General features: G+C 40.8%; 2 protein-coding genes, 2 long non-coding RNA genes and 1 pseudogene across 17 annotated transcripts in view; 2 read left to right on the forward strand and 3 right to left on the reverse strand.

Moving 5' to 3' along the window:
- Window positions 1-8,239: 8,239 nt before the first annotated feature.
- Window positions 8,240-57,386, forward strand: TTC1 (tetratricopeptide repeat domain 1). Of its 4 annotated transcripts, none has more exons than XM_041747733.1 (8): window positions 8,240-8,339; window positions 10,222-10,586; window positions 33,810-33,870; window positions 35,523-35,635; window positions 39,856-39,892; window positions 44,409-44,557; window positions 47,266-47,320; window positions 56,768-57,386. In XM_041747733.1, exons 2-8 carry the CDS (start codon window positions 10,254-10,256, stop codon window positions 56,899-56,901), a joined length of 882 nt encoding a protein of 293 aa, XP_041603667.1. In that variant the 5' UTR covers window positions 8,240-8,339; window positions 10,222-10,253; the 3' UTR covers window positions 56,902-57,386. The 4 variants fall into 4 exon arrangements, with proteins under 4 accessions (XP_041603667.1, XP_041603670.1, XP_041603669.1 ...); XM_041747736.1 differs by lacking the exon at window positions 8,240-8,339 and adding an exon at window positions 8,364-8,517; XM_041747735.1 differs by lacking the exon at window positions 8,240-8,339 and adding an exon at window positions 8,611-8,730.
- Window positions 27,653-28,752, reverse strand: LOC121486660 (annotated as a pseudogene).
- Window positions 49,942-56,755, reverse strand: LOC121486661. Its single transcript, XR_005986701.1, has 3 exons — window positions 55,776-56,755; window positions 54,681-54,757; window positions 49,942-52,742 (listed from the first exon to the last, which is right to left on the reverse strand). It is a non-coding gene; the product is annotated as an uncharacterized LOC121486661 (long non-coding RNA).
- Window positions 57,387-64,449: 7,063 nt separating the features above from the next.
- On the reverse strand, window positions 64,450-100,834 carry PWWP2A (PWWP domain containing 2A). Of its 11 annotated transcripts, XM_041747728.1 has the most exons (5): window positions 100,159-100,249; window positions 98,117-99,310; window positions 94,384-94,453; window positions 93,600-93,662; window positions 78,785-81,479 (listed from the first exon to the last, which is right to left on the reverse strand). In XM_041747728.1, the coding sequence occupies exon 5, from the start codon at window positions 81,410-81,412 to the stop codon at window positions 79,796-79,798; it is 1,617 nt and encodes a 538-aa protein (XP_041603662.1). In that variant the 5' UTR covers window positions 81,413-81,479; window positions 93,600-93,662; window positions 94,384-94,453; window positions 98,117-99,310; window positions 100,159-100,249; the 3' UTR covers window positions 78,785-79,795. The 11 variants fall into 11 exon arrangements, with proteins under 11 accessions (XP_041603659.1, XP_041603666.1, XP_041603657.1 ...); XM_041747725.1 differs by lacking the exons at window positions 93,600-93,662; window positions 94,384-94,453; window positions 98,117-99,310 and adding exons at window positions 64,450-66,650; window positions 68,975-69,094 and having other exon boundaries at window positions 80,515-81,479; window positions 100,159-100,834; XM_041747727.1 differs by lacking the exon at window positions 93,600-93,662.
- A 41,327-nt stretch (window positions 100,835-142,161) lies between these two features.
- Window positions 142,162-144,179, forward strand: part of LOC121487629 — a 4,283-nt gene continuing 2,265 nt past the window's right edge. Inside the window, exons 1-2 of the long non-coding RNA XR_005986881.1 lie at window positions 142,162-142,443; window positions 144,030-144,179. The exon at window positions 144,030-144,179 is cut by the window's right edge and continues 2,265 nt beyond it. This is a non-coding gene — a long non-coding RNA (uncharacterized LOC121487629). The remainder of the gene's footprint in view (window positions 142,444-144,029) is intronic.

The following is a 144,179-nucleotide window of genomic DNA, read 5'->3' on the forward strand; positions in this document are numbered from 1 at the left end:
GTCATTTCCTTTGCCATCTCTAAACAGAGGCAAATAACAGGGAAGTTGGGAAAGTTGGTTTCCTTCCTAATTTGTGCTTTTAAAATATCTGTGAATACTTATTACATATTTATTCATCCAAGAAATCTTCCAAGGTAGCCATAATTAATGTTTTAAATAGCAAATAAAGATCTACAAATATCTTATTTGTTAAATTATATTTTAGAGAGGACTTCAAATTATGTTTAGGGTAATACTGAGTGCTTTTACAGTCTTGCACTCAAAAACACAGGGCACTCTGAGGTGGTCAGCTTGGCCAAGAAAGATGCTTCCTAAACAAGCTGGTATTTTGGCCAATTTTCCCAAGAATTTATGGAAATACATACTCTGGGATGTCTTTGTTGGGGAGAATATTTGGTTTGCACAATGGAAGCTGCCTTTTCTTCTGGCTTTGAGAGAATTTTAGTCTGGTGCTGGGGTCTGAGCTATGTAGAGAACCTAGCTAAAAGTTAGACTTAGGGAACATTTTTACACTACTAAAAAGGAAAAACCTATTTTCTATTTTTTAAAAAATCAACAAACTCTTTTTTTCATTCTGAGGCTAATAAAAGATCATTCATCCATTCATTTCTGGACATGTGTTTCCTGACTTCCTCCTTTTTGCAAGGACTCCTCTGTGCCAAGGACTCAGGACACAACTCATGTGGCCTTTGCCCTTGTGAAATGTAAAGGCTAAGATTAAACACTTTTAAAGATCTGCTCTGCTCTGAGTATTTTACATATGTTAATCCATGTATGCTTCCCCATCAACTTAGAAGGAAAATACTAGGGATCCCTGGGTGGCGCAGCGGTTTGGCGCTTGCCTTTGGCCCAGGGTGCGATCCTGGAGACCCGGGATCGAATCCCACGTCGGGCTTCCGGTGCATGGAGCCTGCTTCTCCCTCTGCCTGTGTGTCTGCCTCTCTCTCTCTCTCTCTCTCTCTCTCTCTCTCTGTGACTATCATAAATAGATTAAAAAAAAAGAAGGAAAATACTATTACTCTCCCGTGTTACAGATAGGGAATCAGAACCTTATTGAGGTTAAGGAGCTTGTCCAAGTTTACAGGACTAGTCAGAGGCTGAGCTGCTATTCAGTCTTGTCCAGTGTGGTGCTACAATCTGTGCTCTAAAACACAGGTTGGCAAACTACAGCCCTTTAGCCAAGTCCGGCCAGATGTCTGCTTTTGTAAATAAAGTTTTATTGGAACACAGACATTCTCATTCATTTACATGGTGTCTATGGCTGTTTTCATGTGACACCAGCAGTCTAGCAGGTATAGCAGAGACTGCATGGCCTAGAGAGTCTAAAATATTTACTACCTGGCCATTTACAGAAAAAGTTTGCCAACTCCTGCTCTAAAACTCTGCTATACTTTCTCTCTAGAAAAAAAGAAAAAGAAAAACAAGAGGTAAGTAAAATAATTAAAGATGATTTTTTTTAACATGTCATGATTTGTGAAATGGAGTGCTGTCAGACAGTAACTGGAGGGGTAGGGTCAGGTAGGAAGCATCCTCTTTAAAAATGCAAGCCCCCAGAGCAGAAGCCTCCAAGCTGAGATCTGAATCCTGGGATTGAGCTGCTTGCTGAGGAATTTGTACTTTCCTTAGCTGTCCAAATATCCACTGTCTCCACCTTGACCTGATCAGAAGCTTCTGATTCAGTTTTTCTGGAGTGAAAATATTTCTTTCCCCTTCAAAGGGAGGCTGAGAGGATTCAATGAGGGGAATGACAGATGAAAATGTTCAGCACAGTGTTTGACACCCAGTTGACAACCCAGTTGGCACTCAACACACATCCGCTTCTTCTTCCTTCTGACTATTGCCCTTGCCACCTGCCGGAACAAAATTGGCCCTCTGAGCTTGCAAAGGTTTGTACATCACGAATACAGTGCTTTATGCTTTGAGATGGACATTGACATTTAATATGGCAAAATGAGGTTAGGAGTATGGTTCCTAACTCAGAACAAATTGTTTGGTCCAGCTGATGAGTCCCAAGGGAAAAGATGTGCTAGTTCAGTCATTCCATTTGGGGTTGAGGCACACAAATTCCCTTTCTTGGTCCAAATGGCCTAAGGTTGAGGGCAAAGAGGGGTTGCACAGTCAGGCAAGTGGGTGCAGGATGCTTGTCTTGGCATTTTTCAGGATGATTCACTCCAAGACAGTCAGCTCCATTGTATATGGGACCTTCATCCATCCATCATAAGCATTAGAGGCCTCATCTTTAACCAGGCTCTGAGCCATTTGCTTGACACTAAAAAACTTCTGAGTTTTCCTGCCAAGTATATATCCACATATATTTTTACAGATATAAATCACCTTCAAAATCACTCCTTTTTGCAGTTAAGTTTACTCTATCTGCCCACCCCTTTTGTTCTTTAGAAAAACATAGAGTTTGTGGTTAGATCCAGCTTTATGTTCTCAGTCTGTTCTATTAGCTGAGTGATCTTGGGGGAAACTTTTATCCTCTCTAAACCTCAGTCTTTTTTTTTTCTTTTAAATTTATTTATTCATTTATTTTTAATTTATTTGAGAGATAGAGAGCACAATCAGGGGGAAGAGAAAAGGGAGAGGAAGAAGCAGAATTGCCGATGAGGAGGGAGCCCAACGCGGGGGTGAGCCTGAGCCAAAGGCAGACACTTAACCAACTGAGCCACCCCGGTGCCTTGAGCCTCAGTCTTATTTATAATAATACCTACCAATGTCATCCATTTATATAGTATTTGATTGCCTATTAAGTACCAGGCACTGTGCTAGGCTCTACAAGCTTGACGGCAAAAAAAGAAGACAAATCTCTGTAGCTCTTACATCCTAGTAAAGGGACTTATAATATTAGAATAAGTAAATACTCAAGATTGCTACAGACATGATAAATGATAGAAAGGAGATATACAGAGTGATGTAATAGAGTGAGCTACTTAAGTGATATTAAGGCAAAATCTGAAGAATGAAAATGAGCAAACCACAGGAAGGGCTCTTAATGTCTTTAGGCAGAGGGACTAATGACTATCGAGTACAAAGATTTGGACATGGGGCAAATACTATTGTGTTTTAGGAACAGAAAGCAAAGTAGTATCCCAAAGGGAAAGTGGCACAAAATGATGTCAGAGAGGTGGGTAGAGACCAGATTTCATGGGTCTTATGAATCATGATAAGGAATTTTGGATTTTATTCTTATCAGAATGGGAAGTCAATGCCAACAGATAAAACTTGTACAGGATTAATCGTTTTTTATTATTATTTATTTTACTTTTCTAGAGAGAGAGAGCAAGAGTGAGTAGGTGGGGAAGGGCATAGGGAGAGAAAGAATCTCACTCAAGCTTCACACCCAGTACAGAGCTCAATGCAGGATTTGACCTCATGATTGCTGGGATCATGACCTGAGCAAAAATCAAGAGTTGGACACTTAACTGAGCTACCCAGGTGCTCCAAGATTCATGTTTTTGAACATCAGCCTGGTTATTGCATGGTGAAGGGATTATAAGAAACAACAGTGAAGGGAGGCCAGGGTCATCGTAAGGATTATCTACAATTACAAATGTAAAATAATGAGCACAGCCCCTGACACATACAAGTTCTCTATGAATGTTAGCTAATGTTCTGAAAAGTCTAAGCCTACTACAGTAGAGACTAGCTTCAAGTGCCTATTGAACACCTGAAATGTGGGTAGTGCAACCTTGAACTTAAATTACTTTTTTTTTTTGAAAGATATTATTATTTATTTGAGAAAGAGCTCGAGTGCACAAGCAGGTGGAAGGACCAAAAGGAGACAGAGAAGCAGGCTCCCCACAGAGCAGGGAGCCCAATGTGGGGGTTGATCCCAGGACCTTGGGACCATGACCTAAACCGAAGGCAGATGCTTAACCAACTGAGCCACCCAGGTGCCCCATGGACTTAAATTTCTCATTTTATTTAATTTTAATAAAATTAAATTTAAAAATTAATATTTGATTCAGTCATTGGGAAGTAATTTGAAAAAAACCTGGATTTGTGAATTTACTTAACTGTAAATTTTATGGAATATAAGAACAGATTCAAATATTTTCAATGAAAAGCTAATGTCCAGGGATCCCTGGGTGGCGCAGCGGTTTGGCGCCTGCCTTTGGCCCAGGGCGCGATCCTGGGGACCCGGGATCGAATCCCACGTCGGGCTCCCGGTGCGTGGAGCCTGCTTCTCCCTCTGCCTGTGTCTCTGCCTCTCTCTCTCTCTCTCTGTGACTGTCATGAATGAATAAAAATTAAAAAAAAAAAAAAAAAAGAAAAGCTAATGTCCAAATTGAGATGTGCTATAACAGTAAAATATTCACATGTTCCCAAAGACTTAGTATGAAAAATAGAATGTATTCTCTTGATTTTTATGTTGATTACATGTTCACATGAGATTATTTTAGATGTATGGGGTTAAAGAAAATATTATATAAATTAACTTCACTTCTTTTACTGTTTTTAATGCTGCTACTAGAAAATTTAAAGTTAGATATGTGGCTCACACTATATTGCTATTAGACATGGTGATCTAAGGGAAAACAGAAATCTAAGAATTTAAATGCACAAAATGTTAGCTCTTGATTATGTCTCTGATCAGAAATTTCATTTTGAGGATCGGAACTGCGAATAAATAAGAAGCAGTAGCATCTTTTGAAAACACTATAGGAATACAGGATCTGCATCTTAATTATATATTTTATGTAATACCTTTCATCTTCAGGAATTCTTTTGGCATCCCTGGCTATTTCTGGACATTGGACCTCTCTTTGCCAAGTTCATGCACCCAGACTCTGGGAGAATATGGAGAGTAGAGTTCAGGACTTAGAGGATCCTAGAGCATAAAGCTTTATCTTCAGACCTAGGCTCTGTAAACCCCATGGTCTGAATATATCCACTTTGGGCACAGAAAAGACTGAGTCAGTCTAGCATAGATTTAAATCTCTAGTTCCGGGGAAGGTAGATGCACAGAACCTTCCAAAAGTTTAGCATAGTGTATATATAAGTCACTAGGGAAGGCAGGAGTGATTTCCATCCCTGCCTGCAGATTCTCCACAAAGCAATCTATTTTATGTTAAAAGTTTGTGCAAGGATCTGTAGGAAGTGCGTTGGTTTGTTATTTCATTTAAGCTTCATGGAACCTTATGAAGTAGATATCAAGGTTCAGTGATTTGTCTAAGATCAGATCACACAGTTGCTAAGAGGCAGAGCAGAGATTCAGACTAAGGAAGTCTGACTCCAGAGCCTACATTCTTAACCACCATACTGGACAGTAATCCTATTGTCATGGCAGTGACCCAAAGAACCATCTTGAGTATAAGACTCCTCTTGTATCATCTCATGCCACTAAGAAATCCTAAGAAATCACCCAGCTGCTTCCCCAGAAAGAAAAGCAAAGAGAAAATGGTTCCTTTGCTATTTTCCTGATTCATTGCTGCATACACCATAGGGTCTTGTATGATGCCTAGCATTCATTCATTATTCATTCATTCATGTTCAGCTTCCATTTGCTCAATAAACTTAGGGGTTCAGCCCTTTGAGGAGTGTAAATAAAAGCTTCACAAATATCACTCTTAATATTATCATAAGTAATGCTATTAATAATTAAATTACAAGTACTATAGTAATCATAATGTTGGTAATACTGTGAGACCATTAATAATAGTAATACAATAACTGCAAATGTTTATTGAGCACTTACCATGCTAAGAGCTGTTAATACTATTTTTTTCTGTCTTGAGCACTTCACTTATGCTTTAGATAAAACATGACACCATTTAATTCTTACAACAATCCAGTGAGATGACTCCAGGAGTCTCAAAATCTTTTTGTACAACTCATCAGAGTACCACATTACCCAGTGTTTTGGCCATAAATCCCTGAAAGAGAATCATTCACCCATGTGATAACAAAATGTTCATTGACCCCTTACAGCTGTAAACAAGACAGACATGGTCTCTACCCTGGGAAAATAACAACAGAACAGCCCTCTAGATGAGAAACATTTCTTTTCCTTTTACATAGTGGCTTTGAGCACTAAGACAAAATTTCCGTGGTTCCAGGATCTGATTGGTGGACTTCTATTTGTAAAAATGTATTTCTTGCTTTGTGCTCTCTACTTTAGCAATATCCAACTATTTATCATTTCCAAAAATATTCCTGAGATTTTTAGGATAGCCCTCAGCCTGTCCTGTTTGTTTTGTTTTTCCTCTTAATGAACTATTACTCTTTCAACAGTATAACTCAAATATCTTATTAGTGAAGACTTACCAAACTCGGCCAATTGAATGTTGGCTTTTCTTGGCTTAAAAAAAAAAAAAAAAAAGTGGATTGCTTCTTCCTTCAGGCTCAGTAGTCCTTTTATCTTAGGCCCACTCTCCACCTCCCCTAATAGGTTGTGAGCTCCTGGGAATGGGGAAGACAGGAACAGTGTCTTATTAGGTTTCATGTGACCACTACTGTCAGAAGGCCTGTCACATATTATTATTGGCTCTAATGTTCCTTAAACACTATGTGTCAAGCCCTGTGCACCTTGTCTTCTAGATTATATCATTTCTTTCTCCCAAAACTTAAGGGGTTTAACTTAAACCCAACCCACGTTTACATATGGGGCAAATTTATATATCAAAGTTTAGAAGCACTAAGTAATTTACACCAATGTCACACAGCTAGTAAGTGGCAAACCAGACTTAGATTTCAAATAATAAATAATCCACCTAAAGTGTTTTTCACAGCATGTGACACCTAACAAACACATCATCAATAAATGTTAGTTACTAGAATTGTCAAAGTTGGACAACTAGGAAAGTAAAAATGCTGACATTGCAACTCAAGTTTATTTTATCTATTTACTTATTTTGCTCCAAAATGAATAGCCTTTCTATTACACCAGAATTTATTTAACAGAACTTATTTATTTATTATTATTATTGTTATTAAAGTGTAGTTGACATGCAATGTTATGAGTTTCAGACATACATGATTTGACAATTCTGTACATTACTCAGTGCTCACCACCTAACTAACTATGGTCACTGTCACCATACAGAATTATTACAATATTATTAGCTATATTCCCTATGCTATACTTTTCATCTCTGTGACTTATTTATTTTAAAACTGGAAGTTTGTATCTCTTTGCACCTCACCAGACCTCTTAAAGGTCATAAGAGCGCTAACTACTGAACAGTTTTTAAGTTTCTGCCATATTTTAAATTTTTTAAATATTAAAAGGTTTCCAAAATTCTGATATATTTTTAATGTTTTTTGTATATTAAAGCTTTTGACTTACACAAAAATGCAAGGGTGTGCACAACCTCATTTAGACATAAATTCAAAAAACAAGTTTCCTGAAAAAGCCCCTCCCAGCTATCTCTGCAATAGATTCTGTGAATTACAGAAAACTAAGTAATAATCTGCTGTTATTGCTGATTACCTGTCTGGCTTCCTTAAGGGATGTTTCAGTTCTGTATTTCTGGCATGGGGTCTAACAAACATTCAACAAGCATTTCTTGAATGGGTTCATTGGGCAAAAGTTCATTTTTGGCTCCAGGACCACTTAACACTGTTAATATTAGTGAAGACCACAAAAGGCTTTTGTTTATGTGGGTCATACTTATCAATATTTACTGTATTAGAAATGAGAACGGAAAAATATTTAATATTTATTAATTTACGAGAACAACAGCTATTCTATGCCAACATAAATAATCTTTTTATAAATCACTGTATTTTCCAAAACAAAAAACCCTTTTAGTGAGAAGAGTGGCATTGTTTTACATTTATGCAAATATCCGTCTTAATAGAAGACAGCTGGATTCTCAAAGCTCCCTCTGCATTCAAGCCATTGCGCGATCACATGACAACATCCCCTGGAAAACAGTATATTCATGAAAGGAGGGTGGAAAAGGCAAATAGCAACTTAATATTATTATGAAAACTGTTTTGATCTAGTAATGGGCCCCTTGAAAGGCACACTTTGAGCAAACTTTATTTTGGACAAGGTTTATGCTTCAAGATTCCTCTCTGCAAGGCCAGCTTAAGAAGTCAGAGAGGAGTAAAAAGTAACAGCCCGGACACAGCCTCTTTTTCCACCGCGCAGAGGGAGGCGGAGTCTTGCCGTAACCCAAAATGGCAACCGACACTTGCAATTCCGTCCGTACAATGGCGTCACACAACGCGACGGCAACGCGCTCTCTCCCCGAGGCTTCCACTACATTTCCCAGGATGCTTTGCCAACAGCGACGCCATTGGTGGGCGCCGAGGGAAGTGCACTTGACGGAGCGGATATAGAAGATCCCGGAGGCTGGGAAGGTGAAGACGCGAGGCGCTGGGGACCTGTGAGTAGCTGCCCGGCTCCGTCCGCTTTGGCTGGGAGGGACTCAGGTAGAGGACGAGCCGTTGGGAGGCGCAGGGGGGGCCCTGGCTTAGCCCTGCGGCCTCAAACTCGCGTTCTCACGGTAGACCGGGGAGCAGAGAGAAACAGAACATTGCTGTGGAAGCCAAGTCTTGATTAAGGTTTTGCTGCTTGAAGTTTTCTTGGGACGAGCTGGGAAGATTTCGGGCCCTTGTCGCGGCACCAGGGTTGTTGGCGTGATTTTGCTGCGACGAGGGGGGCGGGGCTGCTGGCGGTCTGACTCAGCTAGTGCAGCCGCGGCCCTCCGCGGGGTACAGTAGGGTCACCTGGGCTGCCCTTTAAAAGCACAGGTGTCCTGGGCCTGCGCCAGAGCGGTAAGTCAGAGCCCGCGGAGGATACGGTTTGGGCAGCAGGACTTGCCAAAGCCTGCCAAGGGCTGTGTCGTCTGGCCAGGATTGAGAACCGCTCTTAGAGTCTGCGGCCGACCCCACGGGGATCCCCAGGAGGACCAGGTTCCCATTCCACTGTGACCTGCGTTGGCTCCACCACACACGTTTGGGTAAAGTTGACCTTCAGTGTTCCGAGCTCCATCAGAAACTTACTCTCGAGCTTCATACGGTGGTGCTGGAAAGACAGGCCTGCATTTTTTAAATTTACGAGCGGGCTATTGCGAATTAAGATTAGGGCCGTTTCATTTTCTTCTTGCCGTTAAACAATAGTTTATGCCTGTTTTTTGGCTACCCCGACAAAATTCGAGCAGTGGAAAGAGGAAGAGCCACATTAAAACCAGTCTCCCGTAGAAAACAAAACAAAACAGTCTCCCGTTGCTTATATGAAATTCTGAAAGGAGTGTCAGTAAAAATTTGGCATTATGAACTTACGATGACCAGTTTTTTTTATAATAAATTTCAGTGACAAGAAGTTAGGGTATGTTTTGGGTTTTGATGCAGAAGTCTATGTGTAATAGGATTTTTTTTTTTTAAAGATTTTCTTTATTTATTCATGAGAGACACAGGGAGAGAGGCAGAGACCTAGGCAGAAGGAGAAGCAGGCTCCCCGTGGGGAGCCCAATGCAGGACTCGATCCCAGGACACAGGAATTCTGACCTGAGCCACCGAGGCATCCCGGATTTTTTTTAATTGTACTTTATTTAAAGATTTTATTTACTTATTGGAGATGAGAGATGAGATGGAGAGAGAGAGGCAGAGACACAGGCAGCGGGAGAAGCAGGTTCCATGCAGGGAGCCCAACGTGGGACTCGAACCTGGGTCTCCAGGATCAGGCCCCGATTGGAAGGCGGCGCTAAACCTCTAAGCCACCGGGACTGCCCCCGGATTTTTTTTTTAATTTTTATTTTACTTATGATAGTCACACACAGAGAGAGAGAAGCAGAGACACAGGCAGAGGGAGAAGCAGGCTCCATGCACCGGGAGCCGGACGTGGGATTACATCCTGGGTCTCCAGGACCGTGCCCTGGGCCAAAGGCAGGCACCAAACCACTGCGCCACCCAGGGATCCCCGGATTTTTTTTTAAAATACAAGTTTCCCCTGCTATGCAAAAGTTGAGTGTTCTTGTCAAGCCTTTCCTGAGCTGAAATGGCCTAAAGCAAAGATTATCAACATGCACCCTTACCCCCATTTTCTAAAGGTGGAGTTATACCACTTTCCATTTATGAAAGACCTACCTGAATATTTACCTGTTTTCACTAATTGAAAGAAAACTGAAGGGGATTTTCACTTTTTTGGAAACTGTTACCATACTAATGTAGGTCTCTGTTAAAAGCTAAGTGGAATAAGGCAGACTTTTGGAAAGTGGTAGATAACTGTATAAGCACCATTACCTAACATATTTTCTCTTTCCCCAGAGCTTCAGCTTTACTTCCCTCACTGATACAGCATGGGGGAGAAGTCAGGAAACTGTAGTGTTCCAGAGGATCTCTTCAATGGTTTGAAAGTTACAGATCCCCAGGAAGCAGAGTGTGCTAGTCCTCCAGTTTCTGATCCCAAAGATCACCATCTTCACAACAAGCTGCTCAAAGATGTTGAGGCTCATTCTCAGGAAGAAGACCAGGGAGAAGAATGTTTTCATGACTCTAGTGCCTCATTTGAAAAGGAGGAGCCAGGAGTGGACAAGGTTGAGAACAAACCTGATGATAATGTGAATTCCTCTGAACTTGATGAAGAATACCTAATAGAACTGGAAAAAAACATGCCAGAAGAGGAGAAACAGGTAAATATTTATTGTGCATGATCTGCCACATAAACTGCTTTTTAAAGTGAGTAGATGTGGCTGCTACTAAAATATAGATTGCATCATGTGGTAAAGAGTTACTTGCCCATCTGTGTCCTTGTTGCTTCATTAGTGATGGAGCTGAGATAAATCAGTATCATGGCAGGGAAGCATTCACTGTCTGCTTGGCAGATTGCTTTTTTTTTTTTTTTTTTTTCTTGGTCGATATTGAGTTCTTATGTCTATCTTACGTAATTTATTTTCTAGCACCTATATATAGCTTTTAGCTCTCAAAAAAAAAATGCTATCTGTGCACCTGGATGGCTTAGTCCATTAAAGTGTCCGACTCTTGATTTTGGCTCAGGTCATGATCTCAGGGTCATGACATCGAGGTCCGAGTTGGGCTTCAAGCTGGGCGTAGAGTCTGTTTAAAAATTATCTCTCTCTCCCACTCGTCACCCCCGCCTCTAAAAAAAAAAAAAAAAAAAAGTCTTTATTGATAGTTGGTTGCTGAAATTCCATTCCCTTATGGGACACTTGTTAGTTAGACTTTAGAATTATGGTATGCTGTCTATTTGTGTTAATTCCTTAATAGCAACAGATGACTGCCTGAATATCCTAGTGGTGGTTTGGTGCAGAGTGCAGTGACTAGGGCCTGCATTATTTACATAATGTTCTTGAGGAACAGAATCATGTGGGATAGTAGTTATCATTTGTTAAGCACCTATAATAAAGCCAGACACTGAGCTTATGAAATTATTTGTGTTTTCATGTAATCTTCACAACACACCTATGGAACATACTGTTAGCATTCCCCACAAAAGAAAAGAACTTAGTAACTTGCCTGAGATCACACATCTAGTCAATGGCAGAACTGATTTTCAAACCTAGATCTGTTTGATTCTTAAATATAATGTTGAATTTAGTAACAAAAATAGCTGTCTTTCTACAAAGCAGATACGCTAATAAAATGTCCACTTTCCTGCTTCTTTGCCCCTGGGACATATCCTTACCTGGGCAACCCTTCACTTTTGGAGACAGAAGTCTTGGTATCCCCCATGTATCCTTATTCTCATCCCATAAGCAAGGCCATCTGAAGAGTTACCGTAACAACTGAGCTTGTCTGCAAAGAACTTGAATGAGATTTGTAGCCTTGGCTTCTGAAGAACTCACTAAACAGCTTATGCTATTTTGGTATTGGGCTGGGATACTAAATGTGCATTGTAACAGTGGGAGTGGGGAGGTAATGTGACATGGAGAGGAGCATCTTGTCTTTCCTTAGGCATTTTTAATTTTCAAGCCTGTTAGTTTTAACATGCAAGTATTAGCTTTTGTGCTAATGTGTGCTGCCAGAAGAGAAAAACAAAGGGCAAAGAAGAGCCAATTTCATAAACTACCTCAGCAGAAATGGCTCAGAAAATTAAATCACATACTCTTTGATAATTAGGGAAATGATTTTCCAGAAAGGGTTTGGTTCAGTTTTCATTTCCCTGGTGCAGGCTTTTTAGAAATGTTGATTAAATGTCTGTTAAAATGTTAGCAGTGCTTTTCTGATACCTTAATACATTTTGTCCTGATAGTGAATTTTCTACAGTGCCATTGGCTTGATAGTTGTGTGGTTTGGCTCTAGATATTACATACTCTGCTTTTCATTCCCCAATTTAGTAAAACTGTGTCTCCTGACCAGGAATCACATTTAAGTTCTATAAGTATTTAAAATAATTACTTTTATTACCTATAAGTTGAATATTCTATATAGCGCAATGCCTAATAAACTTTTTTCTTCCTTTTAAAAATTAAGATGTAACTTCCATATAGTGAAACTGTTTAAGTTCACTATAAACAGTTCAGGGAGTCTTGACAACTATATATACCTGTGCAGTTCACCCTTATTAGGATCCAGAACATCTCCATCATTCCAGAATCTCCCTTCGTATGCTTTACCACTCGTTCATTCTCTCCACCTCTACCAACCCACAGACCTACTGTTCTAATTCCCGTTAGGTTGGTTTCTTTCGAATTCCAGACTTTTGTGTAAATAAAATCACTTTTCAAATATAAACATTTTCTATTTTATATTTGTATATCAACTCATGTTTTCATAGCTTAATTCAAAAATTTGTAACAATATCTCATAGAAACAATGTGCTGTGGTATTAGCCATTGTTATAACTCCACTAAGGAAACAATCTCATGAGTGTACAGACTGCCTTTATGTAATTGTGGTGGTATTCTTAGTTATTTTTATGGTGTCTTGATAAATATCTTTATAAAGTTATTAGGAAACCAGCAAAATAGATGAAGAAATGTCTCTTCACTGCACATATGTTTTGGTTTTGTAGGTGATCTGAAACAGGATAGCTTTGATTTCTTTTAAAATAGACAAAGTTGAGATAATTCAACAGCAACAAAGTAAACAGAGCCAAAAAATGTGAAGACTTGCAGCTTCACTAATTTTTTTTAAAGGTTTGTGTATTTATTTTGGAGAGAGAGAGAGAGAGAGAGAGAGAGACAACATGCGCACTCAAGCAGGGGGAGGGGCAAAGGGAGAGAATCATCAAGCAGACTCCCCACCAACCAAAGAGCACTATATGAGGCTCAGTCTCACAACCCTGAGATCATAAACTGTGCTGAAACCAGGAGTCAGAGGCTCAACAGACTAAACCACTCAGGTTTCCCCTCACTGATAATTTTTAAAGGTAAATTAAAGCACTATGTCTCATATAGTTAGCTGATACCGTCAATGAGAGGATGTAGGAATGCGTATACTAATTTCAAGAGTTTAAAGTGTTATTTCTGTGGGATACAGGTATCAAATTTTTATATGGATGTTTCTTTAGACCAGGGCTATCAATTGAACTTTCTGCAGTTATGGGAATGTTCTGTATCTACTCTGTTCAATACGGTTGCCTACTGGCTATCAGCTACCATATATTAATAATTGTCTTTTGCTGGAGTATTTGAAATGTGACTAGTAGAGCTGAGGAACTGAATTTCAAAATTTTTTATTTCAGTTAATTTAAATAGTCACATGTGGCTAGTGTTTACCATATTGGGCAGCACAACTAAACCTGATTGTTTTTAGTGATTTATTTTAAGGAAATCGTTAGAGTTGTGTACAGATGTTTATAAAATGTGTACAGATGTGTTGTAGCATCATTTATAATTTTGAACATTAGAAATGATGTTCAACAGAGGGTATTACTTTAAATATTTTTGCCATTTTTATGAGGTAGCGTATTATGCAGTCATGAGAAAGATAAGTCTTAATGTTGACATGGAAGAAATGCCTGTAATGTTAAGTGATTTAAACAGGTGTGATAATATGGCTTATAATAAGAGATATGGATATGTATTTGGTTTTTGTCCAGTTCCTGGCACAGAGTTCCTAAAACCCTTGGAATTGCCTAATAAGAGATAAGGGTATACATTTTTTTATTTATAACAAGCCCCTTTCAAACACACATGAGGTGACTTTTGGAAGGCCCCTAAGGATGAGGTCTGGTTTTCAGAGTTTGAAGCTTTCAGCGCCACCCTAGCCCACCCCCACCTCTGAGAAAGGGACGGGGCTGGAGGTTGAGTTAATCACTCATGACCAGTGATTTGACCAATCGTGCTTATGTACTAAAACCTACAGTAAAAACCCTCAGGAGGGACACCTGGATGGCTCAGTGGTTGGGCGTCTGCTTTTGGCTCAGGCTGTGATCCTGGAGTCCTGGGATCGAGTCCCACATGGGGCTCCCCGTGGAGAGCCTGCATCTCCCTCTATGTCTCTGCATCTCTCTCATGAATAAATAAATAAAATCTTTAAAAAAAAAAAAAAAAACCTTATAGAAGAGTTCAGAGAGCTTCCAAGTTGGGTGAACATGTGGAAGTGCAAGGATGGCACACCCAGAGGTCATGGAAGCTCAGTGCCCCTTCCCACAAACCTTGTCCTATGCATCTCTTCTATTTGCCTATTCCCAGAGTTATAGTCTTTAGAGTAAACTGATAATCTAATAAGTAAACTACTTTTCTGATTTCTATGAGCTTCTTTAGCAATTTAATTGCACTTGAGGAAGAGGTCATAGGAACTTCCAATTTATAGCCCATGAGTCAAAAGCAGAGGTGACAACCTGGACTTGCATTTGGCATCTGAAGTAGGGGTGGGGTTTGGGCCAGTCGTGTGGGATGGAGCTCTTAATTTGTAGGATCTGATGCTATCTCTAGTGGATCATGTCCAAATTGAGTTAAGTTGCAGGACAGCAACTGTAGAGTTGGAGTTGCTGGGTGTGGGGGAACTTTGCACATATCTGGTCACAGAAGGATTCCATGTGAGTATTAACAGTAAAGGAGACACACAAGAGGTGTTTTTCCTTTATAGCAGGTTATAGGATAGTGATGATTCCTTTTAAGTTAGAAACCTATGTGAAAATATGTTCATACATAAAAGTTTGGAAAGATATGGGGTATGATTATTGGGGAATTTTTATTTATATTTAATATACTTTTTGGAAGTATAGTTGATATACAATATTGTATTACTTTTTGGGTGTACTACATAGTGTTATGATAATTCTGTATTTCTTACCATGATAATGCTTACCATCTATCAGGATACAAAGTTATTACAGTATTATATAGACTGTATCCCCTATGCTGTACTTTTTGTCCCCATGACTTATTTTATAACTGAAAGTTTTACCTCTTAATACCCTTCACCTATTTTGCTCATTCTCCACTTTTTTTTTTTTTACATTAAGCACTTGTTACATTTATAACCAACAACAATGCAAGTTATTCTGTTTTGAGACTATAAATAAATAAAAATTGATTCTTTACAACCAACATGGGCTTTTTACCAAACAGCACATGAAGCTGACCTTTGAGGATTTGGAAAGAAATGTTATAATAGGATCTGCTAAGTGTTCCTCTTCAGGCAGAATCAAGTATCAATAGCTAAAGCCTGTTATTCAAGGTGACTTGACCAACCCTGTGGCTGAGATGATAATCCCGGCTCAAGAGAAGTTCCAGTTCTCAGCAGAATTCATAAATCAAGAGTAATGGAGAGGAGGAGGGGTGGAGGCAAAAAAAAAAAAAAAAAAAGAAGAAGTAATGGAAGAGGAAGGCAGTTAAGATTTTTAAAAAACAGGTAAGGGGGGATCCCTGGGTGGCGCAGTGGTTTGGCGCCTGCCTTTGGCCCAGGGCGCGATCCTGGAGACCCGGGATCGAATCCCACATCAGGCTCCCGGTGCATGGAGCCTGCTTCTCCCTCCGCCTGTGTCTCTGCCTCTCTCTCTCTCTCTCTCTGTGACTATCATAAATAAATAAAAAATTAAAAAAAAAAAAAAAAAAAAACAGGTAAGGGATCCCTGGGTGGCGCAGCGGTTTGGCGCCTGCCTTTGGCCCAGGGCGCGGTCCTGGAGACCGGGGATCGAATCCCACATCGGGCTCCCGGTGCATGGAGCCTGCTTCTCCCTCTGCCTGTGTTGTGTCTCTGCCTCTCTCTCTCTCTGTGACTATCATAAAAACAAAAATACAGGTAAAATCTCTTAAGAAAAGCACTGTATATGTGTGTGTGTATATCCTAATCTTTTGTGAAAACTTAAATGTCTGGGGCACCTGGGTGGCTCAGTGGTTGAATGTCTGCCTTTGGCTCACATCATGATCCCCAGGACCTAGGATGAAATCCTGTATCAGGCTCCCTATGGGGAGCCTGCTTCTCCTTCTGCCTGTGTCTCTGCCTCTCTCTTTCTCTGTCTCTCATGAATAAATAAATAAAAATCTTAAAAACAAAAACAAAACTTAAATATCCACATGACTACCCAGAGCAATGGAATTTCAGGGAACATTTGAGATGTACTAGATCTGTGACACAAATAAGTGATTCTCAAAGGCTTGGCTGAAGTAAGGACAAATCTGGTAGCAGATGAGAATTGTTGCTATAATATCAGATGCAAAGGTGCTTTATAGTATGGGGACCTGTGGAACATACAACATTGTAGTGCTGTTGATCCTATAATCGAATCAGCTTTTATGGGCAACTTGTCACCATGGAGTTTAGGCCTCATGTAAAATTCCCTAGGTAATTCTTACATGTTCGCTAAAGTTTGAGGACCTCTGTCTTGGGGCCTTCATTAAATAGCTGTTGAATAAATGGTATGATTATCTGGGCTGTAAGAGCCAAAAATTGATCTTACAAGTTACAATTTATCTCATTCATTTATTCTGGAAGTGTTTGCACTTCTTCCACATGTTAGGCATTGTTTGAGGCTCTTAAGGATACAGTGGTAAACAAGATGAGAGGGTTTCTCTTCTCTCATAGCAGCTGTATTCTAGTTGAAAGATATTTTTTAAAAATAAGATGAAGTGATGAGAGGTTGTGTATCAGCAAAGACTTGAAGGGAAAAGGAGTCAAGTATGTGACAGTCTGAGAGGAGAATATTTCACGCAAGGGGAGAAGGTATTAGCATGATTCCTTGGCTTCAGCTACTGGGTTGATGAATACCATTTACAAATACAGAGGAGAAGACATTGGGACTTTGAGTTCCTTAGAGCTCTAGTGATTTATTTATTTATTTATTTAAAGATTTTATTTATTCATGAAAGATACACAGAGAGGCAGAGACATAGGCAGAGGGAGAAGCAGGCTCCTCACAGGGAGCCTGATGCGGGACTCCTCTCGGATCGGATCCCGGGATCACACCCTGAACCAAAGGCAGATAGATGCTCAACCGCTGAGCCACCCAGGTGTCCCTAGTGATTTAATTCTTGATGTAAATGAAAAAAAGTTTATTTGTAAGCCAAAATGCAGATTTAGTCATTTTAATGGGTTTGCTCTGTCCTGCCAGTTGTTTGCACATGGTATTCATTTGCAAATGGGTATATACATAGATCCCTTTAAGTAAGGGATACAAAAATCTGTTGCTGGGCACCTGGGTGGCTCAGTCAGTTAAACGTTTGCTTTTGGCTCAGGTCATGATTCCAGGGCCCTGGGATCGAATCCCACACCAGGCTCCCTGCCCCATAGGGAGTCTGCTTCTCCCTCTGTCGCTCTCCCCTGCTTTCTCTCTCTCTCTCTCTCAAATAAATCTTTAAAGGAAAAAAAAAAAGTCTGTTGCTTGGTGAACATGTATTCAGAGCACAAGGTTTCTGGGATTTTAAAACATTTCCCTTACTCTGAAAACATAAAGGATTGTTCTTTCCTTCAAGATTGTTTATGTTTAACAAGGAACCATTATTGAAGTATTGATTTGGAACAGAAGTTCTTTATCGGTTCTTTCCCTATCTCTCATTTTTTCTAAATCCTGCAGTACTTAATCCTTTTAATTTCCATGTTTCTGCTACCTCATTGCATTATTTTCATAATTGTTTTCAATGTTGCCACTAACAGCATGTTTGCAGGGAACATTCTCTTGGTTGCTTCCCGAAAGTTTTCAGTAACTTCTATAGTGGTTTGTTCTGTTAACCTTATGAGAAAACTTCTGATTTGTTGTTTCCCTTTCATTTCATTTTTAATGGGCATCCTTTTGAACTAAGGTTGCCAAATTTATTAATTTTGAAGTTTATTAGTACTGAATTCAATGAACACTCTTGACAAGTGATCAAATAAAGTCCTAGAATTTAAGAATTGGAAGGAACCTTAGATTTCTGATTTTGAGTTTAAGTCAGGGGAAATAATATTTCTAAAATGTTTACTCCAAAACATTTTTAAGTTTGTGGGATAATTGTAGTTTGTTTACTGATGAACCAGTTAAAGTGGCATTCAGTCTTCCCTGTGTTTATTAAGGAAGATCACTTTATGTTTATGATCACTGGTTCTTAAACTTTATTTTGCCTGAGTCACAGGAAATTTATTAATTATACAAAGTCCTGGGAATTATCTGATAGCACAGACTTGTAGGTGGCAGCCAGGAATCTGCTTTATTAATGAGCATCCCCAGGTCATTTTGATATAAGTAGAACTGTGGCCACTCTTTGAGAAACAGGAAGCCAGATTGACATACCACCAAGCTTCCAAAACACAAGTGTACCTAGTATACTAACTGCATCTAATATCAAAAGAAGAGTTTACCAATGGGATTTTTTTTTTACCCTCATCTGTGCTTGACGTCTAACAAAGACTTGTTGGGCAGAATTTAAACAGCGCTAAATAAGGAAATTATTTCTATTAAGTTGAATTTTGGGAAATAGAATTTTCTGAGCTAAGAACCATGGAAATATTTCCAAAATTAGTTCCTCATAGAGCAGTCATCTCTGCTAACAAATATGGGACTTAATGAGAGGTCAGGTTCTAACTACAGCTTCAGTCCAGAGAGCCTCCCTCCAGACTCCCTAGAGGGTTTCTAAAAGTGACTTGTGGAAAGAAAAAATGTATCTGTGTGTGTGAAGCAAATGATTCTGATTTCAAAGAAAACAAAACTGAAGCTTTTATTCCTTTTTAATGGTAAAGGAATTCCCTTCAGGATGCTTTGTAGGACAGGTATCTCTGGCCCTTTAAGTGTGTAGTTTTTTCATCCCACTCTGGATAAGAGCAAAGCAGAAAAGTATTGTTGTATGTGCCTCCATTTTCCAGCCCTTTAGCAAGTATGTAGCTTTTCTTTTAACACTCTATTTTGACCCAGCTGTGGTTGATCTCTGTCTACACTGCTTGACACTTTTTATTTTGTAGCAATTACTTTGCAAAACTGCAGAGGGAAGCAGAGAGCTGCTGATAGATTTACAATATGGAAATTGACTTGCTGGTGTAAACCTTTTGGTTTTCTCCCTGTTGTCTGTTAATAAACACATGGTCACTCAGGATCATTAAGAGAATTTGTAAAAATGTATTTAATTCAGGTTTTGTCATTTAATGATAGAAGGGATATACACTTAAAACCTCTAACTTGTTTCATTTGTATTCACTGATCTTAACTATATGGAATATTCCCTAGTCCAGGACAAGGTAGTGGTTTGATGATTAATAAAGGAATGAAGAGTACCTTCTGATATTTTTGCCAGTTTACACCAAGATGAAAATGGTATCAATTTAAATTCTCCAGAATTTTGAATCACAGAAAGCTATTCCTCACAGAGATTAAAGAGGAATTCACCTATATTCTCTTCCATTATGTATGATTTCACTTATTACATGTAGACCTCCAATATCCTTGGAATCTGTTGTGTAAGGTGTGAAATATATTCTAATTTTATCATTTTCCAGATGACTACCAGATTTTCCTAACATCGTTTTCTTCAAAAAAATTTTTAAAAGATTTTATTTATTTATTCATGAGAGACATAGAGAGAAAGGGAGAAAGGCAGAGACACAGGCAGAGGGAGAAACAGGCTCCCTGAGGCGAACTTGATGGCGGAACTTGATCCCAGGACTCCAGGATCACAACCTGAGCTGAAGGCAGACGCTCAACCACTGAGCCACTCAAGGCCAAACAACACTCAAGCCCCCAAACAACATTTTTTTTAAAAGTCCATCTTTGCCTCAACAATTTAATTATATTTTAATATCAACTTGGACTAAGTTTGTATCCTTTTCCAAATGCTCACCTCCCACTTTTTTGTCAGATTATCAATTAAAACCTTAGTTTAGCATTTAGGGGCGCCTGCATGGTTCAGTTGCTTAAGCATCCAACTTGATCTTAGTTCAGGTCTTGGTCTCAAGATCAGGAGTTCAAGCTCTGCATTGGGCTCCATGCTGGGTATGAAGCCTACTAAAAAAAAAAATTACACTTAGGTTGGATCACCACCAGAAGATTGTGGTGGTAATGAGATTTAAAAATAACTGAAGGATTGATTAAAATATAGAAATGTGTTGTCGGGATGGTGTTTTGCAATATAATATTTCAAAGTTCTTTTATCACTAAGTATAATTTTCTATATCATATGAAATTCCTTTGCCCTGGGGGAATCTCTGGGTGGCTCAGCAGTTTGGTACCTGCCTTCGGCCCAGGGCGTGATCCTGGAGTCCCAGGATTGAGTCCCACATCAGGCTCCCTGCATGGAGCCTGCTTCTCCCTCTGCCTGTGTCTCTACCTCTCTCTCTCTCTCTCTCTCTCTCTCTCTCTCTCTGTTTCTCATGAATAAATAAAGAAAATCTTTAAAGAAAGAAAGAAAAGAAGAAAAGAAAAGAAAAAAATTCTTTTGCCCTGTGAGCCAAGAAAATCATTCCCTGGAAAATAAAATTAAAGATCCTGAGCATACCTGTATTTGTGAAGGCAAAGAATAGATTTTAAACATTTGCAAATTGAATTGGTCCATCAGCAAAGGACACATTTTACTAATTCAATGGAAAATGGCCTTGGATTATGTGTAGAAGAACAACTAAAGATCTGTGGTGTAAGTCCCTGATTCAGTGAGGTAGAGGTTTTTTAACATAGGTCTCAAAATGACTAGATATGAGATCTCTGGGACTAGATGACATGTTCTAGAGCAGTGTCATCTTTTCAAGTGCCTTAATTCCTGATAGCAAGGGGATAAAAATATTTCAAAATTAAAATTTAATTTTTAAAGATGAAAAAATGTGCTTTCTTTTATATTTGATAATTTTTTAGTGTACCATTTTAATATTTCTAATTTTTAAACTTTCTTAGCTAAATTCTTTTAGTGGTTGCTATGTGGATTACATTATGCACCTTATTACAGTCTAGTTTAATATTACATAATTCCAGTAAAATATAGAAATTTTAATTCATTGTAACTCCATTTCCTCCCCCTCCTTTGTGCTACCATTGCCACATACGTGTTATCAATATATGTTATAAACCCAACCATATCATAATTACTGTATAATCTTTTTGTCTCTTAAGGAAATTAGGAGAGAAAATAGGGCACTGGGGTGATGCAGTTGGTTAAGTGTCCAGCTCTTCGTTTCAGCTCAGATTGTTAGAGCAAGCCCTGCATTGGGCTCCATGCCGAGCGTGAAATCTGATTGAGATTTTTCTCTCCCTTTCCCTCTGCTCCTACCACTTATGTGCATGTACGCACTCTCTCTCAAAGAAATAAATCTTTAAGAAAAGAGAAAACAATATATTTATAGAGCCTTTTATGTATTTACCATTTCTAATGCTCTTCATTTCTCTGTGTAGATTTGAGTTACTATCTGGTGTTACTTCCTTTCAGTCCAAAGGATTTCCCTTAGTACGTCTCGTAAGGCAGGTCTGGTAGAAGCACATTTTATCTTTATCCGTGAATGTCTTATTTTGCCTTCAATTTGAGGTATAGTTTTGCTGCATATCTAATTCTTGGTTGACAGTTTTTTTCTTTCAGCATTTTTGAGTATGTCATCACAACTGCCTCTGGCCTCTTGGTGAGAAATCAGATAACACTAATAGTTTTGTTGTTCTTCTATACCTGATAAGTGTTTTCTTCCTGTTGCTTTCAGATTTTCTCTTTGTCTTTTAACAGTTTGGCTCTGGTGTTTCTAGGTATGGATCTATGTACTTGTGGTTCATTGAGCTTCTTGGATCTTTAGATTAATATTTTTCATCAAAATTTTGAAATTTTCAGCCATTATTTCTTCAGATACTTGTTTTATCCTTTTTTCTCTTCTGAGACTCCCATCACATATTGTGAGGGCTCTGTTCATTTTTCCTATGCTTTTTCTGCCCTCATTTTTGCTCTCACTTCAAGTTTACCTATTTTTCATGCCAATTCAAATCTCCTTTCTATGAACTTTTCATTTCAGTTTTTGGACTTTTCAACTGTTTCTTCATTTTAAATAATTTATGTCCCTTTATCATGGTTCTCTCTGTTTTTTAAATTATTGTCATCATGCTCTCATTTAAATCTTCAAACACAATATCCTTTAGTTCTTTGAGCCTATTTATTTATAGCTGCTTTCAAGTCTTTGCTAGATCTAAAATCTGAATGTTCAATGTTCCTCTTGACTTTTTTTTTTTTCTGATTGTAGGTCAGGCTTTTCTATCTCTTGATATCTTAAAATTTTTTGTCAAAACGACATTTTAAGTAATACTGTAGCATCTCTGGATTCTAGTATCTTCCCACACCCTCCTTACATTATTTTTGTTGTTGCTTTTTTATCAACTTGTTTGTTTAGTAATTTACCTCAACTTAAGCTGTGCAATCTCTTTCCCCTGCAATATGTGGCCACTGACCGGTCTGCTCATTTGGGTTTTGTTTTTGTCCTTGTTTTTATTTTTAAGTTTGGCCTTCTTGGGATTGCTCCTGTTTCTGCACAGCTTAGTGGTCAGCCAGTAACTGATCAGAGATTATGTTCCAACACCTCAAACCAACAAGGCTTCCACCTACTGATTTGTTTGTGGATTTAGAAGTATATTACAATTTTAGGAAATTTCCAACTCTGCCCTGGCTGGACTTGTGTCTCCTCAGCACATATGTACAGGCTCCTGATAAGACAAGGGTGTGTGAATAAATTTGGCCCTCTTCATTCTTCCCAAGAATGTACACTATATCCAGTCCATCAGGGGTATTTGAAAAGCTTGTCAAGTACTTCTCTGTGTCTTCTCTCTACCTGTTACATTTCTGTCTGGTCCATGGGTCCATTGTTTGCCCAGCCAGGGCTGTAGCCACAGATTAGTAGAACTTCTGACTTTCCCTGTTTGCTTACCACTCAGATTGCTACTTACTACTGACAATACCACTAGGCATGGATTGTTTTACCTTCTGCTTTGAATCATATCAGCCTTCTCAAACAGTGGAACTGCTGGTTATTCATGGCCTACCTTGCTGTATTAGAACTACGATGTCAAATGCTGGGAGGAAGAAGAGGAGCAGTCCCTTGCAAATAAGCCACAGATTTCGTGGTTATTTCCTGAAGTTCTATAATTTTTCGTGAGTGTTACTCACTTAGTTGTAAGCTTCTAGTCAGCTTTTAGGACACTGAAATGGTTGATTTTGATTATTTTGTCCAGTTTATATTTGCTTTTTAAATTAGAGGATTTGGTAACCTCTTCACTTTGCCACATCAGAAGTCCTACCCAGTAGTGAGTTTTGATCTGTGTAAATATTTTACACACTAAAATATTAAAATTAAACCAGAAAGGATAAGGGTGAAAGTCTTAAAATAGATTACAGAAACAGTATAACTATATCAAATTGATTACATAGCAAAGATAATTCCAATAACTTTGGATGCAGTACTCTGGCTGTTCACTCTTAGTAGGATACATTCTAAAGTTAGAATGACACTTTAGAATGAAGTTTGAACGTCATTCATTTCATGCAATGAAATCTTGAACTTACATAGTAGGTTCGTTGAGGGTACTGATATTCATGTTGTAATTTCAGAACTTTTTTTTTAAGATTTTATTTATTTATTTATTTATTTATTTATTTATTTATTTATTTATTTATTTTTTAAAGATTTTATTTATTTATTCATGGGAAACACACAGAGAGAGGTAGAGACATGGCAGAGGGAGAAGCAGGCTCCATGAGGGAGCCTGATGCGGGACTCGATCCTGGGACTCCAGGATCATGCCCTGAGCATGAAGGCAGGCACTCAACCACTGAGCCACTCAGGCGTCCCTTAAGATTTTATTTATTTGTTCATGAGAGAGAGAGAGAGAGAGGCAGAGACACAGGCAGAGGGAGAAGCAGGCTCCATGCAGGGAGCCTGACGTGGGACTCGATTCTGGGTCTCCAGGATCAGACCCTGGGTCGAAGGCAGAGCTAAACCACTGAGCCACCTGGACTACCCTCAGAACTTTTTTTGTTGGTTTTAGGATAGAGCAAATGAGTAGATATATTGCTGTTATTGGAAACCAGAGTTTTCATTGTGGGAAAAGATGAGGAAGACTCCAGTGGTGTTCACTTGTATGACTACATACAAGATTTCATGTGTATGTATTTGACGTGGGATTTTTGTGTTTTTCTCCTTCAAAGATGTATTTACTGTGTTTCTCACAGAGAGGGCCTAAAAACAGTGACTCACTAGTAACGGGAAACATACTAGCATCCAGATCTTGTTTTCCAAATACCATTCCCCACCAAAAGGATCCAGGACTCCTTGGAGAAATAACTGATTCCAAGGCTGGAGCAGGCATGCAACAAAGTTTTGCATGTGGAGCATAATGTACACTTGCAGCAAAGTCCACCTTTAGGACAGACCCAGGCAAAGGCTCATGCAGCTCCTGGAAGTGAGCTGGGGAGACAGGCAGGAAATCCTGGAGCATAGTCTAAAAGGGCCCTATGAGAGGAAAGGTGCAATTAGTTGAGGGCCTGGACAGGGGTCCCTCTTGCCTAGGTCTAAGGGCTGCACAGTGTTTTGTACCCATGAAACCATTTAAGCATTAAGTAATATTCCAAACATTCTGTGATGGTTTTATTATATATATGTATGTGCGTATGTGCACACCTGGTGCTCAGTCAGTTAAGCGTCTACCTTCGGCCCAGGTCATGATCTCAGGGTCCTGGATTGAGCCTGGCATCAGGCTCCCAGCTCAGCAGGGAGTCTGCTTGTTCCTCTCTCTCTGTTCCCTGCCTTGATGTGCACATGCACTGTCTCTCTCAATAAATAATAATGTTTAAAAAAATTATACACACAGATTTTTTAATATATATAATCTGTGAGGCAAAACTGAATCCCCAAATTAGAGGTACTAATTAATGTACAGTGTGTGAAAAGAAAGATCATGCAGGATAAGAAGCAAAAGGGCTCTGGAGAGAAGATATGCTTTGTGCTAGACTTGAAAACAGGAAAATCTGGGCAGTTGGGAGGAAGATACAGAAGAAAAGGGCATTCTAAGGTGGGGATGCATAAACAAAGGAATGGAATGAAGGATAAGCATGGTGGGTGTTGAGAGACAATAGAGATCAGACTGTCTAGTGGAGGGACTTGTGTTGGGTGGTAATGAGAAATGAGGTTGAGTAGAGTAGAATAGAAGTTTGATGTTGTGTTTAAAAAAAAAAACCAAGTGAGATTTCTGAGTCTTGATTTTCCTACCTATAAAATGGGTAGTTTAATACTTTCATACTCACATCTAAGAATTGCCTTGCAAAGCAAATGAGTTTAGATTTTGAGAAGTAAAATACTATACTGATATAAGTTATACTAAATTTTGAGCACCAGGCAGAAACACTTGCAGTTGTGGTAATAACAAAATAAACTCCATTCATCAAGAGCATTATCTTGTTGGGGTTTTCCTTGACAGCCCTTGTGATGATTTATAATGCAGAATGTCACTCTTTCTCCCTGAGTTTTCAGTGATGGGGAGGAGTATTGAGTAAAGAACCGTGTAATATTTCTTTGGTTTCCATTGTTCTGGAAATATAATTCTAGAGCACATGTTTCTCTGTGAGGCCCCGGGAATGTATTAAAAGACATCGTTGGAAGGGCGCCTGGTTGGCTCAGTCAGTAGACCATGAGACTCTTGATCTCTCGGGTCATGAGTGCAAGCCTTACATTGGGCATAGAGAGTACTTAAAACATTGTGGAGACATGAGAGGTCTCCTAACCGCATTAGACCAGAACCTAGGATGGTATGAACCTTATGATGCTGCTGAATGTCAGCACTACTAGTTCCTTTATGTGTGTATGCTCTTGGCATTTAGCATGCTAAGTAACACTTATTTGCTATAAAATCTGTCTTTGGATTCCAGTAACATTACACAATATGCATGCCATCTTTTGGAGAAAGAGAATGTTCCAGCAGCAGCATAAACCCTAGTCTTTGTACTGGAATCAAGTTTATCTCTTGGCATAGCTGAGAGATAGTGCAGCTTTCTCCTAAAAGTGCTATTTTTAGCTGTTTCCAAGGAGATGTTCAGCATGATATTGATAATTGCATTAATCCTCAATTTACACAATCTGTGGAAGCAGCAGCTCTTTTCCAGTGTTTACTGCTTAATGGGCCACTGACTTGTGATTATCAGCCAAAAAAATAAAATGCCTTCCTTCAAATAATTGGCTTCAGAAATATGTTCCGGATCTCTTCCCTATGCCAGTTCAACTTTTAGACCTAGTTTTAAAGACACTGAGCATAGCATAATGTTTAAACTTATCTAATCTTCATACACCTGTAATTAATGTAACATATGTCATACACCTGAAATTAATATAACATTGTATGTCAACTACACTCAAAATTAATTTTAAAAAAATAGGGGGAAAAGGACATTGTGAGCTTTTCCCAGGCTGCCTACTCAGGCTGGCCATTATCAGTAATTCCTTCTGGGTATATCTTGGGTCTAAGTTTTGCCTACCTGGTATCTTAATGTTCTAAATTTACCAAAGCATGATTAAATTCTGCACACACACACATACACAGGAGTCTGGTCTGACAGTCTGAGTGCCAGTCTGTGTTCATAAAACATTCCTGATGAGTTTGCAATGGAGAACAGATTATATAGATCAGAAAGTAGCTTGAAATTAAAGTTAAAACAGAGGAGACTGAATGTTCTTAAAGGATTACTTTTAAGCTGTAGTAACTTGATGAGTTGTTCTTTAAAGAATTTTTGTTTTCGAAATAACCTTTCTAAAATATTTTAAAGATCTTTAGGGCCTGTGATGTATTTATTTGTATGATCTCTTTTAACTTACTAATATGCTGCCCGACATTAATACAAGTTCTATCAAACCAATTTTTCATTTCACTATGAGAACATTATTGGCCAATTATGCGTAATGTGTGTGTGTATGAATTTAAAATTGGCAATGAGTTTGCTATTACCTAGGTTTTAAGTTTACTTAATTGAAATTGTTTTGTAATTTTTAATATTATTTTTTTCATACCTCTGTCACCCATGTCTCCCACTCCCTAACCCTGCCTCTAGCAACTGCCAGTCTGTTCTCTGTATCTATGAGCTTGGGATGTTTTTGTGTTTTAAGATTCCACATATAAGAGAAATTTTTATTTTTATTTTTTTATTCATTTATGATAGTCACACACACAGAGAGAGAGAGAGGCAGAGACACAGGCAGAGGGAGAAGCAGGCTCCATTCACCGGGAGCCCGACGTGGGATTCGATCCCAGGTCTCCAGGATCGCGCCCTGGGCCAAAGGCAGGCGCCAAACCGCTGCGCCACCCAGGGATCCCCACATATAAGAGAAATGATAAGATATTTGTCTTTCTTTCATTGACTTACTTCATTTAGGGTAATCACCTCAAGATCCATCCGTGTTATTGTAAATGACAGGATTTCATCTTTTTATGTTTGAATTATATCCCATTGTGTGTATGTGTGTGTGTGTGTGTGTGTGTGTATACATACACCACACAATTTGTAACGAGGCAAAACCTCTATTAACCTTGTTTCAAAGTTTATTCCCAGGCTTCTTCACCTTAATTAGCTGCAAAGAATGAATTGTATAGAAGCAAAAATTGAAAAGAGCTGCAGTGTCCAAGGGACTTGGGCTTAAAGATATTAGAGATCTAGATTTTATCAGATCCATGGACAATTTTAAAAAGCAGTCATAATATAAAATATCAGCTCTCAATAACTTCTTTAAGTTTTGTCTTCAGAAGTTGACTCAATTCAGTTTGCTTCATTCTTGGCAACGTCATCAAAATTCTGCACAAGATCTGGAACTTCATCATCCTCATCCTCTCCAATAAAAAGTGGTGCTTTTCCATCCACAGATTGTTTGGGCAGAGCTTCAGCCAGTCTCCTTAAACTTGTCAGACTGTCTTCACCAAACTGGTGTAAGGCACAAGGTAGCATTTCTGTCAGCTGCTGTGTCTCCCCATGGCCTGGAACAGTGAAAGTGGTCGCTGCCAGGGATGCCTGAACTTTAGGGTTGTTAAAGTGGATCAGTGTTCCTTGGTGTGAACATTTTCATTTCTTCAATACCAGAAATACTATTTACTGTTAGCTTCTTTAAGAACTGAAGTTTTTTATCATCTGCTGTAGCCATTCTGTGAACTACTTTCTTTCAGTGAGCAGTTCCTTTCCCATCAATGTGTATGTGTGCTTACAGTTTGGTAAGTTTCTCCTGGTCCATAATAGTTTCTTTCATTTTGTTCAACTGGGAATGTGACTGAGCAGGGGACTAAGGCTAGTGTTCAGGGGGACTCAGGCAGACCAGCTGAGATGCAGGTGCATAGATGTGAGTATGCAAGGTGGCAGCTAGAGAGAGGCTGGAAATGATGGCCGCACCACCATTTCTTTATCCCTTCATTCATTGACGGACACTTAAGTTGTTTCCGTATTTGGCTGTTGTAAATAATGCTGCAGTGAGCATTAGGGTGCATATATCTTTTCAAGTTAGTTTTTTAATTTTCTTCAGCTAAATACCCAGAAGGTGGATCATATGGTAGTTCTGGTTTTAATTTTTTTTAAGTAGGCTCACGCCCAGCATGAAGCCCAGTGGGGGGCTTGAACTCACTACCGCAAGATCAAGACCTGAGCTGAGATCAAGAGTTAGATGCTTACCAACTGAGCCATCCAAGCACCCCTATTTAATTTTCTAAAGAACCTTCCTGGGCAGCCCCGGTGGCTCAGCGGTTTAGCGCCACCTACAGCCCGGGGCGTGATCCTGGAGACCCGGGATTGAGTCCCATGTCAGGCTCCCTGCATGGAGCCTGCTTCTCCCTCTGCCTGTGTCTCTGCCTCTCTCTCTCTCTCTCTCTCTCTCTCTCTCTCTCTCCCCTCTCTGTGTATTCTCATTAATAAATAAATAAAGTCTTTAAAAAAAATAAAGAACCTTCCTATAGTTTTTCATAGTGACTAGGCCAGTTAACATTCCTACCAGCAGTGCACAAGGGTTCCCCTTTCTCCACATCCTCATCAATGCTTGTTATTTCTCGTCTTAAAGCCATTCTAACAAGTATAAGGTGGTATTTCATTGTGGTTTTGGTTTTCATTTCCCTGATTATTAATGATGTTGAACATATTTTCATGTACCTGTCGGCCATCCATATGTTGTCTTTGGAAAAATATTCACATCTTCTGCCCATTTTTTTAATCAGATTGGGGTTTTTTTGCTTTTAAGTTGTATGAGTTCTTTATTTTGGATACTAACCACTTCTCAGATACACGATTTGCAAATATTTTCTCCCATTTATTAGATTGCTTTTTCTTTTTGTTGATGATTTCCTTTGCTCTGCAGAAGATTTCAATTTGGTATCTTGTTTATTTTTGCATTTGTTGCCTTTCGTTTTTATGTCACCTTCAGAAAATCCTCAGCAAGACCTGTCAAGGAGCTTACTGCCTGTGTGTTCTAGAATTTTATATGGTTTTAGGTGCTTTGTTAATGTCTTTAATCCATTTTGAGCTAATTTTTGTGTCTAGTATGAAACAGTGGTCCAGTTTAATTCTTTTAGAGTAGCTGTCCAGTTTTCCCAACACCATCTGCTGAAGATACTATCCTTTCCCTTGTAATATTGTATATTCTTGGCTCTTTTGTCATTAGTTTATTGATGGCATATGCATGGGCTTATTTCTGGCCTCTATGTGTCTATTTTTATGCTAATACCACACTATTTTAATTACTATAGTTTTGTAATGTATTTTGAAATAAGTAACCTTGGTGCCTCCAGCTTTTTTTTTTTTTTTTTTTTGTCGGGGTTGCTTTGGCTATTTGGTTGAAATGACTTTTTAAAATTAAGTATAGTTGACACACTGTGTTAGTTTCGGGTATACAACATAGTGATGCAGCATGTTTATACGTTATGCTGTGTTCACTACAGTGTAGCTACTATCTGTCTCCATACATCACTATTATACTATCATTTGTTATATTCTTTATGCTATTCCTTTTATTCCTGTGGCTTACTTATTCCATAACTGAAAGCCTGTATTTCCCTCTCACCTTTACTCATTTTCCCCAACCCCCAACCCACTTTCCTCCTGGCACCTGTCAGTTTGTTCTCTGTATTTATAGGTCTGATTCTGCTTTTTGCTTGTTTATTTATTTGTTTTTGTTTAGGTTCCCACTTATAAGTGAAATCATAGGGTATTTTTCTTTCTCATCGTGGCTTATTTCACTTAGCATAATATCCACAAGGTTCATCCATATCATCTCAGATGGCAGATCTCATCCTTTTTATGGTTGCTTAATACTCCATTGTGTGTATATAGCACATCTTCTTTATTCATTCGCCTTTCTTTTTTTTTGGATTTAATTATTTATTTAGAGACAGAGTGTACCCACGAGCAGGGAAAGGGGAAGAGGGAAAGGGAGAGAGAATCTCAAACAGACACCCCGCTGAGTGTAGAGCTGACTGGGGGCTCAATCACATGACCCTGAGATGGTGACCTAAACCAAAATCAAGAGTCAGATGCCTAACCGACTGAGCTGCCCAGGCGTCCCTCCATTCATCTCTTGGTGAACACTTAGGCTCGCTGCCATATTGTGGTTGTTGTAAATAATGCTGCAGTAAGTATGCATAGAGGTGCATATATCTTTTTGAATTAGTGTTTTTCTTCTCTTTGGGTAGATACCCAATAGTGGAATTACTGGTTCATATGATATTTCTATTTTTAATTTTTTGAGGGGGAACCTCTGTACTCTTTTCCACAGAGGCTATACCAATTTACATTCCCACCAGTAGTGCACAGGGGTTCCTTTTTCTCTACGTCCTCACCACTTGTTATTTCTGATCTTTTTGATTTTAGCCTTTCTAGCAGATATAAGGTAATGTCTCATTGTGATTTTGGTTTGCATTTCCCTGCTGATTAGTGATATTGAGCACCTTTTTTTTTTTTTTTTTTTTTTATGATGGTCACACACACAGAGAGAGAGAGAGAGAGAGGGGCAGAGACATAGGCAGAGGGAGAGGCAGGCTCCATGCACCGGGAGCCTGATGTGGGATTCGATCCCGGGTCTCCAGGATCGCGCCCTGGGCCAAAGGCAAGCGCTAAACCGCTGCGCCACCCAGGGATCCCACCTTTTTATGTGTCTCTTAGTCATCTGTATGTCTTGAAATAACTCTGACCTGGATTTGTTATAGGGTTTTCTTGGCTTCTAGAATCCAACTCCCCTTCTTATCTGAAGGAACTTCCCTGCATTGTAATCTTATTCAGGGACAGTACCCCATATTCCTCATTCCATTCGCTGAGAGCCAAGGCATGTGAGTGATGCTTGGCTCGATGTTTCTAACCAAGACTTTGAATCTCAACTAGGGCAAAGTAAAGGGAATGGTTAGGATTTATTTACTACTATTACAGCCCTGTCTTGGCCAGATTCCTCCATTAAAAGATAATGCTTTCTTGTTTCTGGACTTAACAGAGCTACCTTGAGTCCCTTTTTATTCTGAGCCTGTGTTTTAGGTCTCCCGGTGATTCTGTGAGCCCCCAATATCTTTCCAGTGAATCTTCCCTCTTTAAATTTTATTTTATTATTTTATTTTATTTTATTTTTTATTTATTTATTTTTTTTTACCTAAGATGTAGTCTTTTTGCTTCCGTTAGAGAACGTTATGATCCTAGCACCTCTGACCTAGGTAATACTAAGTAAATGTGACCATATTCTTTTTTTTTATTCCCATCACTACTTATTTATTATTTTTTCACATTCCCTTAGAATAGCTCTGTTCCAGAAGTTGTATCTAAAATACTGTATCTGCCATACAGCTGGCACATAGTAGATACTATAAAAATGAGATTCAGTTTATACCTACCTTTTAGTTTCTTTACTGAGATTCATCATCTAGCGTGTAACAATAAAGTATTTAGGACACACCCTTGTCTCAGCAGCATATTTACAAATCTACAAAGACATAATATTTTTGGGGTACTTAAGATTAGGAACTAATCTTAAGAGTACCAGTTGTTCAGGCTCCAGGCTTCTCCTGTGCATGAAATACCCTGCTGGCTATATTTCCTTCCTTTAAAGTTTTTATTTAGTCAGAAGCTTCAAGAATGAAGGAAGAGATTCATGGAGGTTCATTCTCTCTCTCATTCTCTCTCTCTCTCTCTCTCTCTCCCCCTCTCCCTCTCCCTCTCCCTCTCCCTCTCCCCCTCTCTCCCTCCCTCCCTCCCCTTTCAAGCTTTTTCAGAAGGAGGCAGGCAGACACTTCTGGCAGCTGCTTGTGCCGACCATATTGCTAAGATGTTCAGGGCACACAAGAACTCAGCATGTGCCATCTTTGCTCGGCAGAGTAACACTCATTCTGCCTGCCTTTGAGTAGAATGGGTGTTTGGCCATCTGTGTGAATTTCAGAGTTGTGAGAAGCAGCTCAGAAGCAAGAGATTGTCTGGGTTTCTTCAGACTTCACAGGGTTGGTCTGCTGACAGAATATTGCCCTGAGGGATCCCTGTGTGGCGCAGGGGTTTGGCGCCGGCCTTTGGTCCAGGGCGCCATCCTGGAGACCCCGGATCGAATCCCACATCAGGTTCCTGGTGCATGGAGCCTGCCTTCTCCCTCTGCCTGTGTCTCTGCCTCTCTCTCTCTCTCTGTGACTATCATAAATAAATAAAAATTAAAAAAAAAAAAAAAAAAAAAAAAAAAGAATATTGCCCTGAACCTGCAGATGAAGTTTGCTCCCTGTAGTGCACTCTGCTGGCATACCAGATATCTTCTTCACGCCCTAAGCCACATAACCCACTTGCTTGCTTGCTTGCTTTATTTATTTTTTATTTTTATTTTATTTATTTTCTTTTTTTTAATTTTACAGAAAAGTAATAGCTCGGGCAGACCGAGTGGCTCAGTGGTTTAGCGCCACCTTCCGCCCCGGGCATGATCCTGGAGACCCAGGATCGAGTCCCACATCAGGCTCCCTGCATGGAGCCTGCTTCTCCCTCTGCCTGTGTCTCTACCTGTCTCTCCCCTGTGTCTCTCATGAATAAATAAGTAAAATCTTAAAAAAAAAAAAAGTAATAGCTCATACTTATGGAGCCCCTCTTTGCCAGGCACTGTATTAGAAGCTTTATATATATTATCACATTAACCCATAAAAGTATAAAACCCCATTTTTTTAGATAAAGAAACCATGGCTTAGAAAGATCTGGAACTTGTCCACGAACACACTTTTAATAAGTAGCAGATTAAAAATTTGAATTGATGGTGGTGTACATGCCAGTGGGTATGTCATTTAGTTTGATTTTGAGCAAATAGAAATTAAATGATACCTGAATTGCTGTAAACATAGGAAACCTAGGTTTTGTGTTTTAAACATCAAGAATGCAATGGATGACTAGCCAGATGGCCATGTGTTTCTCTATATCTATTTGAGATTTGGATAAAACTGACCCAGTTCTCAAAGGTAAGTTGGAAAACAAAAACAACAAAGTCAAGTTGCTGCCTATTAAGTAGCCTAATGAAAGCTCACCTTTTTGTACACTTTTAACATATTGTGAGAAATGATATAATTGTTGGATCTCTTGCAGAAAAGAAGAGAAGAGAGCACTAGACTAAAGGAGGAGGGAAATGTGCAGTTTAAAAAAGGAGGTAAGGCACTGGTCTCAGCCCTGGTGTCTGGTCATCTTGATTCCTCATTATGTCTTAGAGTGTGAAGAAATACCAAATATATTTAGTTACAGCTAGCAAATCTAAACTGCTAACAGTACATTGTTGTTTCCCAACAACTTGGAATTTCAGTTTTCAGCAGGTCCAGATCATTCTCACCTGATGGTGGCATAGGCATACTTTTTCTTTTCTATAATCCATTACCAATCTAGATGGTAGGAGAGCAGATCTTCAGCTGATGCTTTGGAAAACTAACCCGGAACATTAAAAGGTTGGTTGCTTCATTGATATAAATTAGGGTCCCCTTTCCTCTCTTGGAATAATGCTATAAAAACTGGCCCACTGGTTCTAGCATGGCCTAAGGAAGGATTTTGCTTATACTTTGGCTGGTCTTTTATGTGCCTTTTTTTTTTTTTTTTTTTTTTTTTTTTTTTTTTTGGCTGCCTTAAGTGGAGAGATGTTCTTCATGTCCTTCTGCATTTTTTACATTTCCTTAGGAATAATTTGGGTTCATTTGTTTAATTTGGGTAACTATTTGATCTTATAATAGCCTTCTATCACATATGTAAAGTATATATGCTTTAGAAACATATCAAAATGTATATGCTTTAGAAAACTAGGAGTAACATTTCCCTTATTTTTTATCTATTTTTAAATATTTTATTTATTTATTTGAAGAGAGAGAGACAGAACATGAACAGGGGTTAGGAGGCAGAGGGAGAAGGAGAAGCACACTCCCCGCTGAGCAGGGAACCTGATGATCCTGGGATATGACCTGAGCTGAGACAGATGCTTAAATGACTAAGCCACCCAGATGCCCTATCCCCTAGTAATTTTTTAGACTTAAAATTTTTTTTCTTATATCCGATTTAGCAGTCATCACTTTTTTTCTTTTCCCCTAAGAGTTAATGATTCTGGGATGCCTGGGTGGCTCAGCAGTTGAGCATCTGCCTTTGGCGCAGGGCATGATCCCAGGTTCTGGGATAGAGTCCCACATCAGGCTCCCTGCGAGGACCCTGCTTCTCCCTCTGCCTATGTCTCTGCCTCTCTGTGTGTCTCTCATGAATAAATAAATAAAATCTTAAAAAAAAACCACAAAACTAATGGTTTTTATTTTGAAAGCATATTTCTTTGTATTTTAGTGTTAAATATTTCAAACCTAAGAAAGGAGTGAACAGACAATTTTCTTTTAGTGCCCCTACCATAATTCTGTGTGTGGCAATAAATAAATAAAATTATCATCATTTTCTCTTCTAAGGTTTTTAGTCAACCACTGATTTTTACATTGTTGCTTTTTGCTCCATAACATATCTCCAAACGTTTTAGAGAAGCAGTTTTGGCCAGGCTGACTCCATGAAAGCACAGCATCTTTAATGAAAATACATACATAGAATTTTTTTCTTTATCCCAAGCCATTAATCCCAGACTTTAGTCCCTTTCATCTGTCCAGTTCTCTAATCCCTTTTCAGTATTGCTTACTAAATTGATAAGCCAAGTGAAAGTTAAATATACAGAACATTCTACTTGAGACCTTTGTTCTGTGAATGGAAAGCTATGTATTCTGAGATACTATGGAATACAGTAATACGAGGAATAAAATCATAATGACCTCTCATCTTTTACCTTATTCTCAGATTATATAGAAGCTGAGAGTTCTTATAGTCAAGCCCTTCAGATGTGCCCATCCTGCTTCCAGAAAGACAGGTCTATTCTGTTTTCAAATAGAGCCGCTGCAAGGATGAAACAGGTATGTATCTTTCACCTGTTTAAGAAGCTCATGAACTTATATACAGTGTTTTCATAGGGTAGCTTCTCCCGCTCTCTCTTTTTTTTTTTTTTTTTTAAGATTTCATTTATATATTTGAGAGAGAGAGCATGAGGGGGAGCGGGCAGAAGGAGAGGGAAAAACAGACCTCCCCCTACCCCCACTGAGCAGGGAGCCCCATGTTGGATTCGGTCCTGGGACCCTGACATCTCATGACCTGAGCTGAAGGCAGATGCTTACCTCTCTCAGCCACCTCAGTGCCCTGGGTAGCTTCTATCTCAAAACTAGCAGAGGAGCTGCAACTCTTGATCTTGGGGTTGTGAGTTTGAGCCTCACAGTAGATGTAGAGATTATTTAAAAATAGAATCTTTAAAAAAAAAACCTAGCATAGAGGCTTAAAGTTGCTGCCTCCCTTTTCCTGCCCATGTATTTCCCTAATGTAAAGGTCATATGGAAGATAGAAAAGTATTCTTGAAAAACTTGAGTCAGATTACTGCCAACATTCTTATTAGAGTAGCTGTTTGAACGCTTTCATGGGAGGAAGGAAGGCTGACAAAGTCTCCACCAAACTAGGGCAGGTTAATGAAGCAAAAAGTCAAGTAGTACGTGTCCTAGAATAGCTGCACCTGCTTGTTTTAGGCCTCTGGAATTCTAGATAAAGACTCAAAGAGAGGGAAACACCGATTAAAACTCTGAACTTCAAAAATGCTTATTGCTAGGATTCTGATTTTCTGTCAAAAGTATAGACACAGGGAGAAATGGCCAACAGTTGGGATGAGAGGTGCTCCTAAATGTAGAATAGGTGTTAGGGAAAGTTCAAAAACATTTTGTATTTCCAAAGGATTGAGACCTAGCATAACAGTTAATGTAGAGGAGAGTGCAGTTGTATTTGTTTTGTGCCATATTAGTGTTAGTTTTAACACTAATTTTAATTTTAATTTTAACACTAAGATTTTGGGTGCCTGGGGAGTTCAGTTGGTCAGGCGTCTGCCTTCAGTTCAGATCATGATCCCAGGATCCTGGGATTGAGTCCCCTGCAGGACTACCTGCTCAATGGGAGTCTGCTTCTCCCCCTCTGTCCCTTCCCCAACATGTTTGAGTGCCTGAGCTCTCACATGCTCTCTCTGTCAAATAAATAAAATCTTTTAATAAATAAAAACAAAAGTTAGATTCGGTGTTGATTTGTCTGCTATTCCTATGGACTATTCAACATGGTTTCAATGGATTGAAATGTGAGTTTTGAAAAAAACATTACCACTTATTTAAATATGGCTATTTATATCCAAAGCACCAAGAGTAGGTTGTTTAGCATACCTTTAAGCAACCACAAAGCACAATCAAGATTGGGTTAAGTGGTTTTTTGTTTGTTTAGAACAGATATTTATGTCACTTTCTCTTGTTACATGAAATTCTCTAGTGCCTCTACCAAAGTCACTTTCGATGACCAGAATTTTTTTTTTTTAAAAAGGGAGTGGGCTGGGGAATACTTGAATAATTGGATTTGAGGAAAGGGGGATCTTTTTGTATGTTTAAACTTAAATATTTTATTATTGGATTCAGCTTCTAAGGTGAAGTGTTTTTAGAGTTATTCGTGTGAATGGGAGAAGAAATAATTGTATATAGACATTTTGTGTTAGAAGAAATAAAACAATTGTTTTTAAGTTTACTTAGAACAATATTCATTAATATATTCTACCACTGATCTGAATTCACACTTAGCTGGAACAATCTTATCTTTTGCTTTTGCTTCTCGGAGATGGCTGGCCACATTCTCAGACTGGAAATTGTCATTGTGAAATGAGATCTGGGATATCTTCAGTTTCAAAGAAAAGGCATCATCCCATTTGGCTTCTGGTACTTGGAATTCTTTGTTTCCACAGTTGCCAAGTTATTGATACTGCCTGGGTTGAGCTCGCATAATTGACCAGTTTTCTTGAATTAGGAAAATGTATGGTCTTGCTGGTCTTTGTCTGTCACATCCGAGGAGAACTCAAAAGAGAGTTGTTCTATGACTGTTTCCTGTACAAAGGATAGAGTTGGTGCATGTTTTGTTTTCTTTTATTCTTTTAAGTTGTACTCTTATGTTTTAAAAAGATTCTATAATTAGAGACAAAAACTTGCAGGATTAATACACTGAAGTGATTTAAGGAGCATATTTTGAGTTTTTCAAGGAGTGGTATGTTAACTGCTTTAACAAGAATTTCTGAAAGGCATATTTGCAGGCTCAGCATCCCTGACTGAGTGACCCCGGCCAAGCTTTACATTTCACATCTGGAGAGAAAAGGCAAACTTGAGTTAGGACAGAGTTTCAGCTCTAAGAATGGCTGCACAAGAGCACATGAAGCCCTAAAAGTATAGGCCCTAAGTTTTAAAAACTGTCCTTATATGTTATATATATTCTGTTTTGTGTGTATGTGTGTGTTATAACTTATATAAGTTATGAAAGGATGGCAAATAGGCACTTTGGAGACTACCACTCTTAGCAACAGACACCTGGGTCCCCTGAGAGGTTAGTAGACTATGACCTTAAACAGGGTTCTGCAGTAAAATACCATAATTCCTTGATCTGCAGAGGCTGATTATTGAGAGGATGTACTGCAACTTAGTGGGTCTCTTAGGAGCACAAAGAATATCACCACAACAGTTGTACATATAAGTTGTAAAGATTTGCTGTTTAAGAAACTTTAAAAATATGAAATTGTCTTAGATTTATAGAAATATGGTAAATTGGAAAAATACTGAGTTACCCAAAGTTACACAGATTTCTTTACTACAGAACTTCATAGAGCTTTTAATATGTGAATTGTCAATGATGAACATTGGAAGAGAGATAATATAGTTAGTGCCTCCCATATCACTCTGGAATCTTTTTTGTTTGCTATGGGTAAAATGCAAATGATATAAAATTTACCATTGTAACCATTTTAAACTATACAATTCAGTATTAAATGTGTTGACAATATTTTACAGCCATGACCACTGTCAGGTTCCAGGACTTTTTCATGACTGCAAAAGGAAATGCAGTACCCATTAGATAATCATTCCCCACCTGGAATTTTGGATGAATTCTAAAAATCAATTTGTTAGACATTGCTCTGAAATATTGTGCAAAATATCAATATTTTCAATAGTAGCCCTTATGGGAAGTATTCTTTGTTTTTTTAATATTTATTTATTAGTGCATGTGTGCATGTGAGAAAAGGGAAGAGCAGACGGATGGAGAGAATCTCAACCATATTCCCTGCTGAGTGTAAAGCCTGATATGGGGTGATCTCATGACCCTGAAATCATGACCTGAGCTGAAATCAAGAGTCAGATCCTCAATTGACTGAGCCACCCAGTTTTGAACATTTATTTGAATTCATATTTCTGTAATATGGTAGAAAACTTATAATTGGGGGGAGAATAGACATTTTAGAGCTTGAAGAGTTAAATAGTAGGCTAGTGTTAGAGCTGGAATTACAGTCTAGTTCTTTTGGCATCCAGTGTTCTTTTCACTCTCCCATGCTTCTAGATTCAGCGAGGTAAATTAGATATCTTATTTCATGAATCATTTTGTATTTTTGTATCAATGGAGAAATTAAGATTTACAACCAAGGGGTGCCTTTTGGCTCATCAGTTAACTGTCTGACTCTTGGTTTCTGCTCAGGTCATGATCTGAGTCTGCTTGAGATTATCTCCCTCTTCTCCCCCTGCTGGCTCTCTTTCTCTCAAATAAATAATAAAATCTTAAAAAAAAAAATTGTAACAGACTAATGACAAGCCACTCCGTGTCTCTAATGGGTCCTCTGTATACTTTGTAGAAGATACCACTTTGGGTGTGATAATACAACAGCTAGCCAGAGAGGAGAGTTATGAACAGTTATTCATATATCAGTCATTTGTTCTGCTTATTGATAATTTTTTCTCAACATCAGCATTCTAATGTGAAGTGCCTTGCAAATTTAATAGATCAGTTGCAACAGTCTTTAAAGATGTTAGGAATAAACTACTTGAATAATTTGTTGCTAGGAAGCTTTCATTTCAGAGCTGTCACATTTTGAATTTTAGGTTGGAAGTAACATTCGTGTTTTCATGTGATTTCTTTTAAGAGTACTGTGTATCTCTATAAGCAGTTATTAATGATCAGCTTATGTCATTGAACCTTTGGGCCATTAAGATTGAACTAGGGTGACACATAATAATGTTTTATTTCCTTTTAGGACAAGAAAGAGATGGCCATCAGTGACTGCAACAAAGGTATAACTTTTTAATCTTGTTATGTTAACATATAAGAGCATTACCTCAGCTGAGCAAATAGAGTCAGTCAAATGTGTGTAGTTGACCCTTGAACAACACGAGTTTAAACTGCATAGGTCTACTTATACGTGGATTTTTTTTTTCAATAAATACAGTAAAGAACTCTAAATGTATTTTTTCTTACGACTTTCTTAACATTTTCTTTTCTCTAGCTTCTATTAGTATAAGAATATATAATATACATAACATACAGAGTACATGCTAATCAACTGTTACTGGTAAGGCTTTGGGTCAACAGTAGGCTATTAGTAGTTAAGTTTTGGGGGATCAAAAAGTATATGTGGATTTTTGGTTGCTTGGGGGTTGGGGGTCAGTGCCCCTAACCCCTGCATTGTTCAAGGGTCAACTCTACTTGTACATGTGTATCCCTTACTCTGGGACTTTTAAAGAAAAAGCTTTATAATTCAGCCTTCTTAGAGGTACTGTATAGTAGTCATCTTAGCATAAACACACTTTTAAATGGAAAGTTCTGTCAGTTTACCCTGTATTAGTGAATATGTGAAGAAAAATTCAAAGCTGCCTTGGCAACAGAACTCATGGAACAGAATTTACTTGTATGTAGTGTCTAAATTACTTTCCTTGGGGATTGAAATTGAAGCTCTTAGCTGTTGCTAGGGCATCTGGATCTGTGTGTTTGTGGAGAGGGGGGCGGCTATTAGAGGGGCAGCTTCTGTTAGGGAATTGGGACTCTCTTCACATGCAGTAATTCTTCCAGACCCACTTGCCATCATTTTAATTATTTCTTCAAGCTCCAAACAGTGAACCAAGACTTTGCTCTCTCATACCTGAGTTTCATTAGTCTCTTCGTCCCACCAACTTATAGAGACACTCCCAGCCATAGGATCACTTTTGGGTTGTTAGTTGGTTGGTTTTGGTTTTTTCCCCCAAAGGTTTCCAGATAGGCCTGACCATTGTCTTGCCTTTCTGACCAGCTTGGTTTGGAGAACACACTTTTCCTTGCATCCTACTACTCTTAGGAATTCCTAGAAAATTACTAGTTTTTGTAAATTCTTTTACCAGTTTTTTCCATCTTTGGATAATATTTTCTCTGAGAAAATTAAAGAATTGGAAAGAACTTTGTATGTTATCTAGTCCTACTCACGCTCGGCATGAATTCCTCTTTTTTTTCTTTACATTAATTAATCACCTTATTTCTGGCTTTCTTGGAGATATTTGGTATTTCTTGATACCTGAATGAAACTGTTAGTACCTTTGAATCCAGCGAAGTACTTTTGATCTATTATATGTTGGGCTGGAACTAATTCTGAATGTGCTGTTTTGTTTGGAGAGAAGGTGTTTAACCTTAATTTGTGTGAGATGTCTGGGTTAGAAGTGTTTAAATTAGGAACAAGTTACTGATGTTTAGACCTTTTTCTGTAACCAAATCATGAGAAAATGCCTTTTAAGCGTGATTAGCAGGTCATACACCAGGAAAAAGTTCATTTCCAGCTGTACCTCAAAGTGTAGGGGTACAAAAGTGAGAGGAAGCAGAGGAAAGTGTTTTCGAGATTTGTTTTTGGATTTGCTAATATTTGCTAATATTTGCTAATATTCATGTGTTTATACATAGTCATTATTAGCCGTATACATTGTACTCATAGGCAAAACCATTGACAGGTTTACTACCTACCCACACCAGATACATATGTATGGCTCACTCAGTTCATAAACCTTGGTATAAGACTTAACAGCGTCTTTGTGAGGTCATATTGGAACTCATTAGCACTAGTCATGTGGAATAATATTTAATATTAGTATTTAATGTCACTCACCTTAGACATTTTGGTTTTGGCATAAAGTTAAGTTCATTCTCTTTACATGGATCAGGAAAGAAAAATCACATGGTTAGGGTGTTGTGTTGATTTTAGAGGTTTTTAAAAAGTGATCTTGGGACAAGTTCTTTCTCTTCAATATATATTTGTATTATTAGAATTTATCCACTAGTTGAAAAGGAGGCAGTGTCTGGGTTAAAATGTAAACTAGGGGGTTGAGTTTTTTAAAAAAGATGTAGTAGAGGTCACTGGAGAACTTTTCCTGTGGATATTATGATATTGCAGTTGGGAATATTTTAAGAGAAGATGATGTACCAGACTTGACTACATGTAAAGTTGAAATGTTATGGGATTTGGGTTCTTCTTTCAGAAAACCTTCTCCTGAACCAGTATCCCCCACTAACTATTGTACCATTTCTCTGACCCTCTTCATCACAATAATTATCTGTCCTTGCTGTGTCTATTTTGTCTTCTCCCATTCTCTCCTCATTCCACATCCATTAGGCTTCTGTTCGATCCATAGCACTGGGAAACTTCCCTTGTAAAGGTCATCCACCACTTGATCTTGCTCAACTCAATAGTTGCTTCTCTATCCTCTCTTTTTTACTTGCATTTAATAACACTTTATCATTCCTCTTTTTTGTTTGTTTGTTTGTTTGTTTCATTGGCTATTCCTTCTTAGTTTTGCTGGCTTCTCAATCATTCTTGACATTTTTAAAGTTGCTAGATCTTAATCACACATAGGGCCCTCTTCTTTTTTTTTTCTCTATAAATTTTCCTTATGTGATATCATCCAGTTCTTAAACATTAAATGCCATCTGTATGCTGGAGTTTATATCTTCAGCTCTTCCCTTTGGTCTGCACCCCTGTATCCTGTTGCAAACTTGACATCTCAAGATTCTTGAATGTCTGGTTAAGCACTGAAGATTTGAGGTGCCCAGAACAGACTGAGGCCTCCTCAGTCCACTCTCCCACATACCCACAAACAACTTGTAGTTCAGTTTTTCCATTCTTAAAAGTGGCATTACCATCCACTCGTTTTATTCTCTTTCATTCCACATGGTTAAATGAATTAGCATGTCTATGGGCTCTAATTCAAAGGCACATACTCAGTCTGGCCTTTTCAATCCCTCTCCACAGTTATCAGCTTAGCCAACATTTTCTGTTATCTGGACCACTGCAGTAGCCTGCCAGCTGCCTCACTGCTTTCATTCTTGCCCTCCATGCTGTGGCCAGAGGGATCTTTTAAAACTGCAAATTAGATGATGCCTTTAGTCTGTCTACTTGAAACCATTCCAGTGGCTTCTCATCACACTTAGGAAAAAATATCAGCTCCTTTCCCTGGCCAACAAGGCCTCCATGATCTGGTCTGTGTGTATCTTCAGTTTTACCCCTTCCCCAGCCCTGAACTTTGTCACTAGCATGCCGATGTCATTACTGTTTTAGAGCCTTTACTCTTGTTGGTCCCTCTTTCTGGTACACTCCTTTCAAATGGCTGCTCTCCCTCAGATACTCCCTTTTCACTGTCTTTGACCACTCTCTGAGGTTACCTTATTTCCCCCTTCATTTGTATTTACTTATCTTGTTTTATTTTTATGTAGAGCACTGTGACGGTCTGAAATGACATATCTGTATGCTGTCTGCTTTTTGCCTATTAGAATAGCTTAAAGCTTCATGAGTCGGAGGACCTTGTCTGTCTTGTTTACCACGATACTCCAGAGATACACTATGTGAGGTACATCTATTAGGTAGTAAAGAAATAGTTATTGAAAACAGATATGAATAAAAATTGAATATATTACTTGAAGGAAAAATTTCTAGAGCCATGACCTTGATTTTTGACAGAAAAATAAACAATTAAAAGGAATAGGAGAAATGCAGTATAGTTGATCCAAAACATGGCCCAGGGGTTTTTTAGGACAGTCATCGCTGATAAAATAAAGGATATTATGCACTGGTGACCTTAAGGTGTTGGAATAGAAGTCTGAAGGAACAATGAGGTTTTAGCTAAAAATGTAACCTCAGTAGTCATGGCATAACTCACTTGTTGAGGCCTAGGAAAAAGAGAATGATAGAGTCTGCCACCAAATGGTTTCCCCTTAACTCTTAATTTGTACCTTCAGATTCTCTCTCACTTCTGCACCATACACATGGGCTCCGTGTTCTGGCCTGTTCTGAACTAGATGAAGGGCAAGTATGTGAAAATAGGACTTTGGGTGTAGAACTAGATTTAGTAAACTACAGCCAACAAGTCACATCCAGCCTTCCACCTGTTTGTTACAGTGCATGAGTTAAGAATGGCTTTTACATTTTTAAATGCTTGGAAATCAAAAGAGAAATATTTTGTGACATAGGAAAATTATGTGCAACTCCAAATCCAGTATCCATAAACAAAGGCCTATTAGAGCACAGCCATCTTGATTTACTTGTACATCATCTGTGGTTGCTTTTGTGCTACAGAAGCAGGATTGAGTAGTTGTGACAGAGATGGTCTGTCCTGCAAAGTGGAAAATATTTATTGTCTTGCCCTTTACAGAAAATGTTTGCCAGTGCCAGCTGTAGCATTTGACAAATGACTCTTCCTTTTAGACCCTTGGAGGATGGTTAATAAAGAAACACAATATAGCTGGGGATGTGCAGGCCCTTTTACTTCATGATAACAATGATATCTTCTCTTTTTACAGCAATTCAGTTAAACCCCAACTATATCAGGGCAATATTGAGGAGAGCGGAGTTGTACGAAAAAACTGACAAGCTAGATGAAGCCCTGGAGGACTATAAATCCATATTAGAAAAAGATCCATCAGTATATCAAGCAAGAGAAGCTTGCATGGTAAACCTAATTTTTAAAAAATATTTTTTGTTCTTGTGCCTGTGTTGCTACTCATTGAATCTTAAGTAATCCTTTGGGACCCAACTACCTTCCATTTATATATTTTTTTCCATTTACATATTTTTAAGGGCTTATCAAAATATATGGGAGATCTAACTTTGAAGTGGTGGTCATAGACCCTCTGTGACCATTACAATTTAATTTCCACTCTGTAAGCCTTAATTGTGCAAACCTTTAATCTATAGGATTAATAAGAACTGTTTCATTGTTGGACTAAGGAAATCTTCTGCACTATAATTGTACAGTTTAGTCCAAAATGAGTCTTAGTATTACAGGTAATAAACTTCTGGTTTTCTGCCCATCCTTTTCAGTCACCAAGTTTCTATTTACTATCATATGGCCAGCCTATTTCCAATTAAATATATTCCAGATTAGCCCTATTACCTTAAAATTACTCTTACTCTTGTCCATGGCACTACAGGTTTTGCTTTTAATAAATGTCATAATATTTTTATGTCTGTTGTCAATTAGCTAAATGTTACTGGTTTTCTCCCCTTAAAAACTTTAACTCCAGGGGCACCTACGTGATGCATTGGCTGAGTATCCAGCTGTTGATTTCGGCTGGGGTCATGATCCCAGGGTCAGGAGATTGAGCCTCACTTCAGGCTTCACCCTTAGCAGGGAGTCTGCTTGAGATTCTCTCTCTCTCTCTCTCTCTCCCCTCTGCCTCTCCTACCCATACTCTTTCTCTCTCTCTAAAATAAATAAATCTTTAAAAAAAACATTACAAATTAATTTTTTTAACTCCAGATCTGTGCATCTAGCTTTAACGTACTCTTTATCTCTTAAGATGCAGAGCAGCATATACTCTAAAATATATGCTACAGAATCAGATGTGTAAATGTTATTGCCCCCAATATAGTGGATGTTCAAATAAATTCAACAAACACTGACTTCATTAAACAGATTTCTTAACTGCCAGACTTTTCAGAGAGCCATCAGGATGGAGAGGGGTGTCATGAACACCAGCCCACAGCACAGATCACAGGCCTCCAGCAGACAAGGGAGAGGGGAAGCTACAGATCTGTTTTATTTAAGCCAAACTTTTTTTGTTTTTGTTTTTAATTGAAACCAGCATTTAAAAATTAGAAGATTTTACTAGATGGAAATCTAAATCAGATTCTTCTTAAAAATTGGGAGATAGGGGCAGCCCGGGTGGCTTTAGTGCTGCCTTCAGCCCAGGGCGTGATCCTGGAGACCCAGGATTGAGTCCCGCGTCAGGCTCCCTGCATAGAGCCTGCTTCTCCCTCTGCCTGTATCTCTGCCGCTCACTCACTCTTTCTCTCTCTCTCTCTCTCTCATTAATAAATAAATAAAATCTTTTTTTAAAAAATTGGGACATAGATGTGGACGTTCTGGGTCCTTCTTGAACTGCTGTGTATTGGCATTCACCTGGAACTCTCCAGCTCACCACTGACCACATCACTCTCTGTTGCCCATAACGTGGAATCCTTTCCTTATTTACGTATCCTGTGTGGCTGCTGAGAGCATTTGAGCCTCTGCTATGGAGGATTTCCCACTCATTTCAGACCTGAGAAATATTGACTAATTGCTCTGCATTAATGTCTTAGGTGGTTTGGGTTTTGTTTTTACACACACTTGAGATGAACTCCTTTACTAATAACTGATTATTTATTTATCTAGAAATGGAATAATAGAAGACAGACTGATTTGGATCATTAAAACACATAAGCATTTTGAAACCAGATTTAATCCTTTGACTTTTAACATCTCTGAAGCGTGGTAGGATTTACTTAAATTTGAAACAAGGAAAGAGAATAGAGTTCTTAAAATCTTGGCCAAATTCTTGGTGGCCTCTCTATTGTGATCACATTAGTTTTAAATCTTGTAAAAGGAAGCCTTTTATATTAGTTGTTATGTGCATGAAGAATTTATTTTATTTTGAATTATTATATCTGGATTGTTATTAAAATTGCAAGTACTTAGGGCCAGTTACAGAACTAAAAGCAGCCATATGAGACTCTAATCTGGATCAGTGGTTTTCAAGTGGGATGATTTGGTTTCCAGGGATGTTTGGCAATATCTGGAGACACTTTGATTGTCTTGGCTAGAGTGATACTCTTAGCATATAATGGCCAGGGATCCTCTAAACCTCCTATAATGCACAAGACAGCCCTCGCCTCTCTCCCCCCTGCAACAAAAAATTACCTAGCTAGAATATCAGTAGTGCCAAGATTGAAAACCTTGAATTTGTTGATCATTTAGGAACATCCAATATTGATCTGACCATTTTCAACAAATTAGATTATAGTAAGAAAGGACTTCCAGTTAAAGAATACAAATCAGCCAAAAAATTTAAAGATATATGACCCATAATCCCACCACTTAAAAATACTACTGTAAACATCTGGAATGTATTCTTTCAGAAATGTTTTTGTCTATATATTTATCAGATTTTTATAGAGGTCCTCCCCAGGCCACTGTGCCCAGAACTGGGAATATAGCAGTGAACTGAACAAGGCTCCTGTGTTTGTGTAGCTCCCTCACAAATACTTGTTTTTTTTTTCTGTATTTAATAGGATCATATATATGTACATCACCTGATCTTTCACATTTTTTGTTTTTCAGATTGAAAATAAAGCCAAAAGATTTTTCACCAACCCTTTTTTCTCCTCTTTTCCCCTCAGAGATTACCTAAGCAGATTGAAGAACGTAATGAAAGGCTAAAGGCAGAGATGTTAGGTAAGTTTGCTTCTCTTTCTTTCTCATGACTCTAGTAGCTAGGAGGTGCAGAATGAGGGAAAGCAGGATTTGGTACTTTTTGCTGGAGGAGAACACAGCAGTTAGAAATAGCTTTGGGGCCCTTCATTTATTTTGTGAGCTATAACCATGGTGCTATCAGGGTCTGAGCTGTCTTTGACTCTAGAAGGTTTAGAGTGGTTTAGAGAGGATGGATGTCAGCTTTTGAAGAACTAAATTTCTATTTTGTTTTTCCTGAGAACTTTGCCCACTTCAAGAATGCAAATATAATTCAACCTTTCAACCTGGGATCCCACTAACCTCTATTTCAGATCATGAATCTCATGAAAACAATTGAGTTTCTTCCTTGAGTAAATGACTTAAGTTTTAAATTTCATTAGAATACAGCTATTGCAAACGCAAACCATGTCAGAAACAAGGGAATGTTTGTTTTGAAAATGGCATTGAGAGTGTTTGAGAAGACACGAAAGGGCACGTTTGGTGTAGATAGAGGAACAGAAGACTGTAAGTAGAGCATAAGACAGATGGACTCATGGTTTAGTTCTTATATTTGTCAAAACATTTTATAGTTGGAATCAGAAGCCCTCTCATGAACAGTCTGCTTGACTAAGGGGAGTAATGGTTCCTGGACTGAGGCCTGTCCAGCATAATCTCATAGCCTCTCTGATATTTCCCTGCTCAAGATTTGTTTGGTGTTCCTCCTTGAAATGAGTATTTTCTAAATCCACCATGTGGGTTGAATAATATATTGCAATCACATGGACATAAGGGAAAAACCTTAAAATAAATTGAACTTGGCCATTTATGGCCTTCAGGTATCATATCTAGAGAATGAGAACATATTTTCCAAAGAATCACTCTGCTAGCAGAGCTGATTAAGAAAAAGCCATTAAACCTAGACAGTCCACAACCCTCTGGCCTCTGCTGAGAGCTGTTTGAGAGTTGGGGAGACTTCGGGAGCCTTCTCCAGTTTTTCCAAAACAGGCTCTTTCCCTAATTTACATATTTAAATATGACACCATGTTTGAGCAGAAAAATTATTTTGGAGGTGCTCTTTCTTCAAAGAAGAAGGGAAAGAGCATTTTCTACCTATACTAACAAGGTCTCGGTTTTAGAAAAAAGACAGTATCTGTACTCTAACTGAGCCATATTTCATGCTGAAAGAGATGATGTTGGGGTGGCTCTGGTAGACTTGGAGGAGACCCTTAGACATTTTTTTTTTAAGCCGGTATGAAACCGTAAAGGGATGTATATAAACTGAATCTTGCAGCCATTGTCAATTTTAGATGGAATCAAAACTTCATTTCTCCCTGCCTGGCTGGCTCAGTCTATCTAAAGTCTCATGAGCTAGTTTCTATCTCCATGGCTTTGGGCTTTACTTATATTGTTCTCTCCATTTGAAATATTCAAGTTGAGTTCATTCTCCTTTGCTTCTGTAATGAATTCTCCTCTGATCAGACTTTAGCAGTTTAAGTTGTTTGGTAAATAATATGTTTGTTGTTACACATAAATACTGTGAATGGCTTTATCTTCTCTTTATCTTCTAAGTATAAGGATCATGAATAAGATCTTGCCTTTAGGTGTTCCCTACCATCAGAGAGCCTAAAAGAGAGAATGACCCTGTGTGGAATCCCAGCCCCACAAAAGCTTTCTGGAGTTCTTCCCTCCCTGATACAGATGATGTGACTGTGCTTCACATGCTAAGAGAGCCTTGGATGCTACTCATTCTCTAAAATAATGTCACCCCTTAGATATTCTGAGCAAGCTTTTTGCAGTGGACTGCACAATTTTTAGTGCTGGTTTCTCCAAGGATGCTGGCTTCTGCTAAAAAACCGGCAGTTAAAGATTTGAAAAACTGCTCAACACCATTTGTCATTGGCATTTACGAAGTTAGGTAATTATTTAACAAAGTGGGCTTTTATTTAGATTTGTTCAATAATCTTTGACTTGCTTTTCTTTTCTCAGTAACTTGACTGCATTTTTGTTGGAAAGAAGAACCATGTAGCTGCCTCCATGGTGGGGGGGAATCCTAATTTAAATAACAAAGGGAATAGAACACACTTGAACACCCTTCCTAGCCTGTCATTTAGAAATATCATTAGAACAAGAGTGGAGACCCATAGTGGCCGTCCATCATAGTGCTGCAGTCCTTGCTAATCAGGTTGGCTTCAGATTTGAGGAAAGAGGTCAGCAACTGAAGTGTTTCCTTTCATCTTTTTCTCTGGAAAGATTAGTTCCATGGCTGTAATAAGCCAGGAAATTTAAACAGTGAAAGGATTTGGGGGATGGTTAGTGGTGCTAGGCAGAGCACCCCAGGAAGCTCAGAGCTTTTTTTTAAGTGACTGGTAGTACAAGTGATCAATGTCCTATTTATTTGGCTTTGCTTAAATCTAGTGATTTTCACTTTTTTTATTTAAATAGATTTAAAAAAAAAAAAAAAAAACCTTATATGGGGATCCCTAGGTGGCTCAGCTGTTTAGCGCCTGCCTTCGGCCCAGGGTGGAATCCTGGAGTCCCAGGATCGAGTCCCACATCAGGCTCCCTGCCTGTGTCTCTGCCTCTCTCTCTCTCTGTACTCTCATGAATAAATAAATAAAATCTTAAAAAAAAAAAACCTTATATGATTACACCAAATTAGAACAGCTAGTTAAAGAAAAAAAAGTCTTATGTGAAACCACAATGTAGAAAACAGAGAGTGGTATTTTATTTGTATAATTCAAATGTGTAGCATTTTTATGATCAGAATAACCAGGCAAGTTTGAGGAACATAGAAATTTGAAATCAGATTTGGATGGTAGGCACAGCCTTATGAGTAGCTATATCTAATATAGCTTTATAGCTATATTATTATATTATATTTGTAGCTATCTTTATTTCCTGTTTTGGTTTCACAGCATTAAATTTTTTTTCCACATAGGTAAACAGTAAAAACACTTTCAAATGAGACATTTTCAGAATCCCTGAAGCTCCTCTGCTCAGCTGGAGGAAACTAAGGGCAGATCTTTAGTCTACTGCTCTGCCCTCAGGAGCATCTTGAGAAGCATGGCTGTTTAACCTTGGGGAGACAGACGAGAGCCTTCCTGGGGTTAGGTTCTATACACAGGGAGTGGTGAGGTGAGCCTCATATTGGTAGCTATGCCAGGAGAGCAAGCGATGTGTACTTGGAGGCCAGATGATGATGCTCACATAGATCTCTGAATAAGCCTTGGTTGCAAATAAAAAAGAATGGGATTGTGTATTTTCACAAAATGTGAGAGAGACACTCTGCCTGGGCAGCCTGTCCCACTGATCACTAGTGACAGGTATCCCCAGTTAGTTTTTAATATCAGGCTTCTCTGATCAAGATTCCACTGAACAGCTATGAAAGCAAGGTATCTTTTGGGGCTGGTTCTCAGAATACATTGCTCAGACCAGCTTCACGTGAGAACTCATTCAAAACGCACATTTCCAGTCCTTCTGAATCAGAGATTGCGGTGGAACGCAGCACTCAGTTCTGACAACCCCTCTAGGTGTTTTCTGGTGCACACTTGAGTTTATCCACCACTGTGAGGGGTGTGACTGCTGCACGGGAGCAGCATCGTGGGAGGTGCATCGCAGGGATGCAGCCAGGAGTGGTCAGCCGTTCTGCTCTGAGAGAGAAGCAGAGGTCACTAAGTAGAAGCAGCAGGTCACTGAGTTTTACCTTTCCCTCTTTGTGCTGTAGCTGCAGCAGAGAAAAAAGAAAAAGATATTTGAGAATGTACTAGACTTGAGATCTCAGACACCTCTCTGTGGCCATCGATTCCTTGCTGTGTTCCATTTCTGGTGTTTATTTGGACAAGGTGTCACTGGAGAAATTGAGTCAGCTCACTGTGGGTTGTCACCATTTACCAAGTCCTAGGGTGGCATTATGTCCCACTAGCAGGTATAGCTTGTGTCCCAACAGTTCCATGAGATGCTACTCTTCTTACCATAACCAAGAGCTGCCAGGTTCCTGTCCTGACCTAGAAAATCTAGAGCCACAACTTGAAATTCACTGATTACCCCAAAGGAACCAGAGACAAGGAGCAGGACACAGCTCCAGAATCCTTTCCCACACTGCTTCCTACCCGGCTGCTCTGGCATACACCTGGGCCTTGATCACCATCCAGCCCAGGTCTTCCATTTGTATCATTATCTCCTTTGTACCATTATCTCCTAGGTATCTCCTAGATGGTACCAGATCTGTAACAAATAGAAATTAGGAAATCCAGTTGGGTACGGCCCTCATAGGGGGGAGGGTGTCGAACTTGGCAGCCAGCGGAAAGGGTGGCAGATCTCTTGAGACATTTCTGCTCTCCTGATTCCTGAAGTTTCTCCAGAGTTCACTCCTGGCCATTAGCAACCTAATGAGCACACATTTGTGAACTGATTTAAGAATGCCATCTTGTACGATGCCATGATCAAGTACTACATAAGGATGCTTAGGAGTAACTTGTTCATTATCTTGGCAAATATTAGACACCTTCTGTTGGCTCTTCCTGTGCATGACATGCTTCTCTACTCTGCGTAGTAAAGGGTCCTAGACCCAGCTCCATTACCCAGGGTCACAAGAAAGCCTTGATATTGTCACTGACTCTTAAAACTGCTAAAGCCATATATGTGGATACCCTGGAAATCCAGGGTCTTTTTTTTTTTTTTTTTTTTTTTTCATATTTCTCTTCATAACACCCCACCTAATCCTCATTAGAGACTATACATGCAGTGTTTTGTACTCTGGCCACATTAGTGTCTCCAAACCACTTCCTTGCTGTGGTTATTCCCTCTGGGAGTATCTGTGTAGATTTTCACTGCCCTGCTTTCTGCTTCATTTCCTGGTTGTCACTCCATCAGCTCCTCTCAGGGGAATGACTCCTGCTTCTTCGACAGTTCTTGGTAAGGCTTGTTTCAGCCTCCACTTTCACCCAAGAGCTAACGTAGGCATTTGATTTGGCTGTGAATTTTTTCTTTCATATCCTGTGCTGTCTCTTGATAGGTCTTTTGCTCAGAGGAAAGCAAGAGGCAGCTCGCGTGGCTTAGGGCCTACGTCATAAGAGGAAATGTGGTGTCAGGATTCAGGTGTATCCCATGGGGCCCAAACCACAGGGATCTTAACAAATGGCATTCCTGGCTCTCTTCAGGGTAAATGGACTACTGCACAGTTAGTATCTCCAAAGAGCAGTTACACATAATGAGTCCGTGGGTTATTGTGATACCATGTTGCTTGGAAGCATGAAAACTATTATTTATCAAATCTGGATCCAGTGACAGGCGTCAATCTCTAGTCCTAAACATTCTTGTCTGAGCACGGTTTTGGACTCTTCTCTTTGCCTGCAATCTAGTCTCACAGAGGAGATCCTAAGTCAGGGACATGTTGACACGTTCTGGCTGAGTGATGGTACCAGATCTGTAACAAATAGAAATTAGGAAATCCAGTTGGGTACGGCCCTCATAGGGGGGAGGGTGTCGAACTTGGCAGCCAGCGGAAAGGGTGGCAGATAGGCTAATTTAGCAAAGGATCCTGTCTTAGGGCAGGCTGCCTTAGTCTCTGAGCATCCAGCCTGACTCTAAACAGCAACAGGAAAACTCAGTGTGATTGTATATGTATTTATGAGCATCATCTCTACTGAAGGTGTTTCTCTGCTTTTGCCATAAACAGCAAAAGATGAATTTTTCATAAACCAAAAATTTGTTGGTTCTACCATAATGTTTTGCTCTGTTCCCTTCTGTTCTCATTGGCCTCAGTCTGATTTCAGAGCTGCTATTTTTTTTTTTTAAGATTTTATTTTTTTAATTATTGTTCTTTTTTTAGGGAGTGGGGAGGGGCAGAGGGAGAGGGAAAGAATCTTAAGCAGGCTCCGTGCTGGGCACTGACATGGGGCTTAGTCTCACAACCCTACGGTCATGATCTGAACTAAAATCAAGGGTCAGACACTTAACCGACTGAGCCAGCTAGGCACCCCTTAAGATTTTATTTTTAAGTAATCTCTACACCCAACCTGGAGCTTGAACTTACAACCCCGAGATCAAGAGTTGTGTGCTCTGCCAACTGAGCCAACCAGGCATCCCTCAGAACTTCTTTACCCAACATTATAGATATTCGAATGTTTGTTCAGTGAATAAATGGCTTCTTTCCCATGATGCTGCACTAACTTTCTGTCAGAATCCCCTCCAGACTCTTTCTTTGTTTTTAAAAGATTTTATTTATTCATGAGAGACACAGAGAGAGAGGCAGAGACACAGGCAGAGGAAGAAGCAGGCTCTCCATGGGGAGCCTGATGGGGGACTGGATCCCAGGACCCTGGGATCATGCCCTGTGCGGAAGGCAGATGGTCAACCACTGAGCCACCCAGGTGTCCCCAGGCTCTTGTCTTTTGATTCATTCTTCCCTTTGCCACAGTGTTATTAACCCTTAAAGTTCAGTTCTCAAGCCATCAGTGACCTTCCCTGTGGCACAAGAACCAGAGACCTCTGGCCTGGCTCATAAGAACCTGCCAGGATGTGCCCTTCCATCCAGCTTGGAGCCCACTGGACACACTGCTGGTCCTTGCCCGCCCTTCTCTATACATTTATTTAAACCATTTTTGCCTGCCCTGCCCATTCCCTCCATCTCGGATGGCTGCGGTCCTGTCTGTTCTTAGGTGGGAATTCCTGTGCACACTCTTAGAAAAGACCAGATCTCCCCTCCTCCCCGCTTGTCAGGGAGGAATCTTCTTACTAACTCTCCTGGCACTCTGTATCTCAGCTTAACACTGAGCTGCCTTCTGTGTGTGTGTCTCGTCTTCCCCATCACATCTCAGCTTATTCTGGTGCAGTGATTCTCCTGTCTCTGCATCCCCAGCACACAGAGCAGGATGCCATCGCATAAACTTAGGACTATTGGTCGAATTCAGGTCTGGTAACCTCAGGTCTTCTCTGATGTGGAGACTTTCTTATTGTGTATGGCGAATAAGTTATCTCAGGCACTTCGTGTCCATTGTCTCATTGAGCAAGTGGAACTTCCCATGTCCTGTTCTGTTCTGGAGATAATGTAGTAAAACTATTGTAGAATATTCTAAAGGCTGAGAATGGACAGAAGAAGAATGATCGCCTTAAGTGTAGGTTGAGTCCCCAGAGAGAGAAGCAGGGTCAGATGAGAAGTTCCAGAGACTGATAGGCGGAACACCTGTAGGAGGAGTGGCTGGAGGGGCGGGAGCCGAAGCTGAGTGTGGAGCAGAGAGCTGGCGTTGCCCGTGGCAGAGAGAGGGATGCTGGCTAGGGAAAGTCACAAGCTGCGAGGACCTAGTGCTGAGAAAGTTCCAGCAGAGCCACTGAGGAGCTACAGTTGCCTGTGGGAGTACCTTACCTGCCGGGCTCTGTCGGGCTCCATCGGCAGGCGACAGGGATGCACAGCCCTGGCATGCAGCACAGCCACCCTGGCACCTGTGGCCAGAGAAGCACATTTGCACACATGCCACTCTAGAGAAGCAAAATATGCGAGGCTCATGGTGGCAGGCAGTTTCCTCCCCCAGTCAGGCCAAGTGGAAACCTGCAAGAGGTCCTAACTGCCCCTTTCCATCTGCAGCTGGAAGGCTTGTCCCCCTGCCACCTGTGGAACACAGGGGCACACCAGCGTCCTGGAACTGCCAGGACCTTAGGGCACTGCCGAGTGTACTCTCTCTGAGATGCCTGTCTCGCCACCCCTGCACAGGCCGGGGAGCTTCTGCCCAGAGCCCACTTTAGTCCTGTGTTTGTCACCCTGCCAGACAGAGTTTCTCAGAAGCCGAGAATAAACTTTACTCCGGAGCTCCTGCTGCATCACATAGTAGATACTTTACAGTTGGTGCTTTCAGTGCTTGCTCTGCAGTGAGATGGACTTGCAGTGGGCTCTCCTTCCAGGGGCAGGGGGAGGGATAGGGACCTGAGCAGAGGCTTGTTCATGTAGGGTGGCCCTGCCGGTCTCAGGCAGTGTGATGTGACTCCTGGAGATTCATTCTCTTTTAACTCCCTCCGTGTCAGGAGAGCCAGGGATTGTGCCAGCGGCAACATTTTACTCGGCTTCTTTAAATGTTTGTTCCCTCCCTGTCCTCCTTCCTCAACCCAAGAGCAGACTGCCAGGGTTCTGGGGAACTCACACCTACCCAGGGGTGCCCCCTCCTCTGTGCTGGTTGTGGCCCCTACCTGTGCATCCATCTGCTGGAGACCATGCCCTAGTCGGCACCTGTGTGCAGGGCTGAACTGTGCCAGCAGTTCTCCTCAGATGGGCACGCTCAGCATTATGTATGTGTTCAGGTTTAGGCTGGGGAAGCCTGCCTGCAGAATGGTCAGCCTGGGTTCTGGGAGCTTCCCCAGAATATGGTGAGCTCTGGGGTCTAAGTCTAGTCTGAGACCAAAAGTTTTTTCCATGAATTATCAGAAAAGACCTTGATGTTTAAAGGCTGTGTGTCTAGAAGTTCTTTACCTGGGCTACTTCAAGGTGGGATGCCTCAGAGAAAGCTGCTAACAAGCAGGATGGTGGGAAGGAACCTATAGCTCTGATGATTAAGGATTTCTTTCCCTTTTACTCCCGTTGTCCTCTCCATTGGGAACGGACCTGCAAGAAAAATTACAACAATTTAGAAAGGGTCGAAACTGTGTATTCACCTATCCCAGCCAAGATTTTCCAAAACACCCTTAGTTTCAAATATTCCATCTTACTGCCCCATGAGTCCCTGTAAATCTCTGAAAAATCCTGAAAACTCCAGCTTGTGACATACAAATTCCATGGCACTCTTAAATGTAGAATCAGCATAAAAATCCTAGGTTATACCATGTGTCTCAGTTTTGGCTGTTGGATGTGAGCTCACCTGGGTTAAGCCTGAATCCGAGGGAGAAGAGACTGAACTGTTGAGGTTGGCAGTGCTGTCAGATGAGCAAGATCATTTGACATTTCTCATTTCCTAAGAAACGACAAGTTTGGTGTAGAAGCTAAGGCTTTCCTTAGTAAAGCAGGAGGCCCTTGAGTCTGAACCCAAGCTCGGTAGAAATCTGAGAGGGATCAGATTCAGCAGGTGGCTGCTGCTTTCCTCAAAGAACAGACTTGGAGGGTCCGCCGCCCTCAGCACCAGGCCCTGGGACTTGGCAGGATACTTTCAGCCCCCCAGGAGCAACGGTCAGTTTGGCCATCATCCATCCCAGGGTCTGTGTCCTTTGTTGGTTCTGGCCAGTTAGAACAGGAAGCTTTGCTTTCCCAAAGGGAGCCAGTGGTGCTCCTTCACGATCATCTACAAAAGCACGGGTGTGGGGGTGAGTGGCACCAAAGTGACCACATTGCTGAGGGGCTAAAGGGTTCATAATTTTAAAAGCAAGATGCTCTTTATATTTTGTAATCAGATAGTAAGGCAGGATCAGTTGGGGTCTTCCTCCTTCTGTTTATTCCCCATATTTATCTGAATTTTCCATTTTCCATTACAGGTAAACTAAAAGATCTTGGGAACTTGGTTCTTCGACCTTTTGGACTCTCCACCGAAAATTTCCAGATCAAACAGGATTCCTCTACTGGTTCCTACTCCATCAATTTTGTTCAAAATCCAAATAATAACAGATAACAAAGTTCACAGTAGCTTGTAAAGCTGGCTTGGGGATTTTGTGCTGCTCGCTATTAGCAAGGGGGAAGGCCCTGCCAATATTTAACTTTTAAAAGCATTTTATCTCAAAGACAGGCTACCCACTAGGGCCCAGTTGTTCCCTTTTCCCTCTTGTTTTATGGCCAGGGTGAAACACACTTCTGATGTAATAAGCCTAATTGGATTTCGATGTCTGTGTGGCTGTTGCCCTTGGTTCTGGCTGTTCTTTGCTTTGTCCAGGAGGAAGCCTGCTTGTCAAAGCTGGTCTCTTCAAGCTTTCCACACTGGCTCAGGCAGAGTATCTCCCGGCCTGAGCAAACTGCTGGTCAGAAACTGCCCAAACATGATTAATGGGGTTCCCGCCTACTGTCCCCTCTCCCTGAGTACTCCCACTGCCCAGGCAGCCGGGCATGGGCTCTGGCGTCTCCTGGTTTCCTCTGTGGTAATAAACGCTTTCTGTGATGGTCTGAGCTGGCTTGTGAACTTTGTCCCCGTGACGACAGCTGAAGCACCAGGCTTCTCTGGCTTCGGGAGCAGTGTCGCTAAGTGTTACTGGAGTCTACAAATCTGCCCAAAGTCTTAGTTGCCAACTTGAAGATGATCTTGAAGAAGTGACCATTCTACCACATGCTAGAAGAAACTCCATCTCACAAACTCTCTTGTACCTCTTCAGTTTTGTGCAGATCATTATGAGTGTTTTTATCCAAGCATCTTAACAGTTTCAACTTAAAATAGCTTCATTCAGGTATGGTGATACATAAACCCCAGAACAAGCCATCTTCTTAGGCTCCAGCAACCCAGAGGTTTCAAAGGTAGGCTTAGGGTCTTTTTCCTAGTCATCAGTGATTGCTGGTGAAAAGCTTTCAGTTCTGGTTTGAGTGTCAAAGGCAGGGACGTGCAGGTTTCATCTGAGAAAGGAAGCGCACATGTCATTCTCTGAGTGACGCTGGAATAGGGCCTACTTCCAGTAGGAAGGATATGCTGCTGCTTTGATCTGTTCCTTGAAGCCCCTTAGAAAGTGTTGGCAGGTAGCAGGATGACGTGCAGTACTAACTGAAAAGGTGAGCATGTCTTCCAGATTTTGAAATGAAATTCTTCATAGAATTAAGGGGAAAGGGAAAAAGAGCGTGGTTCCTTTTGCTTTGCTATCTTTATGGCAAATCTGGCATCTCATATTCCAAAGTGTTTGTGTGACATCACAGAAGTTGTACAGGAGCCTGGGCTGAGCACCGTATGGCCCAGCTCTCAGCAGGCAGTGCCTCCTGTGCAGCGGACGGTGCCAGAGCAGCAGCTCTCAGGTCTTCTTGCCTCAGGACCCCTTCACACTCAAGGAAGTTCAAAGAGTGTTTTGGTTTATGTGGATTATGTACATTGACATCAACCAGATGAGAAACCAGAGAATTCTCTTATTAAACATCTAGTTAATTCCTTTAAAAATAACATACATTTCCTGTTAGTATAAATAATATTTTTAGAAAAATATCTCCTAAACCAGAAACATTTCAGTAAGGAAAATGACATCAGTTTACATTTTTGCAAATCTTGTGTGGCTTGATAGAAGATAGTAAAATTCTAAAATTCAGGCTGTTACAGTTATGTCACGGAGTCTTGGAAATCCTACACTGCACATACCTGTGACAGCAGGACAGTGAGAAAAGCACATGACCCCTTAGTATTACTGAGAAAACAGCTTTGATCCTGGAGACCTGAAAGGATCTCAGGAACTCCTCAGAAGCTTTAGCCCACTTTTTGGCTTTTTTTAAATGTAAGCTCTACACCCATTTTGGGGCTTGAACTTGCCCCCAAGATTGAGTCACATGCTCTCCTGGCTGAGCCAGCCAGGCGCCCCTCAAACCATATTTTGAGAACTACTTTGTTAGATTATGACTTTCAAGCTTAATAACTGAGACTTGGCCAAGGTTGGGGCTGAGATTCCTGAGCACCTGTCTGACCCTCCAGGGAGTGGGGAAATAGACGTGTTTGCCTAGATACAGCCTGCCTCAAGACACTGCTGTTGCTGCGGGCTCTAGAGGTTTTGCTTCTCAGGCCTTCTCCCTCTGTCTCCCTTCTCCTCCACCACCGTCCACCACCACCACCACGCCGAAATCTCACAGTGGCCAAGTAATGCATCTGGAAAGGAAAGGAAGGGAATCTTAACTAGATGTGCATTTTCTTAAGCCAAGGTGTGTTTTGGTTTTCTTCTTAATCAACCATAGTTATTTCTCTACTTACAAATCTGGAAGAAAAAAATAGAGTCAAACTTTCTGAAAATGTTTGACAATAGAATGAATGGAATAGAATAAAAATGTTTGTATATGCTCCTATTTCGACAATATTGCAGTGGATCAAAATAATTTTGGATCTCTTTCTAGAATTTCCTTGAAGACTATAAGATACATTTTATTTAAATACTATGCTCTCCTATTCCCCCTTTGCCTCCACGACCTCCTGGAAGGTAAGGGCCATGTTTATTTCTTTATAGCACCAACATCTACTTCTCTACCAGAAACCTAGTAAGTTGGTATTAAAGGTATTTTATAAGAAGTGTTCTCAGTGTGAATAACAATCACTATCCAGAAGTCTCCAGATTCTGTACCCTTTGATTAGTACCTGGTTTTTAAAATGTCTCCTTGCTAACCATTATCTCAAGGTAAGTAGAAACTAGTCATTTTCCTCAAAATTTTAAGACCAGCAAGTGATTCAAGTGTCAGCTTAGAAGGTTTATGTGCTGTTTTTCACCTTACCCAAAGGGTGTGGTGGGAGGCAGTGAAAGTCAACAGCTTGGTTTCACCTAGTCTAGACCAGTGGATTGATCTGGACTTCCTGGATGGCTCAACACCCTGCCGTTTCTAGTCCCGGTTAACTTTGTACAGTAGTGTTTTTATTTGGATAGATGGGCAGTTCTGGCTGATTTAGAGGGCACACCTAGGATTACTCAACAGTGAGCCCAGTATTTGTACACATGAAGCTTAAAAAGACACTTTGCAAAAAGAATCATTTCAAGCCAGTCCAGGCCATCATGTGCCGCCGTGTAGAGCATTCAACCTGGCTAATAAGCATATGGCTCCTGGTCTTTAAAGGTTCATTTTTGCATTTTAAATACCTGCAAGGATTTGTCTTGACATTTTCAAAACTCCCCACCTTGTCCCAGATCACATTTCCACTGAATCCTGTGTTCTCTGTGCCTCCACACTATATCTTAGCTACCCCTCCAACTCTTACAGAGCAGCTTCCATTCACGGAACCTCCTGCAGAAGGCTCACCCAGGAAACTGGGACTATTTCTGCAACAAAGTCTTACTCATCCGGTGCTTTTTCTGTGAGTACACCGTGGATTAGTTCCTTTCTCTCACATCATGGATCTGAGTGTGGTTAAATCCTGTTCTTCAGATGGACCTCTTTTTCTAAGTCTGAATTTGCATATAGGTTTACCTTCCATCACAAGCACTGCTCCTGGGTTCTTCCCGCATATCCTTTTGCTCCTTGTCCTACCCCCCAGAATGCCATATCTTATTACAAGTTATTGTGCTTATAGGAATAGAGAATATTACACCATGCTGAGATGCGGAGGCTGGGGAGTGGCCGAGCCTACTAGCTAATGACCTGAACATAGCAGCACTGGGCCTACATTTGAGCTGCAGTAAAATGCCAAGACCTCACACATTGGACCTTCAGTGTTCCTCAGGTATAGTTAAAAGCATGAATGTTTGTTAAGTCTACAAATGACCAAAGTCCTATTTTCTGCAGTATTCTGTGTCGTTGAAGGTAGGGAACTGCTTTTGGAAACGTTATTGGGCCTGCTGAGTACTTGTGCTCGTGGGGCCCTGAGCTGGCCTCTGAGATGGTTGCTGGGTTAGGCTTCACATGGCTCTCATGCTGGAGTTCAGACTGGTGTAGGGAGACCAGAGACCTTTTGAAGGCATTTTACTGTCAACAGACTGGCATGGGATGAGAAACTGGCAGCAGGTGTTAATTAAATGTAAACCTGATTGGAAGATATATTTGCAAGGATTGTCTGATCCGAAGAACTAACCAGACCTGCAAATCCTTTCTTTTAGCCAGTGGTGGAACGTCAAAGGGGAAGGTAGGGAACACCTGTGCAAGTGAGTGGCTGCTTGAATCTCAAGATCTTTAAAGGGAAAGGTCTAGTAACCATCTAAGACCAGAGTACCAATCTAAGAAACCTCCTAGGACAGGAAAAATCAGTGACTTAAGCCTCCATCCCTCTTCCTCTTATTTGAGCTTTTCCTTAAGCTTGCTGTTGGCCTAAAAGGCAGCATGGAACTTCGAGAGCTGAGTGTTTGGGGCACAGTCTGTCGGCCTCAGCCCAGGGGTCACTGCCAGCCTGGGTAGGTTTGTTCTGTTTGTTCCTATTGTGATCCTGCCGCCCACCTCGTCCCTCATTTCTTAAGGCATTGAACTTTTTTTTTTTTTAAGATTTTATTTATTCATGAGAGACACGGGAGGGGGAGGGGCAGAGACAGGCAGAGGGAGAAGCAGGCTCCATGCAGGGAGCCCGATGTGGGACTTGATCCTGGGTCTCTAGGATCAAGCCCTGGGCCGAAGGCAGCGCTAAACTGCTGAGCCACCCGGGCTGCCCCATTGAACTCTTCCTTTAATATTTAATCGGTGTGTGCTGTGTGCTTGAGACATACCCCTAAACCCTAGTAAAATCCTGGAGCAATTTCAGGGACATGCATATGCTCCTTTTCAGCCTGCCCCCCTCTGAACTGCAATAGTAACATGCCTAGTCCTTCTAGCACCTTCATTTCCTTTAAAAGAGGAAGTATGTGCACACTGTACCATTAGTGGCTGGGACATCTGTTCCTTCAGGGAACTCTATAAAAAAGGAGGACCAAGCCCACTCACACTCCTGACACCACAATGCTACCAGGCAGCCCGAGAGGTGGGGCTGGCATTACCCTGGAGCATAAGAACAGTTGCTTCAAGCCCTTCAAAGGGCAATCAGAGAAACTAGTAATGTTCATGAAAACTAGTGAAGATGGCCTCATATTCCAAAGCATTAAGCATTTCAGTCCTCCTGGCTCCAGGCTGCTCATTGATGAAGCTGGGGCTGGACACTCAGGGCTTGTGAGTTAGTCCAGTCTGCCTTTACCGATGTTTGGAATACTTGGTAATAGGAATATTGCAGTCTTGTAATTTTCCAACCTTCTGAGGTCTGCAAACTAGGAATAAGCTCCATCCTGTAGGAGTTAAATTCTGTCAGCCAGAACTAGAAATAGGACTCTACCTTCTTCTTCCTTTCACTCAAGGGGAAAACTTTGGAAACTCCCATTTCCCTCTTGCTAAAGCATGGCATGGCCTGCTGTCCCCCTGCCAGGGAAGCCACTATTCAGTCCCAGCACCCAGAGCTCTTGCTTGCTGAGAAATAGAGCTCACCCAGGTGGGAATTCTACCTCAGGCCCTTTGCCTGGACTCCCATTAGGCAGCCACCTCATACCACCAGAGCACCCCAGTGCCCTCCAGCTCCCCAAAAGTAGCAACTCAGAAACCCACAAATGGTCAAGTCTCCAAACAGCCTAAAGACAGAAATCTTCAAGGAGGCCTGGAATGGGAAGCAGGGGATTGGAGTCAAGTGGGGACAACAGTTTGCATTTCAAAGCCTAGCCTTGGTGGACGGTCTCTGATACACAACATTGTTTTTGTAGGGATAGTCTGACTACCCCAAAATAGAATGTGCTGTTTGCAGCTTTGCTTCATGAAGTTAACTGGGAGAAAAGGTCAGATAACTTCCTTTGTGACACTGATTAAATCCTGCCATTGACAGAGCTGGCATTAGAGACCAGGAGTTAGAGCTTCCGCTTATGCTGCAAAAGTGTTTCCAGCCCGCCTCGTTTTCTACAAGTGTTGAAGCTGCTGCATTTATTTAAAACATATGAAGGATCACCCCCATCCCTGTCTTCCACAAGGTTGCTTTGTGTCTCACTGAACCCCTGGCTGTGCTTTTCTAGAACAGTGACACAGCAGGCACTCCTTTACCTTGAGGTACTTCACTTTGCTGATATAGTTCACCTTCCTGGGATCGTAGGTCTGAGCTGTCCATTCAGAACCCACAGGAATTAGGCACTGACAACTTAGAATTCAGAAAGGTAAGATTATAGACTATTTCACTCAAGTTAAAAAAAATTCCGTCTTCCGTGTTTTTGACCAGTGCGGCTACAGTGAGATTGTGTCAGGAAGGTAACTGGCAGGACTTCGATCAGAATCCAAGTCTAGTTTAAAGCAGGTCATGCGTCTAGAAGCATCCTCCTCTTAGTATCACCGGTTTACTTTGCTTCCTTTGTGTTAGAAGGTTCTTTTCTATACAGAACGCCTCACAAGGAATTTAGGAAAGGCCTAATTCTACAAGTATTCTTAACTCTTAGGTATGGTAACCTAGCCACTGGGCTCGGCCAGCTCTTTCTTCCTCTTGCACAGTATTCCTGAGTTGTGTTCTCTTTTCATTCCAGGTTCAGTGCTTTCTTGATATCAGAGCAAAGGAGTTGTTAGTCCATGAAATTTCATTGTGATGTTAATCACCAGAGAAAGGTGTACTTAACAATATACAGTGTGCTCTATTCAAAGCACTGAGGGAAGAATCCTTACTTGAAAGAGGACAACTGAGTTATCAGGTATAAAAGCATGAAAACAGTTTTCTACAGTGCATACTTGCTGCGACATACCCCGCATGTCCAGGATGGTACCAGTACCTTCCATACACAATTCCAGGGCATGAATCCAAACTTCTATTTCCTTACATGACGACAGCACCAGGAAGGTCCTAAGTTGTAGCCATGGGTCTCTGCACTCATTCCCTCTCCTGATAGGAGGTGTGTCTACAGACACATGTATGTTAACATGACTGGGAGTGTGTTGGGGTGAGTGTCATGTGGAGGCTTTCCAGATAATGTGCACGTGGCTTGTTTACCTTGGTTCTAATTCCATTTTCATTATTAGGAAACAAGGGGGGCGGGGTAGATAAAAACAGACTCCATATATACTCTGGAATAACAGAGCCTTCCAGAGGCTTGCTTTTCCAGAGGTGTGTAGGGGAGGCACACTAACCGAGGTTTTTGGTCTAAAAATTCTCAAATTTTTAGAAATTTGAGGTTTTAATTGGCTCATTTTTTCCTAACAGTGGAGTGTTTCTGGTTCAAACACATCAGACATGCTGAGCTTTTAAAGAAGCAACCATTTATCCGTAAGGGCAGGACTTCTTAAACCTACCAGTAGATATTTGCTCAATTTCATCTAGCTCTGAAGGGTAGCATATTTGTTTCCATCAGAAAGGAAAACAGTAATGTTTGTGACAGGATCATAATTAAACTCTTCACCCTTCCTCTATTCCTTGGTCATAGAGGGTCCCATAAAAAATCTTCCAGTGATTATATAAAAATAGACTGTTCTCCTAAGAAAGCAGTATTACTTAAAACAGCTCCCTAAGGAACAACTAGTGGTTGAATCTTACTGGTTAAAAAATAGTAACTTTAAAACCTAACTCCTAAAAAATAAAAGTTTTTAAATAACTAAATTTTAAAAAATCAAGACTTTATTGGATAAATGTTACACAACATTCTTTAACATTTAAGTCTTAGCATACTTTAGATGAGAAACAACTTTTTTCATTCAAGTCTACAAAATGAAATAGGCTTGTGAAGATTTGAAACACAGACAAAGGTAGCATGAAGCAAAGCTTAAATATTAAGCAACTAAAGCAATGAAAAGTGAAATAGCAACATGATATGTCTAGATTTTAAATACCACCAAATTTCATTTATTAAAAAATGAAAATGGCTTATAACAAAATGCCTTTGAGAATTTTGTCATGAGAAAAAAAATATTTAGATACTTAAAGAATTGGGAGAGATCAGGTTTTGCCTTTGTATATTTCTTGGTCATTTCCATCACTGCGCAAAGAATTCTAAAGCTTCATTAAAAATCCTTATTATACAGTCCACCATGGCTTGGAGTTACCTGGGTCTTGAAATGAGCCTGAAAGGTACTGCTGGTGTTCAAGATCAGAAAGAACAAGATGGACCCAAGCCTAAGCCCTAGGGCCGTGAAGAAGAGGGTACCATGGAGGTACACATCTTTAGAGCTCCCTGCTGCTCCAGTTCCTGAGCTGACTTTTTCAGATTTGATCAAACGTGTATAATGACTTCATGAAGTTTCTAAAAACACTTTAGCATGCGCTCCAAACTTTTACTTACTTGTAGCATAATTAGAGTTTATATTAAGCTCACTAGAAGACGGTCCACCTTTTCTTCTTGAGTTGTAAAACAAGTCCTAGGTAGGGCTATTAAATGTTCTCCAACTCTCACTCAGATCCTTTTCTTAATCCTGAGTGTGGGGTTATTAAGTAATTCCAACCTATACAGTAAGATTATGGAAAGTTTGAACACTTGAGCCAAATGCTCACTTATCTGTTATGTTGCTTCAAATGAATTTTATATTTTATTTTTTGGCATTTTTTTCCCTTTTTTGTACTAAGTAATCAATATGGATTATCTTTCTGGTTTAAAAAATAAATCAGTATTGCCACTAAAAAACTTCAGTTTTATTAAAAGTACGGCACCATCAAATATAAAATGCCTTAAAAATGCAGTTCTGATAGGTCCATCTGGTTTTCTCATGAAAGTTTTCTCCATTCATTAAAAAGAAAAATTAAGGTTTTTCATAATATGTATTTTCCAAAGACAAGAAAAAGACTGTGGTCTCCACTAATAAGAATTCATGTTCCATGCATGAAAGCTCTTTATGGGTCTGTTCCTACTGCCTGTTCCCAGGGTCAAGTCCCACCTGACACCTGGAAGAGTATTTTGCACTTAGAAGGGAGGGCTCTCCATGAGAGAGGTCCACATCAAAATTCAGGGGAAAGCCTTTCTACATCAGTAGAATGAAGAACTAGCTTAGAGTATTCATTTTCACTCTAAGGTCAACACTAGCCTATCCACTTTGAGTCAGAATTTAAAAGGTAAGAATGTAGTTATGAAAATGTGCACAAAATGTTAAATACTGGTGGCAAATAAATACATCTTAATATGTTCTAACAAGCAAACGTATATTCAAGATAATACAGCCCTGCTTTATTGAAGAAAGAAAAGATCCAAATTCTCTTTGCGGGGTGGGGCACTTTGCCATCCTTTTAGTAGGATGTTAGAGAATCTTTTCTCTTGTTTCCACTGGTACCCTGAAGGAGACTCTGGTCTCGCTTGGGTAGGTGCGACTCTTGCTGTGTCACAGGAGAGCCATCTTAGAAATGCCTTTGCTCATATCTGAACTGATTAACAAAACCTTGGAGAAAGCACAGAGTTTCTGTTTAAAAAATAATTCAGCATCTTTGTCATCATCCCGTGCCTTTTAGGCCTGTCCAAACTGTACTGAAAAGAACTTCACATTCAGAAAAAGTTAACGGTCAGTGATAATCTTCATACATAAAATTCAAGTGAGTTCTTTGCGTGTTTCATAGCACTTTTCTCCTCCTCTCATGCATAACTTATTGCAATAGTTTATTTTTTATAAAACATTCCCCTAATACCTTTTCTTCGATTTACTATAGCACAGTTTGCAAGTGCCCCTTTATAGACTGTGGGTTTTAACCACTGCCTTAACATTTACTTCTCAGTGCAGCTTTAAACATCTGAGTCTCCAATGGCATTCAGTCCTGATGCTCTGGTGTGGTGTCACTGTGGTACGGGTCCATGAAACCAGCAGCCTGCTAATGTCTTTGTGCTGAAATACAGTAAAGAAAAGGAAGAAAATGTAGTTAAGCACAAGTAAATGGGACAAAAATGATGTCCTCATTGTTTAAATTCAGTAGATTGAATGTTTCCTTTAAACCAGCTAACCTTAACCGATATATGAGAAAACAATTGACTTCCACTCTTAGCCAGCAGAAGCATTCATTTTATTTCCAAAGTACATCTGGCCACATTCCAACACAAAACTGTTGTCACCTTCACAGAGTTAATCTGCATTTGAGTAGATTTTAAAAATATTTGTTAATGAGTATTTCCCTGATGTTGGGGCAGGGGGGCGTTTAGCTCCGTTCTCTGCTGCCACTTCACTGGTATCCATGTTAACCTTTTTAAGTCCACGCTGCTGCCGTGGACTGCTCTGAAGCGCCAGCAGCCTTCTTCTAGCACAGGCCACCTACAGACTTAGGCAGATTTAAATGTGAAACCAACCTAGGTGCAGGTCAGCTGCAGACCGTACTGTCTGCATATGCGCAAAGAGCAAACCAGGAGGATGGATGGTGCCTTCCCAGAGGTAGACACAGCACATCAGAAGGCATCCAGAGCACCGTGTTGCTACTCGAAGACAACTTCTGTACACTAAGTAGACTGACCACAGAGTCCCTTATTACACCAGCACACAGGATCATGAGCAGAGGCGCTCTTCACCATACAAGGCTTATAAAAATTCCTGCTAGACAGCATGACCAGAATTTCTGACTAACATTATCAACTTCCCTTTAATACCAAGTGGTAAGAACCCCACGGCAACCCTCTATCATCTTTGGTTAATGCCTCTCGGACCTGGTAGACTAAGTACCAATAAGAGCTTAAATTCTAAAAGAGTTGATCATGGAGAGAATGATGTTTTTTTTTTTTGGTCAAATGTATTTTTAAACCAAAGATCTGTGGTGTTTTCAGAATAACAACTGACAAAACAAATGCAGAAGAGAAAAAGAACCCCCCCCCCCCAATCCTTCCCAATATTTAACTTCCAAACATTTCAAAGGAAGTGTCTTTGCCATTCTCTGGTAGAACTCTTGATCTTCTGTTAGCTTCTGTTGCCTCCCTGACTTACTGGATCGAGGCCTATAAAACACAGTAACAGAGCATTCTATCACATTTTTCTCAAGCAATGAACAATGGCTCCTAGCCGTAAATACCACACACATCAGAATAGAAGGTGAATTGTCTTTACTTCTGAAGAAACAGAATCATTAACACCGTTAAATTTGACACTGAGCTAAGAAACGTTTAGTTTTTAAAACTAGTATCATGTAATACTCTTTTAGACCCACAAAGAACTTTGGAAGTAAACTGAAAGAAAAAAAAGGTAAACAGCCAATCCCATGCACAATTCCCTTTCCTTCTATTTATGACTCAGTATTTGGCTTCAACCTTAGGGAGGCCTATTCAAGTTGACAAGAAAGCCCAGGGTTGAAGCAGGTCTTATTATTCATATGAGAGGTGCAGAAAACTAACACTATTCCCTCAAGAAATCACCCTACCATCCCTATAGTACAGGTCAGCGTCCACAATCTCCCAGCCTCAATCTCTGATCCAAACTGTGCCATTCTGACCCAGCTTGCAAATTACAGGTCCTATGCAATATCATGGCTCTTTACTGGCTGCAAACACCATATGCTTAAATAGCCTTAATTCAAGGAAGCAAAATGGGATCATAAGTTCAAAAGCAGCATAACAGAAATCCTTAAATCTTTCCAGCTGTATAAAAACCCAAAATAAGCCTTTAAGGCACTATCCAAAGAGGTCTCAATAAATGTACTTAAAGAGATTACGGCCCCTCTGAGTTTTGACTTTCCTTATGTAAATGACAGTGGTTTTGAAGTCAATTCACTGAGAACATATATATGTTCACCTATGGACATATATATATATATATCCTTATATATACACACATTAAGAATGACTAAGAAGTTAAATGGATATCAAAGTGACAAAGAAAGACTGAGATAGTGAAAAGATAAAGAAATCCACTATTTGACTTCCCACAGAGGCTCCGTTGCTATTTGACATAATTCTACAAACTGATACCCAACTTTTACCACCCTAGGAGAAACTCTCATTTCACAGGCGTTCACAGGAGGCTAGCTCTACTTTTTTTTTTTTTAGCACAATTGAAAGTTATTTTCTCTCATTAAAATTGTCACCTGCATGAGGTACACCCAGCTACCAAGGTCAATGAAAACTACAGAAAAAGAACTAATGAATTCTTTTAGGTCTAGCCTAATCTACTTTAGAATGATTAAGTGATGACATGATGCCCTCTTCACTTTGTGGCAGGGCTTAACACAGACAGACCTGCCCGTCTCAGTGTTAACTTCAATGCTCCCAGTCTGAATCCACAGTGGTCTGTCAGACACTGTAAGGGAGCAGCAGGACTCGTCACTGTCTGATGTAATAGCTGCCATTTGTTGAGACCTATGGTAGAAAAAACCAAGTTAACAAAAATAGAGCAGTCATTTGAGTTCTTTTAAATCCATTTTACAAAAAAAAAGTTTTAAAAATAAGACCAAAATTCAGTTGAATTTTCATAATGAATGTAGATAACTTGCTGACTTCACAGTAAGTGAAGCTTGGGTACTTAAAGAAAAGACTTGAGGTGTTGACACACCAGCAGTGGCCAGGAGAGGGCACTCTCCGGCACAAGTCAGTTCAGCAGCAACAGGCCTTGAGGCGCCCACACTAGGATGCTGCCCTCCAGGCTGACACCCACATAATGTTCCAGCTCAAAAAATTTCTAGCCTACCACTTAGCTAGGGTTGGAGTAGTCCTGATCTCAGTATTCAGCGAGGGCTGAAGTTGTCATCCTTGTCCATGTTCCTTCACTGAGCTCAAAGACCCTATTTTGCAAATAACCTTTTAATGCCCGTGACCACCTATGCACACCCTCCTGTGTGAGTTAGTATCTGCTTGAAATAAGTTTGCCAGGATAAGCTTCCTCACTTGGGCTTTCAGAGCAGACTTCAATACAAAGAATAATTCAAATGAAGGATAGCTATTTTAAGACTTATTTTTAACATATTTGCTTGTATTCTTACTCCTCTATTTTAAGTATAAACAATTCATCACATCATGGTAGTCAACTCTGGGATCATTGATTTACAGGATCTTCAGTCCTTATAATGAAATAATTATTTTTAGAATACCAAGGTACATAAGAAACAGTAACATATAATCAAAACTTTTTTAAAAGGCTTTTCTGACACTGAAATGGAAAAATCTCATACACATGATCTATAATTTTAACTGAATTTTAACTCAAAGGAGAACAATTTTCTTAAATGAGATTTAATGAGGTTATTCACCTTTTTGTTCATGGGAAAACTTAAATATACTATGTAAGTATATCTTATATACTGAAATACACTATTAACTGTAATCCAACAGCAATCACAGAAGAAAAAAGTAATCTGAGTGCACGAAACCATTTAATTTTGAACCTCTCCCTCCAGAAGTCAAACTTGTTAGGTTTCAACAATCATTCTAAATCTCTTCTTGGGGGCACCTGGGTGGCTCAGTCTCAGCGTCTGCCTTGCCTTCAGCTCAGGTTATGACCCTGAGATGAGCCCTGCATCAGGCTCCCTGCACAGCAAGGAGTCTGCTTCTGCTTCTCCCTCTGCCTCTGCCCCTCCCCCTGCTCAAGCACATGCACACTCTCAAATAAAATCTTTAAAAACAAATAAATCTATTCTTGGATTCTAGGTAAGAGAGTCAAGAAGCTGCCTCGAAAAATGATCACCTTTTGCTGTACATTCCAACCCCGAAACACCATAAAAATATCAACATGCCTGTCCCAGTCCACAGAACCTGGCTCATGAGTCTTTGGTGGTAATATTTCATTTTCCTCTCAATGCTTTTAGGGCCTCAGGGGTTTCTTTAGAAACAGACCACACATACAGGATCCATTAGGAAGAGCCAGGGAGCCCTGGTGGTGATGCAACAAATGGAGGGATACCCTCAAGAAAGGCAGTGTTTTACTGGAAATTATCCTTTAAGAGAAAGCTTATATGCCACAATGGCAACTCTACCTGGGAGGCAGCAGAGATATAAAGGGGCAGATCAGAACAGGGGAAGTCATGAAAGAAGGAAGGAAGTAACGCTATGAGAGCAAAGTTTAAAGAGTTAAGATTATATACATGTACCTCTTATCTTGCAGAACACTCTAAGTTTTCCCTTAATACAGTGTATTATCATGCAACATGAACAAACAGGAAAAGCAGAGTATCTCGTTCTTCAATAGACTTTCTGGTTTTCTAGCCTTGGTGCTATTTTTCTAAGCAGTCATTCTAATATGATTTTAATAGTTCTTCCCAGCCTACCAGGACTTAAAACAAGATTCCACTCCCAGCCGGATTCCCAGATAAAAACTAAACAGGAGGTGGCAATCATAGATTTATAATCAACAGCATCTCAAAAATGAGCCATGGGTAAAGAGGACTATCTTCTGGAAAATATGGCCACAACGCACACAGATCAAGGCTTTAGAATGTGTATTTATTTCCCTCCTAAAAAGTGGAAAGAATCTACTCAATCATACCAGTAGCAATAAAAAATAAAAAGGAATGTTCAAATTAACAGCCATTTTTTTCACCACTTGACAAAAAGTATTAAAACACTAGGGTCCCAAGGGAATAAGGCATTTGCGCAAATCAGCTAACTTATGCAACTTAAAAGCCAACAAGCATAGCTTCGTGGTTCTAATATCTTTTTAAAGCTCTCCTAAGAGGACCTCTACTCCACTGAGCCCCACAAGCACAAAAACTTCTCTTGCCTCTCTGAAAGGATTTGGGATGTGCCAGGTTTCTGGGATGGTGACTGGTCGTTTGTATATAACTGTCTCAACCAGAATTACTCTTCCTCATTCATTCACGGATAGACATCATTTCTCCTTTGTCAGGCCCTGTGCTTGGCATAAGGGAGAGTATAAACAGGAGACGAATAGACTGGAGTTTATGCAATACATAAATGAATGAGGCAAGAGCTGAAATAGGAGGTGAATGCAGTTCACTGTAATCCCCATAACCTCCAACCCAGTGCCTTCCACAAATGCCTATGGGAAATAGTTCATGCCTTCTAGATATTTATGGACCATCATATTAAGATTATTGTAATCTCAGATAAGAATATAACACTTTTCATTCATAATGAGTATATGCTGCACAAAGACAATTTCAAAAGCTACCAGGATGAAATTCCTACACCATACACAGAAAATGGTGGTTGTGGCAAGGGTAGCAAGCTATTTCTATAGGTCTTATGCTAGGCATTTTACCGCTTTGAATATTTAAGTTCTCACAATTACATTATCAAGAGGTACAATTTTTCTCCTTATCACAGAGGATGACATTGAAGTAACCTAAGATCATACAACTAGCTTATAAGAGGCAAATCCAACTCTTCCTTTGAATCTAGGAAGAAATCTGGCTCAAGACCCTGTACTTTGAGAAATGTGCCTAAAAAGTGAGAATGATTCTTTGCTCAGGGTACCTGGATGGCTCAGTGGGTGAAGCATGCGACTCTTGATCTCAGGGTTGTTGAGTTTAAGACCCATGTTAGGTACGGAGATTACTTAAAAATCTTTTTTAAAAAATGATTCTATGGTCAATAAAAGCTGGTATGGAGCACCGCTGGTCACTGGCAAGTTATAGAAGTATCCATTTCTGTATTTTATACTCAACAGGATAACCCTCATGTTCTTCCAAAAACATTCTCCCCAGGGAAGCAAAAAACTGTTTTACTGGGGGAAAATTATATCCCTTCTAGGCTTTTTCAATAACTTTTAAGTGAATCTTTGTACTGGAGAGAACTGATAAGGGACACTGAGAGTTAAAAAGTTATCTTACACATTTCTTTTTAAAATGTCTTTGCTAATAAAACTTGATATACATTATAATTACAAGTTTTTGGTTTAAATGAAAAGGGGGAAAGCGTGATAATAACAGCCTAACACTTTAGCTATGGCATATGCAATTTCCTTCTCCATACAGGCACTAGGATAGAAAAAATTATGAGTTTTAAATCATAATTTCTGACTAAGACTTAGATTTCTAAGTCTTAACCAATAAAAAGAAGCTACCTGTCATATTCTTATGATACAAGGAAAATTCTATATTTAAATTATGGCTGAGTTTTCAACTTACTTTTTAATGAGGCCTTATAGAACTACCAAGAATTTGAAGAAGAAAATTTTAATTCACATTTAAACCAAATTTTAAGGGACGCCTGGGTGGCTCAGTGGTTGGGCATCTGCCTTCAGCTCAGGGCGTGATCCCCAGATCCAGGATCGAGTCCTGCATCGGGCTCCCTGCAAGGAGCCTGCTTCTCCCTCTGCCTATGTCTCTGCCTCTCTCTCTCTGTATCTCTCATGAATAAATAAACAAATCTTTAAAAAATAAAAAAATAAACCAAGTTTTAAGACCAGGTATTTTTCAACTGATCTTTTTCAACAACAAAGTTTTACAAAATTGTTGTACAAAGTGTCCAATAGAAGGCCCATAAGTTAGACAACATATATTACAAGCCATTTAATTTATTCAGTGGGAAAATAAGAATTTGACTATTTGGTATTTTCATAAATCCTTATAATTTTGGGGTCCACATTTCTTTTCCTTTACACCTCCCCACAACCAATCTTAACTTGTGCCAGAATAACAAGAATCTATAAGAAAAAACAGAAGTTCAGCAATTACTTTTTTTCAGAGATTAGATACATTAAAATCTGATTCAATCCATCCCAAGATGGATTCAAAGACATGACATAAAAATAATCTAAGGGGCGCCTGAGTGGTGCGGTCAGCTAAGTGTCTGACTCAGTTTCCACTCAGGTTGTGATCTCAGGGTTGTGACATCAAGCCCCAGGATGGGCTCTGCACTCAGGATGGAGTCTGCTTGAGATTTTCTCTCCCTTTCTCTCTGCCCCTCCCATTTGTGCTGTTTTTTCAAAAAAATTAAGTTAATTCAGCATTTCCTACTGGAGTGTGGTACACAGATGATCTAGAATATTAATAGTATGTATGTCAGGGATTATATGTTTTCTATTAATTGTACTGAAATAAAAAGTGAAAAAGTGGAGCACCCAGGTAGCTCAGTTGGTTATGATTAGCTCCGGTCATGATCCCGGGGTCCTGGGATCTAGCCCCACGTCAGGCTCCCTGCTAAATAAATAAATAAATAAATAAATAAATAAATAAATAAATAAATAAATAAATAAATAAAACCTTGAAAGAAAAAGTGAGTACACAAATTTGAAAATACGGCAAAAGTGTGATGGTGGGTTAAGTAAAGTGTTGTTGGAAGCTAATTAATTCCATTATTGAAATAATTTAAGTGGTTTCCATATTCATAGAGTTGTCCAAAACAATTATTTTTGTCACTGGGAGGGAATGGTTTTAACTTAAAACCTCCTCATAAGAGACTTTAACAGGCAAAAACAGTCAAACTAACTCACTTAAAAATTTTACCAAGAGGCCATTACAGTTCTTAAGAATGGGGTGCCTTTAGCACTGCATAGTACTGCAAGTTGATCACAAAGGAATCCTGGAAGCCAAGCAGCCAAGGTGCCTGTTCCAATCACTGTGCTTGACCAAGAAAAACATTCCTGTGACTTAATTTCCAAATACCTTCTAGAACGGTATCAGCCCAAATTTAAAATATTTCTATCAAAATCCAAATTACAGAGTGTAATGATGCTGAAAGATACACAACATGTGAATGTACTTAATGACACAGAGCTGTACACTTTTTAAAACAGGGTAATATGGTTAAATTTTATGTAAGGCATACTTAACACTTTTTAAAATACAAAAAAAAAACCTAAGAAATTACAGTGTTCTATTAATATTACAGGAAGAAAATAATTTCCACCTAAAGTCACAAGGAAAGGGGGAAAAAAGTCCTTGAGTCTATAAATATTAAGTCTCCTGAGTAAAGATTAAACAAAAAGAGTTGAACTGTTTCTCTTCTGATCTTGGGGTCAACTATCCATGGTACAGCCAAGACATCCTGGAAAACTAAAAATACAGAGAGCCATCTATATCACTATGACTTTAAACTTTCTGTTCCTTTGTTCAAAATAGCACAATAGAGCATAGTAATTGCTAAAGCTTTCATTTTTTAATTATATGCACTCTCTTGAGTGAAGGCATACTATATTTACAAACTGTAAATACAGAATATGAAGAGCCTATCAACTCAGAACCAGGTAAAGTAACTCAACTCGTTCAGCTTAGCGGTTTTATTTTCTCCCGGCAACTGGCAATGGAACTAGCCTCTCGTTCTATTTCTGAACTGCCTGTATCAGGCATTTCCAGTAGAGACGGTCTTAAGAACCACCATACTAATACAATCTCAAGGCTAACGGTAAATATGTCCCAACTTAGAAATAGGATCTTCATTCTCTCTGGCAAATTCCGTATTGGAGGCCTTCACTGGTCCTGAATCAAAACATGGGATCAACTTTTCTAGACATTTGCCAGTCCCTTCTCTGCCAGGAATACTAAACAAAAATGAACTGATATAGCACAAACCATAGAAGAATTCACAGTTTAAAAGGGAAAATCTAATTTTAGATCCAAATTATAGATTTCTTAAGGTACAAGCTATACCTCGTTTTATTGTGCTTCACTTTACTAACACTTCAAGGATATTGTTTTGTTTTGTTCTAACAAACTGAAGGTTCAAGACTTCAGTGGAGGAAGTAACTGCTGATGTGGTAGAAACAGCAAGAGAACTAGAATTAGAAGTAGAGCCTGAGGATGGGACTGAACTCTGAGATCTCATGAGAAGACTTGAACAGATGAGGAGTTGCTTCTTACAGATGAGCAAAGAAAGTATTTCTTGAGATGGAATCTACTCCTGATGAAGATGCTGTGAAGACTGTTGAAACAACAGGATTTAGAGTATTAGAGAATTTAGAATATCCCTAGTTGATAAAGGACGGCAGAGTTTGAGGACACCTGTGTTGAAAGAAGCTCCTCCGTGGGTAAACACCATCTAACAACAGTGCGTGCCAAAGAAAGAAATTGTTCCTGAAAGGCCGAGTCCATTGATGCAGCGAGCTTCACGACTGTCTTAAAGGGCCACAGCCACCCCACCCTTTAGCAACCAGCAGCCTGATCCGTCAGCAGCCATCAACATCAAGGCAAGACCCTCCGCACCAAGAAAAGATTATGATTCACTGAAAGCTCAGATGGTTAGCACTTTTTAGTAGGACTTTTTAGTTGAAGGTATACCTTGTTTTTTTAGACACAACGCTATTGCACGCAGACTGCCATACAGTGTAAGTAACTTTCATATGCATTGGGAAACCAAAATATTCATGACTCACTTTATCGGGACATTCACTTTATCATGGTGGTCTGGAACCAAACCATAGTATCTCTGAGGTATGCCTGTACTTCCAATTCCCGATTCAGTTACTCTATGTGAAGTAATTCTGTATGTATGTAAAGGAATGCAAATGTGTCTTTCCTTCAACATAACCAATATTAAGTACAACCTGCTCAAAACAGCAGTGCAAGTCAGTATTTTGTAGATTACAAACTCAGACCCACTAATGAAGATGCACATTTGATTTCAGTACTACCTTCATGTTGCCTGAAGTCTGTCTTCATATCTATATTCTTGCCTATTCTACTTAATACTAATTTAAAATTACTGTTTCTAGAATTTCCCATCAAAACCACAACAGACACACCATGAAGTCATGCAAATGGGCTCAAGACTAATCAACTTTACTTTTCCTATCTCACTGATCTCTTTGATGTCGGGCTCCACATTTATAAGAGTCGAAAAGATATCCTCTCAGAGCCTGGGTGGCTCAGTCAGTTAAGCAGCAGCCTTCTGCTCAGGTCATGATCCCAGGGTCCTGGGATCAAGCCCTGCACTGGACTTCTTGTTTAGCAGGGAGCCTGCTTCTCCTTCTCCCTCTGCTTGTGGGCTCTCCCTTGCAAATAAAATCCTTAAAAACATATATATCCCTTTCAAATGAATAGTCAGCTTTCTGTTCAATATTCTGGGAAACTAGAGAAAAATACTCTGATGTTTTAAATTTCTGAGCAATTCTAGAAATAAAGACATCTTTGGCTGTTACAGCTCTTACTCTCACTTGGTTTCTACCCTTGCTAATCTTTTGTTTTAGCCACCTTAAGAAATTTCCATTTGCCGTAACACGTATAGAGAAGTAGAATCACAATGTTGTTTACCTAAAACTAATGTACTACGTTCATAATTTCTTTAAAAAAATTATTTTAAATTTCCATTTGGATAAAACACTTAATATGCAGATATTGGATTAGTGCTTAGTACATAAGAAATGCTTTAAAATGTGTTTCCTTATTGAAACTTCAGATGAAATAAGCCAGTTAAAATGGAGGATCAGGGGTGCCTGAGTGGTTCAGTTGGTTAAGCATCTGCCTTTGGCCCAGGTCAAGATCCCAGGTTCCTGGAATCGAGACCTGCTTGCTTCTCCCTCTCCCTCTGCTTGTGCAGTGTTCTCATGAGTGTTCTCTCAAATAAATAAAATACTTATTAAAAAATTAAAATAAGGGATGCCTGGGTGGCTCAGTGGTTGGGCATCTGCCTTCAGCTCCAGGAGTGATCCCAGGATTGGGGATCAAGTCCCACATTGGGCTCCTTGCGGGAAGCCTGCTTCTCCCTCTGCCTGTGTCCCTGCCTCTCTCTGTCTCTCTCGTGAATAAATAAAATCTTTATAAAAAATAAAATAAAATGGAGAATCATTTGGCATGATAATTAGAGATCATATACTTTAGTGATTATGCTTCAACCTTTCCCTCAGTGGTAGACTACATAAAATTGAACGTTATTTTTGTTCTCAACATTCATGACTATTCTCCTCCAACAAATCAAGTTTGGTTTATGCCACCAGAGCACATTTTCCAAAGCACTTGACTATATTAGCAATATCCACTGTCACACCCACTATGTTACAATAAAACTCACCTGGATCATTACATGAAGCCCTGGAATTACAGAAATGACTTTTTGCTCTGCCTTACTTAAATCTTTGAACCTTTGATTCCAAACTTTCAAAAATAACTGAACAAGTTCATTAATCTAAAACAATACTCAAAAATCTTTTAAGATAGTTCCTTAAAACCCCTCAATCACACTGTGAACATCTTTCAACCTGTTATAATCAAAGAATTTTCAAAATAGTATCGTTGTTTCTGTTTGCAGGAAAGAATATGTTCTACTCAAGTAAAACATTTTTTTCAATTGTGTGTTTATTATAATCAAAAAGCATTGACTGAGTTCCCCAAAAGAAATTCTACTGGTTTTTTGCAGAAATCGGTACACAAATCATCAAAGTCCATAACCTTAAGGAAGCTACAGATCATGGATTTTAATCTCCATTAATCTTATCATTAATTCCATAGTAACTAAGACATTTCAAATTGGATTACTAAAGAAAGTTGCTCTCTTTAAAATTTTCAAATTTCCAAAACTGCCAGACTGATACTATATCAAATTCAAAAGGTAAGTTAGACACAAAAATCTATGAAAGCAACTTGAAAACTCTTGGCATAAACTCTTGGGATAAAAAATGGGATTTATTTTTCACTAACAATAAAAAGCTAAAAATGGAAAATAAAGTCAAATCTGAGGGGCAGATGGACCACGTAGAAAATAGTGATCTAAGTTACCAGGCCCAAAAGCAAGGATACCGGAAGCCAACCAAGCAGAAGAGACTGGCTGTTAACTACACAAGTATTTAAAAAACAACAACAACAAAAAAAAAAAAAAAAAAAAAAAAAAAAAAAAAAAAAAAAACCCATGTAATGATATATTAAGGCTAAAAATGAGGAAAACTAAACCCACACATTTATGAACAATTGGCGGGAGGGCCTCAAATCCAGAAGCATATCAGACCTCTATGCTATAAAACCTCATTTTCAGAATATATGGATAAATCACTTCCTTGAATTTTATCTATGATTGGGTAATATATTCTCTGATAGGACAAATAGGAAAATAAAGGTTTGATTTTTTCCATCTCCTCCATACACTATTACCAAGAATAACTTTCTACCATCTTGAAATTTTTCAAAGCTTTTTGAGAAACACACACAAATAATTCGGATTTAGTCGATTTTATTTACAGCTTTTTTTTTTTTTTTTACATTTCAGAGCATTACACAATTACATTTTCTCATTTTCTGACCTGCAAACAGATACCTTAAACGGAAATATTTTTTAAAAATTATCAAATTAGGTACATCCAAAATGCAGTGATTACACATATGACAATTCACAAAGTGTAATTTACCAGGACGTATCCTAAGAATTTAGGAACAGCCAGTCAGGAGAAATCTGACCAAATTTAGCAATCAACTATTTACATATCCAAAGACAAACCTACCTAAACTCCCAAACCAGAAATTTGAAAGTTTTTGTTAAATCCCCATTGGACAAAGGAAAGTGATGCTTCAAACCTTGTCAGCCTTAAAAGTCTTAACCCCAAATACTGGGCTATTTCCCCAGTTTGCAACTGAATAGCAAGCATCAGTTTGTCAAACACCTAAGTATCAAAGTCTTGCGCCATTATGCACATAGAAAGGCTAAGTATTCATTAATTAAAAAACAAGTAGTCATTAAATATCCACACTAGGTCCCACCCCCACACTCACCCCCTCCCCCCAGCTCACCAGCCCTTACTGCAATCCCAAATATGCAACCTGTGTCACATAGTGACAGGCTATATTTATATATATGTATGTATGCATACACACACATATATGTACATGTGTATATATATAAATATACACACATACACACACAGTACTAGGTACAAATGGCAATTAACAGTCCCTGCAAAAAATTCATTTTCAGTTGAGGCTATGGCTCCTATGCCTTGGGATGGTTTGACTTCAAAACTGAAAAATACTGCTAAAATCTCACTTCCTTAACACAAAATTTGATTGCTTGTTCAGTTTAAGCTTCTCAGTCTAAAAATGGCTATAAGGTAAGTATAAAAAAGCAGCCAATTGAGTACAATTTCTCTTTCCGATTTGGCCAAGCTATTTCGTAGACATTACTCCTAACTAGACTAGAATATCTGTGGCGCCTTCCAACGGTTCTTGCCTACCTTACTGTCCATGTTCACGTTTCAAACTGTGTCAACAGAGCCCGCACTTCAGGGGTCAGCTGCTTGGCAGCCTTAGCCGCCTCTGTGATAGCCTTGCGATACAGGCCCTTTCTCTTCTTATTAAAGCGTGACTGGAAGTTTTCTAAAAAGGGGGAGAGTTGCGAAAGAGCAAGAAAAGAGGTTGTTGGAGACCCAAACCATGAAATACGGGCCTCCTGTCGGACTAAAAGGCCGTTATCTTTCCGGCTCACAGTTATAGTAAGAATACGGGCTGGCCACCAAGGGAAGCCATAGATCTTGGCCCAAACAATGTCCCCTACACATATGGTCCTGCCATCTGGTGTGACGCATTTAGAGACGTTTTTGGAAAAGACTTTCATTTTCAAGGAATTACTGAGCTTTTTCTCTTCCTTTGAAGAGGAGGAAGTGGAGGAGGTGGAAGGTGCATGCATACTGCCTGGAGGAAAATCAAAGCTTTCAGAAGAACTACACTCAGAGTTGGAGGATTTCAAATCATCTGTGCTATCAATGCTACACACTGAAGCACTGGAAGAGTCAGATTTCTTTTGATTTAGGGTCATGTAAACAGAGCTATTGCTTTTGCTGCCCTTTTTGCCCAGTGTCTGTGGTTCATCCTGCTCACCAGGCACAAGCACTTCATTTGTGTCCTGAACCTCACTGCTGGCCTCTTCAGGGCCTTCTGAGGGACTCTGATTTTCTGAAGGGGCCTCACCTGCTGAGCGGGTAGAGGTGCAGCGAGACTGGGGCTTGGGTGCCATCTTGCCACTCCGCATTTTCTCAAGTCCTGTCTTCAAAGAAGAGTCATTTTCTTCATTCCTGTACCTTTGTGGTTTTAAACGAACCCGGGGTGGAAGGGAACCTGAGCTAGGACTCTGATACCGACGTGTGAAATGGACTTTTGAATGTGCATTTTTGGATGTAGAGGTTTCACTTTGCTTCTTTTGTGCCTTTTCTTTGGCAATTTTCAACACTTCCCGAGCTTTTGCATGATCCATGTTCTTACTCTGGAGCACTTTTTTAGTACTTAACTGAGCTTTTGATGTATTTGCCTGAGCAGAAACTTTGACTACTCTGCCTCTGCTGTGAGCAATATTGGAAACCTTAACCACAGCATTTCTTTTCTGGCTTTCATTTTGGTTTTTCCCATCCACTTTATGGTCAGTTTTCAGTTTTTTGTTCACAGTAGTTACACTTTCGTTTTTCCGTTTTTTATCTTCATATTTAGAAGAGTCACTTGCACTACTACCTTTTCTAATTTCTTTTTTCTCTGCAACAACACTGTTTTTACATTTGTCACACAGGACTTGCCTGGGTCGCAGTTTAATAGCATTCATTATTGAAGTAGGTTCTTCCCTGTACATTTTTCGTTTGGGTCGCTTAATTTTCCGAGGCGGTGGCTGAGGTATTGACTGGTTATAGGTGTCCCTGATAAACAAAGGGGGAGGGTAAGGTGCTCCTTCATGGAAGAGAGGTGGCGGTTTGGAAGTCCATAGGCTTTCAGCCAAGCCTGGCTCGGGAGGCGAGATGGGAGAAGGGTCATCGGAAACAGCACCATTCACTTCACACTTGACTCCTGTCCCTTCTTGGAATGTATTACTTTGGAGCTGCATGGCTTCAGGTTTATCCTTATATTCCCTTTTGGGAAACACTGTCACAGGGATCCCATGGGGCCCAAACCTTGGAAAGAAATGAAAGAAACAAAGAAGCCATTTACTCAACGTCTATAATTCAGTTTCTTAAACTGAAACACCTAATGTTTGTTCATTTGACCTTTCCTGAAAACTATTTTACATTAAAGAATAAAAATAATCTACTGACCACCTCCCCCCACCCCTAAAAGCCCTTCATTTTTTATTGGTCCTACATTTTAGGTATAAACATATCAGGTATAAACAGATTATACATTTAGGTTTAAGTTCAAATGATTATTTTAAGCATCACTGGAATAGCTGACATTATTTAAAACAGACCTTTCAATCTTAGATCAGAAAGGCATTCTATCAGATAGCTTAACAGTAAATGTCATTTGATATTACATTCACTGATCCATGGACAACAAATCCAGTAAATGCAACTATAAATTTGCAACATACATGTCTCCCTCTGGTTTTAAGAGCTTTCAAAAGATTCACAAAACAAATTCAGCCTTAACTACCTAAAAAACACTGAATTAGCAAAATTCCATCTCAACTTCACTTAATCACTAAATATTCAAAGACCAGCTGCTCCTTTACTCTTTCACTCTAACTCTTAAAGCCCTTTATCTAGCTCCTGCCCCCCAAAACCACAAAAAATGAGAAATTCAGATGCCCAAATTACCGCACAAGCAGAAGGTATAGAACTATGGCTTTCTAACATTTTAAAAATGTTAGAAAAATCACACGTTAAGAATTATTTTCACGTTGTAATCTAATAACATTTATGTATGTCTACATGCATGCATATATACATATACAAATACACATACTTAAGCCAAAGTTTCACTAAATGTTTAACCTTATGTGATATATAATGGTATTTTCCCTACTCTGATCTATTTCATTTGTTTTAATGCTAGTGAGACACATTAATGGATTTTAAAACTGGTCCGGACCCAGTATGCAAAGCACTGGTATAGAACACAAATCTTTACAATTCTCAGTTTCTAATAAAACACGGTCAATAGAACCTTGTTTTTTCATGTGGACTTAGAAATCACTGTGATTTAGTCCTCCTGGGTTAAACATCTTAAAGCTAAACCTGCTATACTGGTATCTGCACATAAAAATAAAATCACACCACCAAATAATTCCATCATGTACACGTTAACATGTTAATTCTAAGCACTATTTGATGCTGTCTGAATAGCAGTGAACACAATTCTAGGGTCAATCCTTTAAGGCAGAGGGTCTTAGAACCAACGATCAGCTTCAGAGAGTCCAGAACTCTTAAGGTACAAATGTCTTACATATCTTTCTAGAGAATGAGTCTTGGTTCTCATATTCTCTAACATGATGTTATATCCCCCGAAAAGGTTCGGAATATCTTTGTTGGGAAGAAATCCTGACATGAAGTTCTGAAGGCTGTAAACACACCTAAACTTGGAAAGGGACGTACTTCTAAGAGCCAATACCACCAGTTCTGTTTCTTATACCTCAATTATTTTCTTCCTCAAGTCTTCTGTTAGTTTGGAGACCACAACCAACAGCTTGTGATAAAATACTTACAAACCACAAAGGAAGGGGAAAGCTTTTACCTAGGTGGGACAAATTTGAATATGGGCTAGTCCACAAAGGACACCTTCTTTACATCAGACTTTGCAAAGTGGCTTTCTATTCTAACATGGCATCTAATACTTAAAATGTTTGCTTCCTATTTACTTGCAAGGCAATTTGAGCATTTAGCATTTTCTTACAATGTAGGTGCTCAATGACCACTTTAAGATGAGAGAGAGAGAAACAGAGCTACATAAACAATGTAACTCATCTGAGATGTGACCACTACTGGCATCAGCAATCAAATTTCTAACTCTTAAAAAACTATCATTTTGCCCCATTGCACTTTCACATGGTGTTTTCACAGGTGAACAAATAAAAAATACCCATCCTTTTATTAGACATAACTAAAATCATAATCATCCTAATGTCTGAGGTAGAGTTTCACACCTATTCTTACCAACTTTGTATCCATGATGTTACTAAACCTTTCTAGATGCAGTTTTTGTATGTGTAAAATGGGCTAACACTATTTCCTACTTTAAAGAATTCAGGTAGGGATTAATAGGAAAATGCCAGTCATTTTCTTGATAAAATTTACTTCATTTAATTAATTTGATCTTATTTTCAACTAATTTTCTAGACATTAAGATCATTTCTATATCTTTAATTTATAATCTCAAAGTGAGGACGATCTAGCCAATTATTTTAGAACTTTATGCCAAATAAGCTGTACAATCTATTATGTTTTCCCTCAGGTAAAGTTTAATAAAAATATTAATTTCACTTCTGGAATTTTTTTTTTTTTTGTCCTTGCGTTTCCCTCTAAAGCATATAAAATACAAGCACTGGGACGCCAGGGTGGTTCAGTAGTTGAGCGTCTGCCTTAGGCTCAGGACATGATCCTGGAGTTCTGGGATCGAGTCCCACATCGGGCTCCTGCAGGGGGCCTGCTTCTCCCTCTGCCTATGTCTCTGCCTCTCTCTGTCTCTCATGAATAAATAAATAAGTCTTTAAAAAATAAAGTATAAGCATTAACCACTTTTAAGTAACATAGGAAGGCACTTCATTATGTAATAAGGCACCAAAAAGGGGGGAAAAAAGAAACCATGCTGGAAATTGTGGGTGGTAGATGTTTGGCAAAAGCAGAAAAATATTTTTAAGTAATAAAACTTTCTCATGGGCAGCCAAGGTGGCTCAGCGGTTTAGCGCCACCTTCAGCCCAGAGCATGATCTTGAGGACCCAGGATCGAGCCCCATGTCAGGCTCCCTGCATGGAGCCTGCTTCTCCCTCTCCCTCTGCCTGTGTCTCTGCCTCTCTCTGTCTCTCCCATGAATAAATAAAATCTTAAAAAAAACAAAAAAAACAAAAAAAAACACCTTTCTCAAAGGACCAGAAAGATTAAATCATCTTAAGAAGAAAAGGGCTATCCAATGTACTACTCCATCTCAGTAATCACGTTGTCTTCCTAACATGGATAACACTTAGTAACATGACAGTTTTCAAACTAAGGGTGGAGACGTTGGTTGTGCAATTTCCAGGATCACAATTACCATTTAAATTTTAAAAATCAGAGTCTAAATATATGTAACTGCAATGAAACTGTTTCATATATGTATGTACATATACATCCACATGTAAAAGACATTTGTAACTATGCTCAAAAGTTTGAAAACCATCCATGTATGAAACTGTAACCTTGGGATCCCTGGGTGGCGCAGCGGTTTGGCGCCTGCCTTTGGCCCAGGGCGCGATCCTGGAGACCCGGGATCGAATCCCACGTCGGGCTCCTGGTGCATGGAGCCTGCTTCTCCCTCTGCCTGTGTCTCTGCCTCTCTCTCTATCTCTCTGTGACTATCATAAATAAATAAAAATTAAAAAAAAAAAAAAAAAGAAAGAAACTGTAACCTTAATAAGAATATAAAGTAGCAACAAAACTATGCCCTCTTTGGGCACCTGGCTGGCTTAGTCAGTACAGCATGTGACTATCTCAGAGTTGAGTTCAAGCACCATGTTAGGCATGGAGTCTACTTAAAAAACAAAACAAAAAAACAAACAAGAAACCTCTTTAAAATCCCAAAATCTAACTTTTCAAGTGTGTTCTATAGAAATCTGCAACATAACACTCCGTGGTGTTTGAAAATGAAGATTCCTAGGCCCTTCCCCAAGACTGAATCATTAAAACCCTCCTCTAGAATGGAATACAGGATTTAAATTTTTAGCAAGCACTTTTGCATAGCTTTTTCTAAGGTGAAGGTATTTTTGTCTCAGGTGAATGCTCACCAAAGGATGACCTCAGCATAGGAGGATTTCAATCACTCCAGTGGTGGAAGACTGACCAGTATCCTTTGCTTGAGCTTTTTCTAGAACATCTCACAAATTCTTTAAGACTTGAGCAGTAAGATACAAAGTATCTCTCCTCTTTTCCCTACCCCTTCCTTCATGCAGCAAGAAGGTATTAACGTGTCCATGACTCATCCTAACCCTTACCTATTTTCAGTGTTCTTTAACCACTACCCAAAAATTCTAAAGGAAGAATATACAGGTATTCTGGCTTACTTAAAAATAGTTTCTGGGGCACCTGGCTGGCTCAGTCAGTGGAACATGTGACTCAATCTTGGGGTTGTGAGTTTGAGCCCCATGTTGGGGCGCCTGGGTGGCTCAGCTGGCGAAAGAATCCAACTCCTGGTTTCAGCTCAGGTTGTGATCTCATGGTCCTAAGACTGAGCCCATGTTGGGCTCCCCACTCAACGGGGAATCTGCTTAAGATTCTCAGTCTGCCTCTGTCTCTGCTCCCCTCCCTTGCTTGGGGGCTCTTGCTAAAAAAAAAAACAAAAAAACAAAAAAACAAAAACAACAACAAAAAAAACCCAACAAATTGATAAAAGATTTAAAAACCTTAAAAAAATAAGAATAGCTTCTGAGGAAAACCAGGTGAAGTGTACCAGAGACCTTTCTGAACTATCTTTGAAATTTTCTGTTAATCTATAAAATAGAGTTTTAAATCTAGTTACCATCTTAATAATTTAGGAGTAAAGACAGCCAAAATTTTGAGGAGGGAGAACACTGGGGCTTAATAGTTATTTTGTGTCAAGGAAAAACGGATCTTCACCTAATGTGAAGGTGAAGCAAATGTAATACAGAGTATTTAGTAAGCCCAAATTCAAAATGTGACTATCATGAAGGATAACAATATTTTCTAAATTTAGGTTCCACTATAGAGGCCTGAGTTTTATTGATGATTCCAGCTTCAACTAAATGAAGCTTTCATTCACCCACTGATAAAATTATGGTATTTGCTTAATCAATCCTATACCTAAACATGTTTCACTCCTTGGAGTGAAAACTATCATCTCAATTCCCTTTCCACAGAAATACATCAAACAAAACAAAAATGTTGACCAATAACTCTTACCTCTTACTCTGAAAGTTCTTTTTTAAACGCTGATCTACTACTGTTTATCAGCATTAACTTCACGGCAACCTCAATCACCTCATCTCTGACCTAGGAATATATTCTTTTCCTTCCTGTTTATAATAGTTCAATAGTACACAACTAATTTCTCATTTTCTTCCTTCAAATTCTGGTTGCCAAAGTTCCAACTTTTGGAGGAAATTCTTCTAAAGAATGTACAGTAAAAATTTAAAAACTAAGGTATTATATTTTAGGCAAGCAAACAGAGGTCCTAAGAAATTTGGCACTCAAAAAGTTCAGAAGGGTTAGTTGAGACAGGCCCTACTTTTCTAGCTGGACCAGACCTTCCTCCAATAAACAGAAAACAAAAAGAAATCTTTCCTTCCCAGAATTATGTTCTCTTAAGGAATCTACAGTTAAAAAAAAAATTATATGCAATTAACCACATGAAAAATAATCCATATCCATTTCAATGCAAGCAGATGTTTTCAGAAATTACTTCTTCCTTAAATTAGCAACAGGTTAAATCACAAAGGAGAGAAAACTATAAAGCAAACTTATTTTGGTTCACATTTCATCTCTGGAAATTGGCTAGGATGTCAAAATTTACTCTCAGGACAAATGAAATTAATTCAATAAGCTATACACAGAAAATATGTTTTACAAAGTAAGTGTTTATATAAGCCCCCCAAAATTCTGGGTATATATCCAAAATAATTGATAATGGGGTCTCCAAGAGATATTTACATAACCATGTTCATAGCAGCATTATTCACAAGAACCAAGAAGCAGAAACCCAAACACCTATCGACAAATAATAAATATCGATAAATATTTATCGATAATAAATAAATAAAACATGGTATGTACATACAATGGAATAGTATTCAGCCTTAAAATGATATCTGCCACATGCGACCACATGGATGAACCTTGAGAACATTATGCTAACTACAGTAAGCCAGAAACAAAAACAGAGAGACTGTATGATTCCACCTTCTTTAAGATATCTAGTAGAATGGTGATTGTCCATGATTGAGGGGAGGGAGAAACAGGAATTTGTCTAATAGGTCGAGTTTTAGTTTTATAAGATTAAAAAGTTCTGGAGATCTGTTTCACAACAATATGAACTTAACACTAGTTACTGAATAATATACTTAAAAATGGTTAAGATAGGAGACACCAAAGTGGCACAATCGGTTAAGCCCGCTGACTACTGATTCTGGCTCAGGTCAAGATCTCAGCCTCCTGTTGGGCTTAAGCTTTTGTGCTCAGCAGGGAGTCTGCTTGAGATTTTTTTCTCCCACTCTGCCTTACCCTGGCTCTCTCTAAAATAAATAAATCTTTCTAAAAAATGGTTAAGATGGCCCATATTATGTGTTTTTTACCACAATTTAAAAAAATTGTAATTGTATATGTACTTAACTTAGAAGGAAAAAGTTTGATAAGAAGCAGTATAATATTTTCATGGTAGTAAAGGAATGATTCATACAAAGGAAATAACAGTAACTACACTGAGGGGTAACAGGACAACACCTTGACCTGAGGGAGAATCCAAGTGAACATTACCAATGAAAGCAAATGATCACATGCCTGCAGTACCTGAGAACACTTCTTTGCCTATATAACCCAAACCTTTTGTAAGTATCAGATAAACCTAAATTGAGGAATAAACCCCTATTACATATATTCTATTGCAGCTAAATGCAATACATGATCATTTACTGGATGAAGAAAAAAGCTTTAAAGGGCATCAATCACTAGGGCATCCCTGGGTGGCTCAGCAGTTTAGCACCTGCCTTTGTCCCAGAGTGTGATCCTGGAGTCCCTGGATTGAGCCCCACATCGGGCTCCCTGCATGAAGCCTGCTTCTCCCTCCTCCTGTGTCTCTGCCCCTCTCTCTCTCTAGGTCTATCATAAATAAATAAATCTTAAAAAATAAAATAAAATAAAATAAAGGGCATCACTAGAAAAATTGACAAAATAATGAAACGAGCTGCAAATTAGATAAAAGTACTGTTTCTTGAATTTGAAAACTATTGATCTCAGGACGTGTGGGTGGCTCAGCGGTTGAGCGTCTGCCTTTGGCCCAGAGTGTGATCCTGGAGTCCCGGGATCGAGTCCCACATCAGGCTCCCTGCATGGAGCCTGCTTCTCTCTCTGCCTCTCTGTGTCTCTCATGAATAAACAAAATTAAAAGAAAAGAAAACTATTGATCTTAAGAAATAAATGCACAAGTTTTAGGGTATATGTAACCTACTCTCAAAATACTCAAAAAAATAAAGAACAATAATGCAAACATGGCAAAATACTAAAAATTAGTGAATCTAGAGAAAGCTTAAGAGTTCTCTATGTTTGATATTTCAAAATAAAAAGGTTTTAAACATTAGTTGCAAAAAGTATAATCTTAAATTTAGTTCACTACAGCTCCACCAAAACATTTAAGCAAAGAAAGTTTATATGAAAGAAAATTTTGGGCACCTGGCTGGCTCAGTCAGTAGAGCATGCAACTTGATCTCAGGGTCATGAGTTGAAGCCCCACACTGGGTGTGTAGCCTACTTAAAATAAATGATAAATTTAAAAAATTATCCTACTTAAGCAGAAATGTCAGCAAACACCTCTCAAGTACCACTAAGCAGAAAATTTATATTCAGGTACAACTATGTTAATTATTCAGATAGTATAAAACTAAGTCCCAGCCCTAGAACCAAACTTCAGTAGTAGGCAAGACCAGAATGTAACACTTCTTGCCAAAAGAAACTTGAGAGGGAAAAGAATCATTGTGGATTAGTGATCAGGCAACAAGCTTTGCAGGAAAAGGACCACACCTAGAAGGGCACAGGTAGAGTTATGGAAAAGCGAAACAGGGAGTGGTAAAGAGTGGTTACACATTTTTGAATGCTGGTAACCAATTTCAGCTGGTTTAAAAAACTGAAATACTGAACAGGTGTGGTAAAAACTAACAAATGACCAGATGCAGCATTAGGAATCAGAAGTCAGCAACCTGATTCCCCTTTCCATGAGACAGGTAAGAATTCAGAGGCTTAAACAAGCAATAAAATAAAGATAATCCATCTGGCAGTAAGAGAAGGCATGCTGAAGAGTGCATATGAGGCAGAGCACTGCTAATGAGGGTGTGTGAGTGTGTTGAATGGTAACACTAGTCTCTTACAACGAGGCCAATGATGGCTTCTGATTATACAGTGATGTGATTGAAAGTGTCTCAATCACTGTTAAAAAAACAAGCTCAGCGAAAAACAACAAACCAAAAACAAAGAAAACCAAGCTCAGCTATGCTAGTCTAGTCCTATCATCTAATAAATGCAAAGAAAAGCACAAAATTATCTTCCTTTTGCTAACTTTGAAATGCGTCATTCTCAAAGGGGAGCACTTTTCAATGTTTTAAAAGCATATAGAAAACAGAAACACTGTAAGGACCAAATTTATCTGAGACTAACTTTTTCTTCATGAGAGAGCCTATAACTTCCTCACAAGCCATCTGTCCCAAGGGGTTAGTGGGTAGAAAAGACTGAGAAACATTCTATACCATACGTTATGCAAGGATCTCCTTGTTATCTCATTACCTACTAAAATAATAAATGTCATCCATCTTTACTAAAAGGGGAAAGTTATACTTCAGGTATTACCTGAAGCTTCTACAAATCACTTCAAGGAATTTTAAAGATCTAGATCATACTGCAATACAACAGGATTTAGGTTGAGTGGCTAGTCAAGTAAACCCATACTAATTAATTCTGCCACTTGGGAACTACTTATTAAAAGTTGTAATAGTTAATACATACAGCACTTACTATGTGCCAGGAACTATTTTAGTACATACTTATTTACATTAACTCATTTAATCACCACAACCCTTTTAGTAAAGTGTTAATACTACCCCGTTTTAGAGAGAGAGTAAGCGAACTTCCCAACATCAAACAGGTAGTAAGCAGTAGAGCCAGCATATGAATCCAAGCAGCCAACCCGAAGCCGCTTCTTTGCTGGTACTCCTACACCACCACCACACTACCACCACCGCTACTACGGCTACTGCTACTGCAGCTGCTGTTGCTGCCGCCTCCCTTCATTTCATCAAGTTACTTAACCCCTCTCCTCTGTCTCCACCTCCCCACTAATGAAGTAGAGGAATTCACAGGTCTACATGCTGATTTCTCCCATGGAGATAAACAGGCTTCAGAATTCGGAATTTTTCTGGCTTTTGAGATAATAAGCAGCCTATCATCAAGCGTATTACTACTTTAGCAATGAAACAAAAAAACAGGGCTGCCTGGGTGGCTCAGTGGTTGAGCATCTATCTGCCTTTGGCTCGGGGCGGGATCCCAGGGTCCTGCATCAGGCTCCCCGCAGGAAGTCTACTTCTCCCTCTGCCTAAGTCTTTGCCTGTGTCTCTCATGAATAAATAAAATATTTTTATTTAAAAATAAAAATAAATAATTTTAATAAATATAATTTTTAATTATATTATAAACTTAAATATAATTTTAAATATGATAATTTTTAATAAATAAAATTTTTATTTTTTATTAAAAAATATTTTATCTATTTATTCATGAGAGACACAGAGAGAGGCAGAGACACAGGCAGAGGGAGAAGCAGGCTCCTCAATAGGAGCCCGATGTGGGACTCGATCCTCAGACCGGGATCATGCCCTGAGCCAAAGACAGATACCCAGACGCTGAGCCACCTAAGTGTCCCGAATAAATAAAAACTTAAAAAAAAAAAAAAAAAAAAGGAAATGAAAAAACATTCACACTAAATGGGATATATATAATCTCACATAATTTCAGTCAAGTTAGGTTTTCCCACCAAAAAAGTTAAAAGTTTAGTTTTCAGAGCTTTTTGGATATCAGAATTGTAGTTCAGTAACTTCAAAGGATTATCATAGTTTAATTAAGAATATGCATAAATAGGGATCCCTGGGTGGCGCAGTGGTTTGGCGTCTGCCTTTGGCCCAGGGCGCGATCCTGGAGACCCGGGATTGAATCCCACATCAGGCTCCCGGTGCATGGAGCCTGCTTCTCCCTCTGCCTGTGTCTCTGTCTCTCTCTCTCTCTCTCTGTGTGACTATCATAAATAAATTTAAAAAATTATTTAAAAAAAAGAAAAAGAATATGCATAAATAGGGGCACCTGGGTGGCTCAGTCTGTTAAGCATCGAGGCTTGGTTTTGGCTCAGGTCATGCTCTCAGGGTCAGGTGATTAAGCCCCACCTCAGTTTAAGAAGTATAGTCAGCTTAAGAATCTCTGCCTCGCCCTCCCCTTTTGCCCCTCCCCTGCTCATGGGCACTTGTGTGCTCTAAAATAAATTAAAAAAAAAAAAAAAAAAAAGAACATGCATAATTGCTCACCTTAGAACCTAGTACACAGTAAGTAAGCACAATATATGGTAACTATTATTAAGGTGCATTCAATTTTATTAACTATAAGTGAATATGAGTGATGTTTTTAATTAAAAACAAAGTATTACAAGAGCAATCTGCAGCAGGGACTATGGATATCAAAATGGGCAAGGAGGTACGGAAGATAACTTTATAACTATTATTAATGTAAATACAAATTCTTCAACAGAATTCCCTTAGTCTAGGCTCTAAGATACCAAAAGGCAGTTTTACATTTTCTAGGTTTCTTTTTTTTTTTTTTTAATTTTATTTATTTATGATAGGCACACAGTGAGAGAGAGAGAAGCAGAGACACAGGCAGAGGGAGAAGCAGGCTCCATGCACCGGAAGCCCGACGTGGGATTCAATCCCGGGTCTCCAGGATCGCGCCCTGGGCCAAAGGCAGGCGCTAAACCGCTGCGCCACCCAGGGATCCCATTTTCTAGGTTTCTATTATGAATTCTAAGTACTTTTAATATTTCTCTTGTATTATGTCTAATGGAGTCCACACCATACAGAGGCCTAAATTATTTCTCAACAGACTTTTTCAAAATAACTATTTCTCGATTTCTAGTTTACCAAAAATAGGCTGTTCAAAAACTTACAGTGTTTCGGTCTTTAAATTATTTTCCAATTCAGCCAGCCAGCACTTAAATGCTGATCCTATGCTCAGGGAGACTCAAATATGATATTTTCTGATTTCTCTCTCAAGTGGACTCCACTGTTGCCAGGGCCAGGCCAACCAAGGCAAAACATCTCAGAACCATATATGAAGAAAAACCCCACTTCCAAAAATGCCCAAAGTGTTCACTAAATTGAACTGATGAGCTATTCATATTTCAAAAGCAGCTATTGCCTGGTTGAGAGAGTAACAAGGAGTTTATTTATCATTTCTACCTACCAAGGTAACTCCTCCTTAAAATCTTAAGCTAAATGAGAATGGTAAAAATAGAAGTATATTAGATTTGGAATAAGATTGTTTTCAAATCTTAAAGAACTGCATATTGTTCAAAAAAGGGCATCTTTTCCCACTAATATCTTATATTTTAATATAAATATAAAATATATTATAACTTGGGGCAATTTACTTAATCTGAGCCTCAGTGTCTTTATCTATGAAATGGGGATTAGCGGAATTTACATCACTGGATTTCCCAGAGAGTAACTGAAAACAATATAAACAAGGGGGTTGGCCCAGTGCCTAGTTTAAGAGAGAAACATATAGTGTTATATAGTGCCATATATGGCAACCTTCCTATATGGTGAGAATATGCAGAAAGTGAAAAGTAAATATCAAATACTCAATTATGAGTTTTAAATGGCTGAAAAACACTATTCTATTGTAAGGTGACTGTATAAAATCGGTCCAAGGGAAAAAGATGAAAGTTATGAACTACTAAATTCCTAGTAGGCAACCAGATTTAAGAAACCTATTTGCAAGTCTAATTACCAGTTCTATAATAAGGATCTGGATCTGCCACCCAAGTGGCCCATCCCCATATGTATTGCTTACTTTGTAATTACATCCCAATCAAAATTAACCAGTAACTTTTAAGATAGGTTTAACAAATTTATGGTCCTATTTTGGCAAAGCTACTCCCTAAAAATTACTTATCTCCAAATATGGTACAAGAATCACCCTGCATCAGAATCATCTTGGTTAAAACTGCAAATTGGAGTAGAGTTCAGAAATCTTAAGCACATTTGTTTACAGGATCACTGACCAAAGTATTTAGCAAAAACATTCTATATTAAATTCACCCAAAGTGTAACTTAACCTCCACTTACTTTGTCGCAAGATCTGCCACTAGAGCAAGCTCTGTTTTGCTGACAATGTGTGCCTAAATTAATCTGGGAATTTAGGGAGAATAGGGCCAATAAATATCAAGAAATAGGATGCACTTCATAGACACGAATAAGTACTAAGAACATCTTTCATTTTTTATCAGTGTGACATTAACTCCACCATAACAGAGAAGATGAATACATATTGCACAAACCCTTTAATAGTTCCCCAGAGAAAAATGGATCTTAGGAAGCTTAAATATAGTTTTATCAAGAACTTTGCTTTAAAACAGTACACAGTGAAGTATGGTCTGTCTTACATTAAAAGGCTGAAAATTAACCTCATTAGAAACCCCAAGTCCATTAAAACATGCCTGGCATAGTTTGTGTTTACAGTATCTAGTTATCTAGTTTATAAAATTTAGTTTTAAAATCTGTTTTTAATACCATGATGTTTGTTACAGGATTTTTACACTCAAACTAAGTTTTTAATGTCCAACAATTCGTTGCAGTGCAACATGCTAGGGAAGAGAGCACTCTTTCAATACAACATATACACTGGTTTAGTAGTGGGTGTCCTAAATGTCTGGATCAGAAAGTGATTGGCATTTGGCTCTGGGCTTACTATGGGAACCCTTTATCAACACCTTAGAATAAAAGCAGAATAATCACACAAAAAAATGTGTTTTAAATATGTACAACTCAACACAATTATTCAAGCACACTATGTGAGGACCTAAATTCTCAACCTGGATGCTTAGTATATGCTACTAATACCACTACTCACTGCTTCACCAGAATGGCTGTATATTTTTCCCACCAAAAGTAGAGCTATTGCACCATACGTTTCATGGTCTCTGTAAAGAAAAAAAATCATTGTCTTGGTTTATATTTCCTTAAAAAACAAGTAACTTTTCTACAAATTATTTTAAGAACTTAGTGAAATCTGAAGTTTTTTAAAAGAAATCCCCTCGATTCTCTTTAACAGTACCCCAGATACACACAAAATGTATTTATAAAAGGTCAATTCTGAAATATAACTAGCTACAACCTTTAAAAAGTATGTACCAAAAACTTAAAATGACAAGGGTTTTTATGCATAAACATTTACTTCATGACTCCTTAATTCTTATCAGATCCAAAAAAAAATGGAATTCAAAAAAAAATGGAATTCAAGAGATTTTTCAGGTTTTCAAAGTGGTTTTAGAACTACTTTTCAAGATGTAGAGAACAGCAATAAATAGTTGAAATTATCCCTCTGTGTAGTCAGAAACGATAAGTCCCAGTAAATACTGTCCCTTCAGGTATGGACTGAGCTGAAAAATACCTTTTCAGAAACTAGGGCTGAAGACATTTACCCTTCGCAGATAATCCTGACTGGTTAAATTTTTCTATATTTGTAATTATTAAAGTTAAATGTGTGCTAAAGGATAGGTCTCAAGTGTGCAAGCAGGTAAGAAGTATCTGTATCATTTCTACTGACCCAAAACAAGGGACAAGAGGCTTTCTAAAGAGGCCCTCAGAGGGCTGTGGTGGTTGTCCCTTCAGTCTGCTCCTGAAGGAAAAGAACTATTTTTAAAACTCATGGAAATTCATCTAATGGGATGCAATTGGAAAAAAATCCAAAATGTGGAAAATTCTGCCTAAGTCTATGGCTTAACAAGTCAACTTCAAGGAAATAAAATATAATGGCAAGAGAACTACAGATGAAAAACATGAAACTTATCAACCAATTACAAAGTATAAACTTTAGTTGGATCCTAATTTGAACAAAACTTAGATGTTGACTGAGACGTTAATTTTGAAACACTGAAATTTTAACACTGACTCGCTGTAGGATGATAGAAAGGAACACTGTTATTATTTTAGTTGCAATAACAGTAGTACATTACGGCTTTAAAATACTTTTCAGACATCTATACCAAAATTCTTATGATGAAGAAACATGTTTAGGATTTGCTTCAAAATAATCCAGTGAAGTAGACATAAGATGAAGCAAGTTTGATTAATAGTTGATAAATGTCAGAGCAAGGATAATACATACATGGAGGTTCATTTCCCATAATAAAAACAAAAAAATTACAGTACAACCACTGATTATTCTAAAATAATCATTAAGACAGTTTAACAACCTGAAGGAATGTGAGTTCTATCATGCTAAAGAAGAAACAAATGTACGTTTGTCAAAATTTCAAAAGTTTAAGGTTAGGGAAGAAGACCAAACTAAATTGGTGGGTTAGCTGATTACTTTTATCTGCTACTATTAGATTATTGGCTTTACCTATTCCTAATGAATTCAGGAGTAGGCAGGTAATTCAAACTACCTAAGACAGCTGGGTATAAAACAACAGAGGAGGAGCCTAGAATAAACTAAAGAATGCCATAAAAGTGTTTTCAGTTTCAAATAAGTCCTATGCTGGGGATCCCTGGGTGGCGCAGCGGTTTGGCACCTGCCTTTGGCCCAGGGCGCCATCCTGGAGACCCAGGATCGAATCCCACATCGGGCTCCTGGTGCATGGAGCCTGCTTCTCCCTCTGCCTATGTCTCTGCCTCTCTCTCTCTCTCTCTCTCTCTGACTATCGTAAATAAATAAAAATTTAAAAATAAAAAATAAAAATAAATAAATCCTATGCTACATAAAATTTTTAACCAGATATTCAAGTATCTTCATTTTTAGGGTGACCATGTCATTTGTATAGTAACCAAAGCAAGCTACTTTGAAGACATGAGGGGGAAGTAACAATCAAACTGGGATGATACAGGAAAAACCATAGGACCTGGTCATCCTACTCACTCTATACATAAACCAAGTCATGAAGTTTATTTGCTTGTTTGGGTTTGTGAACTGCCTGAAATCGAATGAACCTCCTAAGAACTAGAGAGACTGGAGCCCAAAGAGGCATGGAGATTTGCCCAAAGTCATAGTGTTAACTAGAGAGCGTGGCACCAGAAGTTGGACCCCAACTACCTTGACACTCTGTCCAGTTCAATCTGCTACTACTTGGTAAGTGGTACTATCACTTTCTTTTAAATTACGTGGGTCCTGTTCCTTTTCTCCATGAAAAGACTCTCCTCAAAAATGTGCTATTCAATCAAATAACTAAAAATAAGGCTAAAAATACTACAATGATAGAAGGTGAAGAATGTTAAATGCTTACAAAAGCAAAAAGCAGAGTCTAGAGCAATCCACATATATGACAAGCTGTATATGAGGACTGAACACAGTGAACAACTCTTCCAACTTTAAAAAACATTTCTGTACCGTGGATAATGCCAGAATAAAATTATCAAAAAGGCAGTAACTGGCCCTTTTCCTTTTTAAGACTAAAGAAAACCATACACATACATGAAGCACTTAATAGTCTCCCAAATGTTAATTCTTTCCTGAGTACCTCACTGAACAGGCAAGAATCACGACTTCAGAGGCTGCTGTGTGTTCTACAATACACAGCTAAAGCTAAGGAAATGAGGAAGCTCCAGAGCAGAAGGTCTCATGGCTATTACCTGACTAAAGAATCCATTTGCTCCAATACCCATACCAGTTGTATTATCCCGTACAGCTACTGATATCAGGATAGGCACTAAAGTTCAGAAATATGCAGTTTATTTAAAAGAAAATTTGTCAGCCCAACTTTCTAACATGAACGTAGAAGTACAGGCTTTAGAATCAGATCAACCTACATCTGAATCCTTACTTTGCCATTTGTAAGCTCAATGACTGGCCAAATTAAATGAACTTCAATTTCTTCCTATTTAAATGAAAAATACCAAGAGTTATAAAGACTAGAGCAAGTGGTACAATGCCCGGTACATAATAGGAAGCTCTTATTATTTTTACCCAAAGATTTCATTAAATGGCCAATTCGAATATGATGCAAACTGTTTTTAAAGCAGCTGATTACTGTAGTCACAATCATGGTACAATCTAGAGCATCTACTGGATTATCAGTTAACCCCAAAACTGCGCATCGAGTATTCAATCAAGGTAAAACACAGATTACAAAATATATGGGCAGATCTATTTTTCCATTGTATTACAAAAAAAAAAAAAAAATACCCAACTAGTCATTCATTAGTCCGATAATTCCTTCAAGTGCTAAATTTTAAAGACACTATTTTTCTTCACCAATTCCACAATGTGGTTACCACCCACATAGAAACTTCCAGAGGCAGGGACCACATCTTGTAATATTCAAAATACTAAGAGGGTGCCTTACACGCAGATGTGATTAATAAATAATAGTTGAATGAAAAGGTAACAGGATTTCCTTGACCTTTCACAAAAGATTTTAATTACACAGACCTTTCACCTCCTAACATTAAAATGCAAAAGGTTCATAATAAAAATAGCTCCTTCAACCAAAGAACTGGTGTAAGAAGCATGGTTGGCAAAGTAGAACAAAAGTCAAAAAATAAACTGCCATTTCCTATCAAAGAAAATTTTAAAAAATAAAACACCAACACAATGAGCGCCTCAACAGAGGAAAGAACTATCCGTTTCACTTCCAGGAACAACTTACCTTTTACACCTTCCTTTTGCAGATTTGAAATCCAGATTCTCACACAATCACTGGCCTTCACTTCTGTTTGATTCAATAGCATACACACTACTGAGTCTCTCTCTCCTTCACTATTAAATACATCAGTAGGAAGCACATTGGTCTCATTCTGCTTTCTAACTATGAAAACATAAGTACAAAGGTCCTAATCCAAAATTCTCAAAAAAAAAAAAAAAAAAGGAAAGAAAACTAAAAAAAGCTTTTGAGGTTAAACAATGTACAGAAATAATTGTTGGGGTGCCTGGATGGCTCTATTGGTTAACCGAAGGACTTGGTTTCAGCTCAGGATCTCATGGGACATGAGAAGACTCCGAACTCAGTGAAGAGTCTGCTTAAGATTCTCTCCTTCCAATTCTCTCCTCCCCCGCTCATGCTTGCTCTCTAAAATACATAAATAAAAAATAAAACCTGGAAAAAAAAAAAAAAAAGAAGTGGGGCACTGGGTAGCTCACTCGGTTAAACATCCACTCTTGGTTTCAGCTCAGGTCCTGATCTCATGGTTTGTGAGATAAACTGGGGAGGTGAGGGGGCTTCCCTGCTATGAAGGAAGGAGTCTCCTTGGATATTCTTCTCTCCCTTTCACCCACTTGTGATCTCTCCCAAATAAATCTTAAAAAACAATAATAATAATTATAAAGGCTCCCATCTTCTTCCCTGCCCAAGGGCCCTACTTCAATGTGTATTTTTATATTTTTTTATTTTCTCAGGTCTCTCCTGCCCTCTAACTGCCTTCCGCATGTATATTAAATTCCCTCCCTCCCTCCCTCCCCCACCGGCCTCCAAATGGGAAAAAGATGGTGTCTTTGATGCTACAACAAGGAGTTAAAAATAAAACATAATGGGGGGGGTGGGGGGACATACTGGGGGCCCCTGCAGTGGCTGAGTCCTTAATCATCTGCCTTCAGCTCAGGTCATGATCTCAGGGTCTTAGGGGTTGATCCCACCCCAGACCTGCTCAGTGAGGAATCTGCTTGTCCCTCTGCCCCTCTCCCTGCTCAATGCTCTCTTCTCAAATAAATAAATTTTAAAAATAAAAAAAAATAATAAAACATATTAAAGTAAGCCATTTCCAAACAGGTGAGATACCCATCAGAGTGTGTGCTGTTGCAGGAAACAGAATGGAGAGCCGTGAATGGGAGTCTCTGCACTTCATATCTGCAAAAGAAGAGAATACAAAGGTTAACTTAACTCTAGACTTAGGATACCTCCTTTACCTGTTTAAAGCAAAGCCCATACACATTTTAAATGAAGGATGAAAATGTGCTAAGCCAAAGGCTTGCGGGTGAATTCCACCTTCTTGCCCTTCGTACATAAACTGTTATCTACAGTTCAGAAGTCGATTATTTGGACATTTCGATACCATACCATCTTGATATTATAAAATGTAAAAAACAAAACAAAACAAAAAACAAAAACAAAAAACAAAAAACCCCCAAAACCTCTCTCTTCTTTAGGCCTTTCTTAAAACTATCACTTTAATTAGCCAAATGTGCTTCCCCGCTGCAGTTATCTAAGGGGTAATTAGCTCTAACGGTGAGAGTAACAGTCAACACGTTCGCGGCTAACCAGCAGCCCCCCCCCAGGGATGACAGCTGACCTTTCGGGGACCCCGACGCGCACACCCCTTTCTCCAGCCTCGTTAAAGGTGAATTTAAGGGGAAAGGCGCCCCCTCGAGCAGCGTCCCCCGCCCAGCACCAGGTTCTCCGCACGCCGCTGCCGCGCCTGGCACGGCCCCGCCAGCCCCGGCCCCGCCAGCCCCGGCCCCGCCAGCCCCGGGTGGGCGCGCCGAGCGCGGTGCAGAGGTGCGCGCGGCCGCCGGCCACACACCTGCGCTCACGGGCGCCCACCCGGGGCGGGGACCGCGCTCCCGCGGCCTGGCGCGCCGGCCCCACGCGGGACCCAGGGCTCGGGCGGCCGCAGCCGGGGCGGGGGGGCCGCGGCGGCTCGCTCCCTCCCGGGGGACCCAGCGGGCCCGGGGGCGTGCTGGGGGCGGGCGCGGTACCTTTTGGACAGATCCATGAGGACCCCGGAGAAGAGCTTCTCCCCCAGGCGGAACGACACGACGAGCGCGTCCTCGATGATGTGGTCCAGCGTGACCCGCACCTCCGCGCCGGGGATCAGCTGCGACACCGCCGAGTCCACGAGCGCCGGGGCTGCGGGCGGCGGCGGCGGCGGCGGCGGCGGCTCCTCGGGCGCGGGGGGCTGCGCGGGCGGCGCGGCGGGGGCAGGCGGGAGGTCGGCGGGCCCCGGAGGCGCGGCCGCCGCCGGCTCCGCCGCCCGGGCCGGCAGCTTCTCCTCCGCCTCCGCCTCCGGCTCCGGGCCCGCCGCCTCGGGGCTGCGGGCGGGCTCCCCCGGCGGCGGCGGCGGCGGCGGCGGCGGCGGCGGCGGCGGCTCGTCGGCCCGAGGGGAGGGCTGCTGCCCGTCGGCCTCGCCGTCCGGCACAGACGCCTCAGTCGCCGTGACCGGGAGGGGGTCAGTGCCGGCCTCGCTGCCGGGGATCGGCTCCATCTCCGGCTCGGCCTCGCCGGCGCCCCCCTCCCCGGGGGACGCTGCAGTCGCTGCCGCCTCTGCAGCCACGGCCGCCATTTTCTTCCTGGCTTCTCCCTCCTCCAGCTCGGGGTGCAGCGGCCGCGGCAGCGCGGCTCGGTTCCCTGGGCCTTCCCCTCCCTCCCTTCAACACTTTCGTCCCGCCCTTTCCCTGATGCTCGTTACTGGCACCGCGCCATTGGCTCCGGCCTACACCCCTCCCGCCCGTGCGGCCCCTCATTGGCCAGGCGGGGGCGTCAATCGCCGGGCCGGTCCCGCCCCCCCAGGCGCAGTCGGAACTTCTCATTGGCCGGACGAGTTGTCAAATGTTGAACCTTGGAGGAGGCGTGAGGGCACGGGGGAAGTCACAAAAGCTGAGCCCCACACGCATCGCCTCTTTCTATTGGCTGCAAGGGGAAATAGCGCTTTACGGTTGGCCCACGCTCTTGCCCATTATCAGTCAGGCTTTCGGAGGTGGGAGAAAGGAGAGAATCACGTGGCGCGCTAGTTCTTTCAAAGGCGACCGGGGGCGAGGGGGCGGGGGGAGGAGCAACAAGGCAAATGCGGGAGGGGGGCAGCTTCCCAAGAATCCCTGCGCCGAGGTCCTTAGAATAAATGTTATTTCTAGGCGCGGACCTGCTGGCGGCCGCGTGTGGGCACGACAAGCCTCCTTGGCAAGGCCAACTAAAGTTTGAAAACCATTCTAGACACATGTTGGGAGCTCCTGCTAAGCTAGGCACTGTGCTAGGTGCTGGGGGTAGAATGATGTTGCAAGACGTTCTCCATAACCTCGCGACAGACGCTCCAGCCCCCACGCAGCGAGCGTTTTCCTTGACTTCTCTCCACTTTCTAGGAACAATGCACCTACTTATTTCAAAGTAGGAAAATGCTAATCGTGACAAGAGGAGGGACACCGTGGGATCCCTGGGTGGCGCAGTGGTTTGGCGCCTGCCTTTGGCCCAGGGCGCGATCCTGGAGACCCGGGATCGAATCCCACGTCGGGCTCCCGGTGCATGGGGCCTGCTTCTCCCTCTGCCTATGTCTCTGCCTCTCTCGCTCTCTCTCTGTGTGACTGTCATAAATAAATAAAAATTGAAAAAAAAAAAAAAAAGAGGAGGGACACCGTGCGTACTGTGGGAAGCTGATGAACATTCCAGAGAGGAGTACTGAGGCATGGGGGGACTTACATGTGAATATTGTTTTCTGTCTCCAAATTCACTAGAAAGTGGACGCACTTGCTTCCTTGATTAAGCCTTTTCTTCTCCTGGCCTCTTCTATGTGACAGGTTCAAAAAGTCTCTCTCTTCCATGTCTTAATGCTCCTACTTTTCTTTCCACTCTAAGTCTCTCGATTTGTCGTGTCTAGAAGAATCTACCGAACCCAATTATTTCGGACTGCACCGCAGAATCAGCTTATTCTCCAGAAGAGATTGTAGGCATTGAGAATGCCGACAGGAGGGAGGGGAGAAAAGTTGACAGCATTAAGGGGAGTGAAAAATGAAATTCCAGGGGTTCCTGGGTAACTCAGGTCATGATCCCAGAGTCCTGGGATGGAGCCTGGCATCAGCGTTGGGTTCCCTGTTCAGTGGGGAGCCTGCTTCTCCCTCTTCAGCTACCCCTCCTTGTTTCTCTCTCCCTCTCTCTCTCTCTCTCTCTCTCTGCCTCCCTCTCTCAAATAAAATCTTTTTTTTTAAACTTAAATTCTAAATAATTACAGCTAACATTGAGTACCTGCTGCCTTTCAGGGCCTAGTACAAACCGGTAATATACCATCTCAATCCTTACACTACTCCTATGATACAGGTACTATTATTATACCCATTTTGTAGAAAAAGAAGCTGAAGCACAGAGAGAGTGCCCAAGGTCACTTAGCTAGTAAATTTCAGAGACAGAATTTCAAGTTTACACTAAAAGGACTGAAAATGGCAAAAACTAAGTGTTACCATATGCTCTATTTTAAGTCACGGAGCTCTTGGGAAAAGCTGATAAGAAATCATCATCAGTACAGGTTCAGCATCTCCAAAGTAACAGAAGGAAATTAAATTACTAAGTGTCCACTCTGTCAGAGATTTTCCCATAAGCTCCCATTTAAAATCCTCTGAGCGAAGTCTTCTCCTTCTTTTCCAGATGAGAAAACTGACCCTTAGCCAGGTTAAAGATCTCAGAGGTCACACAGCTAGCAGCAGATCCTATCTAACCCAACTCTGTCAAGCGCATGACTATTCCACTCTCTCATTCATTGAACAAATAATTTATCTCCTGCAAGCCAGATGCCTGCAGTAAATGAACAAGGATCTCACCTTACAGGGCTTTCACCATGATCACTTGGTCTATAATTCACCATAGTCAATTAATTAAATATTACATATAGTTCTATGAAACTCCTAGAGCCATGCTGAGTTCCCACACCGTATAATCTATCAGAAGGGAAAAGAATACAATTCAGGTCCTGGGACCTGATTAACTCTCGCAGTAATTCATTGCAAGATGCTACAGTGAATCACTTAAATTAAGGTTTTATGGCAGATTGCGGCATACCAAGTCCTCCTTCTAAATCACCATTTTCATCCTGCACTGAAGAGTCTCATCACCATGTTCACATCAAATATAACCCCCTTCACCTTGTTTTTCAAGGCCCTCTCTGTTCCTCCTCTATATTTCAGGCTTATTTTCTACTATTCTTCAAGCTTGCTAATATTGGGAGGATCTGGTTATGCATCTTTCATCCATTTATTCAACAAATAAATGTTGAAAGCCTACTATGTGTCAGTTGCTGGGCTAGCCAGGCTGAAGGCATGCAGAAAGAAGATGAGAAAATTAGTTGCCAGCCTCCTAGAGCTTATTTTTCTAATTAGAGAGTTAGAAAATAGGCAATGAATACACAAGATGATTACAGATTGTGAGAAATGCCATAAAGGAAATAAACAGGGTGAGATGATAAGCAGTTATTGCTAGCATAGGGGCAGAGAATAAGGTGATCAGAAAAGGTCCCTCTGAGGATAAGACATTTTTTGCTAAAATGCAAAGGATAAGGAGCCAGTTATTGACACTGTTGGATGAACATTTGGGTCAAAAGGAACAGCAATTGCTAAAGTCCTAAGGCAAAAGAAGGCTTAGCTTATTCTACAAACAGAAAGAGACCAGTGTGGTTGAAAAGGAATGAGCAAGAAGATAGATAGGTGAAATAGAGTTGGAAAGGAAGACAGGAGCCCAATCATATTTTATATACCTCGCACATAAAAACAAGAGATTCTACCCTCAGGGAGCTTCAAGTCTAGTGGGAACCTAGCTTTCGTATCCTAGTCAGCCTCTTCCTGGCATAGAATCAGCATAGAAGAAGCCCTTGGTATTTGTGGAATGGATAGCCACACATGGTATCTGGGACTAGATGGATAGTTAGATGAATGGATGGAGGGTTGGATGGATTGTTGGAAGGTTGGATGGTGTCTTAGCCCAGTCAGTTTGCTAAAATAAAACACCACAGACTGGGTATTATAAACAACAGAACAGGCTTATAAACAACAGAAATATATTTCTTATAGTTCCAGAGGCTGGAAATACAAGATCAGGTTGCCAGCGTGTTTTAAGTGATGGCCCTCTTTCTTCTGGGTTGCAGATATCTGGAATACTCACATGGCAGAAGGGGGCAAAGGAGCTCTCTTGGGCCTCTTTTAGAAGGTAATTAATCTCATTCATGAGAAGCCCACCCTCATGACCTAACCACCTTCCAAAGACCCCCATCTCTTAGTATCATCACTTTGAGGGTTTAGGATTTTAACATATGAATTTTGGAGACATACAAACATTCAGAGCATAGCAGATGGATAATTGATTGATTGGACAGATCATCAAATGAATGGACAGATGGGTGAATAGAAAAGCAGAAGTGATAAGGAATGCAACTGACTACTCAAGTGGATTCTCACTGTCACAAGCAGACTTTGATCTTGAGCTTTGCAGGGTACTATAGTTTTGTGGCTAGAAACTCAGAGTAGAAATGAATGAACCTGTATGTGACTCCCCAGTTGGCCTCTAACTATATGATCTAGGCATGGGGTGGGTGCCTGGGTGGCTCAGTTGGTTAAACATCTGCCTTCAGCTCAGGTTGTGATCCCAGGGTCCAGGGATTGAGCCCTGCATTGGGCTCCCTACTCTGCGGGGAGCCTGCTTCTCCATCTCCCTCTGCCTGCTGCTCCTCCTGCTTGTGCACCCTCTCTCTCTCTGTGTCAAATAAATAAATAAAATCTCTAAAACAATAACATGGGGATCAGAAACTCAAGGCAAAAGGAACTGACTTACAGCACATGGCTGCAAAGCCATGGTGGCTAAATGAATTGTTTCTCCTATTCTAAGACTATTTCTGTCCAGTAACCAATACTTCTCTTCTAAAAGCAGATCGCCTACTCTCAGATAAAGACTGTAATGGATAACTACTGACAAACATGTCAATCATTGGCTCTCTCTCCATGTGTCTCAGTGGTTCTCAATGTATCAAGGGATCTCTCTGAGAATGTGCTGGAAGCAATTTTACATAGTGTGTGATCCCATTTACATAAAGTACCAAAACAAGCAAAACAAATTTATGCTGTTAGAAGTTAGAATAGAAGTCATTTTTGCCCAGGGAAGGGGGACATTTCAGCTAATGACTAAAAAGGAATATGAGTGGAGTTTTCTAGGATTCTGATAATTTTCTATTTCTTCATCTACCTTTGGTTACACAGGTATGTTCAGCTTATAAAACTTCATCAAGCCATGCATTTATATGTGATTTTCTGTATATAGATAGATGTTATCTATTACAGCTAGTGTCTGAAACATTATACATGTATTTTATCACAGTGTCTATGGGCAGAAATTCAGGCATAGTTTAGCGGGATCCTTTGTTTAGGGTCTCTCTCAAAACTGAAATCCACATGCCAGCAGGGGCTACAGTCTCACCTGAAAGCTTGACTAGGGAATGGCCCACTTCCAAGCTCACTCACATGATTCTTGGCAGGGTTCAGTTCCTTGGTTGCTTTTGACCAGAGGTTGCCCTCACCTCTTTGCCACACGCGCTTCTCCATAGTACAGTTCATGATTTATAGCTTGCTTCATCAGAGCAAGCATACAAGAAAAGTCAGAGAGAAATGGAGCAAGCAAGAGAGAAGTCATAGTCTTTTATATCCTAATCTCAGAATAGGCATCTCATCACTTGTGCTATGTTCTCTTCAGAAGCATATCAACTAGATCCAGCCCAAAGCATAAGGCGAGAAGATTATACAATGGCATGAGTTCCAAGAGGCAGGGATCATTGGGAGCTGATTACCATACAACTCAAAGGTTTAAAAAAATGAAAAGGAAAAATATTAGAGATGTTTTCCTAAATCTTCCCCCCCCCCCATATACTCATCCATAGACTCTGTTAAAGTGTCTTGTTCCATATGGATGCTTTATAACCCATACCACCTGCCTCCTAGTAACAGATCTTCATCTCAGACAGGCTGGTGAAAGAGGCCATCATATTACAAAGGTCGATCCTAATATTGAGAACAATCCCCATAGGGAGAGCCATCATTGATCTAATCATTTAGTGAGTATTTACTATGTGTGAAGCAGAGGTAGAGACAGCAGCCAGATGAGCCAGGATCAAAGGTTAGCTCCATTTCTCTCTGACTTTTCTTGTACCAAGGCACATCAAAGATGGGCACTGTCCTGAGACATCTTCCTCTACAGTCTTGGGTGTTTTTTCACATGCTGCCCCTCCCTTCTTTGTATATTTTCAACAGCTGCCATGTCAACAAAATTACTTAAAAATGGACACTACTTTGGAGGGAATGGTTCTAGGCTGACCATCTCAATTTGCCTGGGGCTGAAGGGTTTTCTGAAATGTAGGACATTCAGCGTTCAAAGTGGTACAGTCCTGGGCAAGCTGTGATGGTTGGCCAGAATCCATGCTGCGTGTTTTGCAGAGATGGACGCTGATCCTCACAACAACCCAAAAGGAAAGGGAGCCTCAGAGAGGTCAAAGAAAGCCTCCAGAGCTGGAGATAGGATTAGGATGGGAACTGGGCCTGTCAGTCTCCAAAGAATGTGCTCTTGGCAACTTTGATTTCTTGGCTATTTCTTCCATTTCCTTCACGATCCCCTGGGACAGGATCCTTGGATAAGTGGCATATCAGTGTGCATTTTTTGTCTAGCCTTCTAGTTCAAAGCCTACAGGTTAAACCTGACTAGATTCTAAACTCCGCTGATTGTACCTACCCTCTCAAAAAAAAAAAAAAAATCCTAAGAACATTTATTTACTTCATATTTCTCTCAGTTGGGTTCTCCTACCATTTGAAATGTGGCAGCTCTTAGATTATAAGAATCTTGTAAAGACTCTAATTTTATAGCTTCCTTACAATAGTGCTTATCCAAGTAATGATTCTTAATCTTTATCATGTGCTTATTTCCTATCAGGCATTAAATCAACTAAATGGTGTTTCATCCTTATGACGTACATTCCGTAATTATTACCATTACAGTTTAGGAAAGTAAGGCACAGAGAGGTTAAGCAAATTGCCCAAGGTCATACCTGTAGTAAGAATAGGTATCAGATGGGTTACTTGGCTGGCTCTGTTGGGGGGAGAACGCTACTCTTGATCTCAGAATTGTGAATTCAAGTCCCATATTGGGTGTAAAGAGTATTAAAAAAAAAATAGGTATCAGAGAACAATACCTATTTGCTCATTGATTACAAAGAGCTCCTGTGTTTTCTCTAGGAAGACTATCGTTTGCTCTGATAACCTCAAGTGAAGCTTTTCTGAAAACCAGTTGAGAACCTCAGCTAAAGAGATATATGTGATATGAGAGCCAACCTTGAAAAGCCTCTACCTCAAAATCATTTTGATAGAATTGCTCCTATATTATGACAGTTTCTCTCGGTCTCAGGTTCCTCATCTGTAATATAGGAATGATGATCATCATCTCTACCTCAAATAGTTGCTGTGCAAGCGCCTGGGAGGCTCAGTCAGTTAAGCGTCTTCCTTTGGCTCAGGTCATGATCTCAGGGTCCTGGGATCCAGCACCATGTTGAACTCCTCACTCAGCAGGGAGTCTGCTTGTCCCTCTCTTTCTCTCTCTGTCCCTCCCCCCTACTTGTGTTCTTTCTCTCTCTCTCTCTTCTCTCTCTCAAATAAATACATAAATAAAAATCATGCAGCACTTGGTTGGCTCAGTCAATTAAGCGTCTGCCTTTGGCTCAGGTTATGATCTCAGGGTCCTGGGATAGAGCCCTGAATGGGGCTCTCTGCTCAGTGGGGGGCCTGCTTCTCCCTCCCTCTCTGTGCCTCCACCTGCTTGTGCTCTCTCTCTCTCAAATATAGAAATAAAATCTTTTTTAAGAAATCAAAATGACTCAAATAGTTGATATGAAATTTAACATTAAGTCGAATCATGTCTGTGAGGTGATAACAGTTCTTTTTATCCCTCCTAGAGCTCTAGAGGTCTGGGTAGGAGCATGGAAGTAATTTGGGGCATCCAATGTAAATTCTGAGCCAGAAGCTGGGGGCCAGGCACTAGTCTCAGCATTTATCTCATGGCTTTTCACTTCCAAGCAGCTATTTCAGTGTTTACTCCCAGCCATTCCTCTGACTACATATGCAAATACAGTTCTAAATTGCTTTGGTTCATTTTTATGCCAAATTCCTACTCTCTATTTCATTTGTATTTGTTTGTTTTTAAAACAGCCAAGTTTTTTTTTAGGAAGGAATGTGTGTATAGCTATAAATAGAAAACAAAATACAAAACAAAAAACCTTGTGATGTCTGACTTGTTCATCACTACACCTCTCTCCTGGAGCACAGTGCCTGACACATAGCAGGCTTTCGAAAAATATTCGTAGAATTCATAAGCAAATGACTAACTAAGTGAATAGTTATTTCTGGGGGGTAGAATCAATGTGGGTTTTCTTTTCTTTTTGCTCATCTGCATGTCCGAGTTATCCCAATTTTCTCATTTTCCTGTAATGAGCATGTATTTAAGAAATGTTTAAATCCTTACTTTACCGAATAAATATATAACTGAGTGAATAAACTAGGGCCAGGGTAGCTATGCAATGGGAGGATTCCAAACACGGAATCGCTGGACAGTAGCGCGCTGTTGCAGGTTGAGAGGGTTGCCCAGGATCGAACGTGGGAGGAAGGATAAGAGAGTCTGCATCCTAGAACCCAGACGCTTCACCATCCTGCAGTTACCATTCTCCTTTGGGTCACAACACATCATATTTTACTCTGGTGTGTTTGCTGGGTGAAGGCAAGAAGCAAGTCCCAGAAAAACATTTTTAGGCACTCTGAATGATTGTAAGGAATTCTCCGGAAGAAGCGGAGGCTTGAGTGTCAGGTGCATCGAATTGGAGGTGGCGCCGCTCCTGACCCCACCCCACCCCACCCGTCAGTGAACCTTCAGAGGTGACCCCCTTCTGTAGGAGTTGGCTCCAGTATCCAAATCCGAATTCCTTCCAGGCTCAGCCCACTCCACCCTCGTCGGTGAATGCTGACGAAGAAGGGAACAGACAAACCAATTTAGTTGTCGTCCTCTCTTTGTTCCCTTGACCTTGAGGCACTTAACGCAGCAGAGCCCGCGGTGCAGGGAGCCCGGCAGAGTTCTGGAATGAAAGGCAAGAGACCTTGGAGGGCTTTGGGGGCCCCGCACTCGTTTTCTCTACTTTGGTCACCATAGTGACTTCTCTCTGAAGCTTCAACCCTGTGGTTTTTGCTCAATATTCATTCATAATAAGGCCACCCCTGCGTTTTCCGCCCACTGGGGAACAGAGCACCGCGCGCATTTGCAGTCACATGGTTGATGTGCTGGGCCTTTAAACCGTGCGCCTGTGGGGTGTGTGTGTGTGTGTGTGTGTGTGTGTGTGTGTGTGTGTGTGGATGCGCAGGCACAGCGAAGGATCAGAGCTGGGAAAGAATTCAGTTCCCCTCCGGGCCTGTTCCCATGGTTTGTAGAGAAGGGACTTGCCCAAAGTTGCTCAGCCCTTCCGAGAGAGACGCCCCTACTGGAACTAAGTGTCCTGAGTCCATGGTGTCATCCCAGATTTTCCAACTTCTTGGCCTTTTGTGCCAGGCACTGGGGTCACACTCCCTGGGAATGTCACACTAAAGGATACAAAAATTTATGGTAACCAGATCGTAAGCCTCTAGTAAAAGCCCAGAACTAGAGCTCCCATAGTAAGACAAAGCACTTCCATTTCCAGTACAGATATGCAAGTAAATTAGCCCATTTAATCCTCAAAATTACCCTGCAAAGTGACAACTATTATTCCCTTTTAAATTGAGAAACCTGGGATCCCTGGGTGGCGCAGCGGTTTGGCGCCTGCCTTTGGCCCAGGGCGCGATCCTGGAGACCCTGGATCGAATCCCACGTCGGGCTCCCGGTGCATGGAGCCTGCTTCTCCCTCTGCCTGTGTCTCTGCCTCTCTCTCTCTCTCTCTCTCTCTCTCTCTCTCTCTCTCTGTGTGTGTGTGACTATCATAAATAAAAAAAAAATAAAAAATAAATTGAGAAACCTGTGGCATCAGAGTGATTATATGGAACAACTTGGGAGTCAGGGGTGAATTTGAATCCTAACTGTGTAATTTGCTAATGATAAAGAATGGCATAAAAGCTCATCAGTATAGATGCTGACTTCAAATTCAGTGAGATGAGGTTTCCCTGCCATTTCCCAGCTGTGTGACTTTACGCAAGTTACTTAACTTCTCTGAGCCTCTATTTTCCAACTGTAAAAAAATGGCATAATAGAACCTATTTCACAGGGTCATTGTGAGTTTTAAATAAAGCAATAAAAATAAATAGATAAAGCAATACACATAAGTCACTTAGCACTGTACCGGACACTTAATAAGTGGTTTATATTATTCCAAAATTAGAAAATACTCTCCTGCTAGAACTGCTGGTCACAGACAAAAAGAAAAAAATCTACATCCCACATCCAGGCTCACCCAGAGACCAATACGGAGTATTTGAAAAAAAAAAAAAGGCATCCCAAAGAAAGTAAAATGAATTTGAAAGATGCTTTTCATAGCTTGATTTTGCATTTTTAAAAGATTCAGTCTTGGGAAGGGAAGAGTTGAAATCAGTATCTCAATGAATGGATAAAGAAGATGTGATATATATATACAATGGAATACTACCCAGCCATCATCAAAAAAATGAAATCTTGCCGTTTGCAACAACGTGAATGGAACTAGAGTGTATTATGCTAAGCAAAATAAGTCAATCAGAGAAAGACAATTATCATATGTGGAATTTAAGAAACCAAATAGAGGATCATAGGGGAAGAGAGGAAAAAATAAAACAAGACGAAATCAGAGAGGGAGACAAACCATAAGAGACTCTTAATCATAGGAAACAAACTGAGGGTTGCTGGAGGGGAAGAGGTGGGGCGATGGGGTAACTGGGTGATGGACATTAAGGAGGGCACATGATGTGATGAGCACTGGGTGTTGTGTAAGACTGATGAATCACTGACCTCTACCTCTGAAACCAATAATACATTATATGTTAATTAATTGAATTTAAATAAAAATAAAAATAAATAAAAGGGTATTTCTCTTAAAAAAGAAAAGAAAAGAAAAGAAAAGAAAAGAAAAGAAAAGAAAAGAAAAAAGAAAAGAAACCTGTCTCTCTCTATAGCTTTGCTTCTGATACTCTCCAGAACTATGCTGTGCAACAGGGTGGCCTTCAGCCTCTTGTGGTTACTGATTACATGAAATGCACCTGGTCCAAATTGAGATGTGCTGTGAGTATAAAACATACCAGATCTTAAAGACTTAGTGGGGGACCCCTGAGTGGCTCAGTGGTTGAGCACGCCTGCCTTCAGCCCAGGGTGTGATCCTGGAGTCCCACATCAGGCTCCTTGCATGGAGCCTGCTTCTCTCTCTGCCTATGTCTCTGCCTCTCTCTGTGTGTGTGTCTCTCATGAATAAATAAATAAAATTTTTAAAAAAGACTTAATGGGAAAATTTTTTTAAACATTTTTTAGAATTAATTTCACACATTACTTTTGATGTTTCTAATATGGCTACCAGAAAACTTTCAGTGCTGTATGTGCCTCACATTATATTTCTAAAAGACAGAGCTGCTATAGATAGAAGCATGGAGTTCCATCTCAGCCCACCTGTGTGGGTCTCTAATTCTTTTTTTTTTTTTTAAGATTTTATTCATTTATTCATGATAGACATAGAGAGAGAGAGGCAGAGACATAGGCAGAGAGAGAAGCAGGCTCCATGCCGAGAACCTGACGCGGACTTGATCCCAGGTCTCCAGGATCAAGCGCTGGGCCAAAGGCAGGCACTGAACTGCTGAGCCACCCAGAGATCCCCTCTCTCTAATTCTCATAACAATATTGTCTGGAAGATATTGTTATCTACATTTACTCCTGAAGGGCAAACTTAAGGATGCCAACCCTTCATTTTGCCAGATAAGGTCATCAAAACCCACTACTATTATGCACTGTCATCTTTTCTTAAAAGAAAGACTTTGTAATATCAACATCGTTGAACATTTCAACTGCAAAAAATAATACATTGCCCCTCACAACTGTCTCATAATAAAAGCAGCTGGCATTTCTCAAGAGCTTACTATTTTAAAGGTACTGGGCTAACATATGCTTTTGCTCTTTCAGTTCTGTAAAACCATGAGGTCGGTACCATAATTATCCTCATGTAAAAGATAAGGAGATTGAGGCTCTGAGACCCACCAGCTAATAAGTGGGGGCTGTAAGATTTGAACTCCCATCTGGTAAACTCTAAAGCAGGTTCTGCATTGATTGTGCCTCCCCATAGTAGTTTCAGGAATGACGGCAGTTTGCATTTGGCTATAAGTTTGCTGAGCTTTTTTTTTATTCTATTATAGGTTCATAGCCTTTCTCTCTCAACCCCACCCCAGTCTGTACTTGCTTTTGGGAAAAGATAATTACAGTTGAAGTGACACTCGTATTTAAAAGGAAATCAACACATCTGCCTTCATCCTGCATGAATATGGAAGAGGGATTTCTTTTCTTTTTTTTTTTTTTTTAAGATTTTATTATTTATTTTAGAGAGACAGAGTCAGAGATAGTGACAGAGAGCAGGAGCTGGGAGGAGAGGGAGAAGCAGGCTCAATCCCTGGCATGTGCTCATGACCTGACCCGAAAGGCATGTGTTTAACCGATTGAGCCACTCAGGTACCCCTGGAAGAGAGATTTCTATCTAACCAGCCCCTTCTCATTTTCCCTTCCAATGGAAAATGTCAGGAAGCTCTGGAGACCAAAGTGAGCCAGATGGGAAGGCCCTGGTGCCCCAGGGCCAGTGAAGACCAGGCTGTAGTTGGGCTGCTTGTCTCCTTCCCATTCACAGCTTGAACGACACCTTCCCTACAGCGGGAGACCAGGTGTATTGAGGGGGTCATCACTCTACCTAGCCCTCTCCCCACCTGACAGGGCATTTAGAACCAGGTTGCTTGGGTGGCTCAGTGGTTGAGCATCTGCCTTTGGCTCCGGTCATGATCCGGAGTCCTGGGATTGAGTCCCCCATCAGGCTCCCCACAGGGTGCCTGCTTCTCCCTCTGCCTAGGTCTCTGCCTTTCTCTGTGTGATTCTCATGAATAAATAAAATCTTTAAAAAAACAAGTTTCCCTTACCTGAGCTACAATTCATGTCTTACTTGGCCACCTCCCAGCTTTCAGCTTCCAGAGCACAGCCCTTATGGAGATCACGGAGATCATGCCTGACTTCTAAAGCTAAGGGGGAAACTTGCTCAGTATTAACCTTCTCCGAGTACAAAATCAGATCTCTCGGAGTTGCAGATTTGCAGGGCGGGGGATTAGGGAAGCTGGCATTTTAAAGCTACAGGGTAAGGGGAGGCCATAATAATCATGTCTTCCAGTCATGTTGGGCTTTGTGACTATAATGATAAGTACTTGCTAGGAGCTTTGCAAACATGTTATCACTTAGTCTTCATAGCAACCTACGAGGTCGGTTTTATCCATCACACAAAGGAGAAAACTGAGGCTAAGGGAAGTGAAGTGACTTGCTTAAGGTCACACAGCTGCTAATGGCCAAGCCAAGACCTCAAACCTAGAATATCATACTCCAAAGCTTAGAACTATGAACTACTTTGCTCAAGGTCACATCATAGCTGGTAAGTGATAGAGCCAAAATTCCAGTTAAAACAAAAATGGGAGAACATACTCTTTCCAGCAATCTTGTAGAGATTTAAAAATGATAATACCAAAAATGAATCAAGATGAGGTAAGATGAGCATTCTTTCAAGGACTCAATCCTCTGCAATTTGATAGTTCCCTTTTGCATAGCAATTTGATAATTATACAAAGACCTTAATTTTTCAATCCCGTTTCTAGGAAAGTAATCTTTTGAAAACTTTATGTATAAGGAAGTTTTCACTATATACTTTATTAAGGGGCAAGGTGACAAACAACATAAATTTCACCAAGGACTGGTAAATAAATTATAATATGACCATTCCATGGTATATTACACAACTTTAAAAGTTGTGTTCATAAAGATTTGCATTAATGTAAAAAGTGTTTGGCCTAGTCTAAAAGGATAGACAATATTATAACAATGACTGAAGGTATAAAAAATCCTGAGAATAAATACTCTAAAATATTATGGTCATGTTTGAACATTAGAAATAAAAGCCATTGTCATTTTTCTTCTATATTTTTGCATAATTAAAATTTTCCATAAGAATATATTTCCTTTAATGGTTAAATATTGGCCCCTATAAAGAGTATTCAAAAGTATGTGCTCTGGTCTCTGCAAGCTATTCCAAGAGAAAAAAAATCATAGTGAATAATGTCATTATATTTGGAATAAGTGTAAAGCAGCTCAAAGTGACTAATTTGAAAGGAACATGAGAATTTATCCAAACTCTGCACTTCCCCCTCTCCGTTCTACTCCTTTACCTGTTTGTTCCTTTTCATCACTGATCACTATATGGAATGATAAATCTTATTTCCTTTTTTTTTTTTTTTTTTAAATCTTATTTCCTTATACACTAACTTAATTGTTGTCCCTTCCATACAACTCCCCCATTGCCTCCATCCCTGTGAGACAACAGTCTCTGGCTGTCAGTAGGCCTCAATAAAGATTTGTAGAAGAAATGAATTCACTCTTACCCTGACATTCCCCTAAGGCCAAAGTGTTGTTAAGTTCACTTAAAATCAGTGGTTCAAAGAAGAAAAATTGAGAAGAAAAGGACAAGAACTTAATTTGAAAATATGTCTGATCTGCCTGGCAGCCCATAGAAGAACCATTACCAGCCTGCAAAGGGTCAGGATACCCATCATAAATCATTCCCATTGCCAACCTTACCAAAAGAATAGTCCCTTGTTGGCCAAAAATGCTAATAAACCTAATTACCATATTTGGAATGTTTACTTGCCAAGGATTCATGTATTACTATCATTTCATCTTCATACTACTCTATGGATAGATATTATTATTTTCATTGAAGGAAATGGATCACAGAGAGAGGCTAAATAATTTATCTAAGGTCAAGCAGAGGCTGGGTGGTGGAGCCAGGATTCAGAGTTAGTGCCATGCTCTTCATTCCTGGCTAAGCATGATAAAATGGAGATTTCCAGACCTCCTCTAAGTCACCAACTCAGGACTCCCTAGAGTTTGCCCCTGGATATATTAAAAAGTCTCCAAGGATGTATTGAAGAGTCTCCACAGGTGACCTGAAACCCATCAAAAGTTGAAGACCTAGACCTAGTTCAGTCTTAACCCCAAACCCACCTTTTTAACCTCTCACTTGTCTGGGACCCAGTACTAATCATGTTTTCTTACTGCCCCCAGGTGAATCTTTGCTTTGGAGGACCACTGATGGATGGTCTTTGTGAAGGCTTTGGTCCAACGATCACCTTGCAAGATGTGACTGTCTTTGGAGTAATAGACACAAGCACTTGGGTACAGAGGATTCTAACAGAAAGGGTTTCTTTTTTTTTTTTTTTTAATTTTTATTTATTTATGATAGTCACAGAGAGAGAGAGAGAGAGAGAGGCAGAGACACAGGCAGAGGGAGAAGCAGGCTCCATGCACCGGGAGCCCGACGTGGGATTCGATCCCGGGTCTCCAGGATCGCGCCCTGGGCCAAAGGCAGGCGCCAAACCGCTGCGCCACCCAGGGATCCCACAGAAAGGGTTTCAAAAAGCAAGGCAATCTAGTATCTTCTGAGCCCAGGTATATGCCTTCCACTCAGCCTGGAGCCCTATGCCCTCTTCCTTGTCTGTCTGTGTCTACCCATTCATCTTTCAGATCACAGCTTCCTATCTAATCATATGAACTATGTACCCGCTAAAACACAGCCTTTTCTGTTTGAATGATTATTTACTTGTTACTCTTTGCATTAGACCAAAGAAAGCAAAAATCAGGCCTTGTTTTGCCCATCTTCAAACCCTACTCCCAGGCCTACCATGTAGTAGGCACTTAATAAATAACAGGTCTCCTACCATGTGCTAACATCTGCAGTGAGTACTTCATACATATGAACTCATTCAATACTTACAACAGCCTGATGCCCACTGCACAGATGAACAAATGAAGGCATAGACAGACAAGTGGTCACTTCAATGTCTAAAAGGCTCAAATATACCAAACTAGTCGATGGCAAAGCCTAGATTCAAACCCAGGCAGTTGAACTCTAAAGCTGAAACTCTTGATTAATTCATGTTATGGTGGTTGACTGATTGATGGTTAATTAATGGCCTATAGAGCCACCACCCATAATTCACCAGCTGGAGACCAGAGCTAATGCCTGACCCTGGAGAGCTGATCAGAGTATCCCAGCAACATGGCTAGGGTACCAGTCCTCAGAGATGCAGGGTACCCTGGAAAGAACAAGCTTTGAGAGCAGCCTTGAGATTATATTCTGGTTCCATCACTTACCTCTCTGGGCCCTAGTTCTCCCATCTGCTATATGGGTTAATCATTACTACCCTCACGACTCTTAGGAAGGTGAGACAAGCCAGTATACATGAAACATGATACATCATACCTGGCAGAGCGTCTACCACACATTTGTTTCTTTAATCAATCTCTCTGTCATCTCCATCTAAAGCCTATTCTAATAAGGCTCTAGCTTTTTCCAACAAACATTCTCCAGCTGAGATCCAGAGGCAGCTGTGTCCTCTGCTCCTGTCTGCCTGCTCGCTCTCAGAATGCTCTCCTGCTATTTCTAGCTCCTCTCTCATCAAGGTCCTTTCCCATTTTCCAAGGTAGCTAGGATACGGACTTGTTAAGCCTGGCCCTGAATTCCCTGCGGAGGCCAGAGCAGGGCCTTGGGCAGGTGGCCACTCAGGGAAGCTGAAAAGGACAGAATCAATAGAAACAAATTTGTCCTGAGAATAAGGGCAAGGCCCACCATGCCCCCTGGTCTGACAGCAGCTCAGAATCAGAAAGGGGAGAAAAAGGGAGGGTCTTCTTTCTCTCTTTCTTCCTCCCTTCCTTCCTTCATTGTTTCCTTCCTTCCTTCTTACCTTCCTTTCTTTCCTCCATCCTTCCTTTTTTCTTCCTCCTTTCCTTTCCTTTCTTTCCTTTTCTTTCTTTCTCTCTCTCTTTCCTTCTTTCTTTCTGTCTTTTTATCTTTCTTCCTTTATTTCTAGATAAAGGTCAGTGGTTTTAAAAGGACTAAAGATTTGGGACTCCAAATATTGATTAGTATTGATTGGGACCCCTGACAAACTAGGATGGACAGTATCTTGGGAGGAGCAGGCTATTGTGGCACGTTTGAGCATAAGGAAAAGTCAGAATCAGAAGTAATTCCTCATGGGTTTTTGGCTGGTTGAGTAAACTTTTTGCTTGGCAATGAAGGCAACTGGCCGAACCTCACCTGCTAGGCAATGGTCCATTTATTTCTTAAGTCCGTTCTGAACACCAGGGAGGACAGGGGGATGGGCACATGGAGAGATTCCAGGCAAAGATCTAGATTCAAATGTCCTTTCCTTGGGGTACCTGGGTAGAACAGTTGGTTCAGTGTCTAGCTCTTAGTTTTGGCTCAGGCTGTGATCTCAGGGTGGTGGGATTGAGCCCCACCTGAGGCTCTGAGCTTAGCATGGAGTCTGCTTAAGACTCTCTCTCCCTCTGCCTCTGTCCCTCCCCCACTCTCTCTCTCTCAAATAAATAAATATTAAAAAAAGAAAAACGTTTTTCTTTTTTTCTTTTTTCTTTTTTTAAAAAGATTTATTTATTTATTCCTGAGAGACAAAGAGAAAGAGGCAGAGACACAGGCAGAGAGAGAAGCAGGATTCATGCAAGGAGCCCAATGTGGGAAGGCAGATGCCCAACTGCTGAGCCATCAAGGCATCCCGGAAAAATTTTTCTAATAAACACATGCACATAATGAATAGTTCAGACCACACGGAAGAGTAGAGTGAAAGGTAAAGCTTCTTTCCATCCCAATTCTCAGGTTCTTGGGTATAATTATTGTTTTTTTTTTTTTTTTTAAGTAATCCCTACACCCAACTCGATGCTCAAATTCATGACCCCGAGATCAAGAATTGCATGCTCTACCCATTAAGCCAGCCAGGTGCCCCAGGACTATTGTCTTCTTTCCTCCAATGTATTATATACCTTCAGATCTCCTAGTCCAAGCATTTCCTTTCCCATGAATTATGCCAATTGCCAAATATGTATGAAACTTCTATGTGACAGACACTGGACTAGATACTGAGAATATCATGATAAACATAGAGACACAGTCCCTGGTCTCAGGGGCTACAGGCTGGTGAGGAAGAGCATAACAGACAAGTAATTGCATATGCATAATTATTCAACTATAATTGTGAAAAGTGCCATAAAGGAAAATTATAGGCATATAGTATGGCTGGCCAAGGAAACAACATTTAAGCTGGTGTCTGGAGAATGAGTAGGAGTTAAAAAGGAAAAAGTGTTCCTGCCGGGGGGAACAGCATATGCAAAAGCCCTACAGAGGGAACCTGTTTGGCAGGAGGAGTTGGGAGAAGGCAGGCGTGGCAACACAGTGAGAGGGGGGCTGTGAGGTAAGGCTCAAGGGCAGGCAGGGCTGACTCAGCCAGCGATCTAGAAGATCTGGCAATTGGCCCAAAGCTTTCCAGAGTTGTTACTTTAACAAGGGCCTGTGCCAAGCACTTTGGAGAAATCAAAAACGTTCCAGAAGTTACTTGAAAAAATAAAATATGCACAAATGAAATGAGGGCTTACAGCATGGAATTCGAGCCAGGTGTTCAGAACAATCCTCAGGTGCGTTGGGAGTCAGGTTGGTAGGTTTGATGAGGCTAGAAGTGGAGGGGATGTGATTTGGAATTAAGTGCTTACTAATGTTTGTCCTCAGGAAAGCTGACAATTTCTCCCTGTCTTGGGTTCCTTATCTAAGTGCAAAGATGTTATGAGGCTACAGAATAGGGGCTAACATGATGAGAACCATTTGCTTGATTTTTTTCATTCAAGTTTTTATTGAGAAAACTATAGATTCACATGCAGTTGTAAGAAATAATACAGAAAAATCCCTTATACATTTCAGTGTTATCATGTTACAAAACTAAAGTATAGGTCTTTTTCTTTTTAAGATTTTATTTATTTATTCATGAGAGACACACAGAGAGGGAAGCAGAGACATAGGCAGAGGGAGAAGCAGGCTCTCACGGGGAGCCCAATGTGGAACTCGATCCAGGAGCCGGGATCACACCCTGAGCCAAAGGCAAACACTCAACCACTGAGCCACCCAGGCATCCCGCTACGGTATAGGTCTATACCCAAAAGAATTGAAAAACTCACAGAAAACTTTCTCCCTCTTGTTTTTTTTTTTAAAGATATTTATTATTATTATTATTACTATTATTATTCATGAGAGACACAGAGAGAGAGGCAGAGACAGAAGCAGGCTCCCTGCAAGGAACCCCATGTGGAAATTGATCCCAGCATTCTGGGATCACGACCTGAGCCAAAGGCAGATGCTCAACCACCGAGCCACCCAGTGGTCCCCCCTTTTTTTTTTTTAAGTAATATCTACACCCAGGATGGGACTCGAATTTAAAATCCCAGGGCCGGGATCCCTGGGTGGCGCAGCGGTTTGGCGCCTGCCTTTGGCCCAGGGCGCGATCCTGGAGACCCAGGATCGAATCCCACATCAGGCTCCCGGTGCATGGAGCCTGCTTCTTCCTCCGCCTGTGTCTCTGCCTCTCTCTCTCTCTCTCTCTCTCTCTGTGACTATCATAAAAAAAAATAAAAAAATTTTTAAAAAAAATAAAATAAAATAAAAAATAAAAAATAAAACCCCAGGGCCAAAAGTAGCATGCTCCACTGACTGAGCCATCCAGGCACCCTTCCCTCTTGTTTTAACTCCTACTCATTCTTCAGATACCAGCTCAAATGTTATTTCCTTGGTCAGCCATGTTATATGCCTGTAATTTTCCTTTATGGCACATTTCACAATTATAGTTAAAGTTATGCATATGCAATTACTTATCTATTGATGATTTTTTAAAAAATTTATTAATTTAGGGAGAAAGGGAGAATGCAAGTGGGGGGGGATACAGAGAGAGGCTTAAGCAGACTCAGTGCTGATGCAAGACTTGATCTCATGACCCTGAGATCACCACCTGAGCCAAAAATAAAAATCCAACGATTAACCAAGTATACCACCCAGGTGCCTCTATCTATTGATGCTTTCTATTGATGTCTATTGAAAAGGGTCATCACTAGTTTTTATTGTTGTCATTCTGATAGGTGTGTAGTGATATCTCATTGTAGTTTTATTTTGTTTTGTTTTGAGAGAGAGAGAGAGAGAGAATGTGGGAGTAGGGGAAGGAACATAGCGAGAGGGAGAGAGAGAATCTTAAGCAGCTCTGTGCTGAGCATGGAGCCTGACACAGGGCTTGATCTCACGACCTGAGCCAAAATCAAGAGTCTGATGCTTAACAGACTGAGCCACCCAGCCCCCCTCATTGTAGTTTTAATTTGCATTTCTTCATAGTTAATGATGTTGGAAATGAAATATGTTTGTCATCTGTATATCCTTTTTTTAAAAAAAATAAAAAAAGATTTTATTTATTTGAGAGTGAGAGAGAGAGAGAGCATAAGCTGGGGGAGAGGCAGATGGAGAGGGAGAGGTAGTCCTCCCCTGAGCAGGAAACCCAATGTGGGGCTCCATTCCAGGACCCTGAGATCATGACCTGAGCTGAAGGCAGACACTTACCAACTGAGCCACCCAGGTGCCTCCTGTATATACTTTTCGATGAGAGTTTTCTTTATGGCTTTTACCTAGATTATCATTGGCAGGTTGCTTATTTTTTTTACTACTGAGTTTGAGAGTTATTTCTATATTTTAGATGCTAGTCCTTCACCAAACATGTGGTTTGCAAATATTTTCTTCCATTGGGTGTTTTGTCTTTTCATTGTCTTTGCATGGGCTTTCACAGAACAGAAGTTCTATTCTTATAAGGCCTAATTTGCCAGCTTTTCTTTTTTGTGAATCTTGCTTTTTATGTCAAGTCCAGGAACTCCTTGCCTAGCCCTAAATACTGAAATTTCACCTACTTTTGTTCTAAAAGTTTTATACTTTTAGGGGTGCCTGACTGGCTCAGTTAGAAAAGTATGTGACTCTTGACCTCAGGGTCATGAGTTTGAGACCCAAGTTTGGTGTGGAGCTTACGCAAATGGATAAATAAACTTTAAAAGTGTTATATTTTTAGGGATCCCTGGGTGGCGCAGTGGTTTGGCGCTTGCCTTTGGCCCAGGGCGCGATCTTGGAGACCTGGGATCGAATCCCACGTCGGGCTCCCGGTGCATGGAGCCTGCTTCTCCCTCTGCCTGTGTCTCTGCCTCTCTCTCTCTCTCTGTGTGACTATCATAAATAAATAAAAAAAAAATAAAAGTGTTATATTTTTACATTTTACACTTACATCTATCACCCATTTTGATTAAATTTTGTATAAGCGGGATCCCTGGGTGGCGCAGCGGTTTGGCGCCTGCCTTTGGCCCAGGGCGTGATCCTGGAGACTCGGGATCGAATCCCACGTCAGGCTCCCGGTGCATGGAGCCTGCTTCTCCCTCTGCCTATGTCTCTGCCTCTCTCTCTCTCTCTCTCTCTCACTGTGTGCCTATCATAAATAAGTAAAAAAAAAAAAAAAAATTTTTGTATAAGCTGTGAGGTTTATGTTGAAATTCATTTTTTTGGTCTATGGATCTCCGATTAGATTTGTTTTTAAGTCACATTCATTCAGAGTCATGATCAGACTATTTACATCTAGCAATCAATAGCATGGATGTCAAAAAAAAAAAATCTACATTAAAATCCTTTGGTGGAATGCCTTACAACTTTCCACAGAGCAGAGACCAAAATAATCTATTATATAATTAGTCACAAATACAAAGCTTGAGTTTTTTGCCCATCTACATGAATATTGTCTAAGTGAGCAGTAACCACAGGCAGAACATGGACCTGCTTGATTTATAATCATCACTCTCTTCCTCACTCCTTATTCCCAACACGTAGAACTGTTCTCCTACCCTGACTCCTTTGGGCATGCAGGATTAGGTTTTGTTTTATCTAAAATAAATGCATATTAACTCTGTTTAGGATATTTACATAATTCCCCTAGTGGACCAGAGACTCTCTACATGTCCCCAAAACGAGTTTGGTAATCATTATATCAGAAGCCTTTGGGAGTTTGATGTATTGTTTTTCTGATTTAGTCATTGATTCCACTTTATAATTAATCATGCTACAAGTTTCCATGTGTGGTATCCAGGCATGGACCAATAACTTTGCACTCACTATTTATTTCTTTTTCTCTTCACAATATAACTGTAAGGCATGTATTTTTATGCCTATTTTACAAATAAAGACATTGAGGATGAAAGAAGTTAAATAACTTGTCTAATGGCGGAACCAAAATTTGAATCTATTCTTTCTGATTTTTTTAAAGATTTTATTTATTTGTTCATGAGAGACACAGAGAGTGGCAGAGACATAGGCAGTGGGAGAAGCAGGCTCCGTTCCAGGAACCTGATTCGGGACTTGATCCCACGACCCCAGGATCACAACCTGAGTGGAAGGCAGATGCCCAACCACTGTGCCACCCAGGTGCCCTCATTCTTTCTGATTTTAAAGTCCATGTTGAAAGTGAAAAATAACCCACAGAATGGGAGAAAAGTTTTGCAAATCATATATCTGATAAGGGAGTTGTATCTGGAATAAAGAACTTTTATAACTCAACAAAAAAAGACAGCCCAATTTAAAAATGGGCAAAGACAATGACTAAGTATTTCTTCAAAGAAGATATGCAAATGACCAATAAACACAAGAAAAGATGCTCAGTGTCATCAGCTGTCAGGTAAATGCAAAGCAAAAAGTACGAGATACCACTGACACCCACTAGAATGGCTACTAAATTAAAAAGACACAGAATAACAGGTTTTGGTCAGGATGTGGAGAGACTGGAACCCTCATACATTCTTGGTGAAGTTGTAAGAAAGTGCAGCTGCTTCAGAAAACAATCTGGCCATTTCTCAAAAGTGTAAAACAGAGTTACAAAATGACACAGCAATTCCAATCCTGGGTAAACACTCAGGAGAAATGGAAACATATGTCTACACAAATACTTGGATGCAAAAGTTCATAGCAACATTATTCATAATCTCCAAAGAGCAGAAACGACAATATGTCTATATTGAAGAATGTATAAATAAAATGTGGTGTATCCATACAATGGAATACTATTTGGGAATAAAAGTAAATGAAGTACTCCATTTGCAAAGACACGGGTAGAGCTAGAGGGTACAATGCTAAGCGAAATAAGTCAAAGACAAATACCATATGATTTCACTCATATGGGGAATTTAAGAAACAAACAAACAAAATCGAACAAAGAACAAAAAAAGAAACAGACTCTTAACTATAGAGATCAAGCTTGTGGTTACCAACTTGGAGGTAGGTGACGGGCTGGGTGAAATAGGTGTTGGGGATTAAGGAGGGCACTTGTGATGAGCACTGGGTGTTGTATGGAAGTGTTGAATCACTATATTATACACCTGAAACAAATATAAGACTATTTGTGAACTATACTGGAATTTAACATAAACAAGCATAAAACAAATAAATAAAGTACTGATTCATGCTCTAACCTGGATAGAGCTTGAAAACATAACGCTAACTGAAAGAAGTCACAAAGGACCACATAATGTATGATTCCCTTTATAGGAAGTATCCAGAATAGGCAAATCCATAGAGACAAAGTTAGATTAATGGTTGCCTAGGGCTGGGGGTGTTGTAGGGAATGAGTAGTGACTGCTAGTGGGTAGAGATTTCTTTCTAAGATAATGAAAATATTCTGAAATCGACTTTGGTGATAGTTACAAAACCCTATGAATATGCTAAAGAGCACTAACCTGTATGCTTTATTTTATCTTGTTTTTAAAAAGATTTTATTTATGTATTCATGAGAGACACAGAGAGAAACAGATACCTTAGCAGAGAGAAGCAGGCTCCCTATGGGGACCCAGATATGAGACTGGATCCCAGGACCTTGGGACCATGCCCTGAGCTGCAGGCAGACACTCAGACATTGAGCCACCCAGGCATCTCTAACCTGTATGCTTTAAATGGAGAGCTGTTATAAAAAGTAATAAGGCTTGTGTTACATATGGCTTCTCAGGGACTTAGCTCCTTATTCAGGGGGCTCTCCAACAAATATTACTGAGTACCATGTGTTAGGCATCACTCTGGTTACTGAGGATACAGTGGTTTATAAGGTAGACAAGGGCTTTGATCTTGAGAGGCTTACATTCTAATGAAGAAAGGCTGAATATAAATAAATAAATTTTAGAGATACTGATACATCCAAAAAGAAACAAGTGGGAATTTTAAGATAGAAAATGACTGGGTCAGGGTGCCTGGGTGGCTCAGTAAATAGTGTCTGCCTTTGGCTCAGGTCATGATCACAGGGCCTGGGATGAGCCCCACATTGGGCTCCCAGCTAGGCAGGGAGCCTGCTTCTCTCTCTTCCTCTGCTTGTGCTCCCTCTCTCTCTCTCTCTCTCTCTCACACACATAAATAAATAAATAAATAAATAAATAAATAAATAAGTAAGTCTTAAAAAGAACGAGAGAGAGAAAGACTGGGTCAAAGTGGAAGTCAGCTTCCATTTCCAATTAGGATTGCCAAGCAAGGCTTCTTTGAGGGGGTGGCTTCTAATTGGTTCATTCCTTCATTCATCCAGCAGCCTCCTCTGAGCTCCCCCAGGCCCGATGGTAGGGATTTGTTCCATTGCCAGCTCAGCTTTAACCAACGCTTTTTCTGATTGAATGATCTTTTCTCTTGCTCAAGTCAGTGCCCATCTGAGTTGTGAAATGTCTTTATGGCATCTTTCCCTTTCTCTGTCTGGTGGGAGGGAGGGAGGTAGCAAAATTGCTTCCCCTGGGGATGATGAGTAAAAATTATTCAGCAGTTGCAGAGAACACCAGAATCTAAAGAAAATATTTTCTCAAAATCAAGGCCATGGACTAAACACATTGGTTTTGTTAGAATCCCCAGGAATTCCCCCCATCCTCCAACAGGCTGGTTGACAAAATGGGACATGGAGAACCGTGGGGGGTGAAACTTGTAGTTGGTCAGGCTATGACGTCTGCTCAGTCCCAGGGGCCCTTTTGAACAGCTCTTTGTGAGTTCATGGCTTTTCCTCTCAGGACTCTAAATCCTAGTCCAGTGGTGTGTGTAGAACTAGGCAACCCCAAGACCCCTGACCTCTGAAGGTCACCACCAAGTTGAATGCCCCCGGAAGTAGGGATTTCTGAGCTTCAGTACAGCAAGCAGCTCCTTTGATCTGAGGCAGAGCACACAAAGAGCAGACTGACCTTAGAAGACAATGAGAAGGACTGGTTGCCCAGATTCTGGCTCTGGTTCTGCCACTGACCAACCTGTATCTTACTAAAGTCCCATCAGTTTGAGAGGTCTTAGTTTCTCCATTTGTGAAATTAGGGAATTAGACCAGTTCTGGGATGACTAAGACCAGGTCTACATTCGGCCATGCATACCCCTGCCATGGCACATGTCACTAACCCATCGTGGCACTCTTGGGGATCAGTCTCAGAATTCTTTTTAACACGATGTCCTAATCAGCACACCACCAATGGATCAGAGTTGGTACCTACTGGGTATGTGCCTAAACTGGGTCATTTCTCAGGGTGTGTCCACTCTGATATTCTTTTTTTTTCTTTTTTTAAAGATTTTATGTATTTATTCATGAGAGACACAGAGAGAGGCAGAGACACAGGCAGAGAGAGAAGCAGGCTCCCTGCACACTCTGATATTCTGATGAACTTGAACCCTTAGGTTTGTAATCACAACAGAGGCAAGCCATGAACGTGGTAGGAAAGGAACATGGACATTAGAATCATAAAGTCTTGGGTCTGAATCCCAGCAATGCCACATACTGGTTGTACAATCTTAGGTGAGTTAGTTCTCTTCGTACCTGAGTTTAGTTTTCTCTATAAAATAGGATTGGACTCCCTAACACATAAAGGGTGGAACACATTAAATAGGTAATGCTTGTAATGTCCCTTTTCCTTACACATGGAATGTAAACAGACATACTCAGCATATGTATACACCAAGAAACTTAACTTCTATCGGTGCTAGTACTACCCTCCCCACCCCATGCAGCTGCATGACAAGTGACTTCTGACCTGTCACCTAGAGTCTCCTCCCCCCAGGCCTGTCCTTTCTGTCAATGTCAGATTGTTCTTGGGCCTCCCAAAGGTTCCTGGGGCTTGCGGGCATGTCAGGGAACTCAGGGCAGCCTCCCAGTCTTCTCTGCAAGGTAGAACCATCAAAGAACCATCAGAGATTACTGAACTGTATGTGGGCTTTGCCCTTGGTTTTCATCTTGGCTTGTGCTTAATGACAGCAGCATCAGATGCGGGATGCAGGTGGGAATATAGTTCTTAGGAGGAGGCTGTAACTGGGCTGTTTCTTGTCATTTGGTGTAGATACCAGGGGCCATTGTGAGAAAACTTGGTTTACAACTTCTCTGGGCCCTAGATGGCAAATTTATGACCCAAGTATCACCAATCCCTAGCCCCCACCCTCACCATCACCATGCTGTCTTAGAGCTGGGTTCTCTGGGAAATAGACTCTGAGACAGAGATTTGCATGCAGGAAATTTACTGGAGATGCTTTCTGGGACAGTAGCCGTGGGGACAGAGCAAAGCAGGATGGGAGGCAGGGGAGATGTTGAATTACGAGGGAGATCAGGAGCTGGAATCACCTGTGCAGACTTTCCTCCAATTATGGACCCCCACATTGACCAGTGGTGTGGTGCTCTTTCAGTCCAGGGTCACTCCTAGAGAGGGGCTCAGCTGAGTTGGCCCTGATAACATGCCAGTACTCCCGGCAGCTGGGTGAATGACAGTCTGGAGCCATAAGCCTGCAGCACCCCCTCACGATCCACTGCACGGGCTCATCAGACCTTGCATTCTTCCTTCCACACAATACAGGCCTTCAGAACTCTCCTGCAGGTGGTGCTCAGCCAGCCACCAGCGATCCGTGAGGGCTGGCATGACAGAGGAAACATATTTGTCATCCCTATCCTAATCTTAATCCTTCATTTTACAGAACGAGAAACTGAGACTCAGAGAAGGAAAAGCACTGTCAAAAGCCGCACAGATGAGTTAAAGTCAGAGGCAGGACTAGAATCCAAGCTTCTTGACTCTAATACTAATGTTCTAGACCTGCCCAGATTTAAATTTAAATTAATCAAAGCTAAATAAAATAAAGAATTTAATTATTCATTTGCATTTGACACATTTCAAGTACTCAATAGCCACATGTGGCTGGTGGCTACTATACTTGAAGACCATAGGTTATTAGAACAATTCCATTACCATGGAAAGTTCTATTGGGCAGGACTGCCCTGAATCCACTACCCATGCTGTCCCTTTGTTCTCAACTTCAAAAATTAGGGCATTCCCCAAACACCTTTGCTTCCCTTAGCAACCCATCTGTCAATAGTTAGTGATGACAATATATGATAAGGGATATGTGAATGTGGATAGTGACAGAAATATCTACCCAAGTGCAAGCTCTCCTGGGATTACTAAGGACTCAGAGATGGATTGTTCTCCTCAAAAGAAAGTCATTGTTTGTGAGGGGAGATGGACCGGTTATACTTCATTTACTCATTCTTTCATCCAACAAATTTTATTGGGTTCAGTCTGGATAAAGCCAGGTACTGAGCTGGGTGCTGGGGACCAAGATGAATTACACATGGTCCTTACTCTCAGGATGTACATAGTCTGGCCGAGAGGAAGGGGCGAATACAGATACAGCTTGATGGGAACATCCAGGAGTGACACCCAAAGAGCGTGTATGACTTTGCTGGGAGGGAGAAGAGCTTCTACAACCACAATAGATAGTATAGGGTGACTTTGTGTCTCAGGGGACCTTTGGCAATGTCTGGAGACGTTTGTGGTTGTCACAGTTGGGGGAAGAAGGTGCTACTGGTATCTAGTGGGGAGAGACCAGGGATGCTGCTCAACATCCTACAATGTACAGGACAGGCCCCTACATAAAGAATGATCTCACCCAAAATGTCTGTAGTTTCAGGGCGGAGATGCCCTGAGCTGGGACTGCCCTGGAGGTCTGTACATCCTGATCTTCAGTCCTACATTCACGGAGAGGGGAAGGTAAGCAGGAACACACAGGAATGAGAAACCATTTTGGAGAACCTCAGGAAGGCACTGAAGAATCTTAAAGGATTCAGTGGCAGGCTTAGATTGGCACTTTAGAGAGCACCTGAGCTGCTGCAGGAAACTGGGCTGGGGGTGCGTGGAAGCTGGGAGACTGCTGGGGCGGCTTTTGATGGTGGCAGCCGTGGAGAGTAGCAAAGAAGGGGGATTTGAGAGCTATGGAGAGGTGAGGGGCTTGGTGACCAGCTATGGGAGAGCAAGGGAAGACCCAGCAGTTGTCACAATTGTGACTAAGTAACATTTTGTGTAGTTAGCTGCTTAATGTCTTTCTTCTCTTCACTAGACTATAAGCTCTGAGAAAGCAAGGATGACATAGCTTTTCATTCACTTCCTGGCCTTGGGTGAATTAATTCTTTGGAACCTTGGTTTGCCTATTTATAAAATGCAGATGATCTAGTAATTCCATTTCTGGGTATATACCCAAATGAACTGAAAGCACAGAACTGAACAGATGTTTGTACACCCATGTCATAGCAGCATGATTCACAAGAGCAAAAAGGTGGAAGCATTCCAAATGTCCATTAAAGGATGAATGGATAAACAAAATGTAGCATATACATATGATAGAATATTATTCAACCATATAAAGGAATGAAATTTTCATACATGCTACAACATGAATAAACCTTGAAAATATCATGCTAAGTGAAATAAGCTGGATACAAAAGGACAAATATTTTGTGATTCTATTTACATGAGCTACCTAGAATAGACAAATTCAGATACAGGTAGTAAAATGACATTTACCAGGGGCTGGTTGTGAATATACCTAGTGCTGCTGAATTATACACTTAAAAAAATAGTTAAAATGGAAGACAACCTACTGAACAGAAGAAAATATTTGTGAATGATGTATCTGATAAGGGGCTAATACCCAAAATAAATAAAAAACTTATACAACTTTACACCAAAAAACAAATAATCCAATTAAAAGGGCAGAGGACATGTATAGACATTTTTCCAAAGAAGACACACAGATGCCCAACAGATATATGAAAAGATGCTCAACATCACACATCATCGGGGAAATGCAAATCAAAATAACAATGAGATATTACTTCAGACTTGTCAGATGTTTAAAACCAAAACACAAGAAATAATAAGTGTTGGCAAAGATGTGGATAAAAAATGTGCACTCTTAGTGGAAATGTAAATTTGGCACAGCCACTCTGGAAAACAGTATGGAGGTTCCTCAAAAATTAAAAATAGAATTATCATATAATTCAGTAATTCCACTGGTGGGTATTTACCCAAAGAAAATGGAAACACTAATTCAAAATGATATATGCACCCCTAAGTTTATTGCAGCACTATTTATAATAGCCAAGATATAGAAGCAACCCAACCCAAGTGTCCATCCATAGATGAGTGGATAAAGAAAATGTGGGATTTACATATATATATAATTAACAATATGGATGTATCTAGAGGGTATAATGCTGAGTGAAATAAGTCGGTTAGAGAAAGATAAATACCATGTGATTTCACTCATTTGTGGAATTTAGGGAACAAAACAAATGAAAAAAGGGCCCTGGCTGGCTCAGTCAGTTAAGTGTCTGACTCTTGATTTTGGCTCAGGTCATGATCTCAGCATGGAGCCCAATGTGGAGCCTGCTTAAGATTCTCTCTCTCCCTCCCCCTCTGCCCCTCCCTACCCTGCTCTAAAACAATAACAACAACAACAAATGAACAAAGAATAAAATATACAAACAAAAAAACCAGACTTGTAACTATAGAGAACAAACTCGTAGTTTCCACAGGGTAAGCGGGTGGGGGATGAGTGAAATAGGTGATGGAGACTAAGAGTACACTTATGATGAGCACTGTACTGTATAGAATTGTTGAGTCATTTTATTGTACACCTGAAACTAATATAACACTGTATATTAAATATACTTGAATAAAGGTAAAAAAAAATTTCAGTAGTAAAAAGAAAAATAGCTAAAATAATAAATTTTTATGGTACATATATGTTACCACCCTACGACAAAGAAAAATTAAATGAGATCATTTTTTTTTTATTGCTTTGTTTTGTTTTTTTTTTTTTATTTTTGTAATTTTTATTTATTTATGATAGTCACAGGGAGAGAGAGAGGCAGAGACACAGGCAGAGGGAGAAGCAGGCTCCATGCACCGGGAGCCCGACGTGGGACTCGATCCAGGGTCTCCAGGATCGCGCCCTGGGCCAAAGGCAGGCGCCAAACCGCTGCGCCACCCAGGGATCCCTTTTTTTTTTTTTTTTTAAATGAGATCATTTTTAAGGCCTCTTAGGACAGGACATAATAGGTGTTCATTATCATCACTTTTTCTCTAGTATTCTTTTTTTTTTTTTTAAGATAATTTTTTTTTGAATTTTTATTTACTTATGATAGTCACAGAGAGCGAGAAAGGAGGGAGAAGCAGGCTCCATGCACCGGGAGCCTGACGTGGGACTCGATCCCGGGTCTCCAGGATCGCGCCCTGGGCCAAAGGCAGGCGCCAAACCGCTGCGCCACCCAGGGATCCCTTTCCCTAGTATTCTAATAAAGGAAGGAAGCAGAGCTAGGGAAGCAGGAGCAAGCAAGTTGGTCAACTCTGTCTATGGCTTGGTCAGGGACCCTTCACAGCTGAGGTGACACAGGAATCACCTTTCGTCATAGCGTTGGAGGGGGGAGCTCGGTAAGGCCAAAACTACAGCTCCTGTGAGCCTGAAACCATAGATTATAAAGCTTCCCCTCCACGGGACCCCTGGATGGCTCAGTGGTTGAGCATCTGCCTTCAGCTCAGGGCGCGATCCTGGGATGCTGGGGTTGGGGTCAAGTCCTGCATCCGGCTCCCCGCAGGGAGCCTGCTTCTCCCTCTGCTGATGTCTCTGCCTCTCTCTCTGCGTCTCTCATGAATAAACAAATTAAACCTTAAAGAAAAAAAAAGAAAAAAGAAAAAAGAAAAAAGAAAAAAGAAGGGCTCCACACCCTTAGCACAAGCTCCTGCTGGCCCACCTAGGTGAGCCCTTCCTGAGACTGCCTGAGGTCCTCTGTCTCCACAAGGCAGGAATTTCTGGGTGGGAGACATTTGCATTTGGTATTTTGACTGCTGACCTGTTCAGCAGCTACTAAGCCATTGATATGTTTTCTCCAAAACCCCAGTGCACAGGCAGGATATGAGTAAGCCTGGTCCTCCCAGCTTTCTTGTCATAATTAGTGTTTTATTCCTTGCATAGAGAGGGAATAGCCAGAGCACCTACTCTTGGGGCATCAATTGCCACCAGATCTCCTTTGTATAGTCTTCATATATATGATTTTATTTATTAATTTAAATTTATTATTATTGTTTAAGATTTTATTTATTTATTCATGAGAGAGTGAGAGAGAGAGAGAGAGAGAGAAGCAGGCTCCATGCAGGGAGTCTGATGCGGGATTTGATCCCCGGTCTCCAGGATCAAGCCCTGGGCCGAAGGCAGGCACTAAACCACTGAGCCACCCAGGGATCCCAATTTATTATTTTTTTAAGATTTTATTTTATTCATGAGAGAGAGAAAGAGGCAGAGACACAGGCAGAGGGAGAAGCTGGTTCCCCGTGGGGAGCCCAATGCAGGACTCGATCCCAGAACTCTGGAATCACGACCTGAGCCGAAGGCAGATGTTCAACCACTGAGCCACCCAGGCACTTCTATTTTTAACTTATTTTTAACTTATTTTTTAAGTAAGGTCTACGTCCAGCATGGAACTGGAACTCACAACCCTGAGATCAAGACCTGAGCTGAAATCAAGAGTCAGATACTTAAGCAACTGAGCCACCCAGGCACACATAACCTCCCTTGCCAGCTCCCTGCCACATATAGGATTTTAGAAGAAAGACCTTTAGAAGCCATCTTTCTCTGACCCACTCATTTTATAGTGAACTGAGCACAACGCCAGGAAAGTTAACAGACCTGGTGTGCAAGGGATGTGGTTCGAATCCCAGCCAGCCACTTCTGAGCTTTGCAACTCAGGTAAGGTTTTAACTTCTGGAAGCCTCATTCGTCCTCAGTAAAATAAAGATCATAATACCTTCCTCCTGGAGATCTTCTGAGGAATGATGCCCATGGTGGAGTTTAAACCTGCTGGCAGCCACACTGCTTCAGAGAACCCTCTGCATACCAACCACATGTCTTCAGGCTCTCACTCACTCGCCTGGCGTTCTCACCTCCATGATGTTTATCCTTACCTGAAATTGTTTAGGTAGGTACCTATTGGTTTCATTCTTCCTCTTTCACCCGCTAGAGAGTAACTCTGTACTCTGGCCCCACAGCTAGGGCCGTATCTAGCACATTACCAGCATTTAATAAACAATTGTGAAGTAAATGGCACTCTAGAATCAAACTCGAATTGGATCAAGCTTTGCTTATTCAAATCACCACAGGACAAATGGCCACTTGAGGTAAATTATTTCAGTAACTTTCGAGAAGCCATCAGCCTAAGGGAGATATATTTAGCTGTGCGGACCAAGAGCAGTTCATATCTCCAGGGCCTAGAAAAGAAGAGAACATAAATGAACATACATAAAATGAGGGCTTTTGGTACCAGCACCTCTTTGGCTGAAACCCAGGTCCAGGCAACCCAGAAGTACTGGAAGGTAGAAGTAGGAAGAGAGATATGAGGCAGATACGATGGGATGGGGAGAATAAAAATGGCCCAGAGTTAGATCAGCTTTTCTAGGATGTTTGACTCCTGCTGCATGTGGGATATTGAGGTCTTAGAGATCATTGTGTAAAATAGTGAAATACACAGGCTCTCGGTCCAAAACTAGCTCCATCCTTTACCTCCTGTGTCATCTGGAGTCAACTGCTGAGCCTTGGTTTCCCCATTTGTAAAATAGAATGATAATAATACAAGGTACTTTACAAAGTGATCCTGTGGTTAAGTGAGATCAGCCATATAAAGGTCAGCATCGGGATCCCTGGGTGGCGCAGTGGTTTGGTGCTTGCCTTTGGCCCGGGGCGTGATCCTGGAGACCCGGGATCGAATCCAACATCGGGCTCCCGGTGCATGGAGCCTGCTTCTCCCTCTGCCTGTGTCTCTGCCTCTCTCTCTCTCTCTCTCTCTCTCTCTGTGACTATCATAAATTAAAAAAAATAAATAAATAAATAAATAAATAAAAAAAGGTCAGCATCGTGTGCTGTTGAAATAAATGTCTAGGCCCAACAGGGAGCCACTCCTGCCTGGAGAACCAAGTCAGGGAAATAGAAATTTAGGTTACTTTTGAGTCCCTGTAAATGCTCTGGCAAACCAGAAACGCAGTGTATCCAGGCAGCCAATCTCACTCTGGGCCCCATACTCATTTCCTTGTTCCTTATTCATTTTCTATTTTTCTCTTCCTTGTTCTTTATTCTTTACCCTATAAAAGCTTTCTGCCTTCTGCCCCATTTTGCTGTTCTCTGGACCCTCAGGAACAGAAACTGCCTGCTTCATGAAGTGTTAAATAAATTTGTTTGTATCACCTAAATTGTCTCCCTTAATCATTTTAAGCAGTGATCAGCAGAGGGGAGCAACTGAATAATTCTTAGGCACATTTTCATACAAATGAAATGTTGAGATGAAGCGTAGAGACTGCCAATTAAGCGCCAGAGCCTAGGCTGGAACTTGTTGCTCTTGCTTCATGCTCTTTCCACTATCTGTGGTGGCTGCCATTTCTTGTCCCCAAGGGCCTTAGGTCTAAGAGGGGAGCCTGTACATGTACATAATAAATCTCAGGAACCTACAGTGACAACTGAGACTTAGTATGTGCAAGGCAGTACACCCATCCCTTGTGATTTTAGGATCTTCCCAAAGAACGTCCTACCCAGAACGATGGTAACAAACATCATTTGTTGAGTGCTTTCTCATTTGTGGAAAACACTGGTTGAATGTTTTGAATGAATGATGCTATTTAATCTTTGAAGCAACCCTAGGAAGTAGGAACTGTCATGACTCCCATTTTATAAATATAGAAACTAAGGCCACAAGTTTACCTAAGTTTAACTTAGTTTGAACTAAGGCCATGTTAAGACAGTTCTAAGCAGGGGCATCTGGCTGGCTCAGTCAGTGAAGCACATGACTCCTGATCTCAGGGTCATGAGTGGAGCCACATATCTGGTGCAAAGACTACTCAGAAAAATAATAAATAAATAGGGGCACCTGTGTGGCTCAGTCATTTAGGTGGTCACCTCTTGGTTTCAGCTCAGGTTATGATCTCAGGTTCTGTGGGATTGAGCCAGTGTATAGGGCTCCGTGCACAGTGAGGAGTCTGCTTAAGACCTTCTCTTCCTCTCCCTCTCTGCCCCCCTCACCTTGCTCACTCTCTCCAAAATCAATCAATCAATCAATCAATAAGAAAGTTCTAAGCAGAGCTATGCAGCTTCCCCTCCTTGCTCCATCACAGACTGAAGTTTCACTATTAAAGAATCCTACCTAAGGACCATAGCTTCCCCTCCTGCAAAAATGCAAGACTTATATTAAGCCTTACCAGGTATGCACACATTCAAAATGCATGAATCTGTTTACAGTAGAAGCTCCGAGTTGAAAGGAAAATTAGCAACAATCATAGTTAATCCTGTGTCAACTATCAATGTAAGTTCACTTAACCTTTAAAATACAAGGTAGGCGCCATTATTATTTTTGTCTTACAAGGGTAGAAACAGAGGCAGAAGGAGGTCAGGCGGAGAAGCTGCTGGAGTGATGCAGCAGATGGCTAACAACAGGGAGGGGAACTGACCCAGGCCCAGGATGGTCTTGTGCTCCTCACTTTGCACTGTCCTGCCTCTTGGCCATCTACCTGCCACTTGCACAATAACCTATTTGTAGACTCAAGTGAGCCTTTGGGAATCTGAAAAAGAGCCATAAATACTTTCCTCAGACACATAACTTTGTCATTTTAGGGGTTCCCCAAAACTCTGATATGTATCAGAGAACCTCCAAAAAGTAGCCTCTGCTCAACCCAATCCCTGTAACTCTTCTCTCCTTACAACATCCCCATCAATAGCCTTTGCTCTTGCTTGGCCAACTTCCGGCCTCCCCAGGCAGCTCCTTCCTCAAACAGCAAGATTCAATACAAACTTCTGTCTGGTGAGGTGATAGCTGTCTCCCAGAGAGAGGCCACTGCACAGAGCCTGTAGCCTCAAAGAACAAGCCAGCTCTCTGCTTCCAGACGGCCTCTTCCTGATAAGCTCTGGGTCCTTCCACCTCCACCTCCCTTTCTGGAAGGCTTCTCACAGCTGGAGTCCCAGACCTCCATTCTGCTGCTTGTCTCCTCTGCAAAGGCTCCCTCTTTAAGCCAGAGGCACAGAGATAAGGGTGACACTGCTGCTTTGGAAAGTATGTCCTCATCCCTGCTGAGAGGGCAGGTATGGATGGAGGGGACCTCAAGCCACCTCAAGCCCCCTCTCCATCCAAGAAGCACAGGTACAGATACCTTTCCACCAGCTCAGTGTGCATCTTGGGTGGAGAGGACTGTAACTTTCTGAGCCCAGATCAGTCTTTCTGCAAAATTAAGGTGTTGATTACATTGGGGTTGTAAGCACAAATGCCCACTGGGGCCAAGCTAATGATAGAAACATCCTCTGATTTCCTGAAAACATGCCACTCTGTCAGTCTTTCATTTTCTGGTGGGGTCATATATGCAAACTTTCTAAAGAAAGAAAACAAGAACGGGAAGAGTGAAGGAAGATGGAAGCTGGTAGATGGTCTCCGGAGAAGGGGCAGGAGGGGACTGTAGCCCACTCCCCGTCCACAGGAGCAGCTGACCAGTTGGTACCATGTGGACACACAGGCCCAGCGCTAACAGATCGTAGCTTTCTAAAGAAGCTAGACATGTGAATTTTTATGTAAAATCTCCAATTTTCAAAATGTTGGCTCAATTTTTTCTTAAACAGTGGGAGGGCCAAATACAACATGTTCTGAACCATGAGCCTCCAGTCTGCAATCTCTGGAGTTGGTGTTTGTAAAGTACCCTTTCTGCTGGAACATTCTATGTGAGAAGTGAAGGGGGCAGGGAAGAGGGAAGGAGGACATGAAAGAAGGAAGGATGGCAGGAGCCACAGAGGAATCTCTCTGAGACCCTGTTCAGCCTCTGCTGAGCTTCCAAACCTCTGCTGGTTAAGCAGAGGGTTGGGAAAAGGGAGAGGAAGGCTGGCCTTTCCACTCTATAGAGCTTTGTTTAGGTTAACTGTCTTTTCCTCTGGCTTTCAGCTCTCAGTTGGGAGAGACACAATGGCCCAAGCCTCAGGAGTGTCTGAACAGGTCTGAACAGGATGGCCCAGTTCGTTGGTGGTTGAAGTGGCGGGTCCTGGCTCCCAGGGCTGCTGGAGGGAGGGGGTGGGGGGGCTCAGCCTCCTAGGTCTGAGCAGGGCCCCGGGCCTCTGCCTTGGGCTGTACTGCTCCCTGTTCCCTGGATTGCTTCTAGCTCCGGAGGAGTCCCGGATGTCTTTCCGGCTGGGCCTCTGTGTCACGGAGGGAGCGTGGAGCCCATGATCAGCGTGGCTGACTGCCAGGCTGGCAGATGGCCGGAGCCCAGAGCTCACCGGGAAGGAGCATAACAAGGCCCCTGGTGGGCAGCTGTGACCCAGAATCTTCCAGCAGAAGAGCAGCGAGGAGGGAGAGAGAATACCAGGGAGACCCTTCCCCCTATGCCCCCCGGCTGCCCAGGACTCCAGCATCAGCCAGTAATGGCACAGGACTCCCCGGGGCACTAGGCAAGCAGCTGTCACAGAAAGGCCTGCGTGAGCCCATTTTTAAGGGGTCTTTCAGCTCCAACCTTCTGAAACTCTGATTCCACGACTATGATTCAGCTTTTCTCACTGTAGACTTCTCTCTCTATAAAGGACATCTGTGGTTTTCCCTTGCCTGGAATCCACTCCACTCCTTCTATTAGTAGCACCCTCGTCATCCTTCCAGAAACCACCCCTCCTCCACTCTCAGTCCATGCAGCTTGGGTGAGGCTGACCTGGCCTTTCTAGCCGCCTGGCTCCACGGTGGGCATGCATGCCAGGCCTGGCATGGCTCATCAGCTACGTTTTCTGCTTGCTGGGTCCAGTGAGATCCCATCCAAGGAATTTTGCTGGAACTCTTGAGAAAAAAGGAATTGCCAGCAATTGGTTCGGTGCACATCTGGAGGTGCTAGAGACCATCTGGCCATGACAGGGGAGGAGCTTTCTTGAGAACGAAGCCATCACAGAAGACAGTGTGGAATGAGAGGGAGAGACTTAGAGAAGAAGGAAGGGAGAGTGGAACAGATTAATTAATTGATGCTTATGAGAGAGAGATGGAGACCTGAGACTTGACAAAATGGGTTGAGCCCCTGGTTCAGCTTTAGCAGATGCAGTATTTAACTCCTGGACTTTTCTTTTTCTTTTATTTCTCTCTTTTTTTTCTTTCTTTGTTTTTTTGTAAGCAATCTCTATGTTCAGTGTGGGGCTTGAGCTCACACCTGAGATCAAGAGTCACATGATCTACTGAATGAACCAGCCAGCCAGAAGCCCCATAATCCTTGGACTTTTCAATGAAGGGGTCAAGAATATGCTACCATGGCACCAAAATTATTTGGGGCAGAAGGCATTTGAATTCCTGATGTGGCTTATCTGCCTAAATGCAATAGCCTCCCAAAATAACTCAATTGTCATAAATCCCCTCTGGGAGGCAACCAGGAGAGACTGACTAGAGATTAGAATTGCTGCATCTAAACAGACATTGTCACAAAACTATCATCTCATCTGTCTCCTAAGGGCCAGTTTATCTTTACTTAAAGTCATTTGTTTTCCTGTAAGTGCCTTCTCCCTATTTGCATTTCCCAATGAAGATGGTGTATGAATCCCAAATTCTAACCACTATCCAGAGTCTTTTTTTTTTTTTTTTCTGTGAATTCCTGTCTGGATGTGAGCAAATCTGTCTTTTTTCAGTTTAATTTGCAGGCCTCAAAAATGAGCCTAAGAGGGTATAGGAAAAGTTTTACATAATCAAAAAATCTCCCTCTGATACCCGCTTCCATGACTCTACCATTCCACTGAAGTCTATGATTTACTCTATAATTTACTTAAGAACTAAATTTTACTGAATCTTTTTTTTTTTTACAGCAGAGAGAAGCCTGCAGTGACCTGGGCCTCTGAAGACCTGCCCTGGGTCCCTGAAATCAGAGGGATTTGCTCCTGAAGACCCAAAGATTCTGGCCGCATTGCTGCCCTGTCTGTACCCCCAAAGTAACCCTTGAGCACTCTTGGTCAGTGCCCAAACCTGCCTGCGAAACAAATGTCACATGTCCCCCTGGTGCCCTTTATTAATTCATTTGTTAATCCAACACTCGTTTATGGAGCACCAGCTGTGTTCAAAAATGAAGTTCTTATCATCAGAGATCTTAGGATTTGGTGAAGAAAACAGACTAGTCAAAAGAATTTCATCAGAATGTGATTAGTGCTTGCTAAAAATAAGCACAGAGAAGAGGCCTTGAAACCAGGAGAAGAGCAGCAAGCATGGCAAAGAAGCTTTCTGAAGGCAGTGATCCAGGCTGAATTCCATATGTTGAGGAGTCAGCTGGATAGTGGGTAGAGGAAGTGCTTTCCAGGTAAGCCAAAGGAACAGCACATGATAGAAGCTTGGGGAGATGGGAGAGGCTGTGGCCTGCCAGGACTGTCTGGCACAGAGCTGGATTGGGGAGAGGCACAGAGATTGTCCATCAGGAACAGGGCAGCTAGGCTTTGACACATTTCCTGTGATGAGGACAGCTTCCTGTGGGCACAGACCCACAGTTAGCAAGCAACATAGCTCAGCAGCAAACATGAGCCTGGAGCAAAACCTGACATGCCCACAGAGAAGAAAACAAGCTGGCAGATTCCCAGCCAGGGTCCTGGGTCAAGGGGGTACAACAGAGTCCTTGAACACAAGCATTGGTGAGCTCCTTGCCCACAGAGAAAGCTTAGATCTTCCTGTTGGAAAGAACTATAGGCCACTGAAGGCAGGGCCCAAAGCAAAGTCTGCCATCTTCTCTCCCACTCCTCATCCCTCCTAGATTCTTCCCTTTCCATCCATGTCCTTGAGTCTGCTGGGCCTGGGAGGACAGGAACTATCATGGGTAAAAGTAGCCTTCTTACTCAACCTCTCTGTGCCTGACTGCTCCTCTGAAACATGAAGCTAATATGGTACAGATTAAAAAAAGTAAAGCATAACTGGTGACACAGTCATGAATTTGTTCATTTACTCTTTTTTTTTAATTTATTTTTCCTTGGGATCCAGATTGTTCCATGTGCTCTGTTGAGACTTGCAGTCATGGAGCTTTGGCCTTCTCCTGGACATAGGGATGGGGTGTTGACCATATCAGCCAATTATGATATCCCCTCCTTGGCAATAGCGGTTGGTCCCTATGGTGGACTCAATATTCCCACGGGCCAACCAGAGTCTCCCTGGGGGAAGGATCTCTCCTGCTTGAAGTTCCGGAGCTGGAGAATATGACTTTGGACAAAGCCCATCTATCCATGGATGAAATTACTTCTTAGAAGGAAATAGAGCCAAGATGATGATGCTAATGATGATGACGATGTTGATGATGATGTAACACACATCACTCTGCACTACTTGAAGCCAAATCCACTCCTAGACTTCCCAGTTCCTCCAGCCAACTCATTAGCATTTTCCTTAAGTCAAAAGAGTTGGGTTTCTTTTATATGCAGATACAAAAATCTTAAGTCATTTGTCATGAAAAACCATGAGCTCAGTATCTGCCACCATAAGAAGAGCTCAGTGACTGGTCATTACAATGAGAGGGTGAAAATGATCCTATTCCTCCTTTACCACCACTTCTTTCCCTTCCAGAACATGACTCACCCCTTTCCTTCTGTACTGGGAAACAGGCTGCTAGTTATATTGGCTTCCCATTTGCAAAAATGGGCTGGGGGTGAGGGGTATGGTGACAAGCAGACCAAACCACTCAGTGCCCCCCATTCAGCTTGAGAGCTGCAGCAGCCCTGCCCAGGTCCCCAGCCTGGCCACCAAATGTGATTTGAATTGGCTGTGTGATAGAGTGGGTATAAACTGGAGTCTGACTAGCTTAGTCTGAATCCCATCGCTATAGTTGTGTGACCTTAGTCACTTTACCTTTCTGGCTTCTGTTTCCATGTCCGGGAAATTAAGGACAGAACAGCTCCTTTCAGAGAAGTTGTAAGGACAAGATGAGAGAGAAAGAGAGAGAGAGAGAGAGAGAAAGAAAGAAACAAACCCTAATTTTAATGTTATGCTTACTATATCCAGGCTTGGTTCTAAGCACTTTACAAACTATTGGTCGAATTACCTTGACAATAAGCGGAGGAAGTGGGTACTATTACTATTCTCACTTTACAGATGAAGGAACTATTATTATTCTCACTCTAGAGCATGGGGAGGTCAGGGACTTGCCCAGGGTCTCACAACTAGTACTGGTATAGCTGGGATTTGAATCTAGGCATTCTGACCAGCCTGTATCCACATGCTCACCCACCCATCAGTGGTCCAGGCAAGAAGTCAACCCCACAGCAAAGGGCTGAAGAGAAGGAGTGAATATGAGCAACCAATAAGACAGGCTAGCAGAGATGGAAACCAAGAACTGGTGGGACAATCTAGAGAGTAACAGCTGTAGGGAAGCACTATTTGCCCAGGGAGAGGTGTCACTATGGCCCAAGAGCCATGCCCCCTGGGCAGAGCTGGGACACTGGAGGAAGGGGCCATCCTCTGGAGTCATGACCAGAGACTGCAGACCTACTAATGCTGGTTTACATCCTGGCATCTGCTCAGACCTCCCATTGGCCAAACCTAATAGGAAACCAGTGGGCAGGGCAGTCTGGGAAATGTTGTTGAGCCCTAGATGCTAAGACCAGCAGGGGAAGGGCAGGGGATGGATTTAAGACCAAACAGGAAATGACTGCATATGCACCGTGCTATACAGCCTCCTCATCAAAATGCAGAGCACATAAGGACAATCGTGCCATAAATGGGAATGGAAGACACATACTGTGGGGGCAAGAATTTAAGTCCCTGATGCCTGGTTCAATGTTGTGGCAAGCATGGGAGTAGAATCCAGCAGTTATGAGCATCCTGTGACATTGAAAAGCTCCTGATTATACCCACCTCCTCTTGGCCTTTGTACATCTGGAAGCTTCTACAGATGGTTCTGCACAGCCAGGTGCAGGACCCACCACAGAAGCAAGCTCTCATAATCTTTATTATTTTTTTAAAGATTTATTTATTCATTCATTCATTCATTCATTCATTCGTTCGTTCATGAGAGACACAGAGTGAGGCAGAGACATAGGCAGAGGGAGAAGTAGGCTCCCTGCAGGGAGCCCGATGTGGGACTGGGTTCCAGGACCCCAGGATCACACCCTGAGCCAAAGACAGATGCTCCACCACCCCAGGCGTCCCAGATCTTATTTTCTTTAAAGGGACAACAGCCTGAATCTCCTCAGCAACTACTTTGAGGTCCAAGACAAACAGACATAAATGCTGCTGAAAATCAGGAGGCAAATAAGTGGGTGAAGTACCTCCCAGGTGCCCACATCCTCCTTTTGCAAAAGCCATCATCTCTGTCCCTGCAGAGTCCTCTCATTCCCCTCCCCACCGCAGGCCCCTGTGTCCCCTCAGTGAGTAGCTAGGAAGCAGCTTGGAGCAAGCAGGATCTCACAGGTGACAGCACAGGCAAGGGTGGAAGATCCAGGCCAGAGCACAAGACGTGGAGTCTGAGCCTGCCCAGCTGGGAGGTAGTAGAGATGGTCACAAGAACCCTGCCCTTCGACCTAGAGTTCTGCCTCTAAGAACTTATCACACAGATAATCTTACACAACTGCATAAAGACTTCAGGACAAGGTTATTCACTGTCATGTGGATTACGATTAGCAGAAGATTGGGAGAAAAAGCAAGTGGCCAATTTGATTAAACAAATGATGGTGCATTTGAACAATGGAATGCTCTGTGCTCGTACAAGGAATGAGACCCTGTACAAATAGGCTGATCTCCAAGATAAATTGTTAAGTGAAAAATGCAAGGTACAGGACGGTGTGCCAGGTATGCTCACATTTCAGGTGGGGGAGAGATTTTTTTTTTTTGGGGGGGAGAGATGTTTTTTATGTATATTTATAGCATCTTTATATATCTTCATCTTCATCTATTCTATATGAATAGCATCTTTTGCTATTCAAATCTATTTGGTTTCTGAATTCAGATAATGAGGGTTCCGATAGCAGGAGATGCTGCATTATTGGAATCTTTTGACTCCTGCGTTTCATTTCAGATAACAAATAGCAGGAGTTTGAGAGCAAATAGCTTATCTGAGAGGCTATCTGAATCCATTTGATTCTTTTTTTTTTTTGAATCCATTTGATTCTTGAGTTGGAATAGCGTTTGGATAAGCAGAGTACCTAGTATGGATATCTGTATAGGTGTAACTCTCATGTCCATATATGTGTGGACTCTCTCTGGGAAGACACACAGGAAGTGGATTAGTGGTTGCCACCAGGGAGGGTAATTCAGCCCTGGGGGAATGAGGTGGAAGGGAACTTATTTTTCAGTTTACATATATGTTGTGATGGTTTTAAAAGATGGCCCCCACATTCTTTGAGAGGTGGGTTCTGTGTCCCCTCCCATTCAATCTCAGGGGATTTATACCTGCTGAGACCAATAAAGAATGGTGGAAGTGCCACTCTGTGACATCGAAGGTCATTCAGCTACATCTGCTTCTCTTTGATTCCCTCCTCTGGGATACACTCAGCCCCCAGCTACCCATGTTGGGAGAAGCCCAACCCACATGGAGAGGTCCCCCATGGGCACTGTGGTCCACAGCCCCATCTGAGCTCTCGCTGAAAGCTAACATCAAGTGTCAGCTATGTAAGAAAGCCATCTGAGATGTTCAGCTCCAGTCGAGCATTCAAATGACTGCAATCCCCTTTCTGCCACTATGTGACCACAAAGCCACAATGCCAGACACCCCAGATAAAAACCACCCATCTGAACCAAGGCACACACAGACCTGCCAAAGACAGTACTACAATATTGTTCTAGGTCACTAAGCATGGGGGTGGTTCGTGTGGGGGAAGTGATATTAAAAGTAGCATGTATATATTACCATACATCTTACTATTCAAAAGTAAGAGCATCTTCTTTGTAAACACACAAAGGACATGCTAAATTTTTATTCCTCACGGGGAACTGCCATTGTCTCCATGGTCAGTTGAGAAAACTAAGAAGCCCATAGGTTCTTGGGTTACTTGTCTAAGATGACACAGCTCATAAGAGGGCAGCCCTGGGACATGAAACCAAGGGACCTACCAGCGCCAGGGTGTTCATCCCTGGGACGCTGCTCCCATCCCTTGCCCCCGGTGGGCCTCAGTTTCCTCAGGGAGGGGTTCCAGATAGGCAAGGGGTCGAAAAGCCCAAGCCCACTCCAAACCTGGGAGGTAACACAAAGGGCGTGGTGGGCTCTATTGGCAGCTGCCTCTACTCAGCTCTGGGAAAGCCAGCCCAAAGTTGTCAGATCTTTGAATTTTTTAAGGGAAACTAGAAATCAGATTTTTATGTGCAATCTATTCCTGTTTCAATGTTGGCAACTAACTCTTTTCTTTTCTTCTTCTTCTTCTTTTTTTTAAACTGTGCAGTCGGAAAAGCAAAACAAAAACAAAAGCCTGCCGATTTGCCTCTCTGGACTAGAAGATCTCCAAGGAATTTTCAGCTCAGACATCTTGACTTTCAGCAGAACCTCTCTGGGGAGGGAGCGCAAAGCCCAATCCCAAGTGGCTGCCATCTGA

This window comes from Vulpes lagopus, chromosome 3 (genome assembly GCF_018345385.1).
Source record: "Vulpes lagopus strain Blue_001 chromosome 3, ASM1834538v1, whole genome shotgun sequence".
Lineage (NCBI taxonomy): Eukaryota > Metazoa > Chordata > Mammalia > Carnivora > Canidae > Vulpes > Vulpes lagopus.

Bases quoted from the DNA above. Each gene is read 5' to 3' on its own strand.
- TTC1 (XM_041747733.1), top strand. From the start codon at position 10,254: ATGGGGGAGAAGTCAGGAAACTGTAGTGTTCCAGAGGATCTCTTCAAT. The intron at 39,893-44,408 runs GTATAACTTTTT...CTCTTTTTACAG, and splicing joins CATCAGTGACTGCAACAAAG to CAATTCAGTTAAACCCCAAC. The intron at 44,558-47,265 runs GTAAACCTAATT...TTTTCCCCTCAG, and splicing joins AAGCAAGAGAAGCTTGCATG to AGATTACCTAAGCAGATTGA.
- PWWP2A (XM_041747723.1), bottom strand. From the start codon at position 100,742: ATGGCGGCCGTGGCTGCAGAGGCGGCAGCGACTGCAGCGTCCCCCGGG. The intron at 81,480-100,158 runs GTACCGCGCCCG...TTTCTTTCCAAG, and splicing joins CTCATGGATCTGTCCAAAAG to GTTTGGGCCCCATGGGATCC.